General features: G+C 42.5%; 1 protein-coding gene across 3 annotated transcripts; it reads right to left on the reverse strand.

Moving 5' to 3' along the window:
- Positions 1-6,640: 6,640 nt before the first annotated feature.
- On the reverse strand, positions 6,641-58,801 carry LOC127416133 (DBH-like monooxygenase protein 1 homolog). Of its 3 annotated transcripts, none has more exons than XM_051655285.1 (12): positions 58,420-58,801; positions 55,114-55,251; positions 54,667-54,834; positions 52,030-52,113; positions 33,722-33,901; positions 33,349-33,451; positions 32,481-32,647; positions 32,133-32,324; positions 24,183-24,242; positions 22,583-22,725; positions 17,413-17,581; positions 6,641-9,459 (listed from the first exon to the last, which is right to left on the reverse strand). In XM_051655285.1, exons 1-12 carry the CDS (start codon positions 58,732-58,734, stop codon positions 9,214-9,216), a joined length of 1,965 nt encoding a protein of 654 aa, XP_051511245.1. In that variant the 5' UTR covers positions 58,735-58,801; the 3' UTR covers positions 6,641-9,213. The 3 variants fall into 3 exon arrangements, with proteins under 3 accessions (XP_051511245.1, XP_051511246.1, XP_051511244.1); XM_051655286.1 differs by having other exon boundaries at positions 32,223-32,324; positions 55,105-55,251; XM_051655284.1 differs by having other exon boundaries at positions 55,105-55,251.
- Positions 58,802-144,179: the final 85,378 nt, after the last annotated feature.

Genomic DNA, 144,179 nt, shown 5'->3' on the forward strand with positions numbered 1-144,179 from the left:
GACTGTTGACTCGTGAGAGCAACCAACGAACTTTCGACTCAGTTATAAGACACACCCCCTCTCCCACATGCCACTCGAAGAGGATGTAAGACGGCCTGTCATTGGACGATGGTACGAGCAGTTGTGTGATATTATTGGATCTGTGAATCCCACGCGCAAGAAACGGATGTGAAACATATCAGAAGATAATGGTGGCTCGTTCACTGTTGCTGTGAAATACTGAATGCGGCCCTACCTGAGCGTGCACAGTGATACATGTCCAGGATGGGAGCTGATAATTGTGATGCTGTCAACAGATCCAGTCTCCCGACCCGCGGCCTGAGCTGAAATACACGACGGAGGTGAGCAAGGGCAACGGCTCGAGTCGCTGTAGAAAGCCAGTGGACTTTCCAGAAATTATACAGAAGAAAACACACATCCCTTTTGACATAACATTCATAAAAAAAAAAAAATTATAATCATAAAATAAAATAAAAAACACTGTATGATCATCTTTAATTTTTGTTTTTTTATTAAAATAATTGCCTGTGTATGATTGGGAAAAGGTGGACTGTCGGAATGACGGTCAGCTGAGGATACAGAGAAGGCAGCGAGCACACTTTTATGGGACAAATGGTAGTGTTTAAACTAATGTTGTGTATTATGTGTATTATGAAAGTGTCTCTTTCAAATGAAAATTATATATATATATATATATATATATATATTTCACACCAATCTGCTGTGTATATCTGTTTATAAAATCGCAAATAAAGTTTGTGCTTCATCTTTTGTTGTGCTCATCTTCATAAAGATGTTTATTGACTGACAGGAGCTATACACACAGTAAACACACAATGTACACTCTCTTACAATTGTAATCTGGGTCTTATGGATTTAATATATTGAATTTTGAATGAATTTACATTTTTTTTGTACCTGAATCGATTATGTTATAGGCAACATTTAATTGACACAGATAATGGCAATTAACATGTCAAAGATGTTTGAGGTAAAATGTCCAAGATTTAGGCCAGACATTTTCCGAGAGGAAAAAAGCAATAACCAACAAGTGTTTTACCACTTCACTGCTAGAATTGTGTGAAATGAAACAGTCACTTAACATAACTTTTACTGGAAGAAAAAAAAACCCTTCTGGTTGTGTAAATGAAAGATAACACTTTATTAAGCTTTATAAACAGAAACAGTTTAGCACAGTTTCATCGTGTCCCAGTGCTTATGATCGATGATCTCATAGTGCACAGAGGGTACAGTATATGGGCTTTGTTCACAAATATGGCAGAGAGTGGTCATTCAGTAATGAAACAGGTGAATCGCTGTAAGGTCATGCAATGCAGAGAAGCAATTGCTTTAGTAACCTCTGGGAAGTTTGCACCCCATATAATTAAATCATTACCAAACCTATACCATTCGTTTGTGCCACAAAAATGAACGTTTGTGCTGGTTCAGTGTTTGAGATATTAGACATTATTGTTTTGACTGTGTGACATCACTTTCCACCCCTTTCGGTCCAAATCGCTCCAAACCGGTGCTGTTCATTTGTGCTCGATTTGTGCTGGTTTGTGCTGTTAAAAGAAACACTGTTACTATTTCCATTCCTTTTATATAGCAAGATACTTTTCGGGAGCAGTGATGTCAGTCTCCACCCCATACGGTCCAAATCGATCTAAACCGGTGCCATTCGTTGTGCTCGATTTGTGCCGGTTTGTGCCGTTAAAAGAAACACTGTAACTATTTATCTTCCTTAGAAATAGCATGAAACATTTCGGGAGCAGTGACGCTACTCCAAATTGCTCTGAACCGGTGTCGTTCTCGATTTGTACCATTAAAAGAAACATCATAATGTTTTCCTTTCTTTGTATTAAACAAGATAGCTTTTGGGAGCCGTGAAATCGTGCAGGCTAAACCCAATGTCAATAGCACTCACCTGTCTCTATCATTTGTGCTCACTTCTGGTTTATGCCGTATTTGGTATCGTTGAAGCATTGATTTTTTGGCAAAGATTAATCATAACATTTTCTTTTCTTTGTATTATATAAAGTTTTATCTTTCGTTTACACAAACGGAAGGTCTTTTTTTTTCTTCCTCCAGTTAAAGTTATGCTAAGTGACTGTTTCATTTCACACAATTCTAGCAGTGATGGGGTAAAACACTTGTTGGTTATTGCTTTTTTTATCTCGGAAAATGTCTGGCCTAAATCTTGGACATTTTACCTCAAACATCTTTGAGATGTTAATTGCCAATATACATCAGTTAGTTCTGGTCCTCGAATCTGATTGGACAAGAGATGTTCCATGAACACTGATGGTCTGACACCATCAGCACTCGGACACTTCACTGTGTGTGTATCACTCCGCTTATGTTCGTGCCGTTCTAAACTATGTAAGAGCAGTGCAGATGTGTTAACAGCTACTGTTTGTCTTTTTTTTTTTTTTTTTACATTACATATGTTAGCCAGCAGGTGGTGGAAAAAGATATTTTTTTTGTGTAATAAGAGCCAGTTGGTGACATGAATCCGCGTCAGCCACTGTTTACATACAGCAGTGCTCCGTGATCGCTACTACACTACTAAAGCTAGAAAATAGCTTTAAACGGCTTTAAATGAACAACTTCAGCATTACGGCTCATCACAGCTGAGAGACACAACAGACTGATTGATTACAGAACTCAAGGTGCTTACCTCTTACCGGAGTTTCCACATTGGTACGTACTGTTTAAAATGGCAGTGGACATTGCGGTTTCTATAGTGAATGTCTCTAGCGCACCAGCTACCGCGAAATAGAGAGGAATACCCCCCCTTAGACGGCTATTTTACCACTGAGAAAGCTGATCTTCAGAAAGCTGACAGCATCTCTGCTTGGGAGTGGCAACAGGTGATCGCACACGCTCCGTCTCTCTCTCTCTCTCTCTCTCTCTCTCTCTCTCTCTCTCACACACACACACACACACACACATCCATCCTTGTTTATCCAATAACTTGTTAGAAACAGCACAAGCCCTGATACTATTTCTGAAGTGACAAGTGACGCATCATTTGGTTTGAACCAGCAACGGCAGATTCTGGTCCGTCACGTAAGAAAGTAGTTCCATGCACAAATGCGTTTTTATGACCGTAGTTTTTCCTAATTTTTTTAACATTTACATCACACTCGCAATTGTGCTATATGGCTCTAAATCAGCACTGCTGTGATCAAAAGTCCAATGGCATTTTTTAAACTCGATTCTCAATTGGTTAAAGAAAATGAAAAGAAACAGGAAAAAGAAAAGCCATTTGCAAATGGATGAAGAAAAGCAGTTGGCAAATGACTTAAAAGCAATTTCCAAATACCTTTTTCAAATGCAATTTAAAAGGTACTTTTAAAGTACATTAAAATTTATTTAAAAGACTCATTAATTTACTAATTTATTGCTACATTTAATGGCAATTTAAACATGAAATTAATCTGATTAATGAACAGTTTTATTGTTAAATATAATGACATTTTTAAACATTAATTAAACACATTTAAATGTGTCTTTTTATTTGTCCATTTATAAATTATAAATTATTCAAGTATTTATTTTCAAATTAATAGATTGATAATTTATTCCTTCATTCTTTATTAATTGGCACTTCTGGGCTTTAGCTGGTATGAACTGAAAAAGCAACTGGCAAATGGTTGAAGAAAAGCAATTGCCAAATACTTTTTAAAACACAATTTAAAAGGTGCATTTAAATATGATTAATTAATGCACAATTTTATTGTTAAATATAATGGCATTTCAAAACACGAAATAAACACATTAAAATGTGTCTATTTATTTGTCCATTTATAAATTGTTTTATTCACATTTTTATTTTCAAATTAATAGATTGATAATTTATTCCTTCATTCTTTTGTAAATGACACTCCTGGGCTTCCATACTACAGTATGCCTGTTACAGTATGCTGTAAAACTCCCATATATGCTAATTATAATAAGTCCCTTACAAAACGTTCTGTGGCTGTACCATAATACAGTGAAGGCATAAGATGATAATATATTACTAAATGTTTGTCCTATTCAAATACCACTGTTTTTAAATAGTACTCCAAAAAACTTCAAAGCTTACCATGGTAAAAAAAAAAAAGAAGAAAAAAAAAAAAAAGAAAAAAGAAAACGAGATTGTTAGGGATAGACTTACAGTCTCTTCATGGCATGCACTTAATAAAGGTCTTATATAATTTTCACAACTATTGTTTTCTGACGTTTTTGTCTACTGTTTTTTTCCCCAGTGTTTCATTAGCTAAATGATCTGCAACAATTTAAACAACAAGAGCTACTACAACCCATTGAAGAATCTGTTAGTCTATTTCTCACAGCCTCATGTACATTCCCGTCATGGCTTAAGAACATGCAAGGTTAAGTTATGACTGTAACAAAAGGGAACCATGAGTGATTTTCATCCCAGGCAAACATTGCTCTCTGCTGGCTATGTTGGGAATTAGCACCATCTGAAACTTTATGAAGCTTCTCAGAATGCCTCAATCATGTCAGGTATTCTGTCTGTAACATAACATAAAGACTTCATATTTCATCTTCAAAATGTATCATAAAACAATATTTCAATAATATTAAAACAGGTTCTCAAGCCAAATAAACTAATATATATATATATATATATATATATATATATATATATATATATATATATAAAATTAAAGGGATAGATCACCCAAAAATTCAAGTCTCTCATCTTTCAATCACCCTCATTCCATCCCAGATGTGTCTGACTTTCGTTCTTCTGCTGAACACAAAGATTTTTAGAAAGATGTGTCTGCTCTGTAGGTCCATTCAATGCAAGTGAATGGTGGCCAATATTTTGAAGGTCCAAATAGCACATAAAGGCAACATAAAAGGAATCCATATGACACCAGTGGTTAAATTCATGTCTTCATAAGTGATTGTATGTGGGTAAGAAACAGATAAATATTTAAGTCTACTTTATACTTCCTGCCCAGTAGGTGGTGATATGCATGAAGAATGCAAATTACCAAAACCAAAAGAAGAAGAACTCTTAGGAGAGAAGAGGGCTGATTGAAAGTGGAGATTTATTGATCATTCATGTGCTCGGAACTCGCAATTACGATATTTCCGACTCCATTTGAAGGGCACTTTATACAGAGCCTGACAGCCATGACTAGGTCAAAATGGAAACAAAATCAACAGGAAGTTCTCTTGGCACTACAGGATGTGCTAGCTTTCTCATTACCCTGATATATTCTCAGGTGTCTGTGATGTTCCATTACATGAAAACCTCAGTTAAAGTTCAGGACAGACTGGAAGAGTACAACTAAACCCCTGAATATCTGAATTCAGGCCACAATACAAGACATAAGCTTTCTATTTATCCTTGTTTCTGTTATTAGTTGAGGAATTTGGAGATCAACAATGACATAATTGTTTGAACTTATCATTTGTGGTTTCTGTGGCTCAACCAGGATAAAGTTACAATGTGTCTGATGAAGAACTGTTCTCACACAATAGAGCTTGGAAAATCAATGTAACAAAAAGTATTTTCATGACCAACTGACGATGAAGAAGTGTAGCCTGAAGCCAAAGGCTATTGCCCTGGTTCTACATCAATGACTTCCTGTCCTAACCTCCACTTTCAGCACAACCTCCAACAGCGGCTCATTAGGAGCCATATCTGTATTTATAATGCCTGGCTGCTGATTTCCATATGGTATTATAGAGCTAAACATCATGAATCACACCAACATTAAAGGCACAAGATACAGACTGAAACTGCAACTCTAACATTGTCCTCTCTTGAAGAGAAGCAAAAAACATCATAGAGACCACACTTCCCCTCCTTCCCTCATTCAGTCTCTCTCTCGATCTTTCTTAGGTTGGCAATTCTGAAACAATACTCCATCTTTTCAACAGTTCTGAATTACAGCCTGCACTTCATTCGTGCCATCTTGGGTTAAGCACCACCTGAAAACAGCAAACAAGAAATAAAACTTACCGCTCTTCTAGCAGATCTTCAAAGAATTAGGTGTGAGAGCAGGGAACATTTCTGTGGCATTCTTATGCACACATTGGCAAATTTTTTCAGGGTTGGTGTGTGAGAGAGCATTAAGGCCTTAGCAAGAGGTGTTCCGTGCTGTACCAGGGACTCCCAGGCAGTAACAGTGGACTTACAGAACAGTACCCTGGTGGTAACAGTAGATAAAACTACCTTAAGCTTTCAATATAATCACATCGCTATATACCATCAGCTTACAATTTGACAGCAGTCTCAAAGGGCTGTAAAATACATCATCCTAACTTTGTCTAGCCCTGAGGAACATTCTGTTTAACTGCACTGAATGACTGCTAATTACTGACATTCCAGACCCTGCTCTTTCACCAGCCTGAACCGTGCAGCAAAAAACAAAAAAACATTCATAAATAGAAGTCACTTTGTTATTCTCTTACTAACACAAAGGGAGAACTTGTGAGAAAGTACATTTACAAAAAAAATAAACGGATTTATGCCTAGAAAACACAAACCCATTACCTAAGATACATCTGTAATACAAAATGGCAGAGTCTGTCCCTTTTATATAAAATAAAATCCAGCTTTTCAAATAGTAAGCCTCCAAATATTTACAAGAAACAAACATTTATTGCTTCAAAGACATACAGAGTATAAAACTGTTATGGTTTTGAATGTAATGCCAGCATTCATTTATAAAACACACATTTAGCTTATAATGAGACTAACAGAGCTCTTGACTGAAAGATTTTGTATTTGTTAGATGGGGAATTTTTAGGGAATATTTAACAGTGTAACTTTTAATAAAACTAATATGTTGAGGAGAGTCAGAGAAAAGTGCTCAAATATATATCACTTTTGAGGAAGTTTGTATGACAGTGCTCATTCTTACAGTAGCAAAGGATGACGATACGGTTAATATGAGATCTCCGGAGGAACTAGACCAAGACCAAAGTCCACACTGAAAATATGGGATTCAAAATCTAACTTAAACATGGAAATAGTTTTTTAGAAATCATCGGATTTAGAAAATTATTAAACAAAGAAATGCTATGAAGTCAAATAAAAAATAAAAAATTAAAGGTGTCATGACATGAGGAATCAAATTTTCCTTGATCTTTTGACATTTAAGAGGTCACTGTACTATAAAAACATACTGTAATTTCAGAATTGAAAACTTCCTCCTTAATAGAAAAATAGCATTTATTTAAACCAGGTTATAGAAATGGGCAGTTTGGAATTTGTGGAACTTGCGATGTCACAAGAATACATCTGCATATGACAGCCTCTTCAGAAAGACATCAACCTACCTTTCATCACTGCACCCTTGGCCCGCCCACTGGTGCTCACTGTCTGTCAGACAGGTGAAGAGAAGAGAGGGCCTGTCATGGGAGATTAATCCAAAGAAGACTTACACAGGACAACTTCATGTGCGTATCTGGATTTAAATGATTGTCTACACTAGATGAATGGCTTTGACCATTGTCGTTCATCTCACACCGCTTTTAAAAGATGCGATGTCAAGTTATAACGCTAAAAAGGAGACCTCCATTGTGTTTCATTTAGCTGCACTGTTTCTTGTTGTTTTGAAGGCACCTTGGATGTTTTTGCTTTCATCTGTGCGATTTTTAATTTTTAGTCTTTTGTAAACATGCACCTAAATGGATTCTTTGATTGTTTTAATGCGTTTTAATGCGTTTCCGGCGATGTGTTTTAAGAGCGGTCCAAGTGCAACTTTTAAAAATGCATCTCATTCTGCTGCTGCCACTGACTGGGAGAAATACATGCCATTCTATGTGTAAACAAACACGGAAGATGTAAGATGTGAAGACCAGCGTCTCTGCTTTGGCCTGTTGAAGCCGGTTGAAGCACTCAGCATCACCAAGGATTGTATTACGTTTGCGTAATCAGAACATTTCAGCATGGATTGTATGATTTTTCGGCTTATATCAGCATAGATTGCTTGTGAACCAGTCACAATATGATTCAAGCTTTGCAAAGGCACTGTTATTAAAGGATGGAGCAGTTAAAACACTACTGGACTGCAAAAACAAAGTAAACAGTTTCATTCATGAATATTTCATATGTCATGACTGTTTGATAGTTTATGATGCTGCGTGAACAGTTTAATATATTCAGATGAAATGTGTTAGAAATGCGTTAAATGTTAATCCTGAAATTTAGTTTTATAAATGTTGTGGTCTTATAGAGTTTGTTCCTTTTCTTTGGATTGCGTTTCAAATATGTCTGTATTTGTGGGGCTGCATGATGCTAGCCAATCAGAACAGTGGGCATTTACATTGAAGTTTTAAAGGGCCAGAGAGCTTGAAACTGAGCATTTCAGACAGAGGGCCAGAGACAGGGTGGAAAATTATTATGTATTACTAAATTATGACTGTTTTGGTGCAAAAAGCCTATACTAACATTATGCATAGACCTCAAATAAGATAACAAAATTATAAAAAAAAGAGTATGTCATGACCCCTTTAAGATATGCACTACTTCTACAGGTATAAGCCACTAATCAAAGAAGAACATTTGTGACATTGACCATGTTAACTCCTTTGTATAAAAGTTCAGATTTCCTTGTTTCCATTAAAGCACACAAGATGCTCTTTGGAACATTCTCAAATCATACTGGGGTAACATGGATCATCAGGTTTTGCACAAACTCTTGGAATCCATGCCAGCTTGTCTGCATGCTGTCATTAAAGCAATAGGGGACAACAAAATACTAAGACATTATGAAATTCATGTTAATTTTTTGACTCAGATTTTCAAACAAATCAATCAATATTTTACAGTTAACATAATTTTTTAATAAAAAACTGTATTAAATTATTAAAACAGCATTTTTACGTGTTTCCAGACTTTTGGACTCCAATATTTTTATGGTGAGCTGGATTTCTAGAGTGTTACAGCCGATGTGGTGAGATTATGTTGTGAGATTATGATGATTTACAGCTACGAAGGGGCGTTCATTAGAAGAGACGGAGAGACTCAAGTGAGCATTAACCAAAGGATATTACATGACAAGTATAAATGGGTCCTGGAAGTGACTACAACCTACATTAATACAACAAAGTTGTGCTCAATGCAAGTGATGAGCTTGATTTAGGTAAGGGTGAGTCACACATCATTATTACCCTAAAGGGACTCCAATGTGTATAAATCAGAGGATGAGTCTCACTTTGCTGTTTATAACCACTTCAGTGACAGTAATTGGGGATGGTCGGGGCCAGTGGAGACATGTGGTATGTGTGTACAGGAATATAGGACATTGAGATGACAGTAGACATGTGTAAGTAGGTCTGCAGTATGAGCAGGAGGCATACAGTAAGAAGCAGAGAGAGGGAACCTTCACACTGAGTCTGTGAGTTATTTCTGCAGGCCACAACAGCAGCAGACGCCTGCTCTGATTTCAGCTCCGGTGAAGAGACGATCATGCCTTGAATCTGACATAAAAAGAGAGAAAAACTTAATCTCAACAAATAATTAATTAGGTCAAATAATTATAATTGCAACAATAGCTGGAAAGGCAGCTATAATGTAACTCCATGACCAACACAATCACACAGGAAATGTTGCTTCCAAAAGTTCATGTACCCTGAAATTTACCCCATTCTTCTGAATTACTGACAAGAGTCAACCACCATCAGACATTTTTGCATCAATTCGAACATGATTACCTTTCACTCTAGCACTACTGAAAGCCTCTGAGACACAGGGACTCGTGTTCACATATACAACAGTGAGCACACTTCGGAAGTCACATTTTCACTTTAAAATAAAAAATTTTACTCCACTGACAGTTAGGTTTGGGGTTTGGGTTAGTGTAGGGTTAAGAAAAAAATATTTGGGCTGTTGATTTAACATGTAACCACCAAATATAGGTGAAAAGTCACGTGAGGGAAGACGTTGGCTCCGATTAGCGCTGATTAGTTCAATATATTTTAAATTAATCAATGTGATAAACCCCGCCTCTCATGCACTCGTCCTCACAGCGAGTCTCTGCAGATTGCTATGAATGGGATAAACTGATGTAAGTGGAGAAACTAGTTGCACAGTAAACAACTAGCTGACACGGACAACAGTACATTTGGTTACATCCAAATCAAATGAACTTGAAATGATTTGAAACATGAATTGGTGTGCTAGTAAGCTGCTTGGGCGCTTGCTCTTAAAGGTGGCAGCTCCCTGCCATCATGTCGTATTTACCAAGAAACAGATGGCAAATTCTCCAAAAAAGATGACTATAAAAATAATAGGCGAAATATAACAGATGAAATATACATGAAAATTTCTTGTTCCTGTATTCTTGTAGGTATGAAGTAGAGATTGACCGATCATCTGATTTTCTGATTTGCTATTTTTGTTAATAAACTCTTCTGAGTTCATTTAAGAACGCGTCTGACTGCTGGGTTCAACTCCCTTTTGTGGCTCAGTGGTGGAAATTAAGACTCTTGCGGCAGAGACCCAAGTTTGAATCCCGGCTCTGACACCCATGATACGAGGATGTGGATGAGCTTGCGTGGCATTTGATCGAGGGGGCTACGCTGCGATTCGAATGGGAGATCTCCATTAAGCATAAAAGTGGATGGGCTCGCAGCATTCGAAAAGGGAAATTAAGAGAGTTGGCTCACGCTGCGTTCGAATGGGAGACTGCTCTATTTTGACGAGGAAAGTGAGAACGAGAGTTGGTCGTGCTGTGTTCAAAAGGGAGGGCTCACACTGCGATTCGAACGGGAGACTGCTCTAAAGAGAGAGAGAGAAAGAGAGCTCACGGCATTCGAACGGGTAAGCCCAGCATGCATCCGAACACGGGTCCACTCTGCATCCGAACGGAAAAGCCCACTCAGCGCTTCGAAAGGGAGAGCCCACTATATGTGTGAATCTTGAAGCTGCGTGGGTATCATCGGCGAACAGCGGATCAAGAGGGGACTTAGTTGAAAGTTGAAAATGAAATTGAATGCCCCTTTAAACTTAATCTGTTTGCTTGTTTAATGAAGTGTCTGATGTTTCGTTTATCTATAATTTGCAGGTCTGAGAAGGTGGGATGAATGTTGGGATTGAACTGTGTATTTGTCAGTGATTTCTGAGCAACGCAGAGCCGAAAGGCTAGGATAAACATAGCATCAAACATGCAAGCTGTGTTTAATGAATGGTGACCAAGGCAGAGGGTGGTTAGGCATTTGTTAAGATATCGATGGTTAGAGGCATTCCGGTGCCTGAGCGTTTAATGAGCAGAACATTTTGGGGGTTATTGATTGCTGGGGCGGACTTGCCGAAGGACGCCACTCTGATAGCCTTTGATGGTATCTGGTTAAATGTCTTTGAATTGGTTTAGGAAAGGAATGAAATGGTGAAATGGATAATATGCTGTGGTAGAAACATTATTAAGTGCAATATATATAATCCCCCAAACTGGGTGAAGGAAATGCCAAATTGAGGGCTGACAGAAGTGCTAGATTGTGGTAAACTGCATTGGAACAGCTTTCGGAGGCAGCCTCGTGCGAGGGCCTGCTCTGGGTGGAAAGTTTGGACGAAGGACCTTGATGCGGCAATAGGGGGCTGTACTGTTGATATTTGCATCTGATCAGCCAGTTTAGCGGCCTTACGTAAGGGACAGATCCAAGTGGAAGGTTTAGATTAAAGGACCTATGTACAGCCGTAGGGAGTTGTACCATAGGTATACGGTCAGATTTGCTGGCTTGCAGAGGTAGCCTCACTCAATAGACTACCCATAGACGGGGAAATATGGTGCTTTGAGAAGAACAGGAGGAGGTGGTGACCGCCATCTCCTGTAATGCTTGCTGCAGCTGCTGAGAAGTGAAGACAAAGGGCTTCGGCGGAAGCATGGTAAAACGCTGCTGCGGCTGTAGAGTAAGTGGGCCTCCTGCAGGAGCAGAGTTTAGAGTACAGTTGCCGCAGTGGATTGAGTATTTGGGAGCATGGTAAAGGGGCTCCTGTGGGAGCGCTGCAGGGGTTTTTTTTCATTGCTGTAGATGCACATCTATAAATTTATGGAGCTTAAGGAATTGAAAGTGCCTGTGGGGAAAATATTAATAACCGTGTACACACATTTGGCAAGGGTGGGGCACAGTTGTGGCAGTGTCAGGTGAGGCACGGTTGCTGCGGTATCAAGAAGGGCACAAATGACTTTATTAGATTTATCAACACCTGTAAGGGAAGCAAAGATTAGTTTTGAACTTACATGTAGGGGGAGAAAATGGTTAGTTAGGAATACGTAAATTTATTACCTTTATATATGTCTGTTAGGGAAGCAAAAGGTTAGTTATGGAAAACATGTCAATTACGTTTATATGCAGCTTTAAGGGAAGCAAAAGGTTAGTTAAGAATACAACTTTATTACGTTTGTCATGGCGGGGCACTGCTGCGGCAGTATCAAAATGTGAAAGGGGTACTGCTGTGGCATAATTGAGAGTATGCGGGTAATGCTGCAGCAGTATCGAGCGTGGGCAGGTGCTGCAGCACATTATCTGGTGGGGTACTGTGGATACAGTATCAAATAGGGCACACATGGTTTTATCACATTTAGGCACACCTTATTGTGTGTCGGGCTCATTTCAACCATGAGCAAAGGAAATGCCAATGCGAAGGTTAACAGGAAAAGCTTAAAGGCTTTTAAGATTACTGCACCGCCACTGCACTCGAACGGGAGAGTGCATACTGCAATCGAACGGGAGAACCTATGGCCAAAATTGTGTAGGTTCACACTGCGTCCGAACAGAAAAGCCCACACTGCATTCGAATGGCAGGTGGTGGCGAGTACAGAACTTTGCAGGGTTGTGGTTTGTGAAGTGTATATATATACACTACCAGTCAAAAGTTTTGAAACACTCATTCTTTATTATAATTTTTTTCACATTTTAGAATAATAGTAAAGTCATCAAAACTATGGAATAACATAAATGGAACTATGGGAATTATGTTGTGACTAAACAAAATCCAATATAAATCAAAACTGTTATATTTTAGCATCTTCAAAGTAGTCACCCTTTGCCTAGAATTTGCAGACATGTACTCTTGACATTTTCTCAACCAACTTCTTGAGGTATCACCCTGGCATGCTTTTTAAACAGTATTGAAAGAGTTCCCATCTATGTTGGGCACTTATTGGCTGCTTTTCTTTATTATTTGGTCCAAGTCATCAATTTCAAAAACTTTTTTTTTTAAATTGCATTTTAGTTTTATAATGAAATAAATTAATATGGTAGCACAATTATATTTTTGTCTACAAAACTAATTTCAAATATTTAAGCATACGCCTTCAGATCAAAAGATTTTTAAGATCATGAGAAACATTTCAGTCAAGTGTTTCAAAACTTTTGACCGGTAGTGTATATATTTATGAGCTACACCCTCAGACTTTGATAAGAGGGAGTTTTCTGTTGCATGATGCCCCTGTGTTCAGAATGAAATAAATCATGCTCGAAGGGCAATTTGGAGGGAGAAACAATCGTGATATTCATGTTAGAAGATGACAAACAATTGCTGGATAGAGCACGCCCTAAACAAGCTGCGTGGTGAGGTAATGAGGCTGACAGGCATCACCTGTGCGGCAGAACCTGATTAAAAATGCTGGGGGTTGAAATGGTGGTTGGATTGAACAGTTAATCTTTGTTTCTCTCGCTTTCAAATAAAAATGGAACTCTAATGGCATGAAGCCGGAATGGCGCCCGTTCGTGGAGGCAGCACTGCTTTCCGGGTGGAAAGTTTAGATAAGAGAGCATATGAGCAGTCGTAGAGAGCCGTTTCACATTTTTAAAGTGCCGGAGCAGCCAGTTTCTGGAAGCAACTTTAAGCTATAAACTGCTTCGGCGAATGGAACATAGAAAGAAAGACAGGGTAAAAAATATAACACTTAACGTGGTAGCCGTCAATACTGCTAAAAACAAAAGAGCTTTTGTGGCAGTTTTTGCCGAATAACGAGATTGTTTGGATGGAAGAACTGTTCTGTTAAAGCCGAGTGCTTTACAGCGAAGTTGTATTCGATGATCCGATTGCCTGGGTCTGTTCGTGGGCAATGGGCGGGGCAGAATGCCGGAAAGACACTCATGTCAGGAGACATGAGAGTTGCTCGCGGGCTGTGATTTGTCAGATTAAAATGAACATGCTCCTCCCGAGCCTCTGTTAATTAACTCTTTTAACTTTTTTCTCTGTTGAATATTTTCTCTGTAAAATAAAGATGAAATAAAAAATAAATTACATTTATAAAAAATCTGTTCTGCATATCGGTTATCGAATATGTAAACATACAAATAATCGGTTTTGTATCGGTTTAAAAACAAATCAATATTGCTTGATCTCTAGTATGAAGCAATGTAAAAATAATAATTATAATACAATGCATACACCTAATGAGTCTTTGATGTGACTTGATTTAATAAACAGTTTTAATATAAACTTACAAAAATATAAGTATTTCATGCTTATTTACAGTGTAATTTAAAAGGTATTTCATATTCCTTCCCATACAGAAATCTGATATATGGCAAGTAACATATATATAATAGTTAATTTTGTTTGGGAATATACACTATATTGCCAAAAGTATTCGCTCACCCATCCAAATAATTGAATTCAGGTGTTCCATTCACTTCCATGGCCACAGGTGTATAAAATGAAGCACCTAGGCATGCAGACTGCTTCTACAAACATTTGTGAAAGAATGGGCCGCTCTCAGTAGCTCAGTGAATTCCAGCGTGGTACTGTGATAGGATGCCACCTGTGCAACAAGTCCAGTTGTGAAATTTCCTCACTACTAAATATTCCACAGTCAACTGTCAGTGGTATTATAACAAAGTGGAAGCGATTGGGAATGACAGCAACTCAGCCACGAAGTGGTAGGCCAACGTAAAATGACACAGCGGATGCTGAGGCGCATAGTGCACAGAGGTCGCCAACTTTCTGCAGAGTAAATCGCTACAGACCTCCAAAGTTCATGTGGCCTTCAGATTAGCTCAAGAACAATGCGTAGAGAGCTTCATGGAATGGGTTTCCATGGCTGAGCAGCTGCGTCCAAGCCATACATCACCAAGTGCAATGCAAAGCGTCGGATGCAGTGGTGTAAAGCACGCCGCCACTGGACTCTAGAGCAGTGGAGACGCGTTCTCTGGAGTGACGAATCACGCTTCTCCATCTGGCAATCTGATGGACGAGTCTGGGTTTGGCGGTTGCCAGGAGAACGGTACTTGTCTGACTGCATTGTGCCAACTGTGAAGTTTGGTGGAGGGGGGATTATGGTGTGGGGTTGTTTTTCAGGAGCTGGGCTTGGCCCCTTAGTTCCAGTGAAAGGAACTCTGAATGCTTCAGCATACCAAGAGATTTTGGACAATTCCATGATCCCAAATTTGTGGGAACAGTTTGGGGATGGCCCCTTCCTGTTCCAACATGACTGCGCACCAGTGCACAAAGCAAGGTCCATAAAGACATGAATGAGCGAGTTTGGTGTGGAAGAACTTGACTGGCCGGCACAGAGTCCTGACCTCAACCCGATAGAGCACCTTTGGGATGAATTAAAGCGAAGACTGCGAGCCAGGCCTTCTCGTCCAACATCAGTGTCTGACCTCACAAATGCGCTTCTGGAAGAATGGTCAAAAATTCCCATAAACACACTCCTAAACCTTGTGGAAAGCCTTCCCAGAAGAGTTGAAGCTGTTATAGGTGCAAAGGGTGGGCCGACATCATATTAAACCCTATGGATTAAGAATGGGATGTCACTTAAGTTCATATGCGTCTAAAGGCAGATGAGCGAATACTTTTGGCAATATAGTGTATGTACATAGCCTATTCAAATTATATGATAATAAATAAATGATTTAAGGGAAATATGTGTTGCATAAAGGAAAACAGACGTTTTTATTATTTTGTTGATGTTGTTGCATTTATGAGCAAGTATGTGACTTTTATTACTTTTATGTAGGCACACATTTTTATAAAAAAAAATCTGTGATAAATCAGAATTTAGATTGTATGGGTTTAACCTGAAAGCTATGTAAATGTCAACTGGAACTGATATAGGAATCTGATATAGAAAACTAATACAGAAAAAAAAAAAAAAAAACATGGCACTCTGCCTCCTCATTTCAAAAGTCCTCCACATGCCACTGGTCAGCAGGGGGCAGTAAGCGCAACTCCAGCTGAAGAGGTAATACACAGCTGTACAAGCAAAAAAACACTAACCAACAGCACAAGATGAGGGGTGATCATCCCTATGCCCTACTCACTGAGAAGGACAGAGCTCTTGATGTAGGCACTATGAAGGGAGTATGGCAGTATCCTTCACTAACAGTCTTGTGGAAGGGCCCTTTGTAAACAAAAAATAAAAAAAAAAAAAAAAAATCTTTCGTTTGGAATGACCCTTCGAGTGGCGTCCCCTTCCCGTAGTGCCCTTCAAGGTGCAAAAATGCAGCTTCGAAAATGCCCGAGATTGAATCCCTGGTTCAAACACAGCTGGATGGAGCACAATCTGAATACAGGAATCTAGAGGAATCTGTTTTTCTGTGTTTCAAACTACGTTTAACTTCTCACAGCGTCCTAAAAAAGTTGTGTTTATGACACAACGAAATCAAAGTGAGACTAATCATTGCTGTACTTGTCTGCCATAATAATGTAATGTATTTTCATTATCTGAATTTTTATTAGTGCTGTTGATTTAACGCATTCATTTAGTGCAATTAATTATATGAATAATAACACAATTAATCATGCCCCCAAAATTCTGTAATAAGCCTTGATGTTTTTGCATTCCGCAGTCAACAGGGGGCAGCCTCAACTTGGGCCGTATCAGAACTCCTTGGGTTATACAGGCAACATGCCTCGTCAAACCAAAGAGAGCAGGCAGTTCTCAAAGACAACTGAGTGGAGCACAATAGAATGCAGGGATTTTTTTAAAGTTTTAATGTACTTTCAACTCAACAGTGATGCAGTAATTTGAATTTCAGTAAACACATTTCAGCAACAGAACTTTCGATCTACTGTTGCCAAATTCAGTGTGATCAATCTGCAATGACAGCTATTCACTCATGAACACGCTTTTGCTAGAAATTGATGGCATACAGAGATTTAATAATTTTCAACCACACAGTATGTCTGAAAAAAATGAACAAATCGTTGACATATTTAAAAAGAATTTGCACCAACTATATGTACAAAATACATTACAAAAATGTAATGTTAATATTTGCAAGGAATAAAAGAACACATACAGGGCATTTAGAGCCTGGCTAAACAGGGCAAGTTACAGTTCCGCCAACTGGCCCAAAACTGTCTCCCACAGGTCTTATTTTTGAGACCTTGGTGCATTCTATAAAAAGGTATGCTACTGTACATTATGTCTGCTAACACATCCAGACTATTAGAATTAAAGGTGTGTTTCCACTTACCGACCACTCATCTTGGCCCATCTTGGAGCAGCGTACATTCATGGGGAGTTTCCTTACAACATCATTGAACGCCTTCCCTCTCTTCCTCGTCCACCTGTATTTATCCATGGCCTCCGTGAAAGAAAGGTTGCTGTATTTCTTAGGACTCTTTATCACAAAGGGCCAGGTTCTGCAAAAGAGATGGCTTTGGATTATTGATGTGGTATGTACATTTAATTAACATTATATTCTGGTTTACAAAGTTACATTAACCAACAGAGATAAATATTCTCCCTATTTTGAAAGACATAGTCTTACTAATCTTTTTTACATATTACATAAATAAATAAATAAATAAAAAAAAAAAAAAAAAAAATATATATATATATATATATATATATATATATATATATATATATATATATATATATATATATAAAACACAACTTCTGGCACTTTCGTGTCCCTAACAGATTTCAACTTTTATTTTTCTCTTTGTTATATGAAAGTCACATTAAAACTGACTTGGAAACTTTTTACCACACCTTCACCGTTTATTTTTGGAAGTTTTTAAATGCCTTTTATATATAGATTAGATTTTATTGTTTTAGCTTTGTCCTAGACCCAGACTTTCAATATTACACATTGATATTAATATTTAATATAAAAATACAGAATGTTACATTTAAAACTATGATAATCTAAACAGAGTGTAATAAACAAACCACTTCGATATTTATTGTTCTATAAATTTTCAAAAATTAAGACTTAAAAATTACGTTTTTGCCATCATTTCCACCACACAAAAATATAAATATCTCTTACAAGTAGAATATTTTTATTGGCCGTCATTTCCAATCAAAAGTGAAAAAAATATATAATTTAGTTGTGTGTATTTAGGATACATACAATGTTAGCAATGAAATTAGTCTTAGCAAGACAAGGGAGTGTGCAATTTTGTTTCAAAAGACTTAAAAATGTCATTTGAATTCTATTAAACCCAATACAGAAATTGAGATGTGGTAGAAATGACTATGGTGGGAATTTTCATGAATGACATAAATCTCCTGTGATGCATGTACTGTACATACACATTGGACATTGTTGTTTTGTAAGTAACTAGGAGGTCGCCTAGGGCGCCACCTGCTGGAGCACCTCAAAGCACCCCAACCCCCCCCCCCCCCATTTGGAATACTTAGATAAGGATTCCAAATTTAAAGTGAAACGGAACCTATAAATTATGTCATTGCTTACCTTATTCCTCATATTATTTATGATGGTTTAAGTGGCAAGAATTTACTCACTGATTAAAGATACTTCTGGGGAAACAACATCCCTTCAGTAAGCTTTATAGATGTATATGTGTGCAGAACAGAGAAAGAGAGGCAGACAGAGGGTGCTCAGGGGGAGAGCTATGAAACCAAATCTGTTTAAAGTTGCCAGGTCTATTCCCTTAGAATCCCCCTTATTCCAGCATCTGAGCACAATACTGATCTGAGCCTCAGGGGTAGAATAAACACTCTCCACCAGCAGGGCTCTTCAGATGTTCCTCATTTTAGATGTACACCCCCCCACCTCCATCCAAAACACACACACGCTTGCCTGCTCACACGCAAAATCACAAACAAGCATGTGTGGACATATAAACAAACACACATCTCTCTCTGTCCCCCTCTCCCTCCTCTACAAAAACCAGTGAAAGAAATATATACAAAACATCAGCAGCACAATAGTGCTACAGAGAAGACTGTAATACTTCTTTGGTCTGGGAACAATGTGTACCTCTCCTAAATTTATACCCACTGAGTAAGATAACATCTCACAGAGCTAATTCCACCTAAAACTAGCCCTGAAATACCTGTCTATCTAGATGACTGGTGGGAGAGACACTATATGTGAATTTGTCACTAATCAGACAGGTTATACAATTAACATTTATGAAACCACGATAAACCATGATGCTCACAGATGGCATGTTTTCGATCAAATATAATGTGCTGTTTAGCATAATTGCAATAACAAAACATGTAAAAGCAGAGAATTGTTTAAAGGGATAGTTCACTCAAAAATAAAAATTCTGCCATCATTTACTCACCTTCATGTTGTTCCAAATCTGTATGACATGGAACACAAAAGGAGATGTTAGGCAAAATGACAACCGTAGTCACCCTTTACTTCCATTGCATCTTTTTGCCATACAACCAGGGTTTGAAATTAACACCCGCAACCCACCAAATGCAGGTAAAAGTCAGCAATGGCAGGTAACTCCATAATTTTTACTAGCCACTTTGTCGGATGAAGTTTTGAGGGTTTTTCCTGCATTTAAATTTCCTTTAAAATCTGGGTGACTTGGAGCCACACTGCTGAAGCAAATTTAATGGTATTCATGCCTCTTATAACTGACATGCGCATCTCCATGGGGCGAATGAAGTGCTTTCACGTGACCGCCGCAGCGTACATCAACCTGTGCTCCAGAGATAAAATCGGCAGACGTGCTCTGCCACTCTCATCCAGAAATATCAATAACATAAGTACACTTTAAAAAGTGCGTTCCCCAACTCTGCAAATTATTAAATAGAACATGTTTATCAGACTCACAATTACACGCAAAGTCATTTCTAACTTAAAATGTTGACTATATCGAGAAAAAAATCAAATTTACTATGTATCAGGGACATTTAAACTAATATTACAGATTAAATGGACCATGATGGAAATTGTACAACTCAGTCCGTCACATATTTGTAGCGCAACCTCTGTGTGTTACCTGTAAAGCTGGCACTTGCGTTTCAATGGCAAAAAAGTCAGAAAATACAATGAAGAACACAAGTGAGGGGAGAAGTCTCTATTCACCTATTATCCATACTAAATATAATGTGAAAAGAACAACACGTCAGCTCAAGGAGTGTTTGATCTTGACTTTAGGGAAGGCTACACCTGGACACAGCAGGAGGACTGAAAAGTGTGAAGTGTAGTACTGTAGTATATAAATATTTTTTTAATGGTATCAGATCATTTCTGTTTTTATTTTATGTTGTTGTATTTCATTTTATGGGCATTATTAAATGTTTTAATATTACCATTTATTAAACAAATTAAATGTATTTAATTAATTACATTAAATGTATTTCACCCATAATTTTAGATAAAACTAAACTAAATTGAATAGACAAATTGAAAATGAAGTAGAAATAAAAACGAAATTAAAATTTGAAATAATAATAACTCTGGTTGTAATGACTAACGCAGCTTTCACTTTCTTTGGTATATGTTTGAGTGGAGAGGAAAAGCAACAAATAATTTAAATGTCAACAGAACGCAAAAAGAAGTGTGTTGAAGGACAATTTTGTCTTCATACACCTAAAGCATATGCTTTCATTCTGAAACCACTTTGAAGTTTGTTCAGCAGGATATTAATCAGACACTAATCATTTGTTTTTTGCATTTATATTGACAAATTGTTTTTCTTAGTTGTGAAGGTTAAAATAAGCTTAAAATATTGATGTTGAGTTTATGGTTACAATTTTCATTCATATTCTTGAACAGACTCATTCAGACTTGGACTTGACTCAGACTCGGCCTATTATGGACTCGATCTTGAGTCCGACTCAGCCCCTTTTGGACTTGGACTCGATTGTTTAAAGACTCAGACTCGACTAAGGTGGACTCAAACTCAACACTATCTCTCATTACCAAAGTGACAGTGATGGGGGCCTAGTTTGAATCCATTGAATTAAAATAAAATTTCTAGCAAGTAGTAACAGCTTATCGCACAGTAAAAACTGTGTAGCACTTAGAGCAACCTATTTTTGGGGGAGATCGAGTACGAAGAACCCAGGATCCTTACTAAATGTTATTTTAAAAATATCACCCATCTTCCATGCCACCCCATCCCAAAACTTTACAATGGCAGGACAATGCCAAAAACAATGCATATAAGTGCCAATTTCCCTCTGGCATTTAGTACATAATGGTGAGTGATTTCTATCGATCTTGTTTAGAATTCACGGAACTACTGTTCTAACTGGCCGTGTTTGCCTTCACATATCCTAAAGGTGACTTAAATCATTAGGCCTGTGTCCTATCATTCTTGTTCTAATAATTTGTCCAAAAAATGCATGCAGTTACAGTCTCCAGTTAACTTCATCACTTTTTGTGGGGCGGGGGATTTTGGCTAGTGAAAATGCTGAGTGGATATTGACCTTGGAAACTACTAGCCACAGTGGCTGGTGAGCCAAAAAGTTTATTTCAATCCCTGCAAACAATGAAAGTGAATGGTGACTGAGGCTTTCATTCTGCCAAACATTTCCTTTTGTGTTCCACAGAAGAACGAAAGTCAGATGGGTTTGAAACAACATGAGGGTGAGATAATTAATGGATTGATTTTTATCTCAACATGCAATTGGAACAAACTAGATTTAATACAATCTGTCAGAACACACTTGTGATTTCAGAATGTCTTTCAGCTGTTTTTCTCTCTTGAGCCTCTTTGGAAGGAGACACATTTTACAATGACCATACCAGATGTTTCAATTGGTCAGACAAACAGTTTGTACTTTCTGATGCAATGATGGGAGCAAGATGGCATATCTTCTAGTAAAGCTCGCGCTGACATGAGAGCAAAAACAATTGCGTGATAAGTGAAAACACTGATGCTCATTTGATCACCCAATCATTCATATGTGCCATAAATCAATCTTTTTTAAGCTCTTACGGGTCTCTGATGATGACGCCACACTTGTGTGAACTAAGCTGACATTGGAAGACCTCCCATTTCAAAGTACTTTACAAGTATGTTCCATTGAAGTGAACGTGCTCACATTTCCCCCCTTGATCGTTCCTTCCCTCGTTTTTGTTCTCCCAATCCTTCACACTCTCTTTTTTCTCTTTTCTATTTCTTTCTGCATCCCATGACTGTAAGAGTCAGTCCTTATCAAAGGCTGTTATGCTGTTTTTTTTTTGGTTTTTTGTTTTTGTTTTTAGCATTCTGCTTGTTTTCCATTACCATGATCTCAAATTTCACTGTTATCTGAAAGTGGTGTAGAGAGAGAGGAAATATTTAGGTTGACAACAAAGCTCTTTCAATACAAATGAAATGCAATAATTGCAGACAGTACAAACAATTGCAAAAAATGTAATTTACATATCCTTATTCTTGAGTGTGGAAAGGTGATGGGGTTTTTAAACTTACGTAACAGGTTCCTGGATCTCTCTGACTCCAATAAATTTGAGCTGGCCGGATATTTCTGGTAAACTCTCACACCTGGCTAGGTTGACCCTCGGGTAGTACAGCAGATATGACAAACACATCTCATCCCGTGTGCTAAGACCTCCCTGTAGAAAGGAGATTCTACATAAATGGGGTCAAGACCTTGAAATACTGCATCAAAATTAAGCATCTAAAGCAGTGGTTCTCAACTGGTTTTGCTTAAGGCCCCAGATTTTAAATTGGACATCAATACATTATTGGACATAAATTGGTGACCCCACACAACACCAAACCCATGACCCATATTTATGTAGTCTGGGTTTTATTTTCTATTCCCTTGCATAGTTTTGTTCATGATTTTTGAGGACTGAGGCATGTCACACAACCTGTCCATGTTGGATATTTGAATATTGTAGAGTTTGATTGAATGCAATGCACCCCTTTGATGTCAACTAAAAATATGGTAAGTGTTTTCTCCTCCCATTTAACAGTGGATAAGCCTTTTTTATTTTAATATCCTATGCATGATTATATACTTGGTTTTGCATTTAGTATAGTTTCTCCCTACTGTCTGCAACCCTATCAGAACAGACCTGCAACCCATTTTTGGGTCACGACTCACCAGTTGAGAACCACTGATCTAAAGCACTATTACATCCAGAGGCCTGTGACAAATTATGTTATATACGGAACAAAGCTGAACCGACAAGCACTGAGCAGCAAATATATCTTGATCTCTCTAATATGAATCCAAAACACCAGTGAATTGGCCCTAATGTTTATGGATTGTGGAATGTCTACAGAGAGAAAGCAGCTCAGTCTGTCAGAAGTGCAGCTCACTGGCTGCATGTGTGGGGATAAATGTCAGAGGTTGGATCCATCTCCTTTCAGCTGTTTGCAGACACACTGTTTGGCCAAGAGCGTGCAGACTTTTATAAGTCGATTGGAGAAAAACAGCCCAAGCCCTTGTTGTGATTCTGGCTAATGCATGGTTCTAATTACATATGACCAAGCTTTTCGCATCTTTACAAATTCAGCTTTAAAAATCACAGTCTTGAGAAATGTTTGAAAAATGCTAATGAACAGGACTAGTGTGATTAAAACTTTCGGACCCACTTTATATTAGGTGGCCTTAACTACTATGTACTTAACCATGTGATACAATGTACTTATTATGTACATACATGTTGTTGCATTGTAATTACATTTAAAGTACTTGCATTTAAGTACATTTGTAGTTACACTGTTAACTTTACCCCAACCCTAACCCAACTCTTACCCCAAAACCTAACTCTAACCCCTAATCCTAACCCTAACCCTACCATTACTCCTAAACCTACCCATACCTCAACCTCAGTAGCAGTAAATGTGGGAATTTTGCAGAACAACATGTAGTTACACAGTAAATGCATAGTCTTGTATGTGTTTAATGTTAATACGTAGTAGTTAAGGCCACTTAATATAAAGTGTGACCAAACTTTCTTTTAGTAATTTACAATAAAATCTAGCCAGTGAAATGTGACACAATCTATATGATTGATGTTTGTAAAAACAAATATGGCTTTATGAGCTTTAATCTTACCCAAGTCATATTAATTCTGCCTCTAGTGTTATATCTACATTCTGTGATTAGAGAGTCCCCCTGGTGACAGAAAAAGATGTAGGTCAGCTCAGATATTAAAACTGCATTACAAAACAGTATTTGCTTATCTGTTACATTGGTTCATGCATGCACTATTGGGTAGCCAAAAAGAATAGGTGATTAAAAGCCATTTGAATATAAACTGTAAGAAACTCTCTGATTGTTAGCACAGAACAGTTTAACAAGTCACAACTCATGCATGAGTCACATCTTGCCTGTGGGCCAAGGGTGTAGATTGGTGGGGGGCATTTACATGTTTTCATTGATCATGGTATAAATATTGGGGGTTGTACTTGCTTGTTTTGATTATTGGGGGCGGGGGGGGGGGGGGGGGGGGTTACCTCCCCCCATCCCCCCTGGAAACTACACCCACAGGGTCCTTTTAAATAAGTACTAGTCCTATAGATACACAATTCTTCTGAAAATGCCCCCTTTACATATTGAATTTATTACACCACTCTTAAGTAATACAAAGTAATTGCGAATGGCCTGAGACTCTCTTAGACAGATAATTATTTCCTCTACTGCTAGGACATGACAAATCCCTCAGCCATCAAGACTCTGAGAACAGTTAAAAGATTTAAAGATTAGTCACAGTACACAGTACAATTTCTGTACTAAATTAAAGGTGCTTTCAGTAATGTTTTTTTTTTATTTTTTATTTTTTTTATTTTTATGTTGCTTTGACTGATATGGCAAAGCATGGAAGCTTTTTCTATTTATTTTTACATCTATAATTTGGTATTTTCCCTCATTATTGTGTTAATCTATTCCTATAGTCAGATTAAGCCACATATTAAATTTGATGAGAAAGAAATCAGAGCTGTGAAAATAAAGTATGTCCAGTATGCTTCACCGTTGTGCATGGTGTTGATTGTTTAACTGAAGATATTCATCTTTTTTTAACAAATTTTCAAATGAATAAAACACACATGGGTTGGGAAAATTAAATGTGACCTAGCACCTTTAAACAGTACAACATAGTAAAAAGACTGTATTTCTTTCCCTCACAGCCTTGTTCCCTATCTGTCACTCACTCGACGTTGGTGTCGATGTAGTGACACTAGGGGTCACTCTTGGGAGCCCGAGACACCTCTGGTCTTTGATAAAAGGCCAATGAAAATTGGCGAGTGGTATTTGCATGCCACTCCCCCGAACATACGGGTATAAAAGGAGCTGGTATGCAACCACTCATTCAGGTTTTACGCTGAGGAGCCGATATAAGGTCCGGCCATTTCAGTGGGTAGTTCAGCGTTGTGGCAGGAGGGACCAACATCTCGTTCCCTCCATCAGGGAATGGAGGTTACACCAGTAACCATGACGTTCCCTATCTGTCACTCACTTGACGTTGGTGTCGATGCAGTGACACTAGGGGTCCCTATACAAAACGCCACTAGGCTGAACTGTGTTACGTGAACTGGCGGTGTGTTGTGGGCAGACTTGCTGTGTGCCTCATAGCCAGCGCACCAGGTCGACACGTAACCTCCCCCAACACAGTTATGAGTGTCGAACGGCCCTTTTTGGGGACAAGTCGACTACCCAGAGATAGAGACAGGCTTAACGCAGTCGTGGCCTCTTTCCCCTTCTCTTTTTCCACTCCCTAAAAAAGAAGGGGGATTATCTGACTGGGCCGCCAGGTCTAGTCGGGGGGTGTCCCTCCCAAGGGGAGGACACCGCGGAGACCACACCTCGCCCCAAGAGAGGGGGGGGTATTTAAGTGGAAGAATACATCACATGGTCTTTCCAACCATGTGGAGAGACTTCAAAGTAGATCCTTCCCAATGGGGGAGGAGTTATTACAACATGGAGACTGAGGGGCTCTGAACAAGGAAGATGCAGTTTGCCAGTAGGGAAACGAACTAGCGGAAGATATAGATCGCATGGGGTTAGCTTTACAGGGAACCGCCACATGCGGAGCACCTACCCCAGAACCGGGCTCTTAGTTAGCACGTGTACTGGGCCGGCAGCGAGTCTCTCCGAAAACTCGACTGCCACAGGGCTCGGAGGAAGTCAACCAGGGAACAACTTTTGTGAACACTACTGGGAATTAACAGTGCACGTCTTCAGCTCAAAAGGAGGTGGAAGGCGCTATGTGCAAGCGATACACCCGGCCGGCTATCCCGGGCTTATCTGCTTGTGTTGTGTGCCACTACCTGGGACGAAACCGGTTCCAACCGGAGGTTGTAGAACCTTGCAAAGGTGTTGGGTGTTGCCCAGCCCGCTGCTCTGCAAATGTCTGTTAGAGAGGCACCTCTGGCAAGGGCCCAAGAAGCCACTACACCACGGGTAGAATGGGCTCGTAGCCCTACCGGGGGCGGCATGTTTTGGGCGAGATATGCCATAGTTATGGCGTCAATGAGCCAGTGGGCGATCCTCTGCTTGGAGACAGCGCTTCCTTTCCGCTGTCCACCAAAGCAGACAAAGAGCTGCTCAGAGATTCTAAAGCTCTGCGTGCGATCCAAATAGATGCGTAAAGCAATGGACACAGCAACGACAGGGCTGAGTCTGCCTCCTCCTGGGGCAGCGCTTGCAGGTTCACCACCTGGTCCCTAAAAGGAGTGGTGGGAACCTTGAGCACATAGCCCGGTCGGGGGTCTCAGGATCATGTGAGAATAGCCCGGACCGAACTCCAGGCACGTTTCGCTGACAGAGAACGCTTGCAGGTCACCTACCCTCTTGATGGAAGTGAGCGCAGTCAGGAGGGCAGTCTTCAAGGAGAGTGCCTTAAGCCTGGCTGGCTGCAAAGCTCAAAGGGGGCTCTCTGTAGACCCTGAAAAACTACAGAGGTCCGATGAGGGAACAAGGCGCGGCCTGGAGGGATTCAGCCTCCTGGCGCCTCTTAGGAACCTGATGATCAGATCATGCTTCCCTAAGGACTTACCGTCGACTGCGTCGTGGTGTGCTGCTATGGCAGCAACATACACTTTCAAGGTGGAAGGGGACAGCCTCCCTTCCAACCTCTCTTGCAGGAAGGAAAGCACTGATCTGACTGCGCACCTCTGGGGGTCTTCCTGACGGGAAGAACACCACTTAGCGAACAGACGCCACTTAAAGGCATACAGGTGCCTCGTAGAGGGAGCCCTAGCCTGAGTGAACGTGTCTACCACCACAGGTGGGAGACAGCTTAGGTCTTCCGCGTCCCATCCAGGGGCCAGACATGGAGATTCCAGAGGTCTGGGCGCGGGTGCCGGATGGTGCCCCTTCCCTGAGAAAGAAGGTCCTTCCTCAGGGGAATTTGTCCGGGGGGAGCTGTCACAAGGAGCGTGAGGTCCGAGCACCACGTCTGGGTGGGCCAGTAGGGTGCTTACCAGGACGACCTTCTCCTCGTCCTCCCTGACCTTGCACAGGGTCTGTGCGGGCAGGCTCACTGGGGGAAAACGCATATTTGCGAATGCCAGGGGACCAGCTGTGTGCCAGCGCATCTATGCCAAGGAAGGCCTCAGTGAGGGCATACCAGAGCGGGCAGTGGGAGGATTCTTGGGAGGCGAACAGGTGCACCTGTGCCTGACCGAATCGACTCCAAATCAGCTGGACCACCTGAAGGTGGAGTCTCCACTCTCCCTTGAGGGTAACCTGTTGTTACGGCGCGTCCGCCGAAGTGTTGAGGTTGCCCGGGATGTGAGTGGCTTGCAGCGACTTGGTGCTGCTAACTCCATTGGAGGAGACGGCGGGCGAGTTGTGACATACAGCGGGAGCACAGACCGCCTTGGCGGTTGACATATTGCTACCGCTGCCGTGCTGTCTGTCTGAACTAGCACGTGCTTGCCCTGGATCAACGGCCGGAACCTCCGCAGGGCGAGCAGAATTGCCAATAACTCGAGGCAGTTGATGTGCCAACGCAGCCGCGGACCCGTCTAGAGGCCAGCGGCTGCGTGCCCATTGCCAACAGCGCCCCAGCCCGTTTTGGAGGCGTCTGTCGTGACCACGACGCGCCTGGAGACCAGTTCTAGGGGAACACCTGCTCGTAGAAACGAGAGGTCGGTCCAAGGGCTGAAAAGACGGTGACAGACCGACGTAATGGCCACGCGGTGTGTCCCATGGCACCATGCCCGTCTCGGGACTCGAGTCTGGAGCCAGTGCTGAAGCGGCCTCATATGCATCAACCCGAGCGGGGTGGCCACCGCCGAGGATGCCATATGCCCCTGGAGCCTTTGAAAAAGTTTCAGTGGAACCGCTGTTTTCTGTTTGAACGCCTTCAAACAGGCCAGCACCGACTGGGTGCGCTCGTTCATAAGGTGCGCCGTCAAGGAGACTGAGTCCAACTCCAAACCGAGAAAAGAGATGCTCTGAACCGGGAGGAGCTTGCTCTTTTCCCAGCTGACCCGAAGCCCTAGTCGGCTGAGGTGTGAGAGCACCAGGTCCCTGTGTGCGCATAACACGTCTCGAGAGTGAGCTAAGATTAGCCAGTCGTCGAGATAGTTGAGAATGCGAATGCCCACCTCCCTTAACGGGGCAAGGGCAGCCTCTGCGATCTTCGTAAAGACACGAGGAGACAGGGACAGGCCGAAAGGGAGGACCTTGTACTGATACGCCTGACCCTCGAACACGAACCACAGGAAGGGTCTGTGTCGAGGAAGGATCGAGATGTGAAAGTACGCATCCTTCGGGTCTACCGCCGCGAAACAATCTTGATGCCGGACGCTCGCTAGAATGCGTCTTTGCGTCAGCATCTTGAACGGGAGTCTGTGTAAAGCCCGGTTCAGTACTCGCAGGTCCAAGATTGGCTGCAACCCACCGCCTTTTTTCGGTACAATGAAGTAGGGGCTGTAAAACCCCTTCTTCATCTCAGCTGGAGGGACAGGTTCTATCGCGTCCTTCCGTAGGAGGGTAGCGATCTCCGCGCAAGGTAGCAGCATTTCCGTCTTTCACCAAGGTAAAGTGGACACCGCTGGACCTGGGCGGAATGCCCGGCAAAGTGAATTGCGCAGCCAAGTCGGACGGTCCGGACCAGCCCTCGTGACGGACTGGAAAGCGCAAGCCATGCGTCCAAGTTCCGCGCAAGGGGGACCAAAGGGACAACATCATCGGATGTACCGGCAGGTGGGGCCTCGCGGCGGGGCAGAGCTCGAGATGCCACACCACATCGTGGCTGTGCTGAGTCCGAGGACATCGAAGCACTTACCTGGCTCCTTGTGACCACCCCCGGAACAGCCTGGGACGGGGGAGGAAGAGGCCTGTCCTCGTGACCCGTGGAGACTGTCACATCGGGGGTGGATTTGTGCCACAGCTGGGCGCTCAGGGCGGGAGACCGCCGCTGGAGCGCCAACCTGCCAGATGGAGTGGTGGATGGTGGTCGTGATGCCAGCTGTACACACTGGATATGTGACCCAGGGAACAAGGAAACCACTCTTGCTGAGCTCTTGAGTACTGCAGCCACTTGGGCATGCAGCGCAATTAAATGCAAAAGGTAACAAAAAGATGAAGATCTGCTTACCAGCTCCAGAGCAGCGGGTTTTGTTGTCCCTGGGTCGCCCGTCTCAAGGGCGCTTTGAAGCCTTTCACGGGTTCTGGGCGGCCGCGAGACGGGTGGCGTCTGCTTCCGAAGGGGCGGGCTGCGGCGGAGCCGGTGCAGTCACCGCAGGGGGATGCCCTCGGCGATGAGTAGATGGGGTGCGGGATCTTGAGCCGCGCCGGGGCAGAATAAGCCGGCTAGCATCCATCTACTGCTCTACCATCGAGAACTGCTGGGCAAAGTCCTCGACGGTGTCGCCGAATAGGCCCACCTGGGAAATGGGGCAGCAAGGAATCGTGTCCTGTCGGCCTCACCCATCTCGACCAGGTTGAGCCAAAGGTGGCGCTCCTGGACCACTAGTGTGGCCATCGTCCGCCCGAGAGACCGCGCCGTGACCTCCGTCGCTCGGAGAGCGAGGTTGGTCGCCGAGCGCAGTTCCTGCATCAATCCCGGGGTGGAACTACCCTCGTGCTGTTCCTTTAGCACCTTGGCGGACTTGCAGGAGAGCCATGGCGTGCAGGGCAGAGGCGGCTTGTCCAGCTGCACCGTAGGCTTTGACTGTCAGAGACGACGTAAACCTACAGGCCTTGGACGGGGGCTTTGGGCACCCGCGCCAGGTGGCGGTGCTCTGCGGGCATAGGTGCACCGTGAGCGCCTTTATCCACCGGGGGATTGCCGAATAACCCTTGGCCGCCCCACCATCGAGGGTAGAGCAGGGAAGCTGAAAAGATAGGGACCGGGCAGTAAAAAGTGGCTCCCGCGACCTTGTCAGCTCTTCATGCACTTCCGGGAAGAAAGGAACGGGGCGGGGCGTGGCTTTGAGCGGCGCCTTGAGCCCAGGAACCAATCACCGAGCCGTGAGGGTTCAGGGAAGAGCGGTGAAATCCACTCTAACTGACGCCCGCGGCTGTCCGGGAAAGCATGTCGTCATCTCCGCGTCAGCCTGTGACTGGGCGATCGACCCCGAAGGGAGGAGCCCAGCTGAGGCTTCCGACTGAACGAGCCCGCTCTCCGATGCTGCGCTCGAGAGCTCATCACTTTCGCGGGCTCCGAATAAGAGGTCGAACTTGCCGTGAGACGAGCCGGCGGACTCACCCGGAAGCCCAATCGGGGCAGACGAGCGTGCTGGGGAATGGGAGGTCCGCGGGGGGATACCCGGCGGAGGCGGTCCCATTGGGGTCCCCAAATCGCCCCCAGTGCTAGCCGCGCTGGCCTCAAACCCGTTGGTAAAAGGACCGAGGCGGGAGCCTCTGGGGTGGCTCGCTTTCTTACGAAGCACCCAGGGGCATTCTCTGCAGTGCACCAGTGCAGAGGAGGGAGAAGCCACTGAAATGCGCCGTCAGATCCAGCAGGTGAATGAACAGTAGTATTCAGCTCAGCGAACATGACCGTTCGGCTCCGAAGAGAAAATCTGAATGAGTGGTTGCATACCAGCTCCTTTTATACCCGTATGTTCGGGGGAGTGGCATGCAAATACCACTCGCCAATTTTCATTGGCCTTTTATCAAAGACCAGAGGTGTCTCGGGCTCCCAAGAGTGACCCCTAGTGTCACTACATCGACACCAACGTCGAGTGAGTGACAGATAGGGAACAAGGCTGTGAGGGAAAGAAATACAGTCTTTTTACTATGTTGTACTGTTTAAAGGTGCTAGGTCACATTTAATTTTCCCAACCCATGTGTGTTTTATTCATTTGAAAATTTGTTAAAAAAAGATGAATATCTTCAGTTAAACAATCAACACCATGCACAACGGTGAAGCATACTGGACATACTTTATTTTCACAGCTCTGATTTCTTTCTCATCAAATTTAATATGTGGCTTAATCTGACTATAGGAATAGATTAACACAATAATGAGGGAAAATACCAAATTATAGATGTAAAAATAAATAGAAAAAGCTTCCATGCTTTGCCATATCAGTCAAAGCAACATAAAAATAAAAAAAATAAAAAATAAAAAAAAAACATTACTGAAAGCACCTTTAATTTAGTACAGAAAGACGTGAGATGTTAATTAAAGGGATAGTTCACACAAAAATGAAAATTCTTTCATCATTCACTCACCCTCATGCCATTCCAGATGGGTATGGTTTTCTTTCTTCAGCAGAACATGTGATTTTTGGAGCTACAAAGGTCTGATCACCATTCACTTACATTGTATGGACCTACAAAGCTGAGATATTCTTCTAAAAATCTTCGTTTGTGTTCAGCACAAGAAAGAAAGTCATACACATCTGGGATGGCATGAGGGTAAGTAAATTATGTGAGAATTTTGGGTGAACTATCCCTTTAAGATGAAGCACTTCACGTTGACCCTCGGATGGAGCTAAGGAGAGGACGTGGTTAAAGCCAAAGCTAATAACTTTAGAGTCATAATGGACACATTAGGCCCTAAGCCATAATGAAACTTTGAAAATGAAATGAAATCTGACTGACAGGCAAGATGAGCCTCTCCTGGCTGAGCGGCTGGAACTCTTGAAAGTTGAAATCAAACTGGTCATCTGAGGCCAGTGGGTGCAACTCAACGTGCTGCCGGAAATGTCGAGTCCTGATACCCCGACCCGCCAGGTGAGCGTGGAGCAGAACTGCAAACACATTTACTCCACTGGGCATCTCACTGTCCAATGACTTAAAACAAGAGAAAGAGAGAGACAGAAATACAGAGAGATAGCTAAATTATGCTCCCTTTTGGTCCAGGTATTGCATAATTTACCAATACAATTTAATCTAATAAAGTGTAAATGGAGTGTGAAGACAATAGTTGATGTGTTTTTGCTGTCCCACCTCCTGGAGACACTCCTGAGTGCAGTGTCCTTCTGTAATATAATCCTGCATGCCTGGGGGCAACATGTGGTAGAGACTGACCCACACTCCCGTCTCGATGACCCCGGCATCATAGCGCCTCAGGCTGGGGCTATAGTACAGACGAAGGCCTGAGCTGTCCACTATCCCTGTGGTGAGACCAATACTCTGAGCAACTTTGAAGTTTGTGGCGTAACCCTTACAGAAAAGCTGTATGATTGTTATCTTCATTACTGCTTGGCTGACAATTACTTTAATATACCATGACAACTATACTGATTATTTCCAACAATACATAAAAATACAATAACCAACAAATAAAACTCAAGGGAATTTTGTTGTTGTTCAATTCAAACATATATTTAAAGGTGCACTCAGTAATGTTTTGTTTGTGTCATCTTGGATTTACACTGACATCTAGCGGCGTGGATGCAGCATCATTGAAATGCAATATTTTTCAGTTACCAATGCTATTATAGAAACTCACAACTCAACTCAGCCATGAATAATTTAATCCATGAGTGAAAGTGTACAATAACAAGGCAGTTACTGAGATTAGGTGAGTAGTATTTAGATGATCATGTGATCCTAAGATGGCAGCCACCATGAGGGGCTCTCCATGTAGAATAAAACAGCTTATCTTATGTGAGAGGTCATTATCTTACACGTTTCAAAATTATTATTTCTTTCTTTAAGATTTCAACTTTTTTAATGAGTACAAAAATCACTGAGTGCACCTTTAACATGTTTAAACATAACATACTATATTTGCTGGACAGCATTGGGTTTGGCCTTAAACTGTTACAATGTTACTGTACATACAGTATATAACAGATATAACATATGGTACCTCTTTGTAAAGACGGGTTGTCAAAATGAATCTCCATCTGTACATAAACTGGGTCTATTGAGGTTCCTATAGACATTCCAACATGTGGAGGATACGTGAAGCCCTACAATGGATGTAAATAAAATAAAATAAAAAACAGCTATTTTCAATCAAGACCCAAAACTTTAACAACTTGTAAGTAGTGTGAAATTAACTGTTAAACAGTAGAGAAAAATAAGGCAAGGATCAGAGAAAAAAGATTACATGTTAGAACTGTTAAATTGCAACATACTGTAATAATCCATCATGGCATAACATGACATTCAGCTGTATAAAAATACTCTGTGTGTGTTTTTCAAAGTTTATGAAACTTTAAATACAAAAGTAAGACCACCTCGCCCCCAATGGCCCAGGCAAACACAACGGTTTCACATGTGAAGAAGGAGTCTGGCATATTTGGATGGTAGCATTCATGTCCCCAGTTGATCTCACTCTTGTTCAGATTGCTGTCACACTGGTAAAGCAGAATATGATGGACCAGATTCTCATGACCCTTCTGTATCAATGGCTCTATCTGAAAGCAACAAAGATAAAAGATTAAAATAAATATTTATAGGTCCTTGACTCAATTTTTCTTTCTTTTTTTTCTTTCTTTTTTTTAGTTTTCAGCACTAAAGTAAAAAGGGATGTCTAAAACTCAAAATATGTTTCTGAGTTAAGTGACACAAAGTCACAATGGGGCAGATTGCATATAGTAATATATATATATATATATATATATATATATATATATATATATATATCTATACTGTATCAAAGGTGTCATTGTAAATTAGTTCGAAGCAATGAAATAAAACAAAATCTGGAAAAATTGTACATTAATACAAGATACAGTATGTTATACAATCTAAAACAGCACTTTACATTACATGCTGCTCTGAACTTTAAGTATAAATCAGCCTCAGAGATTTAACAAAAAGTGGCCTCTCATTTAAAACTATTCTATTTTGATCAATTTAAAGAAAACTGTGTGTGAAAACAGTAGGTCTGTATGTGTGTGGGTGTGTGGATTGTTGTGTGAGCTAAAACTAGCTCAGATATCTCTGGAATAGGAAGTAGGGGATTTTAGATTTATTTTTCTCCTCACAGTGGGTTTCTTCTGTCGGAACTGGAATTCTAAATAAAATTATTTCCAACAGAGTGATCTGTGTGCTTCACTTTCAAGGGCCTCTGCCTGAAGCAGTGGGACCCAGGACCAAACAGTGGCTGAATAAACATTCAACATTCCTTTATTTCTCTTTCACCTCCTGTTAATTACCCATGGGGAGCCATTTTGTTGGGGGCCCCAAAAGCTAATGAACAAGTTGCAATATAACTTATTCTATAGTAGCATTCTATAATATTTCTAACTGATAGCAGCATTAGTGTCTGATCCATTCACCTATAACAGATTCAGATCTTCCATTATCTTCCATTTTATCTTCCATTAAATGGCACTATCATCATTATCTTGAACATTATGATTTGACAGGCATGGGTGTGCATTGTTGGACTGACAATAACAAGTAAGTAATTAAGTAAAGCTTTATTTATATGGCACCTTATAAAACAGTGTTTACAAAGTGCTTTACAGATGTTCACAAAGAATAAGACTCAAAAAATTAAAATTAAGAGAATAAAATAGAATTACTGGTAGCACATTATAATAAGGTTACATTTGCTAATATTAGTAAATGCATTAGGTATCAACTGAACTAATAATGTACAACACACACACACACACACACACACACAAACTTGTTTTTATGTCATTGTGGGAACTCTCCATAGACTTCCATGCATTTTATGGATTTAAAACAGATCCAATGCTAATTTCTATCCCCTAACCCTACCCCTAAACCCAACCCTCACAGAAACCTTTTTGCATTTTTATATTTTCAAAAAACATTGTTTAGTATGTTTAATAAGCCATTTCCCTCGTGGGGACCGCTGCCTGGGCCCCACAAGGTAGGTGATCTCAGGTTTTACTATCCTTGTGGGGACATTTGTTACACACACACACACACACACACACACACACACACACACACACACACACACACTTTGGGTTTTCATGTTTTATGAGGACTCTCCATAGACATAATGGTTTTTATACTGTACAAACTTTATATTCTATCCCCTAACCCTAACCTTCACAGAAAACTTTCTGCATTTTTAAACTTATAAGCTGTTTTCTTCATGGGGACTGACTGATTGTCATAAAAAACTTAAGGTTTTACTATCCTTGTGGGGACATTTGGTCCCCACAACATAGGGAATACCTGGAAACACACACACACACGCACACACACACACACACACACACACACACGTTGGTGCGGCTATCATAATGAGGACTCTCCATAGACATAATGATTTTTATACTGTACAAACTATAGATTCTATCCCCTAACCCTATCCTTAAACCTAACCCTCACAGAAACATTTTTGCATTTTTACATTTTCAATAAAACATTGTTTAGTATGTTTTGTAAGAGATTTAAATTATGGGGACACTAGAAATGTCCTCATAAACCACATTTATAGCATAATACCCTTGTTATTACCAGTTTGTAACCTAAAAAAAGTCCTAGTAAACCAAATAAACCTGCACACACACACACACACACACACACACACACTCTCACACACACACACACACACATGTTGGTGCAGCTATCATTATGAGGACTCTCCACAGACATAATGATTTTTATACTGTACAAACTATAGATTCTATCCCCAACCCTAACAAAATCAAATCAAATCAAATCAAATCACTTTTATTGTCACACAACCATAAACACAAGTGCAATAGTGTGTGAAATTCTTGGGTGCAGTTCCGAGCAACATAGTAGTCGTGACAGTGATGAGACAATTTAGAATAAACATCAGATTTACAACATGGTTTAAAATCTAATATACACATAAATTACACACAACACAATATACAAATAATAACATACAATGTACAGTATACAATACACACAATATAGAATACACATTATACAATAAAAAAAAAGTATATATAGTATATATAGAATGTACAGTAGGTTGTATTGTACTGTATTGACATTCAGGCTGTCGGTTGGTAGTAAGTTGTTAAGAGAGAATATAATATAATAATAATACAATTTATGACAGTCTGGTGTGAGATATAAGAGTAATAAAGTGCAGTGCTGATGTATTTGATCGTGGGAGATCAAGAGTTCAAAAGTCTGATCGCTTGGGGGAAGAAGGTGTCATGAAGTCGGCTGGTGCGGGTCCTGATGCTGCAATACCACCTGCCTGATGGTAGCAGTGAGAACAGCCCATGGCTCGGGTGGCTGGAGTCTCTGATGATCCTCCGAGCTTTTTTCACACATCACCTGGTATATATGTCCTGGAGGGAGGGAAGCTCACCTCCGATGATGTGTCTGGCAGTTTGCACTACCCTTTGCAGGTCTTTGCGGTTGTGGGCTGTGCTATTGCCGTACCAGGCAGAGATGCAGCCAGTCAGGATGCTCTCTACAGTGCAGGTGTAGAACCGTGTGAGGATGTGGCGGTTCTTTCCAAACTTCCTCAGCCGTCTCAGGAAGAAGAGGGGCTGATGAGCCTTCTTCACAACGGCTTCAGTGTGGATAGATCATGTTAGTTCCTCAGTGATGTGGACACCCAGGAACTTGAAGCTGCTGACTCTCTCCACTGGTGCTCCATTGATGGTGATGGGACTGTGTTCTCTATCTCTTCTCCTGAAGTCCACCACCAGCTCCTTTGTCTTACTGACGTTGAGGTAGAGGTTGTGCTCCTGACACCAATGTGTCAGAGTGTGCACCTCCTCTCTTTGGCTGTTTCATCATTGTCAGTGATCAGACCTACCACCGTCGTATCATCAGCAAACTTGATGGCATTGGAGCTGTGTGTTGCCACACAGTCATGTGTGTACAGGGAATACAGGAGTGGGCTAAGAACACAGCCCTGTGGGGCTCCAGAGTTGAGGGTCAGTGATGAGAAGATGTTGCTGCCTATTCTAACCACCTGGCATCTGCTTGACAGGAAGTCCAGGATCCAGCTGCACAGCGAGCTGTTTAAGCCCAGAGCCCGGAGCTGTAGTCTACAAACAGCATTCTCACATAAGTGTTCTTTTTTCCAGGTGGGAGAGAGCAGTGTGTATTGTAGATGCAATGGCATCATCAGTGGAGCGGTTGTTGTGGTGAGCAAACTGCAATGGGTCAAGTGAGGAAAGCAGCACAGAGCAGATGTAATCTCTTATTAGTCTCTCAAAGCATTTGCTGATGATGGGGGTCAGAGCAACAGGACGCCAGTAAGTTAAGCAAGTTATTTTGGATTGCTTTGGAACAGGCACAATAGTGGACATTTTAAAGCATGTGGGGACTACAGACAAAGAGAGGGAAAGGTTGAAAATATCCGTAAAAACACCAGCCAGTTGGTTCGCGCACGCACTGACGACGCGGCCCGGAATGCCATCTGGACCCGCGGCTTTGCGGATATTCACCCGTCGGAAGGATCGGGTTACATCCACTACAGAGATGGAGAGTGAACTAACCTCTGTAGCTTCGGCCTCGAGAGCTCTTTCCGCGAGGGTGGTGTTATTTCCCTCAAAACGAGCATAAAAAATATTTAGCTCATCCGGGAGAGAGGCAGCGGTGTTCGCGGCTGAGTTTTTATTCCCTTTAAAGTCCGTGATGATGTTAATTCCCTGCCACATGCTTCTAGAGTTGGTGGTGTTAAACTGTCCTTCAATCTTGTTCCTGTGCTGACATTTTGCTGATCTGATAGTTTTTCAGAGAGCATAACTGGCTTGTTTTTGCTCCTCCGCGTTCCCGGAATTAAAAGCGGAGGTCCGTGCATCAAGTGCCGCGCGAACATCGCTATTAATCCAAGGTTTCTGGTTCGGATAGATCCGTATTGTTCTGGTCAGAACGTCGTCCTCTACGCATTTTCTCATGAAACACATTACACTATCAGCGTAAAGCTCGATGTCGTCATCAGAGGCGGACCGGAACATCTCCCAGTTTGCGTGATCAAAACAGTTTTGTAGCATACAGTCTGAATGGTCCGACCAGCACTGGATCATTCTGAGGGTGGGTGCTTCCTGTTTCAGTTTCTGCCTGTAAGCGGGCAGAAGCAGAATGGAAGAGTGGTCCGATTTGCCAAATGGTGGGCGGGGGAGGGATTTGTAGCCGTCCCGGACGGGAGAGTAGCAACGGTCCAAAACCCGATCCCCTCGGGTGTTAAAACTAATACGTTGGTGGTATTTTGGTGCGACTTATTTGAAACTGGCTTTATTAAAGTCCCCAGTCACAATGAACGCGGCCTCAGGGTGCGCGGTTTCCTGCTTGCTTATAATCCCGTACAGTTCCTTGAGTGCCCGGTCTGTGTCGGCTTGTGGCGGGATGTACACTGCTGTGATAATGACCGCTGTGAATTCCCTCGGTAGCCAGAATGGTCGACACAGAAGCATGAGAAATTCCAGATCAGGAGAGCAGAAAGACTTGATAGAATGTACGTTGATCATAAAACATACACCACCACCTCTGCTTTTACCTGAGAGGTCTTTCACTCTGTCCGGTCAGTGCACGGAGAACCCTGCGGGTTCAATGGCTCAGTCTGGAATCTCCGCAGACATCCAAGTTTCTGTTAGGCAGATAATGCAGCAGTCCCTCGTCTCTCGTTGGATCTGCGCTTTCAGCTCGCAGAGCTCGTTATCCAGAGACTGAACATTTGCCAGTAGAATACTGGGTAGCGGGGGTCGATTTGCACGACGTCTTACTCTGATGAGAACGCCGGCTCTGTTTCCCCTTTTCCTCCTGCGTTTCCGTGGCCAGGCAGCCCAGACAAAGGGCTCCGCTGGCGTGTTTGTAAACAGGGGGTCGGCATTGAGGAATTTGAAGTCCGGTTTGCGGTGTGTAATTGCTGAACCAATGTCCAAAAGTGTTTGTCTGTCGTAGACAATAAGGCAGACAACATCCAGTACAAAAAACATAAGAATTGTAAACAAAACAAACAAAACACTACAGTGTTGTGTTGGAGCTCACAACGCAGCAGCCATACTCGGCGCCATCTAACCCTACCCTACCCCTAAACCTAACCCTCACAAAAAACGCTTTTTTACATTTTCAAAAAAAGAACATAGTTTATTATGTTTTTTAAGTGATTTAAATTATGGGGACACTAGAAATGTCCTCATAAACCACATTTATAGCATAATACCCTTGTAATTACCAGTTTGTAACCTAAAAAAAAAGTCCTCGTAAACCACTAAAACCTTCCCACACACACACACACACACACACACACACACACACACACACACACACTCAAGCACACACACACAATTTATTAATCTCTGCTAATGTTAGTTAATACAATTACAAATTTTCATTGTTAGTTCATGTTAACTTATGTTGTTCACTAATGTTAACAAATGCAATCTTATTTTAAAGTGTTACCAAATTTCTATTAAAGAATAAGAAAATAAAACGCATAAAAACACATAGAATAGTAACAATTAAAAAAAGAAGAACATTTTATTGTTTGAGGAAAGGCCCAAGTAAATAAGTGTGCCTTGTGATACTTTTTAAAAGTGCTAAATGAGTCAATAGCTTATAGACTATCAGGAAGAGAGTTTCACAGCTTGGTACCATAATAACTAAAGGCTGACTCCCCTGTTTCAATCATGCCACAAGCAAGTTGCAGTTGAAAGATCTGAGTGACCCAGGTGGAGTGTATTTAGTAGTTTTGGGTTCGAGTCCACCTTAGTCGAATCCGAGTCAAGTCCGAGTCTTTAAACAATCGAGTCCGAGTCGAGTCCGAGTCCAAAAGGGGCCGAGTTAGACTCAAGACCAAGTCCATAACAGGCCAAGTCTGAGTTGAGTCCGAATGAATCTGTTCATGAATCTGAATGAAAATTGTAACCGTAAACTCAACATCAATATTTTAAGCTTATTTTAAACTTCACAACTAAGAAAAACAGTTTGTCAATATAAATGTAACAAAAACACCTCTGTTGCATTTCATATTTACATTTTATGTTTAGTGTCCTGCTGAAAAGACTTCAATGTGGTTTCAGAATGAAGGTGTATGAAGACAAAACTGCCCTTCAGCACAATTCTTATTGCGTTCTGTTGACATTTCAATTATTTGTTGCTTTTTCCCCTCCACTCAAACATAGACTAAAGAAAGTGAAAGCTGCGTTAGTCATTACAACCAAGGTTATTATGTTTCTAATTTGTCAATTCAAAATTAACTTAGTTTTATTTAAAATAATCTCTATCTAAAGAAATATTAGTCTACACTGAGATTTCTTTCTGAATCTTTTTTCTCTATCTGCCGACTGATTTGGGAAAATACAGTACATACAAATGAGGAAACACAGTAGTACTGCAGGGCAGTTCTGCGTGCTGCTAGTGTACCTTAGTCAAACCTGAATGAGTGGATGCAAGCCATCTCCTTTTATACCCATATGTCCGGGGGAGTGGCATGCAAATTCCACTCGCCAATTCTCATTGGCCTTTTCTCAAATATCAGAGGTGATTAGGGCTCCCAAGTTCAACCCCCAGTGTCACTACATTGACACAACATCTCGTTCCCTCCATCAGGGAATGGAGGTTACAACAGTAACTAAGATGTTTTACAGGCATTGCTAATAGGTTTTTTTTTTAAAACTAAGCTCACTGTCATACACAATTCCTAAATTATTAATGTGATTTTTGGCAAGGGGTCTAGATAAAGCATAATAATTCATCCACAATGTGTCCACACACAATTTTCGACAACACAAGCAAAAAAACAAACAAAAACAAAAAAATCCCGTTATATGGAATCTTAATCAATTAAGCCAATACTGTAGAAAGTAGACAGACTTCCCAGACAGCATCTTCTGGCATTACATAGCGTGAGGTATGACCAATAAAACTGAATATGAACAATGACAGCCAGTAGCAATTTTAACCACCATGTAAATCACGCAATTGCGTGGGGCCTTGGACGTCAGGGGGCCCCCTGCCCCGGTAGGAAAGCTCTAAAAAAACACTTGTGGGGTGACATGTCACATGTTGTTCTGTGTACTCATGCGAATATGCTGTTGTCAGCGCTCTCACAGCGGTTCACGTTAGAGGTCCGCTGGGTTTTGGTCAGTTTTTCAAGTAGGAGTTCAGTTTGTAATTTATGAAAAAATATCCAGGTCTTACCGAACTTGTTTCGCCCACAGATATGCGCAAATGAATAAGTTAGGGGCCGTTCACAACAAACATGTTTTGTGTACGTCTACTCTGTTTTTCAATGGTTTTTCTATGTAATCAACCGCTGGACGTACAGTAGCCTACGTCCTTGACTGCTGGACCACGTCTCGCTGTTTCTTCAGTGTCTCACACAGGACCAGCACATTTTTAGACACTGTGCCAAGTTAATGCCGTGTCTCGCATATCGAGACACCTGCGTTCTGTTTCATTCATTGCATTGCATCTAGATTATTTTTAGCGCAGGTGTCACAAATATTTAACGTTCTGAACAAGTTCAGGTTGCAAAGAGGTCAATGTTACAATGTATAACATTATTCCAGACTGTTCTGCACCAAGCAAAGTTTCAGTGCTTGATAAACGGCAATGTTTTTTTCCTTCTGCTCTAGTGTGTTGAGGGGCCGACGTGACTTGTATGTTTACTATTACTGTTACAAATGTTGCCTACGATGCCTACATAAGATACAGCCTTTTGCAACATGGTGAACAATACACTGCAGTGTCACAATATGAGCTCCAAGTGAAAGTAAATAAGACTAAATACTATTAAATTAAATACTAGTAAATATATTACTACTGTATACAACAAATCCTTAAAGTAATAATATAATACTGTATCATATTATAATGACAAACTGGACAACAATAAAAAAAATGTTGGGTTAAAATAATATTAAAGTACAACTGAACTGCAAAATGGTAGTGAGTGAAGAGTGAGTTTTATTTCATTAAACATTTTATATGTACTTGGCTACAACGGCTGATGGGATTAATTTAAAATTATGATTTAAAAAACATTTTATGTAATTTTTTTAAGCAAATATTTTCAAAATGGGGCCCCGGGTTGGTTGGTTGCTTGGGGCCTCAGAAATCGTAAACCCGCCCCTGATGACAGCAGGATCTAAATCTGAACAGTGACAAAATGGCCTGAAAATAAACAGTGAGAGCATAGTGTCTGGAAAGTCTGTTCCTATTTGACAGCTACACATCTGCTCCATGAAACTAGGAGGAAACAGAATAGGAAACATTCAGACAGTGGTGTGGTTATGGGGCAGCTGCTGGCATCTTACTAACACAGCCTGGAGATTTTCAAATTCTAGGCTATTGTAGAGAGGACAGGAAAGGGTGGGGGTCAAAATTATTATTCACTTGGCGGTTTCAAATGAGTAGTGTTCAGTTTAAATTTATGAAATGTTAAATGGTCAGCGGATGAAAATTCTGTTATCATTTACTCACCTTCATGTTGTTCCATACCCACATGACTGTTTTTATTTCACTTTCATGTTGTTTTAAAGCCTTTCTTCCATGGTCTGCAAAAGTAGATGTTAGGCAGAATGACAACCCAACCCGATCTCATGAAAAGTCGTACATAATTTATGAGTTGGCTATTTCATATGGTCTCGCATAATGTTGTTCGCATAAACTCGTACGACTTTATCACATGCAAATTCCCGGATGTCTAATGCGCAAGTAAGCACGAGTTCCATGCACAAGGTGTTAAGGACATACGTATTAATATATTTTGCCCTAACCCAAACCCCTTATCTAAACTTAACCAATTAGTAGAGTGTGTAAACATGACAGGAAACTGTTGCGTGTGACAGAAGCAAGTAATTGTCACGTATTAGATGGAAACGATGTCCAGCAATGTCATTGGCTGTAGTGAAAGTTGTAGGAATTCAAACAGTCACACGATATCATACGAATTAGCCAAATTTAGAAAAGTCATACAAATCCTGACGATTTCACCGTGAGAGTGTGTTGGACAGTCTCAGTCACTCATTCACTTTCATTGCATCTTTTTTTCCAAACAAAGAAAGTGCATGGTGACTGAGGCTGTCATTTTGCCTAACATCTCCTATTGTACTACACAGAAGAAATGGTTTGAAACAACATGAGGGTGAGCAAATGATGACTGAATTTTCATTTTAGGGTGAACTATCCCCTTAACTTCTAATATCTAGCATAGCAATTAATTTATGCATTTTTCTCCATGCACCAGAGCGATATGACAAACATATTCTTTCATGAAATATTTCATACGTATTTTGGTACATTTTGTGGCTTGACTAAGGCCACAATAAAGGTGGCATGCTTCTAATTAGTTTGAAGGACTAAAAGGGTGAATGTGTCTGCACGTTTCATTGTCTTAATGTACAGACTAAGTAAAAGCATCTTCACTGTACAGCCTTTGTATTCAACACACTAAATAACTAAATGGCTTACATTCATATTGTGCACTGCTCACTCTTGTCGCATGTGCAGGGCTTATGTTATGCACTAAAAATGTGGAGCTGCAGCCATAGTGACACATTCTTGCATATGAATGCTTGCCTGCCTCTATACAGTAGCTACATTTGACATTGACTACACCAGTTTGTGTCACGCCAATCAGTAAATTAAAGGCTAGTATATCTAAAAAATTAGTCTGAAAGAATAAAACTTAATTATGGCATTTTATCATATGATTAAAGTCTTCTAACATTACCTATTCTGCCTTTAATTAGGAAAACTTGAAAAGCATAGTTACGGGAAGACTCTTTCATCTGGGTTAGGGAGTATAATTGCAGTAACGTGTCTGATCTACAAATAGCAGCTGCAAAAGACAATAATAAGCAGGTGAGGAATAAAAAAAGAGACATAGGGAGAGAGAGAGAGAGAGAGAGAGAGAGAGAGAGAGACAGAGAGAGAGAAGGAAACTGCCACAGGTGACAACACAGCAAAATAAAATGAAAAATAATTTATATATATATATTTATATATATATATATATATATATATATATATATATACACACACACACACACACACACACACACACACACACACACACACACAACGGGTCTGTTGAATGCTTGATTCTGATTGGTTGACGGACGTTCTAAGGGGTGCAATTATTTTTCAGTAACCACACGGCTTTGAAGTAGTTCCAGGTCTTGACCGCATAACGGTTCCATATCACTTCGCCAAATTATTTCAGTTATTTCAAAGAGCCCTACAGGATACCACAACAAAATAACCAATTAAAACAAAGACATTGGTTAAGCACATCAGATAAGAATGACAAACAGTGTCTATAATATCCTAAATCAATTTCAGTTGAAAATCGCCCTCGCTCTCCCTCGTCTCACCCGCACTTACACATGCTCACACACATACATACGCATGCATGCACGCACACACACTCACATAGAGACTCGAGTTGCGACCAGCAAACAGAGCCGCACCCCAAGAAGGTAATCCCAGAAGTGATCTCTCTCAGTTTCTGAGTTTCTCTCTTTTGGTAACAAAAAAAAAAAAAAAAAAAAAAAACTCACACACAAAAAAAGCACACACACATGCACAAAATGCACTATCTTTGTACTTCAGTAAGTGCTCCAGGAAACCAGCGCAAGCCTCACAATCCTCTGTTGCTAGTTCTAAAGTGACGAAGGCTCGGACTGTATTAAACCAAGACACTGAATCTGTTGTGGAAGAAAGTAGTTCCTCTCATGAGAGCGTTTTAGGGACGAAAACCAGAAAATGCCTTGAGATAAAACAATGAAAGATGTCTTAAGGTGTGGTAACCATAAGCGGAATAATTGACTCCGGCCCGTTGAATTATTGAACAATAATGCACACCCGAGGTGTAACGGTCACTCCACTGTGCGTTGTGACCGCATTACCACCTCAGGTGTGCATTAATTTTCAATGATTCAACAGTCCGTCATCAATTATTCCATATACAGTTGCAGTCAGAAGTTTACATACACCTTAGCCAAATACATTTAAAATCAGTTTTTCCACAATTCCTGATATTTAATCGTAGAAAACATTCCCTGTCTTAGGTCAGTTAGGATTCCTGCTTTATTTTAAGAATATGAAATGTCAGAATAATAGTAGAGAGAATTAATTATTTCAGCTTTTATTTCTTTCATCACATTTCCAGTGGGTCAAAAGTTTACATACACTTTATTAGCATTTGGTAGCATTGCCTTTAAATTGTTTAACTTGGGTCAAACATTTTGGGTCGCCTTCCACAAGCTTCTCACAATAAGCTGCTGGAATTTTGGCCCATTCCTCCAGACAGAACTGGTGTAACTGAGTCAGGTTTTTAGGCCTCCTTGCTCGCACACACTTTTTCAGTTCTGCCCACAAATTTTCTATCGGATTGAGGTCAGGGCTTTGTGATGGCCACTCCAATACCTTGACTTTGTTGTCCTTAAGCCATTTTGCCACAACTCTGGGTGTATGCTTGGGGTCATTGTCCATTTGGAAGATCCATTTGCGACCAAGCTTTAAATTCCTGGCTGATGTCTTGAGATGTTGCTTCAATATCCACATAATTTTCCTTGATGATGCCATCTATTTTGTGAAGTGCACTAGTCCCTCCTGCAGCAAAGCACCCTCACAAAAGGATGCTGCCACCCCCATAGCTTGCAAGCCTCGCCCTTTTGCCTCCAAACATAACGATGGTCATTATGGCCAAACAGTTCACTTTTTGTTTCATTAGACCAGAGGACATTTCTCCAAAAAGTAAGATTTTTGTCCCCATGTGCACTTGCAAACTGTAGTCTGGCTTTTTTATGGCGGTTTTGGAGCAGTGGCTTCTTCCTTGCTGAGCAGCCTTTCAGGTTATGTCGCTATAGGACTCTTTTACTGTGGATATAGATACTTGCCTACCTGTTTCCTCCAGCATCTTCACAAGGTCCTTTGCAGTTGTTCTGGGATTGATTTGCACTTTTCGCACCAAAATACGTTAATCTCTAGGAGACAGAATGCGTCTCCTTCCTGAGTGGTATGATGGCTGTGCGGTCCCATGGTGTTTATACTTGTGTAATATTGTATGTACAGATGAACGTGGCACCTTCAGGCATTTGGAAATTGCTCCCAAGGATGAACCAGACTTGTGGAGGTCCACAATTATTTTCTGAGGTCTTGGCTGATTTCTTTTGATTTTCCCATGATGTCAAGCAAAGAGGCACTGAGTTTGAAGGTAGGCCTTAAAATACATCCACAGGTACACCTCCAATTCAGTAAACCTCCTATCAGAAGCTAATTGGCTAATTGTCTAAAGGCTTGACATTATTTTCTGGATTTTTTTCAAGCTGCTTAAAGGCACAGTTAACTTAGTGTATGTAAACTTCTGACCCACTGAAATTGTGATATAGTCAATTACAAGTGAAACAGTCTGTCTGTAAACAACTTTTGGAAAAATTACTTGTGTCATGCACGAAGTAGATGTCCTAAACGGCTTTCCAAAACTATAGTTTGCTAATATTAAATCTGTGGATTGGTTCAAAAATGAGTTTTAATGACTTCAACCTAAGTGTATGTAAAATTCTGACTGCACTGTTTATATATATATATATAAAGATCACGTGAGAGTGTGCCGGCCCGAACTCCAGGCATTTGCTGGTAACAGAGAGCACCTGCAGGTCCCCCACCCTCTTGATGGAAGTGAGCGCCACCAGGAGGGCCATCTTCAGAGACAGAGTGCTGAGCTTGGCCTGCTCCAGGGGCTCAAACGGGGCTCTTTGTAGGGCAGGTAGGACCACAGAGAGATCCCAAGAGGGGATCAGGCGCAGTCTAGGAGGATTCAATCTCCTCGCGCCTTAGAGGAACCTGTTGATCAGGTTGCTCTGTCGTGAGGGACTGCTGTCCAATGTATCATGGTGAGCTGCTATGGCAGCCACGTACACTTTCAGGGTAGAGGGAGACAGCCATCTCTCCAGCCCTTCCTGAAGAAAAGACAGCACATACCCGACAGCGCATCTCTGTGGGTCTTCCCCATGGGAAGAACACCAGTTAGTGAAAAGATGCCACTTCAAGGCATACAGCCACCTCATAAAGGGGACCCTGGCCTGAGTGATCATGTCTACCACCGCTGGCAGAAGACCTGCTAGGAGTCAGACTTGGAGATTCCAGAGGTCCGGCCGCGGGCGCTGGAGCATGGCTTGCCCCTGAGTGAGAAGGTCCTGCCTCAGGGGAATGCGCCAGGGAGGTGCTACTGTCAGGAGCATCAGATCCGAGAACCAAGTCCGGTTGGTTCAGTACGGTGCATACTGATCCTCCCTGACTTTGCACAGAGTCTGTGCAATGAGGCTCACAAGAGGAAACGCATACTTGCGTAGCCGCTGAGGCCAGCTGAAGCGGTCTCATATGCATCAACCTGAGGGGGAGAACCACCACTGAGGATGCCATATGCCCCAGGAGCCTCTGAAATTGTTTCACTGGCGCCGCTACCTTCTGCCTGAAGGTCTTCACATTTTTTAACATTCGGTCGTAAGATGTGCCCTGAGAGCGACTGAGTCCAACTCCATACCGAGAAAAGAGATGCTCTGCACAGGGGAGAGCTTGCTCTTCTCCCAGTTGACCTGAGGCCTGAGTCGGTCAAGGTGCTGAAGCACAAGATCCCTGTGTGCACACAATAGATCTCACGAGTGAACTAGGATTAGCCAGTCATTGAGATAATTGAGAATGTGTATGCCCTTCTCCCTTAGCAGTGCCAGGGCAACCTCTGCAACCTTGGTAAAGATGTGAGGGGACAGGGACAGACCGAAGGGGAGGATCTTGTATTGGCATGCTCGTCCCACGAAAGCAAACTGAAGAAAGGGTCTGTGTCGAGGAAGGATCGACACGTGGAAGTACGCGTCCTTCAGGTCGATGACCGCGAACCGATCCTGATGTCGTACTGATGCCAGGATGCGCTTTTGCATTAACATCCTGAACAGAAGCCTGTGTAATGCCTTGTTCAGGGCACGCAGGTCCAAGATTGGGCGCAACCATCCCCCTCTCTTGGGCACGATAAAATAAGGGCTGTAGAAGCCCTTGCACAACTCGGCTATGGGGACGGGCTCTATTGCTCCCTTCGCCAGAAGGGTGGCAACTTCTGCCTGAAGGACGGAGGCACCCTCGCCCTGCACCATATTGGAGAGGACACCACTGAATCAGGGCGGGCGTCTGGCGAACTGGATCGCGTAGCCAAGGTGAATCGTCCTGATGAGCCACCATGAGGGGCTGGAGAGCTCTAATCAGACAGCGGCACCAGGGGGATGACTGGACTTACCGTGCCCAGGAAGGGTGGTTCGTGGCAAGGCAGAGCAGGCGTCCCACCGGAAGCTTGACATATCCCTTAGTCGCTCCGCCGTCGAAGGTAGTCAGAGTGGATGAACTCGCGAAGCGTGTCCGGGCAGTAAAAGGTGCCTTTCACGACTTCGTTAGCTCCTCGTGCACTTCCGGGAAGGAAGGCACCGGAGCCCAGAAACCAATCATCCAGCCACAAATGCTCAGGGCAGGGTGGAGGGTTCCACTTCAGCCCGATTTTCGCAGCCGCCCGGGCAAGCACGGCTGCCATCTCAGCGTCTGAGTCATCTTGTGCTCTACCACCCGTGGGCGGGAGCTCAGAAGATTCGTCCACTTCCGATAGCAGAAGCCCACCCTCTGATGCCTCGACCAAAGGCTCATCCTCGTCGCGAGCCGTGAACATCACATTAAACCTGCCCTGTGACAGACCACCTGCATCGCTCGACAGCTCATCCAGACAGAACGAGCATGCTGGGGGATGGGAGGTCCGCGGAGGCTGAGACGGCGGAAACGCTCCCAAGTCCACATTCAGATTGCCCACGGTGCTTGCCGACCCGGCCGGCTGAGCGTCAGCCCAGGACGGACCAGGTCGTGGAGCAGACGCAGTGGCTCCTTACTTCCTGAAGAAGGAAGTGTGCTGTGACCGCAACGTTCTCATGGGCATGTTCTCGCAATGAGAACATAACCCTTCCATGAAAGCCACATCGGCGTGCTGGTGCCCCAGACACTTGAGGCAGATTTCATGGGTATCCGGAGGGGAGAGATAACGGCCACATCCAGTAGCGCAAACGCGGAAGGACACCTTTAAAAAGACGCCAAGCATTTGCTTGAGCTCTTTTAGAAGGAAATATACTCTTTCTAATATACTCTTTTAGCACCTGCAAACTCAGGCTGCCGAAGCGCCCAGGGGAAACACAGCACTCAACCGTGTGAGGGTGACCGCTGATATGTGCCATAAGAATCCAGCAGCATAGCAAAGCGTGAGAGGACGAACACACATGCATTCGGCTCTGAATAAAAAAATCTGAATGAGTGATGCACGCCATCTCCTTTTATACCCGTATGTAAGTGGCATGCAAATTCCACTCACCAATTTTCATTGGCCTTTTCTATTTTAAGCAAAGGTGATTGGGGCTCTCAAGATCGAACCCCTAGTGTCACTACATCAACACAATGTCGAGTGAGTGACAGACAGGGAACTGTGTTTTTCACACGGTTCAGTTTACACCTATTCGTGACCCTTCCGTTCAGTTTGTTCGGGGCCCCCGCCACATTCCAGCGTCTCATGGACAAAATTCTCAAGCCACATACGGCATGTCACCACTTATCTAGATGATATTATCATTTATAGTAATGATTGGCAGCGGCACATGCAAAATCTGAGAGCTGTCCTGAAATTGCTGCTGCAGGCGGGGCTCACGGCCAACTTGAAGAAGTGCGCAATTGGGCGGGTGGAAGTTCGGTATCTGGGGTTCCATTTGGGCCATGGGCTGGTGCTTCCCCAAAATAAAAAAACCACAGTGATCAAGGCCTGCCCAGCGCCCAAGACTAAAAAGGAGGTGAGACAGCTTCTGAGGCTGGCTGGCTACTACTGAAGGTTTGTGCCTAGTTTCTGTGATGTCACCAGCCTGCTGACTGATCTCACTAGAAAGGGGGCTCCCAATCCGGTCCAGTGGACAGAGTTGTGCCAACAGGCTTTTCTAAAACTGAAATCTGCACTTTGTGGGGGACCGCTCTTACATGCTCCAAACTTCTCTCTCCCCTTTATTTTGCAGACGGATGCATCTGACAGAGGGCTGGGGCAGTGCTCTTGCAGGAGGTGGAGGGGGAGGAGCGACCGGTGATGTACATTAGTCGTAAACTCTCACTGATGGAAACTGAGTACAGCACCATTGAAAAGGAGTGTTTGGTGACTAAGTGGACGGTCCTCACCCTCCGCTACTACCTGCTGGGGTGGGCCTTCTGCCTCTGTTCAGATCACACCCCAATCCAGTGGCTCCCCCGCATGAAGGATACCAATGCGTGGATCACCTGTTGGTACCTGTCATTTTAGCTGTTCAAATCTGAGGTGATCCACAGACCGGGGGCACAGATGGCTGTGGCTGACTTTCTCTCCAGAAATGGGGGGGGGGGGAGTTGGCACTAAAGTGTAAAAGCAGTGCAGATGTGTTAAGAGCCATCTGTCTGTTTACCTTAAATTTTGTGACTTTACGATTTTAGCCAGCAGGTGGAGGCAAAAGACCATTTTTGTGTGTAATCTGAGCCAGTTGGTGACGTGAAGTGAGTCAGCGTCACTCAGTGTTTATATTCAACAACACTCCATGATCGCTCGTATTACTACTACACTACTAAAGCTAAGACATAGCTTAAAATGGCTTTAAACTAACAACTTCAGCATTAAGGCTCATCACAGCTGAGAGACACAACAGACTGATTAATTACACAAACTCAAGGTGCTTACCTCTTACCGGACTTTCCACATTGGAGAGAAAATACCGTTCAAAATGGTGGAGGAGACTGCGGTTTCTATAGTTAAAGACTCTTGCGCACCATTTACTGCAAAATAAGGAGGAATATCCCCACTTGGACAGCTATTTTTCCACTGAGAAAATAGGATGTATTTGACCACAATGACATTATCTTCAGAAAGCTGACTAACAGACTACAGCATCATCAACAACTCTCTCTCTCTCTCTCTCTCTCTCTCATACACACACACACACACACACACACACACACACACACACACACACACGCATCCTTATTTCTTCAGTAACATGTTAGAAACAGCCCAAGCTGTGATACTAGTAGTTCTGAAGTGATGTTTTTGAGAGGCTTGGATGCATCATTTGGTTTGAACCAGCAACGGCAGATTCTGATCCGTCACTTAAGAAAGTAGTTTTTATGCACAAATGTGTTTTTTGTGATCGTACTCAGATTTCCTAATTTTTTATTGTTCATTGAACTGTTGTATATAAGCAATATCACACTTGCAATCATGCTATATGGTCCTAAATCAGCACTGCTGTGATTACCTATGGCACTCGGCCTGCAGCTGAATCACTATATATATATATATGAGTAGGCAGACAGTCATTCACAGCAGGCAGGATCATTTACATTTAATCATTTCACCTGTTGATGCTCATTGACCCCACCAATGGGTTTGACTTTACTTAGCTTAAATTAGTTCACATTTACTATATAGTGTGCTGTTCAAAGTTGTTCATAATGTTGACAAATTATACATCTGTATAATTTGTCAACATTATTAACTCTTTTTTGATTAGACTATATAGTAAATGTGAACTAATTTACGCAAAGTGACATGTACAAATCATTTACAGTTATTACTCACTCTGATAACATGATGTTTCCTCTTCAACTCTGGGAATTTAAAGATCTGACACCAGTATGTTGTGTCCTTCTGAGGCACAGGAACCTACAGTATTTGAAAATATTTACAAAATGTTACCTTTTTCACAATACCTTGAGGTTTGCAAAAGTCACAAAACAGTTAAATGTAGTTAGCTACAGTTAGATGGCAACAAACAGCAATATTTCTTTGTGGCAAATAGCAGATGAATGGAGAGTGTGGACTTCCAGTGTTTATTAATCCCATATCCTGTTTTGTCCCATTCAATGTTCAGTATTTTTAATGAGGATTGTAAATATGTACACTCGTAAAATCAGTTTTTGGCAGTATTCCGCAGGCAAAAAGGGGGCCATGTTTTCATTTAAAACAGGCAATCAGGATGCAAAAGTGTTTTGTTTTTTTAAAAGGCTTCGTACTGTATGTAACCACTTATGTCAAAACAGTTTAAGAACCTTGATGCCTCTGCACACTTCATATGAAATTGAAGAACAAACTGGTGTGACGTCATTTTGAACAAAGTCTGGCCAAAAACTAAAGTGTTTTTGAGTTTGTTTCTGTGTTTTCTAACAGCTCGTCAGGGTGAACTTTCAGGAAAACTTTGTACTGGCTGCTAAACACATTCTTACTGCCATTGGTCCACGTCATCGTTAGGTGTGAACTGGAGCTCCACCTACTTTGAAGCTGACAACAAATTCCTATTCAATCAGCAGGGTTGGGAGGGTTACTTTTGAAATGTATTCCACTACAGATTACAGAATACATGCTGTAAAATGTAATTTGTAATGTATTCTGTTATATTACTCAATGTCAGTAACGTATTCTAAATACTTTGGATTACTTCTTCAGCACTGGTAGATTTTTTTCACTTGTTTTGACTATAAAAACTCTGCCAGTACAGTAAGACAAAATACACATGTTAAAAATACATTCTCTGAAAAACCTAAATATCTTATGCAGTGTTGTTTCTAAAACAAGATCAATCTTTGATTTTTAGATATCTTTACAGGAAAACAATACAAAAATTATTATCAAGAATACGATTTTTGCCCTAATATCAAAGGTCTTAGTAGAATGTAAGTGAATTTTCTTGATAAAAAAATATGATCGTGCTTGGTAACATGTGCATGTAAAATGGCTAGAAATAGCATTTTAGCTTAGCGTAAAGCTTACATTGACACAAGGTTTATTTCTATTTCTTCTGCTCCAAACTTACTTCGAACTTACTTCTCTGTCTGCTTGTATGAATGTAACACATCATAAGAAAGTGTTTCACCGCTGTTCAAATACACTTTTGACTGCATCATTTATATGTATAAATGTTTTCCATCTGAAAGGACTAAATATTAAATGAAACAAATTACAATAAAATGCAAAGTAATCTCTTCAGTAATCAAAATACTTTTTGAATGTAACTATTCTAATGACTAATAATTTAAATTGTAACTGTAGTGGAATGCAGTTACTTATATTTTGTATTTTAAATATGTAATCCCATTACAGTCAATCAGTCAACATGAACACACTGGCGTGCAGACTTATTAGCGAGCAGGTGCAAATTAACCTATATCTGTACGATCGTTCACAAAGAGACTTTTTCCAAGAACTTATCATGTGATTTTTTGTTTGTTTAAAGGAATAGTTCACCCAAAAATGTATATTCTCTCATTATTCACTTACCCTAATACCATCCCAGTAGTCAGTGGCTGTCTTTCTTCATCAGAACACAAATTAAGATTTTTAGAAAAATTTTGAAGTTCTGTAGATGGGTGCCAACAGGCTGCTGGCTATTTGATGGTCCAAAAGGCATATTTAGGCAGCATAAAAGTAATCCACACGACTCCAGTCGATCAATTAATGTCTTCTGAAGCAAATTGATAGGTTTGTGTAAGAAACAAATCGATAATTAAAACTTTATTAACTTTAAATTATTGCTTCCTGCCAGCAGTCGACGCATCATTGACATGAGCAATGATGCATCGGAAGCACACGCTTTGTATACAACAGAGGAACGAACATCACACGAGAGTTAGTTAATTTCAAACAAAAATACAGTCAATACATTAATTGATCGACTGGAGTCGTGTGGATTACTTTTATGCTGCCTAAATATGCCTTTCGGACTGTCAAACAGCCAGCAGCCTGATGGCACCGTTTGCTTACATTTTAAGGACCTCAAGAGCTTCAACATTTTTCTAAAAATCTTAATTTGTGTTCTGCTGAAGAAAGACAGTCATACACATCTGGGATGGCATCAGGGTAAGTGAATAATGAGTGAATTTTCATTTTTGGGTGAACTATTCTTTTAATGTCTACAAAAGGCATAAAATCTTCTCAAATACTCTAAGTGTCATTGACAAATGTGCTATCTGCAGCGAAAGCCACTCACACATCTGCCCAAAGTAAGATATATCATCATTCTTTTGACTGTATTCTGCCCATTAACACTCTTTTACACATCTTTGCAGTAGTATCAGTGTCATTGTACTTCTCCGTAAGTGTGCTGGAGCCTTAAGCATCTAAAAACAGACAATAGGTAGAATATTCCCTAAGCCTAAGACATTCTCTGTCACTCTTAGCTCATCAAAGGCTCCAGCGGTCTGGCAAATGCACTTTCCTCACCTTCTCATTTTGAAGGTCAAAGAAAGCTGTTCCTGCTGGGATGCTGGAGCTGGTTCCAGGATTGAGTAAACGTACACTCTTCCTGCCTCGGTTCATGCCATGGTAGACTGGTCCTGACACTCCCACATCCTCTGCATGGAACGCCCAGATCACTCTCACTGTACTGCCCTGGGCAGTGACAAATTATGGGCATTTACAGATGCACGTGCAGATTCTTATACAAGTAATACTGTAATTAGACAACAGTTTAGGGATTGGAGTTTCTTGTTTAATTCCCAAATTAAACATTGTACTATTGTTTTTTCCCTGGACGAAGGCAATGCGCTAAAATAAAAATGACAAATGAGAGCCTGTTCCACTGATAGAAGGCTCATGAGGCTTTCTTTTAAACTTTTGAAACCAGATGTATCGATGCATTAAGCACGTAGTCAAGCCTACCGTAATTACTTTGTCATTGTCATCACAAGTCTGGAGGTTTCTGCTGAAAGCCAGGACAGTATGTGTGTCATTCTCTCTGCCGTACAGCAGCCTGTAGCTCTGCTGTGGGTCTCTCTGGACCTCTCTGTTTGAGTCTGTAAAGTAGTCCTGAGCAGAGTAAAGAGGAACCCAGTTAGTCCTTCTCAGGTTTGACTTAAAGAAATAGTTCACACAAAAATGAAATATCTGTCATTATTTACTCAGTGTTTTAAACCCAAATTACTTTTTTTTGCGTAACACAAAAGTAGAAATATGTAAGAATGTCCTAGCCCCTCTTCTAGTACAATGACTTTGCTTTCAAGATTCAAAAAGGATGCAAAAGTGTCATAGAAGTAAGTGACTTGCGCAACATATTTCAAGTCTTCTGAAATCATAAAAATCTGAAATTTCAGTCATTATTCAGTGAAAATGTCCAGTGAGAGTAGCTTATTTTGTGTTCTGCAGAAGAAAGACAATCATACGGCTTTGGAACAACATGAAGGAGAGTAAATGATGACAGATGTTTCATTTTCCTTTTAAATGTGCTTTAAGAGTTTTAATCAGAAAAGAAGCTAATTTTAATGGTGTATTAGGTCCTAGTCAGTAAATCCTGTTTGGTTCTGCTTGTGGTCCCATTTGATAACATATGTTCCTGTAGCTTAGCTGTATGGAGCTATATCAGTGCACCGTAAATCACTTTGGATAAGAGTATCTGCCAACAAATGATGCATAAACAGGGTTGGGAGGGTTACTTTTGAAATGTATTCCACTACAGATTACAGAATACATTCTGTAAAATGTAATTTGTAACGTATTCCGTTAGATTACTCAAGGTCAGTAACTTATACTTTGGATTACTTCTTCAACACTGGTAGATTTTTTCACTTGTTTTGACAATAACAATTCTGCCAGTACAGTAAGACAAAATACACATGTTAAAAATACATTCTCTGAAAAACCTAAATATCTTATGCAGAGTTGTTTCTAAAACAAGATCAATCTAATTGATCTTGTTTTAAGGATTTTTAGATATCTTTACAGGAAAACAATACAAAAATTATTATCAAGAATACTATTTTTGACCTAATATCAAAGGTCTTTCTAGAAAAAAAGAAATTTTGATCTAACGTCAATTTTCTTGATAAAAAAATATGATCATGCTTGGTAACGTGCATGTAAAATGGCTAGAAATAGCATTTTAGCTTAGTGTAAAGTTTACATTTACACAAGGTTTATTTCTATTTCTTCTGCTCCAAACGTACTTCAAACTTACTTCTCTGTCTGCTTGTATGAATGTAATACATCATAAGAAAGTGTTTCACCACTGTTCAAATGCATTTTGGATCACATCATTTATATGTATAAATGTTTTCCATCTGAATGGACTAAATATTAAATGAAACAAATGAAAATAAAATGCAAAGTAATCTCTTTAGTAATCAAAATATTTTTTGAATGTAACTGTATTCTAATTACCAATTATTTAAATTGTAACTGTAGTGGAATACAGTTACTTATATTTTGTATATTTAATTATAATTAGGTCAGTGGATTTCAGTGGATGATCTCAGTTCAAAAAGATTTCAGGACACATTTAAAGTCACTGCAGAGAAGAGCACATATTATGGTTTTTCAAATATTACCTTTCATGTAGTGTGTTATATAGCTGTTTATGAATGTAAAAAAGTCTGCAAAGTTTCAAAAATCAAAGTGCACGACAAATGGAGTTATTGACTTCCAAAAGAAAGAACCGATTCTGAACACCTGAAACGAGTCAGTAATTCCAGACTTACTTCCTGTACTAACCTACATACTGGCTGTGTCTCGTTTGGAAGGATGTGTCCTCCGGAGGTCGCGTTTGTCGGCCGCATACGTCATCGAGGCTGTCTCGTTTAATTTTTTATGTTTTTTTTTTTTTTTTATTTGTATTTTTTTTTTTATTGGGAATGCAAAAAAGGTTAACAATTGTATAAATGTAAGTGCATATACATAGAAGGCATTGACAATAGATACAAAATAAGAAAAGAAAAAAAATAAGAAAAAAAAAAAAAAAATGAAACGAGACATATGCGGCCAACAAATGCGACCTCCGGAGGACGCAGCCTTCCAAACGAGACACAGCCAATTTGGTAACAAATAACCCGCCTCTGGTCTTCATTGGCTGCTCACGAACAGCATTATAAAACATTCATAAACAATGCTGATTAATAGTTATTGTGTATGCTGAAAACTAATCCTAAACATCTATGATTTTTGTATATATGATACAAATCAGAGCTAGAAGATGGACAGCAGCAGTAGGTTTTAAGTATTGCTCTGCTCGTATCGTAAAACCACTTCAGTGCAGGGCATCAGCAGTAGTGTATGTGATCCACTAGAGCTGTGTGAGCATTGTCTGATAGAAATCCAGGTCACAACAGCTTCCCAGTTGTAGTTAGGTCAGTGGATTTCAGTGGATGATCTCAGTTCAAAAAGATTTCAGGACACATTTAAAGTCATTGCAGATTTAAATATTTAGACAGTGATCTTTAATGTTGCCCACACTCTTGTAAAATAAAATGTTATATATTTGTAAAATACATCTTAAATAAGCCCTATTTACACAGTATATGGACATGTTGTGTTTAAGATTCCCATTGCAGGGATGCAAACTCATGAGAGGTGAAAAAAGGTGAGAAAGTAATAGGGGTATATTTTCAGTTGATTTGTTTGTAGTATTTAAAGATTTATTTAAAGATTTAATGAAGTTTAAACTTAAAGTTTCCATTTCAAGTGATTTTATAAGTAAAACGTAGAAAATTGTACCAAACAATCAGGCAAATTAGCTTAAAAAAGGTGACTTTAGCAAAAAAAAGTAGTTTGCATCCCTGCCTTTGAAGAAGTAAAAAAATTAATTAAAACAATAATTAAAAAAAATATATTTATTGTTGTACTACAGACACTATAAACTCATAATAGATTTGTATTATCCTATTTGATTCAACTTTCAAATATATATAAAAAATCAACTATAAACGTTTATATTTGAATAAACTTCTCAATCAGTCCACCACAGTAAAATCAAATTTATAATAGCCTATAATTAAAAAAGCACATACTCCATCATTTCATTCCTAAAACTGCACAAACACTGGTAGTAATCACTTCAGCAATATATTATAAAGATGACATTCAGCAAACTAATTTCAAGAATCAGTTTTCTTGCATTAAGAGCGGTTACTCTGTACCACTACTGAATACTTCAGTTGCTGATGAGAGCTGCATTCCACACCTAAAGGTGCGTTTCCACTAACTTACCACAAGATACGGATTTCCGTTGAGCACACCACCTATCACGATATCAGACGAAGCCATCGCACCGTTCGGTGACAAGCCAAATCCTATATATCCTTTCGTTTCCACTTCCGCTTCAAACGTTATCGTTGACTCGTCAAATCCCCACTTAATGTTGTATCTCCCATCCGCATCTAAGGTAGCTGAATGAACAAATCCCGTCCCCTGTGAGCGCGCTAAGCAAACCAGTGAAGTTAAGAAAACTACAGCGCAAAGGAGCTTATTTTCTGACATGTCGTGTGAAGTGTAGAACTTAATCGAAAACAAAACCAGTGGCATTCAAGGAAGGACGCTTTTTATCCATTGAGTAGCAGTGTGTGGAAATATGCAACTTCCGAGGGCAAGAGTGTTTGTTTGCTTTGGTGCATTGGAAAGGAATGATCCTTTCAAGCGCTGGCAGCCTCCCACCGCTGAACTGTTCAAACTTGTGTGATTTCCCTTTGATGTGAAAAGACATGCAGAGCTGAACACCGCCGTGTTTACAAGCGACGCGACGCGACACAAGTTTAACGCTCATATTATATAAGATGTCTACATCTGACAAAACGTTTTGATTATACTCCCATTATAATAAACACTGTCTGTGGTACAACAATAAACTTATAAGCCCTTGTAATGTATGCTATCTTGTAACATGCACATCTTTTAATCATTGAATGAAATGATTCATAATGCAAGCTTTTACAAAACAACATGGGAGAAAACATCAGATCTGCAAATACAGACTACACTCTAAAATCAACTGGTGAAATGACTCATTTTAATTACTTAATTAGGCTATCTATTTGTTTTGTGTTAAGAGGGTAGAAGATACTCAAGTAAATCAAGTTAGGCAGCTACATGAGTTTCTGAAATGTTTTTGTGTAGATTATTACAGTAAACTCAATTTGCAGGTTCTCCATTGTGTGAGAGTGCCCAAATATAATGGTAGCCTTTTCTTATTTCTCAAAATAAATTCTTTGTTTGAGAGAAGCAGAGAGATCCGCCCTTGAATGATCTCAGGATTTCCTGAATTATTAAGTACAATGCACCACAAACACTTCATTCTGAAGGGGTTTGAGGTTGATTTACCTGTGTAAATTATTCCAATAATAGGAGAAATAACTTTTTATAATAATGTTGCACAGTTATTCCTTGAAACAGTTTTACAGGGTTGGTAATGAGGCAACAAAATCTCTGTTCTATTCTATTCTATGAACTTGGATGTCTGCTGAGATTCCAGATTCAGCCATTGAACCCACGGGGTTCTCCGTGCACCGAGCGGACAGAGCGAAAGACCTCTCGGGTAAAAGCAGAGGTGGTGGTGTATGTTTTATGATCAACAAATCCTGGTGTGATCAGAGGAACGTACATTCTATCAAGTCTTTCAGCTCTCCTGATCTGGAATTTCTCATGCTTCTGTGTCAACCATTCTGGCTACCAGGGGAATTCACAGCGGTCATTATCACTGCTGTGTACATCCAGCAACAAGCCGACACAGACCGGGCACTCAAGGAACTGTACGGGATTATAAGCAAGCAGGAAACCGCGCACCCTGAGGCCGCATTCATTGTGACCGGGGACTTTAATAAAGCCAGTTTAAAATCAGTTGCACCAAAATACCACCAACATATTAGTTTTAACACACGAGGGGACCGGGTTTTGGACCATTGCTACTCTCCCTTCCGGGACGGCTACAAATCCCTCCCCCGCCCACCATTTGGCAAATCGGACCACTCTTAGATTCTGCTTCTGCCCGCTTACAGGCAGAAACTGAAACAGGAAGCACCCACCCTCAGAACCATCCAGTGCTGGTCAGACCAATCAGACTCTACGCTACAAGACTGTTTTGATCACATGGACTGGGAGATGTTCCGGTCCGCCTCTGATGACAACATCGAGCTTTACGCTGATAGTGTAACGTGTTTCATCAGAAAGTGCGTAGAGGACGTCGTTCCGACCAGAACAATACGGATCTATCCGAACCAGAAACCTTGGATTAATAGCGATGTTCACACGGCACTTGATGCGCGGACCACCGCTTTTAATTCTGGGAACGCAGAGGAGCATAAACAAGCCAATTATGCCCTCCGAAATCAGATCAGCAAAACGTCAGTACAGGAACAAGATCAAAGGACAGTTTAACACCACCAACTCTAGAAGCACGTGGCAGGGAATTAACATCATCACGGACTTTAAAGGGAATAAAAACTCCGCTGCGAATACCGCTGCCTCTCTCCCGGATGAGCTAAATTCTTTTTATGTTCGTTTTGAGGGAAATAATATCGCCCTCGCGGAGAGAGCTCTCACGGCCGAAGCTACAGAGGTTCACTCTCCGTCTCTATAGCGGATGTAACCCGATCCTTCTGATGGGTGAATATCCGCAAAGCCGCGGGTCCAGACGGCATTCCGGGTCGCGTCATCAGAGCATGCGCGAACCAACTGGCTGGTGTTTTTACGGACATTTTCAACCTTTCCCTCTCTTTGTCTGTAGTCCCCACATGCTTTAAAACATCCACCACTGTGCCTGTTCCAAAGCAATCCAAAATAACTTGCTTAAATGACTGGCGTCCTGTTGCTCTGACCCCCATCATCAGCAAATGCTTTGAGAGACTAATCAGAGATTACATCTGCTCTGTGCTGCCTCCCTCACTTGACCAATTGCAGATTGCTTACCTCAACAACCGCTCCACTGATGATGCCATTGCATCTACTATACACACTGCTCTCTCCCACCTGGAAAAAAAGAACACTTATGTGAAAATGCTGTTTGTAGACTACAGCTCAGCATTCAACACCATAGTGCCCTCCAAGCTTGATGAGAAACTCCGGGCTCTGGGCTTAAACAGCTCGCTGTGCAGATGGATCTTGGACTTCCTGTCAAGCAGACGCCAGATGGTTAGAATAGGCAGCAACATCTCCTCTTCACTGACCCTCAATACTGGAGCCCCGCAGGGCTGTGTTCTCAGCCCACTCCTGTAATCCCTGTACACACATGACTGTGTGGCAACACACAGCTCCAATGCCATCATTAAGTTTGCTGATGATATGACGGTGGTAGGTCTGATCACTGACAATGATGAAACAGCCTACAGAGAGGAGGTGCACACTCTGACACACTGGTGTCAGGAGCACAACCTCTCCCTCAACATCAGTAAGACAAAGGAGCTTGTGGTGGACTTCAGGAGAAGAGATAGAGAACACAGTCCCATCACCATCAATGGAGCACCAGTGGAGAGAGTCAGCAGCTTCAAGTTCCTGGGTGTCCACATCACTGAGGAATTAACATGGTCCATCCACACTGAAGTCGTTGTGAAGAAGGCTCATCAGCGCCTCTTCTTCCTGAGATGGCTGAGGAAGTTTGGAAAGAACCGCCACATCCTCACACGGTTCTACACCTGCACTGTAGAGAGCATCCTGACTGGCTGCATCTCCGCCTGGTACGGCAATAGCACCGCCCACAACCGCAAAACACTGCAAAGGGTGGTGCGAACTGCCAGACACATCATCGGAGGTGAGCTTCCCTCCCTCCAGGACATATATACCAGGCGGTGTGTGAAAAAAGCTCGGAGGATCATCAGAGACTCCAGCCACCCGAGCTATGGGCTGCTCTCACTGCTACCATCAGGCAGGTGGTATCGCAGCATCAGGACCCGCACCAGGCGACTACATGATAGCTTCTTCCACCAAGCAATCAGACTTTTGAACTCTTGATCTCCCACGATCAAATACATCAGCACTGCACTTTATTACTCTTATATCTCACACCGGACATTCATAAATTATATTATTATTATATTATATTCTCTCTTAACAACTTACTATCAACCGACAGCCTGAATGTCAATACAGTACAATACAACCTACTGTACATTCTATATATACTATATATACATTTTTTTTATTGTATAATGTGTATTCTATATTGTGTGTATTGTATACTGTACATTGTATGTTATTATTTGTAAATTGTGTTGTGTGTAATTATGTGTATATTAGATTTTAAACTGTGTTGTAAATCTGACGTTTATTGTAAATTGTCTCATCACTGTCATGACTACTATGTTGCTCGGAACTGCACCCAAGAATTTCACACACTATTGCACTTGTGTATATGGTTGTGTGACAATAAAAGTGATTTGATTTGATTTGAGCATTTGCGAATGATGACTGCCATCTAGCGGTGAAAATGCATACTGTGGTTTACAGAAAGAGCACACTTGTAAATTGATTATTTCAGTCAGTTAACCACTTATCTATAGCCATCCATCCAGTCATCCATCAAATCATATTAAGAGTAATGATAAAATACATTAGCACTGTTTTAGACAAATGAGTTTTGACTAAACCTCAGATTTGATTATACTTGATAGATTATACTGCAGGTATGATGTGCAATATTGAAAAAGCAATTTGGACCATTGCAGTTTAGAAACAGATTGTGTGTGTGTGTGTGTGTGTGTGTGTGTGTGTGTTATTTTGAATCATTATGATTTGTAACTTTGTTTATTGAAACACCTGAAGCATATGTGCTTGTCCTGAATTGACATGAAACAAACAAAAAAATAAAAAAATAAAAAATAAAAAAAATAACAGGAATACATCAACAACATCAAGACAGTCATAGGCATTGTAGATTTGTCCCTTGTAGTTTCATCTAAAGACACAAGATGACAGCAGAGTACAGTGAATAACTGCACTGTGCAAATCACCTCTAAATTTTGTTCTTTTACTGTGCCATTTCTGGTTTCAGAAATGATGTTACACTGATGTAAATTATATAAATGTTTGTTGAAAACTGATAACACCAATACTGCCAAGAACTGTTATTATATAAGCATTTTAAATAAAATAGGTGAAATGTTGTTTTTTAGGGCAATTTAGGTTTCGAAAGGCATTCAATGCAATTGATGATATTATGCTGGAAGATTTTGTAAACATGGTTAATTATCAGCCTGATAATTAAGTGGTTTTAACTTGTTAACAAAGTTTCAAGCCTTGGTGTGTAACATTGTTAATTCCAAAAAGGCATTGTTTTGGATCTTGGATTGAAGCATGAAATTGCTTTTCTTTTGGAGATGAAGAACACTCTTCCACTTAAGTTTCAAAAATGACAAAAAAACCCCTTTCCTTAATTATCTCACTAAGGAGCCTTGAGGCAGTATTAGTAAAATCCTTTTAAAAAGTGTATCTCTACTGTTCAGGGAGAACTTCAGCAATGTTTTGAGATCTTTATCATTGAGACTGATCCATATAGACTTATTTTCGCCTGGAGGACAGCAATTTCATAAACACTGTAAGTACTTTAAGTCAAATGGGTCCTCTCAGTCACATTTAATATGCAGCATACCCTTGACTTCAGAGGTCTATGCTGAGTTAAACTTCTTCTGATTACTCAGCCTTCACTGGCTGCCCAGGCTGAGACTGGCACACTGTCATAAGCACATGGAAGTTCAGTAAGTTGACCCAACCTTGTAAAATAAGCACTTGGAATACATATTTTCAAAATGCTGAAAACATAAAAGTAATAATAATAATAATAATAATATTTTCACAATTGGAGACTCAATATTGAATGCTTTGCATGCTTCAAAAGTTTCAAAAGCATTTCTGTGTACATAAAGCCAAGCCAGCACACTCTTTCATACACTGGATTTCTGAATACGGTAAATGACTGTATTGTTCTATAGTTGTATTGTTCTAAGCACTCTACAAGAAAGAGCACATATAAATCAAAGAATGCTCAAAAAACAAGCTACACCTGCATTGCAAAGTTAACATTCTATTTCACACTTAATTGAAGAACTGCATGTGGTATCTCCACATTCAGAAAATAAATTGAAGGCCAATAACATCTACTACACAATGAAAACTAATATTAGATTTCAAGAAGTAAACTATTTTTTGAAGGGTACACCAAGTATTTTATTTCAAAGTGCATTTCGGGAAGGGTTACTTCACCTAAAAATGAAAAATGCATTTTCATTTACTCACCCTCATGTCATTCCAAACCCTTTTCCACCCTTTCTTCTGTGTAACAAAAAAGGAGATGTTAGGCAGAATGTTAGGGACTGATAACTTTTCACTTTCATTGTTCTGGAAAAAAAAAAAGAAGAAGACTCAATGAAAATTCTGCATCACATCTCCTTTTTTGTTACACAGAAATACTGTATGGGTTTGTAACAACATCAGGGTGAGTGAATTATGACAGAATTTTCATTTTTGGTGAACTATCCCTTTAACCGTTTTGATTTAGTGATGTCCCCTTATCATAACGCTGCTACATTAATCAAATCAAATGAATTTATAAAGCTTTTCTCTATTTCCTATTTTTGAAGGCCGTATGTGTTTATGAGATAATTTTACTTGCATTGGAATGGTAAGATTGAAACACACACACACACACACACACACACACACACACACACACACACACACACACACACACACATGTTGCTGCAGCTATCATTATGAGGACTCTCCATAGACATAATGATTTTTATACTGTACGATCTATAGATTCTATCCCCTAACCCTAACCCTACCCCTAAACCTAACCCTCACAAAAAACTTTCTGCATTTTTACATAAAAAAATAAATAAACATTGTTTAGTATGTTTTTCTAAGCGATTTGAATTAAGGGGACACTAGAAATGTCCTCATAAACCACATTTATAGCATAATACCCTTGTAATTACCAGTTTGTAACCTAAAAAAAGGTCCTCATAAACCACTTAAACCTGCCCACACACACACACACACACGCCCTCAAACCTAGTGCTTTTTCACCTATGCACATCACATACACTCACAACATGTACTGCTGACTCACAGACAGACATGCTGCGGAGTGTTCAAAAGGTCTCTGAGGGCAGCCAAGCCTCTCTTAACATGCCTCCTGTCCCTGTGTCTTTCCATCCTGATAAATCTTTCTGTCTGTTTCTGGCTCTGTCTCGCACTCTCTGCTCTCTTAGTCTCTCCTCTTGCTCTGTTTCCATCCCTCTGATGCTCTCCAGTCTGTTTGCATTACTGTCTTTCTTCCTCCTAGTTTCTCTCTATCTCTCTCTCTCTCTCTCTCTCGCTCTCTCTCTCTCTCTCTCTCTTTCTCTCACCCTTTCTGATTAACCCTAGGCCCCTGCTGAGCTGACGGACGGAGCCATTTAATTTTCACTCGGATCCTTTTCATTTCTCTCCTCCAGGCATGTCCCTCCGTCACCTCAGAGTGGATAAAATACGAGCAGCTTTCAGGGGACACTCTCTCTGCGAGAGGAGACTCGGAAGAGAGTTGGTGGGAAATATTTATGAAACCTGAGTTGTGTGTGAACTTTGTCTTTTAGGATGTCACCATTAGCTACCATTGTTTAAATGTTCAAATGTGTTCTTTTACCATATTTTTCTCACATAACGGAAAGATAGAAAGGTACTTGTGCACCATTTTTGGGCTTTTCTGCACTTTGAGATTCCTCTAAAGGGTTTGATCTGAGAAAATTAACAGGAATAAAAGAAATAAACTTCAGTTATCCTATAGTACATTGGTAATACAATGTCATTAAACAATGGCTAAACAATGGCTTCCTGGCAAATTAGGTTGGTCTGCTCAGAGTGAGTGTGTATAAAGGTATAATATAGCACAGCTTATCCTGTGTGGTTTTTATCACTGTGCTGTATCCACCTAAGATTAGCCATGTCTGAAGTAAAGGGGTAGGAGTCCATAGGTTTGAATTTCACACAGTATTAAACTTGTGTACATGGTGCTGTTCTGTACAAATAGCCAGTAGTGTTATTGCCTTTCTGACCACCTGGTGATGTCATTCAAATAGCTTCACGAATCCCATGGACACCTTACCATACTATATATATATATATATATATATATATATATATATATATATTTATTTTTATTTTATTTTTTTAAACTAAATCTTACAATATGAGTACTTAAATCTTTGATGTTTTAACTTAAAGTGGAGCTTGTGTTGTAGTGCTGGAAGGAGAATTTGTGTGTATTAACTATGTGTTTGTTAGAAATATGCGTGTCATGCTATGTCTATATGATTAGTTACTATTAAAGCAATTTTTGCCACCAAACTCATGCCACTGGTTGAGGCAGTAGATCCTTTTCATAGACTGCAATGATGCGTAATTTAGCAGCGTAAATCTAGCAAATTTTTATGTTTTCATCTTTTTTAATTATTTAGTGTAAATTTATAACATTACTTTGTTATATTAATTTATATTAACCTACTGCTGTTATCCACAGCTCTCTGTTTTTTCTCTTTTGGATAGTTGTGGAAACGTAATAGTGCAGTTTTTCTTTTGCAGTTGGAACAAATAGGAATGAAAAAAAAAAATGCTGTTTACTCCCATTTGCTGCTATAGAAGTTTACTTCACTATAGTTTACTTTGTAAGAGAAATCACCCTACAAATGGCTTACTTACAGTTGTCTCTGCAAATTAAGCTGGGTCAGGAGAAAGTACTGTAGTATCAACAAATTACATAGTTCATCTTTAAGTAATGAAGCAAATTTTGCACATTTTGCAAAAACCTTCATCTTTAATATTTCTATTTCCCTCTGCAGGCACACCAGAATACTACAACCAACACAATAGCAGGTCGCACAACAGCTGGAGAGCTGGAGAACATTAACACCCATACGCAGGTGCTCACTGCTTTCTTCATTTAGAGATAATTATGTAATTGCTGTTAACACTGAGCCGACATCAGTCCCAGCATATACCCAATACCCCCCCCCCCCCCGCTTTAGTGTAGCATTTAGTTTGTTTCTTTAGGCCTATGCAAAATTTATGCTTGGAAACTTAAACATGAGAGCTTTAGTAATTTGCTGTAAAAAGAAACACTGTTTGCAGGCAGCCCTGTTTTCTCTTTGCAATGATGTATTCTCTTTACAATGTGATGTGAGAGTTTAGAGTACATACATGTGCTTGTGTGTAGAACTGCACAAATCCAATTTAAGTTTCCAATGAATGGTCACTGGGACCCAGCAAGCCCACCTTGCTGCCCTAATGGAAAAATAAACTCTGGGTGAGAATTAGCCTTCAGGTGCTAATTACAGTTCTTCACCTGCCAGCTGTCTCCGCTGAGGAGCTCCAAGTAAGCTGAGTGAAAGAATAAATGCTTTCATAGTGTGCACTCTCCTACAGGAGGCTACAAAGACAGCACAATTGGTGGCTTTCACATTCTTCCAATTTTACTACTATGGTTAGGCAACAAAGTGGCCATTGAGCATGACTGATTCACATAACATCCTGTGAAGTATAGAAAGATTCAGTAGAGCAGATCCAAGTAACACCCGCCATTGTTCTAGATTGAGAAAATAATCTGCACTTTATTGCCTTAAATATTTCAGGGAATATTATGAAAGGTTTGTTTTGGGGAAATTCAGCTGCATTACCTTCTAATCCAGAAGGCTTATATTAAATTTTAATCACTGCCTTTGCATATATATATGTCCTAACATTTACAAATAGTATGCCAGGGACTTAAGTGTTTTGCTGTGGATCAGTCATCTGAATGCCTCTGTCACATTCTGTCTCCCTCATGTTTACCTTGGACTCTTATTTTGAAGTTTCCCTCTGGACTCCATTTCCCACAGTGCACTGCCCTCATCACCTCCATCTGTTCCACATCATCCTCACCTGTCTTCAATCCCCTCATTAGTTCTTGTGTGTATATATACCCTCCAGTTTTGTTCAATATTTGTCAGTTCTCGTCTGTGTTATGCTTTGTTGTTTTGGTTTATGGTACTCTGTATTGTTATACATCGTCTTCATTAAAAAGCCTGCAAATAGATCCACCGTCTCTCGCCTTCATCTTCTCGACCACAAGCCGTGAGTTTTTAGATCTGGCTCACCTAACAATTGACTATGCACTTTTTACTATGTCGGCCTCAACGTCGCGATTAAGGCCAAGTTGTCTGGGGTGGGCCCTCGAGGGAACTTTGCCAAATATGTGGAGTGGGTGCTGGTAAGCTGTGACTCGCCTTTCACAGTCTGCCCTGCTGAGGACAATGCCAGCCCCACTCCAGCCCCAGAGCCCACCCAACCATCAGCCTTGCCCCTAATGGACAAAAAGCCAGAGCCCACCGCAGACTCTTGAGACCGAGCCCATTGCGGAGTCTGACCAGGTGCGAGAGCCGGCACCAACGTCCGTCACAGAGGGCATATTAGTTGAGTTTGAGGAGCCCCGCCCATACTCCCACCACTGTGGGTGAGCTGAGTCTCCAGACGCCACTAATCCCATCCAGTTTCCAATTCTCCTTGACTCTGCTGTTCCTGCCAACCTCCCACTCCCTCCTCCTCTGCCAAGGCCATCCAATTCCTCAGCCCCGCCTCCGCAGGCTCCCTTCAACCCCTCGATGCCTCACGTGGCTCCTCCCTTGACACCTTCCTTGGCTCCTCCTCTGATCGGTCAGTTCCCCTCAAGTCACCGGCTCAACCATCAGCCCGGTGACTCCACAGACAAGGGGATCTGTCTATCCTCCGACTCCGCCTTCGCCCTCTGAACCCTGTACTCCACCTTCATCACCTCTGCTCTGTGTCTCCTCATCTCCACTGTGGGCTGTCTTCAATCCCCTCATTAGTTCGTGTGTGTGTGTGTGTGTGTGCCCTCCAGTTTTGTTCAATGTTTGTCAGTTCTTGTCCGTGTTATGCTTGTAAGTTTGTTGTTTTGGTTTATGGTACTCTGTATTGTTATATATCGTCTTCATTAAAAAGCCTGCAAATAGATCCATCACCCCTCGCCTTCATCTTCTCGACCACAAGCCGTGACAGCCTCAAAAGCATGGAGTCAGATTATAAATAAATAAGAAACAGAGTTGATAAAGCGCCGATGCACTAAAGGAGAGGCAAGAGTTCATGTGTCTAATTCTAGACTTCAAAGAAAGTCTTGCCTTTTTCTTGTTTAAATATTCTCTCAAGAAATTAGGTTGAGTTTCCTCAGTGATTTAGAAATTAAGAGGATGCCTCTTGGAAATATAATCATAGAGGAGATATTGTAGAAACTCAACTTTCTTTGGTTTTGCTCTTTAATTTGCATATTACTTAAAGGCCTACATATTTCACTAATCTGGGCAATTGTGTCTCTAAAAGCAGAGAGGAAAAAAAAAACATGACTGTGCTTGGAAACATATTAATAATCATCATCATCATAATAAAAATAATAGTTATTATGGTTGTGCTCGTGCACCTTCTGTTTAATTTTAAATCCACCTAATTATTAAATATTCAGCTACAACAATTAAGCAAGAGATTTATTTTAGAATATTGTTCAAAGATCTCTGAGGCCTAATTTTAAGGATGTTCGTAAAATGATCTTAAATGTGAAAGTACGACAATTTCCTAAATGTTCCTACCTAAATACGATTTATGAAACGTCCGCATGCACGAAGAAATGTTCCTAAAAATGTTTGTAAATGAATCCCACTTTATAAATCACAATTCATCTTAAAAACATGCGCTCGACTCCACCTACAGAACGCCCACAAATATCCTAAAATGTTAAGACAGAAAACATTAAAAGCACATACACAAGTTAATCATTTGTTCATTCATTCATAGCGAATGTTCTTGCGTGGTTGGCAAGCCAAGGCTTTCTAAAAAAATAAAAAAGTAGCTACCGGTGTCTACCCATAAAATGCAGTCAATTCAACAAGTATTCATCAGAAATTCATTTTCATTCTCAATAATAAATCAATTGATTGATCACATTTACTGTCTACACCATTCTTCAACCACTGTCCAAATTCTTGCTAAACCTGAGCTACAAAAAGAGGTTTACTTGCTTGTTTACATATAATTAAATATGCATAGTCTAGAAAACGTAGAAATAAAACATTTTCACATCAATTTCTGATTTGTTCCACACATTTGACATAGGATCAAATCCATGGGATTTAGGATCAAATCTGATCATACATACTATGTTTCATGAATGAGGTCCCTATGTTTTTGTGACTGTTTTTTTTTTTTTTTTTCTATTGTAGCCAGTGGGTTGAAAATAATCACCACAGGATACAAAAATATATTTTGGGTTTTTATTCTGATGGCTGTTAAACAAAGAAAAAATAAATAAATAAATACAGCAGTTGATGGGGCCGTATATAATAAAAGGGAAATGAAATACAAAAATCAAGAACAAAAATGAAATACGGTAATGAAATACAAAAAAATGGAATACGCAAATGAAATATGGCAGAAGCTAATGTTAAATGAAAATACAAACAGGGCATTAGTCTACCCATATGCTTCAGCATACATCACCTTAATACATGCTTATATCATTCACAGCATTTTATGCATGTAAGTACTTGCTTAAATCACTCAAAGCAGCTTATGCATTTAACACATGCTTAAATCACTCAAAGCATTTTAGGCATTTTTAACCAGGCTTTAAGGACATGTATAACAGTTTAAAACAATAAAATTCTCATTACACATGTTCACTTAATTTGAAAACACTCTGGGCTATAAATCATTAAATGAGATATGATTAATTCTAAATTTACATACCCAGTTCTCGCATGTCCACAAAACGTGGTCAAACTCCATACATGTAATCCATATGCATCTTTCAAAAATGATCCATAACAAACACTACATTCTAATATACGACACTTCTGAACACGTATTTAAAGCAATTTATCAGCATTTTGTATAAAACTTAATATTTACCCAAGAATTTTCAACCAATGAACAAAACTGGGGGCTCCCTTGCACAACGTATGTTCTCACGTCTCTAATACAAGAGAGTGCCGAAAAGCAGGTGTAGCAAAACTCTGGTTCTTAAAGGGGCCACGTCCAATTTATGACTAGAGTTAAATTACATTAAATTTCTCCAACTGGCTACACTATGATTTTTTAAAATACTTTTAGTCCATGTCTATTAGCTTTGAGGCCGTTTATATGCTAGTGTACTCTTTCAAATTTGACAAAATTTACCTTTAACAGATACACACATTTAAAATGTACAGTCTTTTTCCTCTTTGAATTCTGACCAAAAATACTGATGACTCTTGTTTCACTACACATATTTTTGTCCAGTCAAATGCTCTGTAGAATCAGAAGGTCCCTCCCACTACAATGAACCAGCAAGTAAGTAGCAAATCATGGTTCTTGGCTGTGAGTTGACTAAAGCCAATGGGCTATTAAAAAGGGGATACAAGCCCTTTGATATGTCCCACTCAAATTTCCTACTGCAATACAGACAGAAAATGAAACTCGTCGATTTCATGTGGTCTAAAATATATTAGATGGACCTACAAATGATTACTGTAATTATAATGAAATAGTTATTTGCACAATGTTGCACCTCTAAAAAGTCAAACTTGTACCATACTGTCCTCCCACATCTACCAACAATTCAAGCATTTGTCCTTTTATTAGCAGCCATTCACTGTAGAGCTCACTCTGACTGATTCTGATGGCAGGCCCGAGTTGTAGAAATGTGCTACTAGGCCATCGCTGGTGTTCTTGAGGTGTGTGTGTGGGAGGGAGATAAGTTATGCAGGAAGAGTCATCATTTAGCATGCTGAAGCGCTCCACAGAGATCTATAGCAGCATGATGAGAAAATGAAATTAAGGTCAGCAACACCACAACTTTCCCTGTCACAAGGAAGATGCAGTGAATGGGTGGGGGAGAAGATGACTTAAACTTTCCCTGGTTGTCTGGGTAGGAATCTGATTTCAGGAGTCATTAATTTTGCTCTGAAGCCATTAATGTGTAATTTTACCTTTCTTACCTCTCTCTGCTACAAAGTGCTGAAACTGCCTATGTGAGGATAACTTGAATTTTCCCATTCCATTAGAGAGATTAACAGAATATTTATCCTTTTCGTTTTAAGAAAAAATAATGAAAATAGCTGATATTATAAAAAATATTTACTTGAATATTTGTTATTTACTATTTCTCAAAATATGAAAATGCTTTAATGTAAAAACTTTCTTCACTTGACTTTGAATGTCTGCTAGTCTGTTTAGCTGAGGTCAAGTGAGCTCAAGACCTGTGCTTCTGCAACCAGTAATTTAGAGTTTATTAAAATGAATTCAACATTAGCTTGTCTGTGAGAGATGTCACTATGTTTGTGTTTGCTTAGTCACTTTGCCTTACAGCTCAATTTAATTAAATTACATGTTTTAATGTAGGTGGTATTTACATTATCTAACGGCTTTGTAAAAATAATAATAATAAGTGCATCTCAATAAATTAGAATGTCGTGGAAAAGTTCATTTATTTCAGTAATTCAACTCAAATTGTGAAACTCGTGTATTAAATAAATTCAATGCACACAGACTGAAGTAGTTTAAGTCTTTGGTTCTTTTAATTGTGATGATTTTGGCTCACATTTAACAAAAACCCACCAATTCACTATCTCAAAAAATTAGAATATTTTGACATGCCAATCAACTAATCAACTCAAAACACCTGCAAAGGTTTCCTGAGCCTTCAAAATGGTCTCTCAGTTTGGTTCACTAGGCTACACAATCATGAGGAAGACTGCTGATCTGAAGACAATCAATGACACCCTTCACAAGGAGGGTAAGCCACAAACATTCATTGCCAAAGAAGCTGGCTGTTCACAGAGTGCTGTATCCAAGCATGTTAACAGAAAGTTGAGTGGAAGGAAAAAGTGTGGAAGAAAAAGATGCACAACCAACCGAGAGAACCACAGCCTTATGATTGTCAAGCAAAATCGATTCAAGAATTTGGGTGAACTTCACAAGGAATGGACTGAGGCTGGGGTCAAGGCATCAAGAGCCACCACACACAGACATGTCAAGGAATTTGGCTACAGTTGTCGTATTCCTCTTGTTAAGCCACTCCTGAACCACAGACAACGTCAGAGGCATCTTACCTGGGCTAAGAAGAAGAAGAACTGGACTGTTGCCCAGTGTTCCAAAGTCCTCTTTTCAGATGAGAGCAAGTTTTGTATTTCATTTGGAAACCAAGGTCCTAGAGTCTGGAGGAAGGGTGGAGAAGCTCATTGCCCAAGTTGCTTGAAGTCCAGTGTTAAGTTTCCACAGTCTGTGATGATTTGGGGTGCAATGTCATCTGCTGGTGTTGGTCCATTGTGTTTTTTGAAAAGCAAAGTCACTGCACCCGTTTACCAAGAAATTTTGGAGCACTTCATGCTTCCTTCTGCTGACCAGCTTTTTAAAGATGCTGATTTCATTTTCCAGCAGGATTTGGCACCTGCCCACACTGCCAAAAGCACCAAAAGTTGGTTAAATGACCATGGTGTTGGTGTGCTTGACTGGCCAGCAAACTCACCAGACCTGAACCCCATAGAGAATCTATGGGGTATTGTCAAGAGGAAAATGAGAAACAAGAGACCAAAAAATGCAGATGAGCTCAAGGCCACTGTCAAAGAAACCTGGGCTTCCATACCACCACAGCAGTGCCACAAACTGATCACCTCCATGCCACGCCGAATTGAGGCAGTAATTAAAGCAAAAGGAGCCCCTACCAAGTATTGAGTACATACACAGTAAATTAACATACTTTCCAGAAGGCCAACAATTCACTAAAAATGTTTTTTTTATTGGTCTTATGATGTATTCTAATTTTTTGAGATAGTGAATTGGTGGGTTTTTGTTAAATGTGAGCCAAAATCATCACAATTAAAAGAACCAAAGACTTAAACTACTTCAGTCTGTGTGCATTGAATTTATTTAATACACGAGTTTCACAATTTGAGTTGAATTACTGAAATAAATGAACTTTTCCACGACATTCTAATTTATTGAGATGCACCTGTATATAATGTCTATTCTATTATTGGTACAACAACACTTGTAATAATTATTATTAATCATGTATCCCCAAATATAATATATAATGTGTAATATACTGTACATTATTTAATGTACTGGACAGAGATGAAATCATTTTCCTGTTGTAAATCCAAAGCATCAGTACCACAATGCGAACACAATGGAATGTGATAAAATGTCCTGCACTTTGATGCATAATGATCCTAATCATTTGGTCACAACAGTGTAGAGTTGAAAGGGCCAATAGCACAGTGCAAAATGTGTAAATTCTATATTTAAACATTTTTAATACATTCTAAATCACAAATGTTAACAGTGATGCAGACTAGACTGTAATTGTTACAGTATGCAAACTGTATTTGTTGCTGTTTGCACACTGCTTCTACCAAAAAAGGTAATTGGCTAAACAGATGTAATATTCTTGCTTTAAAAGTTTGTGTCACTTAGCAATTATATGGGACATTGTGAGTATGCTCAGATTATATTCCATTAAATCATAACTGTATAAGTTTCACGAAAATCTGTCTTTACACAGTTCCCTTTACACATAACCTAATTATGGCTATAATTATGGGTTCATTCAGGTGCATGCCACAAAAATATATGACTATGGAAAATAATTATTCAAGGCGCAAGATAAAAATACCATGTCTCTGAGGTGTTTTTTTTTAGAAAACCTTCAGAGAATAAACACCAAGCTGAAGAGAACAAAAAACAGCCAGCATACAGCACACTACCTCAGCTGTCCAATACTGGAGCAGCTCATGAGCACTATGTTATCCTTAACCAGGTTTTCTACAGGGAACGGCTATAGTCAACTTATGACAGGGCTCTCAGGTTCAGCAAAACTGACGTGTCTAGCAAGAGTACTTATTTTTTTCTCTCTTTTATTTGAACTCATTTCATTTCTCTCTCACTCTCTCTTTTACTTTACTCTTCCCAACATTTCCTCTCTTTGCCCCAGAAACTGTCAACCCAGTGTGGTCCAAAAGTGTTCTGAGAAGCCACTCAGGGTTTGATTGCCCTCAGCAGGGATAGTGTGCCGTAGCTTATCAGTCTGTTAACTGACAGCCAAAGAGCACCACAGTAACAGGTATCTGTTACTGTGGTGGGCTCTGAAACTCTGTTACACAAGAGGAGCCCCATGGGGACTGGCCAGTCAGTTCTACACATAGAACAGCCTCTCTGACACTGGCCTGTGGAAACCAAGCACTGATTTAATATCAGACCTGTTTTGAGAATAGATTAATTTGAAAAAGACTTTTAATTCATTGCCTGATTTTATGGGAAATTATGTAATCTTTTTGGGTTTACCTCTGTGTGGAGAAAAACACATTCAATTGTAATTTTGCAAGTGTGAAGCACATCTGTCAAACTTCTTTGACAGGAACACAGAACCAAAAGAGAGTAAAACATAATATGCGACAGCTGTAATTTTTCTTCAAAAGACATTTTTTTCCTCCACAAGTTGTCAAAAGTTTTGTTTTTTCCCCTCCTTTAAAGCAATTTATCATGAAAAAGAGTTTTGTGTGTGTGTGTGTGTGTGTGTTTTGGTGGAATCAAAGCAACAGTGAGGATTGATTCATAGGGGTGCCCCAGCATGCAACTGTCAGTCTGAGGGGCTCTCTGCTGAGAGATCCCCTTGACTGGCCATCTGAATCCATAAGAATATGCCCGCTCCAGCCAACTTGACAGATAGCTGGGGTTTTCTGTGGTAGAAGTCCTACTGTCTTGAGATAAGGCACCTACCATTGCCATAGAGAGAAATAGAATATATATTTAGTATCTTAATTTACTTAACTGCATGCAGTATAATACTGCATTGTGCTATATCATGGAAATTGTTTGTATGAACAGATCTCAAGTTGAAGCCACTAAGATGGTTTTAGAAATGGGAATAGTTCATCCCTAAATTCAATCATTAATTACTTACAGTACCTTTATGCAATTCCAAACTCGTATAACTTTCTTAAAAAAAAAAAAAAAAAAAGCACCACAAAATTGTCATTAAATTATTTTGTGATATTACGTTTTTATTTATTTATTTATTTATTTTTTAGTTTAACCGCTTACCCAAACCTTAAACCTAACCATAATTAGAAGAGTGAACCAAGGAAGAAATAAAACGTTTGGAACAAGACGAAGTGTTTTCCGGGTTACTGAAATGCACCATCATTTGTATTGCATAAATAAATATGTAATGAGTCATAAAATTTGTTCACTGATGTAAATCTTAAAATGTTGGATAGGAGGCTAGCTAAAATCTGATGCCTTTATTGTATCGATTTGAAGTTCTGTTAGTTGATTGGTAGGTCTGCATGAGAATAAAAGTCGTACATTTTCGCACGAGCCAAGTCATACCATATCTTACAAATTTTCGCCATCTCGTACGAATTATTACAAATGAGAATGTGTTTGTCCATACAACTCGTTACATTCAAAGTCTACCGAACAGCTTTGTTTGAGGTGCATTTTGTGTGAGTAAATGAGTAAACATTTTTTGGTAAACTATTCCATTAATGAAAATTCTTAGGAAATACAGGTTAATCCAAATGCCCTTTTCTCCAACAAAAGGCTTAGTGAAACTTTTTTTTTAAATGTGGTAAAAGAGAGAGCAAAATAGAGAGTGATAGAAAGTAAAACAGAGAGAGAGAGAGAGAGATGACCAAAGCTGACATGTATGAGTCATTTAAATTCTGTTCCCACTCAGGCCAGCGAGATGAAAATGAACTCTAATACCGACTTAATAAGGCTCCAGTTAAGTCTGAGTGGCACTCCGTTCTTCTGGATGCAGCATTTAGGGTCTATTTTATGCCCATGGCTGGAGCCTGACACCTTTATCATCCATTACGCAGCCCAAATGTGAAACTAAGAAGGGCAGGGTGCTTTATGGGGCACTTTTTAGTTGCCTCCTGAGGGAAAATGTGAAAACACAATGAATAAGATAAAGAGACTATGCTTTTGCCTTCAAGGAGTTCATGAATTGTAAAGTAACTGACAATTTAACTGTTTAGGAATGGATGTTCCAATGCATTGCTGTGTCTAGGAGATCACTCATGCCTTTCTACAAGAGACAGAGACCTCACCTCAGGGTGAACCTGTGCCTACATACAGACTTCAGATTAACCATATGGTGAGGATGGCCCCACATCAAATTCTTCCTGATCTCAACATTCTGTTCTCAACTATAATATTATAAATCAAGTATATCAATTCATCAATACACTTGCACACATACCTCCTGATGTTGACCCAGTGTCATCTTGAGCTGTCAGAGGAGTTGTGGTCTTGAATGTGGTGGAGACTGAAATATGTGAGGTCTTTATGACATCATTAATCTCTGTCACCCATGCACAGCAGCAGAACAGTCTCCATACCACATGGAGCATCTGTGTTTGCCTTTACCTTTATCCACTGCAACATATTGGTATCACATGTTGGAGACAATCAAAAGAATGTTATATACTGTAATTTTCTTTTTGATTGACACAGCATGATGCTGTTGCATTGGAATGAAAGTCTATCGAAAAGATTGTTCAGATTGTGTTGTGAGCAATTGAGAGGAGTCTTTTACGTTGACTATTCAAATGAGATCTGACAATGAAATCTTACATAAGTAAAGAGAATGGAAAACAAAACTCAGTATAAGTGGGAAGGCTGATTTCCTTGTAAGATTGCAACTCACCAAACCAACTATGCAAACAGCCTACTGATAACACTATCCCTCATTTTAACTGTTTTGAGTTTGAATATTTCTATAAGCTAAAGTAAGACGCAATCACCATCCTCAGAACCAGACAGGGAAGTTTCATGGCTTACTACACAGACAAGTGTAGAGGTGGAATGTTCCCTATCTGTCACTCACTCGACGTTGTGTCGATGTAGTGACACTAGGGGTCACTCTTGGGAGCCCCAAACACCTCTGATTTTGAAAAAAGGCCAATGGGAATTGGCGAGTGGAATTTTCATGCCACTCCCCCAGACATACGGGTATAAAAGGAGCTGGCTCGCAACCACTCATTCAGATTTTCTCTTCGGAGCCGAGTGGTTGTGTTCAGCGAGCTGAATTACTCTGCCCATCCATTCACCTCGAAAAGCTATTGGATTTACGCCGCATTACAGTGGCTTCTCCCCCTCTTGCACTAGTGAAGTGCAGAGAACGCTCCTGGGCACTTCAGCAGCCAAAAGAGTATATTCTTCCTACTGAAAGAGGATATTTTCCCTTCTAAATGAATGGCATTAACGGAGAGCGTCTTTTTAAAGATGCCTCTCCGTTTGTGTGTATTTCCTGGTTGCGGTCGTTACCTCTCCGCTTCCGATGGCTACGATCGCGGTCTTACGTGCCTGGGCGCTGCACACACGGAGACAGTGTTCGTGGACAGGTCATGTTCTCACTGTGAGAGCGTGACCATGGCAACGTTGCGGTCACGGTTTTTCCTTCGTTAGAGGCAAAAAGGCGAAAAGCGGCTCCCCACCTTGGTCCTTCTACCTACGGGTTTGAGGCCGCGTCGGTTAGCACTGGTCGCCGGGTAATTCCCCATGGACCTCCCATTCCCCAGTATGCTCGTTTGCCCTGCTGGGATGAGACCGCCGGCTGGTCTCAGGGCGAGTTCGTGATCTAGTTTCGGCTCTCGCGCAGTGGATGAGCTCTCGATTGCAGCATCGGAGAGCGGGCTTTCCAGTCTGAAGCTGAGGACTCGACTGGGCTCCCACCTTCAGGTGTGGTCAACCAGTTGCAGCCTGACACGCAGGTGGCAGCCATGCTTGCCCGGGTGGCTGCGTGTGTCGGGCTGGAGTGGAAACCTCCACCCCCCCTGAACCCTCGCAGCCTGACGATTGGTTTCTGGGGCCAGAGCGCTGCTCACGGCCACGCCCCGCCTGGGTCCCTTTCTTCCTGGAGGTGCATGAGGAGCTCACGAGGTCATGGCGGGCAACTTTTCACTGCCCAGACCCAGTCTCTGAGCTCCTCCGCTCTCACTACCCTCGATGGTGGGGCTGCCAGGGGGTACTCGGCGATTCCCCAGGTGGATAAGGCAGTTGCAATGCACCTGTGCCTGCAAAATGCCACCTTATGGCGGGGCCGCCTGAGACCCCCATCCAGCGCCTGTAGGGTTATGTCGTCTCTGGCAACTAAGGCCTGTGGTGCCGCTGGACAGGCCGCCTCTGCCCTGCACGCCATGGCTCTCCTGCAAGTGCACAAAGCCAAGGTGCTAAGAGAACTGCACGAGGGTAGTTCTGACCCGGGATTGATGCACAACCGACCTCGCTCTCCAGGTGACAAAGGTCATGGCGCAGACTCTCGGGCAGGCGATATCCACCCTGGTGGTCGACTTGGTTGAGATGTGGGAAGCTGACAAGGTACGGTTCCTTGACGCCCCCATCTCCCAGGTCAGCCTGTTCGGTGACACCGTCGAGGACTTCGCCAAGCAGTTCTTGGTGGTGAAACAGCAGACAGAGGCTATTCAGCACATCCTGCATCAGCGCGGTTCAATACATCGCACCTCGTCTGCTCGTTGCCAAGGGCGTCCTCCTGCTGCAACAACAGTGGCTCCGCCGCAGCCCGCCCCTGCGGCCCGGCCCCAGCATGGAGCCACCCGCAAGAAGTAGACGCCACCCATCTCACGGCCGGCTGCCAAGAACCTGAGAAAGGCTTCGAAGCGCCCCTGAGAAGGGCGACCCAGGCACATGGAGACCTGCTGCAGGCCTAGAGATGGTAAGCAGACCACTCCATCCCCCGGTGGAGGGCCAGGAGGAGAATCCTTTGCCTTTTCTTTGATTCACCGCATGCCCAAAGGGCTGCGGCACCTACATGTTCAGAAAAGGAGCGGTTTCCTCATTCCCTGGGTCACATATCCGGTGCTCACGGCCGTCGTTAACACAACCATGACAGGTTACGCTCAGGGGAGAGTGGAGACTCCACCCCCAGGTGGTCCAGCTGATTTGGAGTCGATTCGGTCGAGCACAGGTAGACCTGTTTGCTTACCGGGAATCCTCCCACTGCCCCCTTTGGTACGCCCTGACCGAGGCACCCCTCGGTATAGATGCGCTGGCACACAGCTGGCCCCCGGGACTACGCAAATATGCGTTTCCCCCAGTGAGCCTACTTGGACAGACCCTGTGCAAGGTCAGGGAGGACGAGGAGCAGGTCGTCCTAGTAGCACCCTACTGGCCCACCCAGATGTGGTTCTTGGACCTCACACTCCTCGCGACAGCCCCCCCCCCCCGGCAAATTTCCCTGAGGAAGAACCTTCTTTTTCAGGGACGGGGCACCATCTGGCACCCGCGACCAGACCTCTGGAATCTCCACATCTGGCCCTTGGACGGGATGCAGAAGACCTAAATGGCCTACCATCCGCAGTGGTAGACACGATCACTCAGGCAAGGGCTCCCTCTACGAGGCCTCTGTATGCCTTGAAGTGGCGTCTGTTCGCTAAGTGGTGTTCTTCCCGACGCAAAGACCCCCAGAGATGCGCAGTCGGATCGGTGCTTTCCTTCCTGCAGGAGAGGCTGGAGGGGCGGTTGTCCACCTCCACCTTGAAGGTGTATGTAGCCGCCATTTCGGCACATCACGATGCAGTAGATGGTAAGTATTTGGGGAAGCACGACTTGATCTTCAGGTTCCTGAGAGGCGCTAGGAGGTTGAATCCCTCCAGACAGCGCCTCATCTCCTCGTGGGACCTCTCGGTAGTCCTTCGGGGTCTACGGGGAGCTCTCTTTGAGCCCCTGGAGTCAGTTGAGCTAAATGCACTCTCTTTGAAGACTGCCCTCCTAACTGCGCTCACTTCCATCAAGAGGGTAGGGGAACTGCAGGCGTTCTCTGTCAGTGAAACGTGCCTGGAGTTCAGTCTGGGCTACTCTCACATGATCCTGAGGCCCCGACCGGGCTATGTGCCCAAGGTTCCCACGACCCCATTTAGGGATCAGGTGGTGAACCTGCAAGCACTGCCCCAGGAGGTGGCAGACCCAGCCTTGGCGTTGCTGTGTCTGGTGCGTGCTTTATGCATCTATTTGGATCACACGCAGAGCTTTAGAAGCTCCGAGCAGTTCTTTGTCTGCTTTGGCGGTCAGCGGAAAGGGAGCGTTGTCTCCAAACAGAGGATCACCCACTGGGTCATTGACGCCATCGTGATAATATCATGCTCAGGACGTGCCGCCCCCTGTGGGGCTACGAGCCCACTCTACTAGGAATGTGGCGGCCTCCTGGGCCCTGATCAATGGCACCTCTTTAGCAGACATCTGCAGAGCAGTGGGCTGGGCAACACCCAACACATTTGTGAGGTTCTACAATCTCCGGGTTGAGCTGGTCTTGTCTCGTGTATTGTCAGGTACGAGCAAGTAAGTTCCGGGACAGCTGGCCGGGTGTACCGCTTGCGCATAGTGCCTTTCCCCTCCCCTGAGGTGAAGACGTGCGCTTTTGACTTCTTTTCAGTGAAGTTGTGATCCCTGGATGACTTTCCTCCTTAGCCCTGCTGGCCCAGTACATGTGCTAACTAAGCCCTGTACGGGAGTAGGTGCTACACATGCGGTGGTTCCCCATAGGTGACCCCATGTGATATATCTGCCACTAAATTGTTTCCCTGTCAGTAAACTGTGTCTTCCTTGGGCAGAGGGTCCTGTGATTTGTAGAGTTCCTCCCCTCTCTTGTAGGACCTACCATGGGACCTCTCCACATGACATACTTCCGACAAGACTTGGTAAGACCATGTGATGTATTTCCACTCGAAATGTGGTCTCTGTGGTGTCTTCCCCTTGGGAGGGACAACCCCCTGACGTAGACACTTATGGCCCCCAGCCGGTAAACAAAACTCCACTCTTTTTGGGGAGAAAAAAGAGGAAAAGAGGCCACGGCTGGGCTAGCCTGTCCCTATTTGTTGGGCAATTCGACTTGTTCCCAAAGGACCGTTCGACACTCATAAGAGCGTTGGAGGAAGTTACGTGATGGCCTGGTGCGCTAGCTACGAGGCACACAGTGGTCTGCCCATCTCGCACCACCAGTCCACTTAACACAGTTCAGCTTATTGTGGCATTTCCTATAGGGACCCCTAGTGTCACTACATCGACACAACATCGAGTGAGTGACAGATAGGGAACATCCTGGTTACTTTCGTAACTTCCGTTCCCTGATGGAGGGAATGAGACGTTGTGTCCCTCATGCCACAATACTGAACTACCTGCTGAAATGGCTGGGACCTTGTCTCGGCTCCTCAGCACAAAACCTGAATGAGTGGTTGCGAGCCAGCTCCTTTTATACCCGTATGTCCGGAGGAGTGGCATGCAAATTCCACTTGCCAATTCCCATTGGCCTTTTTTCAAAATCAGAGGTGTTTGGGGCTCCCAAGAGTGACCCCTAGTGTCACTACATCGACACAACGTCTCGTTCCCTCCATCAGGGAACGGAGGTTACGAAAGTAACCAGGACGTTTTTTAGAACTCATGTTTATGCATAACCAAGTCATATTCAGTCAATTAAAAATGAACAAGTCTAAACATATAAAGATTTAAAAGTTGAAGACCCTCTGAGACGAGTCTTAATTTCAGTGGCCAGAAGTTATTTGGGAAAATCAGTCTGGCTGAAAGACTATTAGGCTGTAGATACACCAAGTACATCTGATTTACATTATATCCCATTATCTCTGGTTGTCAACTCAGCAGATATATGTAAACACCGAGATCTCCTTTAAAACAAAGGAGAGGTACTGTATATTATTCCTTCTAAAATAAGGAGATTCAAAGGTAGCTGAGAGTCACTTTCAAACTATTGGACCCGCTGCAGATTCTTTGTTAGTGTGATAATTAAAGTCTAATTAGCTCAGCATTATTCCAGAGCTGAGTGCTATGCATCTCTAATACTGCAAAATAATTGTTCCATTTTTGGCATTGTGGTTCAAATTTTTTTTCTCTATTTGCCAGAACACTGTATATGCCACATGAAATCCAGAACACTGTATATGCCACATGAAATCCGTATGTTGCTACCGAATGTTCCGGTACCATGAAATCGATCCCATTCTGCTAAGTTACTGACAAGCAACTTCCCTATTAGACATTTTTGCATCAATTCAAATGTTTTTACCTTTTCCTGTGGAGCTACTGAGTGTGAACAGCCTTGAGAGACACAGGTCCTGGTGCAATGGAAACCAGGAAGTAATCATGTTCACATAATCAATGGTGAGCATGATCCAGACAGGGGGATGGGGTGGGGAGGTAACACCCCCTCCCCAATAATCAAAACAAGCAAGTACAACCCCCCCCCCCCCCCAATATTTATACCATGATCAATGGAAACCTGTAAATGCTTCACATTGCAACCCCCTCAAAGTTCAAGCCAAATCTACACCCTTGGATCTGGAGGTTGTATTTTCTCTCTAAAGCTAGCACCACACTAGCAGACTCCAAACAACTTTATTTTGGTGTGTCAGGCATGCAGACTGTTTTGCTGAAATTTAGCTTTCTTCAGTCGGAGGTATGACACTCTTGCCAGTACAGAAAGGTGGAGGGGTGACAGACATACCAACTCACCGCAACTCTCTCTCTCTCTCTCTGATTCCCTGTCATGTGGAGCTTGCCGAAATGACAAATAAAAATGTGGCAACATGTACAAATATTTGAGTATGTCATGGTTATGCAAAACGTCACAGCAATGTAAAGAATGAGCTTGCCATTCATAGCACTCCAAAGAAACATTATCGGACACACGGATGATTATGAGTTGTAAAATTTCCATTCTAGTTATTTTTATCTGTCATTAGTTGCTTTTGCATTAATTTAGCATTGAAAATACTTTCAAGGTCAAAGAGCTCTCTCTCTCTCAAGCACGCACGCACGCACGCATGTGCACACACACACACACAAACACACACACACACATACATACACACTGAAAGAGTGAAGCCACATTATTTCTGTTGTTGCTGTTGCTGACGCTGTCCTACCTCTGTTCTGCTGCTATCCACAAGAGTGAAGCGATCGTGCTAAAATGATCTCAGGAATTATTAAATTATTCGAATTTTAAACTACTATATCTAATAGGCTATATATGCTTTTTGATAATGAATTAGAGTAACGAGATGACCTACAGATTTCTTCTCTGCAGATCCACCAGGTATGTTCATGGTTTATTATAGGGATATTATTTGTCTCACCACAAGCGAACCAATCCAGAGTTAATTTGCAATCAGAACGAGACCACCTTGTCCAGATGGTCTCGGACCGATTGTTTTGGTGCGGATCGAGTGCGATTGCTGTGTTCATATATGCCTATATGAAATGAACCAAGAGAGAAAATGCACCAATGCTTCAAATGCTTCAAACGAACCAGGTGTGTGATTCATCGAGTAACTTTCTGTGTGAAAGAGCATGATTGTGTACTTATCCCCTGGAGGCTTACCTTAGAACATGCATGTCCATATGCAGCTTTCAGTGAGTAAGAAATTACATGCAATCAAAACAGACTATTGTGGCTCTGCTTTCTGATGTAATTTTAATGTAGGAGGAAAAAGGCAGGAATCACTATAGATTACAATCAGCCTTTGTGATGATATGCAACTGAGTGCAATTAAATTGTTCAGATCAGCTTGACATCTTGTCAGTTCCTCAGTAAAAGAAAAAGCTCATTGGTTACTTGACGAGAACACAAGACCACGCCTCTGCATCAGAACGATTTTTTCTAACAGTTTTGATGTGCTTTTCCATTGCTGGAACCATTAACTCAGCAGGGATTAACAACCTCCATCTGAGAGATGCTAATGCGTGCTTCATCACCGAACTGAGATCAGTCTGGTACAGTCTAAATATTATTATTTTTTTGTTGTTGCAGTGAGATTGTTGACATTTCAAACAGAGATGCCAAATGGGACATTTTGACTACAGCAGTCAGATTTATTACCATTCAAACTATCTGGCCTTACAATAACATCTGTTTAAATTTTACCCTGAAGTTTAGAGCCTCTGAGCCAAATGTGATCAACAGCATAACCATACTCTAAACCATTTCAGTTAGGACAACTCTCGGAGTAGTATAACATATATTTTTATTCTCTCTCTCTCTCTATATATATATATATGACATGGTATGGGCTTGGACTAGATTTGCTCTACGCACGCTGCTGCTGCTACTTGACATGAATAAATATGCTGCTGCAGTTGCATGGAACCCATGCGCTGCTGCTGCTGACAGAGAAGCATGCTGCTTCTACTGAACAAACATAAAATCCCCATCCCCATAGAGCAGACCTAGACAGGCGGTGCTGGGGAGGTTGAGGGAGAAATGCTGCATGTTACCATGCTGCTGCAGCCGTGCCGCTATGATGCATAGGTGGGTTATACATAATTTGATGAGGTAAAGTGGGTTCTGATTGGTTAATGTAGCAATGTGTGCCAGGGTGACCTATCAGCCTGCACCACAGAGTTTCCTAACTGAACTTAATTTGTCATTTCAGTTATGACAACTCTCGGAGTAGTATAACATATATTTTTTATTCTAAATACATATATGACATGGTATGGGCTTGGTCTTGACAGACTAGATCTGCTCTATGCATGCTGCTGCTGCTACTTGACATGAGTAAATATGCTGATGCAGTTGCATGGAACCCATGCGCTGCTGACAGGGAAGCATGCTGCTTCTACTGAACAAACATAAAATCCCCATCCCCGTAAAGCAGATCTAGACAGTGGTGCTGGGGAGGTGGAGGGAGAAATGCTGCATGTTACCATGCTGCTGCAGCCATGCTGCTATGATGCATAGGCAGGTTATATATAATTTTATGAGGAAAAAAGGGGTTCTGATTGGCTAATATAGCAAGGTGTGCCAGGGTGACCTATCAGCCTGCGCCACAGAGTTTCCTAACTAAACTTAATTTGTCATTTCAGTTATGACAACTCTCAGAGTAGTATAACATATATTTATATATATATATATATGAGATGGTATGGGCTTGGTCTTGGCAGACTAGATCTGCTCTACGCATGCTGCTACTGCTACTTGACATGAGTAAATATGCTGCTGCAGTTGCACGGAACCCATGCACTACTGCTGCTGACAGAGAAGCGTGCTGCTTCTACTGAACAAACATAAAATCCCCCAAAACCATGTTAAAAGAAAATAAATAGATAAGCAAATAAGGTGATCATCCCCCCCCCCCCAATGAGCAGATCTGACCGCCAGACATGTGGGCTGCAGTGAGGTGGATTTCAGATGCATGTAGCTAGCTGTGTATCCCTAGCGTGTGTTAAAAATGTGTTCCCACTGGGGTTTATCTAGTGACCTGAATAACTATGTGTGATTGTTAAGTAATCAGATTTTTTCCCCACATTTTTTCACAATGCACATTTGTGCTGCTGCAGTGTCGACCCATAGATGCTGCAGTTGCAGCACCTGGACAGCACAATTGTGCTGCTTGCAGTGTTTTTTTGGTGGGGGATTTTGGCTCATTTTTTGCACTTTGTTTTTTTTTTGCATGTCAACCTAAAGATGCTGTAGTTGCGGCACCTGGACAGCACAGCTGTGCTGCTTGCAGAGTCATTAGGTTTAGTTGCTCGGACCTAAGATGTCACAGTTGCAGAACCTAGAAAGCACATTTGTGCTGCATGCAGTGTTTTTTTTTTTTTCTCTCCCTTGACTTGAGCCAAGTGACAGCTTGAGACAATGACTAGCATGGTGCAAGCTGACAGCACTGCCTTGCCAGTTTAGGTGATGACTAGCACAGCACAGCTGACAGCATACCCCAGCAACCACCTGAGGAATTGTATGATCAACTGAATCCAGACTACATCGCTTGAGTATTCAGAAAAAATTAACTGGTCTAAGATACATACTGCTGAAAACCAACATTCCATTCTTTTAGATAGCCGACAAGGTAACTCTGGGTGCTGAAGTGATCTTGCTCTGGCTTTTAAGAGTGCTGGTGTATGCTTCTGCATACAGAGTCCCTTGAGTAGAAATATTTGCTTTACTGCAGGCAAACCATGACTCATCATAGGCTATCCGTCGACCGTTAGGAAGAGAGGGTCATAGAAGGAGGCAGAATTCTGGGTCTCAGGTCCAGAGACATGTGGAGAGAGGGCAGAACTGTGTTAGTTTGGGTTAGGCAATAGCTGATCCTTATTAAAATACAGCATTAGTAAATACGTTTTTATTTTTTTTTTACAGCACATTTGCGCTGCTTTGTAATGTCGTTAGAGGTTTAGTTGCTCGGCCTAAAGACTCTAAAGACCTGAACAGCACATTGTGCTCAGCAGGCCGAGTAGATGACAAGCATAGAGTATTATGATTGGACACCACTGATTATGAATTAAGAAGTGTAAGCCACAGAGGGAATATTCTACTATTTAATATCTTTTACTTGAACAGTAGGTGCGATCATGCAATACAGCCTCAGACCCTACTGGTATATTGGTATGAATTTGTTGCTGCATTACAAGAGTGGTATGTCTTTCAAGCTTATAATGCTTGATATGCGTGAGTGACCCTAGATGATACGTACCGATTTCTGCAAATCAAATGTACATCTAACTAAAATGATGGACAGGAGTTTAGGAACAGTATGTGTGTTAGAAATTTAACTAAACTGTCTACGTCATTATGTAGGGAAATTTGGTTGTATAAATGTATACGGTATGGGTTAAAGTGCCTGTGTACCTCCATCATTGTGTAAGGAATTTATAACTGAATTAGTCGCATTTGACAACCATTATAAGAAAGATAAATGACAAATAATTAGATTATTAGAATAAAATTCTCCACCTTTAAAATTGTAATACAAAGGCTCGTTGTATCCGCTCACAATTTCCATTGTAAGTAATTAGCTTTATTAAGGGAATTATGATTAATTCACTTGGAATAATATTCTCATGGCTTATTGAAAATAATATCACAACTATTTTATATATGGTTCTGAGCTTTGAAGCAAGATCTTTTAAAATCAAGTGATGAGAATATTTATCAAAATATACCACAGTCAAATTATCTTTGAATACAAACAATACTTTGTTGCTAATCTAAACATAAAAACTGCCTCAAAGCCGGTTTCACGATCGTGGTAGAGAAAGCAGCTGTTAGTTTATCACTCAGAGACGTGGTGGACGGCTTGAAAACCATCCCGCGGTCTTTGATTCTTTAATGGATAAACTCAGTGTGCCGGTCTCACCCGCAATGGCGGAAATGCACAACAGTCCAATGTGGTTGGACTACAACAGCAGATCTCATTCGTGATAATAGTACATTACAGTATTGTATATTGAGTATTAGCCGCAATGAGTGGACTCGGCAGTCCGTAAACTGTACAAGCTATAACCTTGATACACAAGAATAACACACTATAATATTCTATCTCTGCCCAGACGTAAACCTCTTACTTGAATCGCATGAGGATGCAGCTAGAATGTGTGTTCATCTGTCCTTTAACTCCGACTCGGTTTCTCGAGGCTCAGGTGATGATGGGAGGCTGTTTCCTCGCTCTGTCGGCGGGTGGTACGGCTGCTGATTCTCGGCGGGCTGGCGGAGAAATCAGAGACGTCGACTTGATTGAAGATGAAAGAGAAATCTTCTATCTCTTTACTTCTGCAGGCAAATGGATGAAGATGCGGATTGCTCAGCGGTATCCTTCGGATCCGTTAGAGTGTTCGGTGGAACACAGAGTAATCTCAACTCGTCCAGCGAGATGGAGATTGTATGGCCACAGTTTCAAGTCAGACATTACTTCCTTGTGCCACGAGGCTACACCTGAGAGCAGCGATGAGCTGCGTCTACGCACGGCGAGCAAAGTTGCTGGAAGCAAATCCTGGAAGCATCTCAGAGATATTTCTACTCCCAATGTTGTAATGGTTGAGGGGCATTCTGTTGTGTGCCTCATCCAATAGGAGTTGAGAGTTTGATCCTTCAGTGAGTAAGGCTTCATGGGATTTGATGTCTGTTTTGGACTCCCTTTGTTTGATTTTGGTGCGGTTTTTATCATTAAGATTTATGACGGAGTGTGTGGTCAGGCTTTTACGACTGTTAGCCCTGCCTTTGTCTTCTATCTGAATACATGAGGCTCAACATTCCCCCCTTTGGTCTGAAGAGTTGGTTGTGGTCCAGCATCTTTAGAGCAACTGAAGGGCTGAACAGTTCTTGTCGGTTCACAGTAACCTGTGGGTTACGCCATCCATGTACTCCTGATAGGAAAGAAAATGGTTGCACAGTCCATAAAGTTAATTAGAGTTCACAGAGGCTTTATCGTCTGGACAGAGATTGAGGCACATCTGGGCATAGAACTTCTAGCTAAATCTACAACTACATTCATCACACATAAACATTTCAAGTTATTGGAAGGCACAGCATTAACCGTAACAAAATCCTTTGTTGTTCTTTGGTCATAACACAAAATCAAAGTAGAACCTGACATTGGTTATTAGGACCAAAATGTTAGAGGAAAGAAGGGTTAAAGGTTAAAAGGCTTATCCTTGGAAATTATTGGGGTTAACCTGTGAGATGGGCTCAGACTGGTGTGTAAAACGTGGCTGTATGAGAAGGAGGGAGTCCAGTCTGGCCTGTAGGTGTTGAATGTACCTGTACATGGCGTGTGCAATAATTGCGATGATCCAACCCCTGAGGAGGAGCCAGAGGGCAACCAAACTGATAGGGTGGTCTTGGTAAGATGACGATCTGCTTATGTGACTAGGAAAAATAGTGGTCAAGCCAGTCGGTTTGAGACTGAACTTCACTAATTTCATCCCTTCAGCCTGAAGCTGCTGTTGAAGGGTGTCATCAATGGTGAGGTTGTGACCTCTAAATGCATCCATGATCTCAATTTCTGCATCATGTTTGTCGACATTGAGATGATGGAGGACAATATCGTCAATGTGCACAATGGCTCCTTGGGGAACCATTAAGAACACCGGTTGATTTTTGGATGATGGCGACTTGTCCATCTGAAGCTGGCAAACTGTTTTCTGGACCAAGTGGTCTCGGTATGTCAACCTGAGCCCACGTGTCCACGACGGCAGTCAATGAGCGGAACCAATCGGTTCAGTAGGTCCTGGCCAATTAACAGTGGTTCCGTATTAATGGGACATATGTAAACAGGGTCTATTAGCATCATTCCTTGAAAGGTAATGTCGATCCACACCTGTTTTGTGATAGACGACTTATCTTGCGTGTAGCTTTTGATGCTTATGTTGCAGTTCTGTCTGTAACAGTTTGCCAAGGGAGAGCTTTGCTCTAGCCACCTCTGCGAAGGTGTTGGCACCCATTAAACTTATTTCGGAACCAGTGTCGAGTAGTGTGTGGGAGCTGATGCACCCATGTGTCAGGCATTGCCCTTATGGTACAGATCGCCCAAGAAGGTCAGGAAAGGAGGGTGTGGCGTGTTAGGAGTGACTGTTTTGGGGAACAACTTGGACCCTGTTCCCCTTTCCCCAACCTACAAAGTAAACTTTGGTGTTAACGGGAGGGGGTACATCATCTAGTCATACTGACGGGGTTTCAGCACCGTGTTCCTTTGAGGAGTTCGGCGGACCTGGTGAACAACGGAGCACATCAAGCTTCGTTACTAACTCAGTCAAGCATCTCCTTATATTCTCCATTTCCTTTCTCAAAATGTTGTTCTCTGAGGGAGTTTGAAACCTTTTCTACCCACCCACCTTCTTGTTTGGGTTTTTGTTGGAACTGCGCCTTTCCTTTCGGCCGGCGAACGTTTTGTCGTTTAGGCCTGCCATGACCCTGGGTGTGTGTCTGGTCACCACCCCCCTGGTTCTGTTGCCTACCCTGCTGGTGGGGTGATCGGCGCCTCTGGGGTCCTGTTCTAGCATTCACCTTAACGCGATGCATTTCGTTGCCTTCAAGCACTAGGTCTGCATATTGTGAGGCTTGGATCCCCAGGGCTCTGGCATCACCTTAATGCCCTCGGGCAGGGTGCACACGTGTCTCCCATGCAAGTTGCGCATACCTTCTGATTTCCTGCATGGTGGGGTTGCCCGTTCTGCAGTGCATCGTGACGTCATATCGCACGCACTCGTGAAGGATGTGAAGGAAAAGAGACTTGAAAGCTCGTTCCTCCTCCAGACCTGGTTCGTTACTTCCTTGGAAGTACGCGGTTCTCAGGCATCTGTAATACTCACGCGGAGGCACGTGCCTATTCTGGGTGATGGTTAAAGCAGCTATGGTAGCGGAGGCTTCGTCAATATACAGCGAATACTCCTTGCTTAGGGCTTTACACAGAGCTGAGTAGCGGTTTCGGGTACCATTCGGTAGCGTTTCCATGAACACATGGACAATCCTTACCATGATCTTCCATATGAGCTTGAGTTTTTCACGCGATGAAGCATAAGGCAAGTCAACCAGGCAGTGCTCAATTTCTCTGAGATAACTGTCGATGTTTGAATCTCGATTACTTGGGTCAAAGCGCTCAATGTCCCCTGCGAGGGACTCGAGTTGTCAGACACGCAAGCCTTGGTGTCGGTATGACCATGGGTCGTCCAAGTCATCCGAAACACCAGTCAATCGGATCGCTATAGCGATGAGGACGACTTCCTCCTCTTCATGGTGGGGAAGGAGTCCAGTCGACGCATGGGGGTGGACCCCAGGCTGCATACAGCTCCCTGGCTAATGGGATCTTCGAGCCGCTTACACCACTCTGGGCTTGAAAATAATTGTCCCCCCTCCGTGGTGTGGAATCAGTTGATTTGAAACTCAAGGTGGCGTGACTGAAAGCTGACTGAGGGGGGCAACTGTAAGGAGGGGCACCTGCATCTAACCAGTGGGCCGCTGGAGGAGCTTGAAAGGTGTCTTGGAGGACGAATTCAGAGACTGTACCACTAGGGGCAGCTCGGTTCCTAGCGTGTGTCCCTGGGTTTCTCAGGGGCACATTTCTATGCGTAGCGCTAAAGAGGGGGCCCTCTTCTATGTCAGATGTTGTGTTGTGCGTTTCAGCTGCACTTACCTGATCTGACTCTACTCTAGCTGAGCAGCTTGAAGCTGCCTATGCAGGGTTTCGTTTTCCCCCTGCATCTGGGCATTATCTTCCTGTGCCTGAACTTTCTCAGCTTGGGTGCACCTAACTTCTTGGTGCAGGCTGAGATTTTCCCTCTGCACCGCTTGGTAGCTGCTCTGCAGCTGGGTGAGCTGGGCCTGGTACTCTGAGGTTTGCAGTTGGGTTCTGCGGTGATGAAGAAGGAACATCTAGCCCACTAGATCCGGGATTGTGCGCTTTGGCTTCCCGACCGGGTTGTTGAAATAATCAACTAGTTCCTGCAATGCTTCATCACAACGACTAATATTGTAGCCGTTAAGGTTATCTCTTTCCTCTACGGAGAGAAGGAGGACAGCAGCGACCACATCTTGCAGTGCTGGGTCGACTAACCTCTGTGGAGCTTAAGCTCCAGTCAAGTGGGGCGATTGGTGACTAATTTTACTGGGGCAGTAAAAATTCTTGCGACACAGTGGCTCTGATAGCTTGTTGTTTTACAGTTGCTATAATGCTGACACGAACGCACAGGTGAGAGGCTTCGACCTGTGGCTTACAGGCTACTGTTATGTAATGTGCAAATTTCACTGCGTTCTCTCTTTGGTGGACGTCAATGAAGTGACTTGGCACCTCTCTGTAACATCTAGGTGAAAGTGTTAGGAGTTAAATAACAACAACAGCAGGTTTTAAGCAGACTATTGTAAACTTACCAACCTCTAATTCACTCTTAAGAGCACTTTCACACCACACTGGCTTATGCTTAGCAAGTTGTGAGAAGTCAATTGTCAAACAGAACCAAACTTTAAAGTAATGATTTATTACTTTGGATTCCTATGTATACACACTGTGACAAACTGGCAGGTAGGATGCCTCATACAGGGCACCAATTATTATGTAGGGCTTTACTGGTTGTTTATATCAGTTTTACTATCAGAGATAATTAATAATTATTTCTTTAGTTATTAATTCATATTTAATTAATAGAATCTAACTCATTAAAACCTCATATGGGGCTCCAGTAAATGTAGTGTGCTACCTTCAGGAGTGGGTTTGGTTATTAGCAATAATTAATAATTAGCAAAGATAATTATTAATTATTAAAATCAATAGAACATTGATGAGAATCAATGTTAGCTTTTTTAATCCTTTAAATCAACAATTATCAAAGATAATCGTTAATTGTTAACATCGATGAAACATTGATTAAAATTAACAATAGCTTATTGATCCTTCAAATTCAACAATCAAAGATAATTATCAATTATTAAAAATCAATAGAATATTAATAAGGATTAATATCGCCGGGGCACCACCCTGGAATCAGGGACTAATAACCAGATAGTGTAACAGTCTCAATATTAGATTGTTCTCTTAGGAAAAAAGACATTGATTTTCGTAAAAAAAAACAATGAAGGCTTGAATCCGAGCACTGACATCCCGTCAGCATTTGACACAGGTGTATGCAAAACAAACCAAAACACTTCTCTTTGAAATATAAAGTTAATTTATGCAGTAATATCAATTAATAATTAATACAATGCAGTCAATAAACTTCCGACTTACAACTACAAACTAAACAGCGATATGATTAGATATGGAAACCAAAATAATCCTATAACACATGAGGAAGGTGTGTAAGGAGGGACATGCACAAAATGGCGGATGTGACTCTCATGGAGAGTACGTCACGCGAGATTTCCAGCCAGAGAATATGGCCGCGAATGTGGGCGGAGAGAAACCGGTCAATGGCGTCTGGCTGTTTACCATGTGTATCCGCTTGTACGATAACTTAGGGACAAAGCTGAGCTTTATCACGAAGGTATCTACTAGCCAAAAATGTGTGCGAGAATGTTTGTGAGGGGTCGCGTGTGTGATTAGTACGAGAGAGAGAGAATTAAGTGCCGGCCCCAAAGCCGGTTTCGCGATCGTGGGAGAGAAAGCAGCTGTTAGTTTATCACTCAGAGACGCGGTGGAAAGCTCATAAACCGTCCCGCGGTCTTTGATTCTTTAATGGATAAACTCAGTGTGCCGGTCTCACCCGCGATGGCGGAAATGCACAACAGTCTAATGTGGTTGGACTACAACACAGCAGATCTCATTCGTGATAATAGTACATTACAGTATTGTATATTGAGTATTAGCCGCAATGAGTGGACTCGGCAGTCCGTAAACTGTACAAGCTATAACCTTGATACACAAGAATAACACACTATAATATTCTATCTCTGCCCAGACGTAAACCTCTTACTTGAATCGCATGAGGATGCAGCTAGAATGTGTGTTCATCTGTCCTTTAACTCCGACTCGGTTCCTCAAGGCTTGGGTGATGACGGGAGGCCGTTTTCTTGCTCTGTCGGTGGGCGGTACGGCTGCTGATTCTCGGCGGGCTGGCGGAGAAATCAGCGACGTCAACTTGATTGAAGATGGAAGAGAAATCTTTAATCTCTTCACTTCTGCAGGCAAACGGATGAAGATGTGGATTGCTCAGCGGTCTCCTTCGAATCCGTTAGAGTGTTCGGTGGAACACAGAGTAATCTCAACTCGTCCAGCGAGATGGAGATTGTATGGCCACAGTTTCAAGTCGGACGTTACTTCCTTGTGCCGTGAGGCTACACCTGAGAGCAGCGATGAGCTGCGTCTGTGCACGGCGAGCAAAGTTGCTGGAAGCAAATCCCGGAAGCATCTCATAGATATTTCTACTCCCGATGACATCATGGTTGAGGGGCATTCTGTTGTGTGCCTCATCCAATAGGAGTTGAGAGTTCGATCCTTTAGTGAGCAAGGCTTCATGGGATTTGTAGTCTGTTTTGGACTCCCTTTGTTTGATTTTGGCGCGGTTTTTATCAGTAAGATTTATGACAGAGTGTGTGGTCAGGCTTTTACGACTGTTAGGCATGCCTTTGTCTTCTATCTGAATACATGAGGCCCAACAAAACTAATATAACACATAGACAAACATGGAACAGGCTAGTGAGTAAAGTGAACAGAGTAGCTTGAATGGAAATGATCTATACAGAGAAAATGGACTTTATGGAGTCTATAGACTCTGCCTTAAGAACCATTGATACTTAATTCAGTCTAACTCGATTTGGAATCGGGTAACTCTAATTATATTAAAGAGACCACCAGCACTTTCAGCAAAGTCTGGAGATGTACTTGCATTTCATTGTGTTTCCTTGCGTTGCTTGGTTCTTTGGCTCTTTGGAGAAAGTTCTAGTTGTTCCGTCGATGTTTTGGACCTATGTTAAGATCGTGCATGTCTGTTATCTGCATCAATGGATGATGAGGTGGGCTTTGAAGTGAGGCCTTCCGCATGGAAGACTTGCGGCTCCCATCACGTGTGTGGGTCATAGCGTTGAGAAGAGAAGGGCTTCCTCGGAACTTGGCCTCCGAGCCTTCTTGGACTTCTACATGGTATAGAACTTGAGGGGCACCGGGGCGATGCTGCAAGCCACGAGGGCAAGAGCATGGAGGATGCAGAGATGCAGATGACATGAAGAAGCAAGAGAAGAGAGAATATGCCAGAGAGCTTCTCATTGTAGGAAAGTTTTTAGATGAGACTGACTGCACCCAAAGGTGTCCTGAGCCAATCAGAAGTGCCTTTTCGGAGTTTCATGTTCATTTCTGTCCTTCCTTTTCAAAGTTGATTTACAATCCTTTGTGCAAAGGATTCTTAAATATTCCTGCTCGAAATAGTATGTTTTAACCATACATTTTATATCTGGGATACAACTGAATTTATCAAAAATTAATTAACATAAACATTCCTGAAATTCCAAAAGAATATCAACGATAGTAATCATGATAATAATAATAATTGCAATGGTAATGGTAATAACATTTATGATAAGTGATTACAAGAGTAATAAGAATAAACCATATGGTTAAAGCAAGGACAACCTTACAGAGGTAGTATGACCATCTCTAAGGTAGATATACATATGAGAAAGACAAGAACAATGTTAGTTTCATGTATTTAAGAGGGTAAAATGTTAGTAAAGCCAGTCTTGGAATTTCACAGCTTCAGATCTCACTCTCTTGAGTGTAACTTCGAGAAGAAAGGGGTGGGATCTCCCTTCCTTTGTTCATAAACTGAGAGCTCCAAATAGGATGCCAGATTTAAAGTTATAATGGTTAATTCATTGGTTTTAAAACATGGATAATACATTACATGTTATGAGAAACATGATTGTCAGGGTATAGTGTCAGGTTAAGCCTGGGATATAAAATTATCTTTGCCCAACATGCATAGAGTCAAAAGTTTGGTGCCTGTGTGGAAGTTCAGAAGGTCATGCTGAGTCTGCTCCATGTCACTGTCCCATGGGTTGCAGGGGCCTCTCTGACCAATGGCCCTTTTGTTTTAAATCATGCTGTTTTGCTGTTTTAGCAGAATGGTTAGTCTCCTTGACCAGCCATTTAGCACTTGTAAATTATCTCAAATCAACAACGGAAAAGGAGCTTCAGTCTCCCAGGTGGGGACTCCCTGAGGGGAGTGTGATCTTCCTTTGTTCAGTGAAAGTGGGCCACAGGATGCAGCTGGGAGACTTTCGGCATCAGATGTATAGATTCATAGTTTTATGGCCTAGAAAGGCCCTAAGGTTATTCCTCCAGAGGGTTCCACTTATTGCTTTGTGTGTCCTTTGGAATGTTTGCTGCCTGGTGCACTTAAAGGCACCATCTTTGGCAGTCTCTTAGTTTTATGGCTTTGAGGAATTCCAGGGTTAAAAGGTCGGGTTTTCCTGGATTCAAGTCATTTTGCATAGCAATTGTTCATTCTTCTGCACCTAATATACTACAGGAGTATGCAGACTGTGCAAATAAAGTCATCATATCAACAGGATCTGATAACATAACTGGTTGTTTCAGAAATGCCAAAGCATGCAAAATATAGCCTCCAATGTCCAATTACTGCATGCCTGCTGATTCGTTTTAATGATAGACTGAAACCATTTGTGGAAGGAAGCATCCATAATAGTCAGTCTGATATTATCGTGAGAGGGTCCGAACAGTATGTCTTTGGAAGATGCCTAGCAGCAAGGGTTTCTGCAAGGGAAGACTCTAGACCGACACTGAAAAGGTGGAATAGAAGCTACATCTAAAACAGTGGTTCTCAACTGGGGGTGGGGACCCACTAAGGGGCCTCGGCACACTTCCAGGGGGCCACCAGATCTTTTAAATTATTTAGATAAGGAAGTTTATTATGATTTAAATATTTATTACAACTAATTTAATAATTATAACTGAATGAAAATGCTAAAATTAATACTCCCTTCAACATCTTGCTTTTAATGAAAAATGTACAGTTGTAGACGTTCTGGTGTACAAATTATAATGATTAATAGTTTTAATCTATTGTCGATAGTAGTTTCTTTCATTAAAACTTGAAAACAGGCTTTGTCATCATTACAGTAGAAACAGAGGGATATCTTCCAATAATGAAAAATACCCTACATGGAAGGCCTTCAAATATTTTCTCTGACAGTGGGGGGCCTTGAAGACAAAGGGTGGAGAACCACTGATCAAAATACATTTAGGTACATTTTCAAATAGATTAATGGTATTCAGTGGGCATGCATGCATTTATACATCAATTATGTTGCAACAACTGAGATGGCCATTATGCTTTAAAATATAAAATCAAATATGCTTATATGCAGGGTTGGGAGGTTACTTTTTAAATGTATTCCACTACAGATTACAGAATACATGCTGTAAAATGTAATTTGTAATGTATTCCATTAGATTACTCAAGGTCAGATACGTATTCTAAATACTTTGGATTACTTCTTCAGCACTGGTAGATTTTTCCACTTGTTTTGACTATAAAAACTCTGCCAGTACAGTCAGACAAAATACACGTTAAAAATACATTCTCTGAAAAACCTAAATATCTTATGCAGTGTTGTTTCTAAAAACCGATGAATCAAATTGATCTTGTTTTAAGGATTTTTAGAAATTTTTACAGGAAAACAATACAAAAATTATTATCAAGAATACAATTTTTGCCCTAATATCAAAGGTCTTACTAGAAAAAAAGAAATTATTAACTAATGTGAATTTTTTTTGATAAAAAAATATGATCGTGCCTGGTAACATATGCATGTAAAATGGCTAGAAATAGCATTTTAACTTAGCGTAAAGCTGACAATTTACACAAGATTTATTTCTATTTCTTCTGCTCCAAACTTACTTCAAACGTACTTCTCTGTCTGCTCGTATGAATGTAACACATCATAAGAAAGTGTTTCACCGCTGTTCAAATACACTTTGGATCGCATCATTTATATGTATAAATGTTTTCCATTTGAAAGGACTAACTATTAAATGAAACAAATGACAATAAAATGCAAAGTAGTCTCTTCAGTAATACAAATACTTTCTGAATGTAACTGTATTCTAATTACCAATTATTTAAATTGTAACTGTAGTGGAATACAGTTACTAATATTTTGTATTTTAAATACGTAATCCTGTTACATGTATTCTGTTACTCCCCAACCCTGCTTATATGACAAGTTTAAAGCTGCTCTGAAGCTGCCATCATGTATACAAAACCAGCGTACAAAACTTACACGAGGCTGAGTTTGTAGAGTAGGGAGATTTATGCAGAGTTCGGAATGGCACACAACCCCCACTACCTCCACCACATGTGTCAATGGCACAAATAGCATGAGAAGTATGGTAGTATGCAATTCCGAACCCAGCCCTAGTCTGGTTCAATGCGGCACTGTGTTCAGGCAAGACAGATAACTTCTGCTGAAATACTATTCCAAAGCATTTAAAACAAATGATAAAAGCAATTCTGTTCACTTAAACTGAATTGTGCAGGAATAGAGCAGGCTTAACACAGCTACAATATGTAAAGATATATTTAAGAGCTTGAATTTTCTTCTAGAAAAAAAAAAAACGAATATAAAATTGATCTCGTTACCTGCTAAAATCTCCTACAACGGATGGTGGTATGCTACTGCAGAAGGAATCATACAGCTGTAGATAAAGGATTTGCTGCTGCCAAATGAATGGTGTGACGCAAGGGCATAGATTTGGCTTGAACACTGGAGGGGTTGCATCATGAGGCGACAGCAGAAGGAATCATACTGCTGTAGATAAAGGATTTGCTGCTGCCAAATGAACGGTGTGACACAAGGGCATAGATTTGGCTTGAACATTGGGGGGGTTGCAGCATGAGGCATGTTTACATGTTTCCATTGATCATGGTATAAATAAAGAATCTACGCCCCTGGTGTGACATCACGATCAGCCGAAGGACCCCTGTAGTCCCTGCAGGTGATGCCAGAGCTCTTTTATATACTCTGACGACATATCCGAAAAAAGATCTTTATCTCCTCTCCAGCGTAGCGCCCATAGTTGATGGTAGGCTCCCTTTATAAGGGCTCTAGTGATAGCTGCCTGTAATAACATTCTAAAATAATGCTCTAAAATAATGCTGTCTTGCTCGTCTATGAGGTCTTTTGATAACATAATCGATTCATCAGCTGCAGTTTATATGTTGCATTTAGCGGCAGTGTGGGTAGATCGGCATCACCGTTGAGATGTTAGCACTCAGACTAGTAGGCTCAGGCATGCCTGGAACATGACGTTTCCTTCGGTGTGTTTGCATATAGGGATTCCAGAAGCTCACTGGTCTTCTAGGAAAAGGGACTTTCTGGGTCTGAAGCTCGAGATAAGGCATGGAGGTGGGAAAACAAGGAGAAAATAGCAAAAATGATGACTGCAGGAATCTTGAGAAATGCTGTGTGTTACCATGCTGCTGCAGCCATGCCACTACGATGCATAGGTGGGTTATATATAATCTGATGAGGAAAAAAGGGGTTCTGATTGGTTAACGTAGCAAGGTGTGCCATGGTGACCTATTAGCCTGCGTCACAGAGTTTCCTAACTGAACATTTCTGGTATTGCTGTAATATATTTTTCCAATTTATTCAAAGCTCTCACTGACTAAATTAATATTAACAGGAAACAAATGCATATTTTTGCTGAGCCATGTACAGTATAATCTACAATTTACCAGGACATCTGCCCACATGATTCATGACTACATGAAACACAGACTGAAAAACCCATATACTCTCATGTATGCTTTCACATTTGCACAGCTGGTGGGCAAAAGAGTTTAACTTTCCCTTAGCAGTGAGCAGAGGTTGCAGAGTGAGTGTGAAAAGTTCATTTCATCAAGAAAAAAAGAAAATCCAGAACAAGGTATAAAGCAGCACATGCTCCTCTAGGACCTGTATCTTTCTCGTCATTAACATAAAGGTCTGTGCATCAAAAGTAGCGGATGCCCTTTTTAAAATATTAATGCACAGCCCATTTCTCTCTCACTCACTGCTTTGTAGCACCCACTATCAAAGGCTGAGAGAGACCGAGGCAGTGGGAGACAGAGAGGAGAGGGAATGTCTGGGTATGTCTATGTGTCTGCTTGTTTGTTCTCCTACTTTTGGCCTATATTCCATCATCATTTTATTAGTTTCTCCATGCTTTTCATTGTCACTCAGACAGCAGCCATTTCGCTTATCTACCTAGGAGAAAATGAAACAGTCTAGCCTAGTTTACAATAGAGTTAATGTAAGCATGAATGTATTGGACGAGTTAATAGCCTATAGGACTGGGATGAAGGTGTCAGAAAAATGCTGCCAGTGCGGTTTCATAGAGCGCTCAGTCTGTCTGAGAGTGTTGGTGAATCATTGTACTTTTTCACTTTTAGGAAGTTTGAGTATGTTCTGACCCAGTGGCACCTCAGCACAGCAAAAGTATAAACTTTAAGTATAAAGTATGAAATGAAAATTTACGCACCTGTGTTTTCCAAACCTATATGATTTTTTATTTTTATTTATTTCAATGGAACACATAAGAAAACTTTAGGCAGTTTTGTTGAGGAGTAGTTAACTAGAAGTAGTGACGATACTAACTTAACGTCCTAGTTACTTTCATAACCTCTGTTCCCTGATGGAGGGAACGAGATGTTGTGTCGATGTAGTGACCCTAGGGGTCACTCTTGGGAGCCCCAAACACCTCTGCTTTTTTGAAAAAAAGGCCAATGAGAATTGGCGAGTGGAATTTGCATGCCACTCCCCACGGACATACGGGTATAAAAGGAGCTGGCATGCAACCACTCATTTAGGTTTTGTGCTGAGGAGCCGAGACCAGGTCCCAGCCATTTCAGCGGGTAGTTCAGCATTGTGGCAAGAGGGACACAATGTCTCGTTCCCTCCATCAGGGAATGGAGGTTACAAAAGTAACCAGGACGTTCCCTATCTGTCACTCACTCGACGTTGTGTCAATGTAGTGACACTAGGGGTCCCTATACAAAACGCCACAACTAGCTGAACTGTGTTGTGTGAACTGGCGGTGTGTGACGGGCAGACTGCTGTGTGCCTCGTAGCCAGCACACCAGGCCATCACGTAACCTCCCCCAATGCTCTTATGAGCATCGAACAGTCCATCAGGAACAAGTCGACTGCCCAACTACAGGGACAGGCTAGCACAGCCGAGGCCTCTTTTCCCTCTCTTTTCTCCCCAAAAAGAGTGGAATATGTTAACTGACTGGGAGCCATAAGTGTCTGTGTCGGGGGGTGTCCCTCCCAAGGGGAAGACACCGTGGAGACCGCACCCTGCCCAAAAAGGGGGGGGGGGGTATTTTGAGTGGAATACGTCACATGGTCTTACCGAGTCTTGTCGGAAGTATGTCATGTGGAGAGGTCCCATGGTAGGTCCTACCCGAAGGGGGAGGAGTTTCTACAGAGCATGGCGACCGGGGGCAGAGGGGCCTCTGCCCAAGGAAGATGCAGTTTGTCATCAGGGAAACAATTTTGAGGAAGATATCACATGGGGTCGCCTTCGAGGAACCAGCATATGTGGAGCACCTACCTCTGTACAGGGGCTCATTAGTGCACGTACTGGGCCGGTCAGTGAGTTTCTCCGCAAATTCAGCTGCCAGAGGGCTAAGAAGGAAAGTCATCCAGGGATCACAGTCTGTGAACACGACTGGGAGTCAAGAGTGCACGTCTTCACCTCAAGGGAGGGGAAAGGCACTATGCGCAAGCAGTACACCTGGCCAGTTGTTCCGGAAGTTACCTGCTCGTGCCTGCCAATACACAAGATGAGACCGGCTCAACCCGGAGATTGTAGAACCTCGCAAAGGTGTTGGGTGTTGCACAGCCCGCTGCTCTGCAGATGTCTGCCAAAGAGGCGCCACTGGCCAGGGCCCAGGAAGGCACCACACTCCAGGTGGAGTGGGCTCGTAACCCCGCAGGGGGTGGCACGTCCTGAGCCTGATATGCCATCGTGATGGCGTCGATGACCCAGTGGGCGATCCTCTGTTTGGAGACAGTGCTTCCTTTCCACTGTCCACCAAATCAAACAAAGAGCTGCTCGGAGCTTCTAAGGCTCTGCATGCGATCCAAATAGATGCGTAAAGCTCGCACCGGACACACCAACGCAAAGGCTGGGTCTGTCTCCTCCTGGGGCAGCGCTTGCAGATTCACCACCTGATCCCTAAAAGGAGTCGTGGGAACATAGCCCGGTCGGGGTCTCAGGATCACGTGTGAGTAACTCCAGGCACAATTTGCTGACAGAGAACGCCTGCAGGTCCCCTACCCTTTTGATGGAAGTGAGCGCAGTCTTCAAAGAGAGTGCCTTAAGTTCAGCTGACTCCAAGGGCTCAAAGAGAGCTCCCTGTAGACCCCGAAGGACTACGGAGAGGTCCCATGAGGGGACGAGGCACGGTCTGGAGGGATTCAACCTCCTAGCGCCTCTCAGGAACCCGATGATCAAGTCGTGCTTCCCCAAATACTTACCATCTACTGCATCATGATGCGCCAAAATAGTGGCTAAATACACCTTCAGGGTGGAGGGGGACAGCCGTGTATTTGCGTAGTCCAGGGGGCCAGCTGTGTGCCAGCGCATCTATACCGAGGGGTGCACAGGTCTACCTGTGCTTGACTGAATCGATAACTCGTCTTCTTCCCGGGCTCCGAACGAGATGTCGAACTCGCCCTGAGACGAGACGGCGATCTCATCCGAGTGCCCGACTGGAGCAAACGAGTGTGCTGGGGAATGGGAGGCCAGTGGGGGGATACCCGGCGGAGGTGGTCCCATTGAGGTCCCCAAATCACCGCAATGCCACGACCGCAATGTTGCCATGGTCATGTTCTCGCAGTGAGGACAAGACCCATCCACGAATGATGTCTCCGCGTGGGCAGCACACAGACACGTAAGACAGCGATCGTGGCCATCAGAAGTGGAGAGATATCGACCACAACAAGGAATAACACACAGACGGAAAGGCATCTTTAAAAAGATGTTCCGTGTGTGCCGCTCTTTTAGGAAGAAAATGTACTCTTCTTTTTTTGTTTTTGCTTTTTTGAATATACTCTTTTCTGCCGAAGTGCCCAGGGGCGTTCTCTGCACTCCACGGGTGCAGAGGGGGAGAAGCCGCTGAAATGCACCGTAGAATCCAGCAGATGAGGTGAATGAACTTCGCGGATTAATTCAGCTTCAATGAATAGAACCGTTCGGCTCCAAAGAGAACATCTGTATGTGTGGTTGCATACCAGCTCCTTTTATACCCGTATGTCCGGGGGACTGGCATGCAAATTCCACTCGCCAATTCTCATTGGCCTTTTTTCAAAAAAGCAGAGGTGTTTGGGGCTCCCAAGTGTGACCCCTAGTGTCACTACATCGACACAATGTCGAGTGAGTGACAGATAGGGAACTAAATTTTTCAGTAACATGATAGTGCTATTTTTACAAAAGGGCAGCTTTTCTAGTAACATAATACACTTTCAGATGAGAAGGGCTGTAGCATTACAAAATGCTGTATTTGTCACATTGTATTACGAATGTAACTATGGAGCTGAGGCAGTAATCAAATATCAAATGAATCAAAAAGTGAATCAGATCTTTTGAACATTTCATGCAAAAAAAAAAAAAAAAAAAAGAAAAGAAAAAGAAGATTAAAATGAACTATTCCCTTATATTTAGCGCTGGCAACTCAGATTCATTTTAATGAGTTGGGTCTTTTGGATAGTTCATGTAAATGAACTAGTTTGCATAAATGATTCACTGATTCACTTGAGCCCCATGCAGCCTTAAAGGGACATTGCATTCTATTTTGAAGTGCATTGCTGCTGTTCATCACTATCTTTCGATTCAGTTATATTAAATAGGGTGTTTCTAGTTTATTAGTGTACAGTATATTAAGTATAGAAATGTTATGTAAATTTAATGTTGTCATCGTATTTTTTGAACCCTGATGAAAATTAGTCATGGGTGTAGTCAAGACTAGACCCTCCATGACCCAGACCCAGACCAATACCAGACCCCCTAAGACTCAAACCAAGACTAGACCCCTCGAGACCCAGATCCAGACCAAGACTAAACCCTTCAAGACCCAGATCCAGACCAAGACCTATCCCCAAGACCAAGACCCAGACCAAGACTTGTTGGTCTAAGAACCAGGCAGTAAATTTTAATGAACCAAAATGCTGAATTTATATTTGAAGAATCTTCTTCTAAGTTTTCAAATGCAAATTTAACCACTGCAGACTCTGACATTTTCCAGACAGCTATATATAAAAAAACAGTCCAGTTTTACAAGACGCATTCGTAACCCAAATGCCTAGCTATATAAATAATACAACTAAAGTGAAGTGAATTGAATTGGTTAGTGGACAGCCTAGAAGATGTAGCGCCTAAGCTGTCCACCACAGTAGAGGTCTGCAAGGCATTGGTCTGATTTTAACTGCATGTACACCTATTCCTTTTATTCCTTTTAAACAGAATGTTTTTCACTGACAATAACACTGACCATCTCTGATAGAAATAAAGAAAGACAAATGTTGATGAAAAACAGTTGCAATAATTGAAAAGAACAGTTTGAAAGAATTGATTTGAGGAAATGAGTCAAACTTCACCAACACCATGGGTAACTGAGAATTGTGTTTCATAAGCATTATTAATATAACAAAATAACAATGTTTATTTTTCAAAATCACAGACATATCAGTTGAGCGCATGAATGCAACAGCCAATCAGAGGCGTTTAAGTTTAAATCACCGGAGCAGATGAAATCTGCTCAGCATGCGCTCACAGACTGAGTTCAGCTGCTGCACTCTCCCAAATTATCTCATTATAAACAACAAGGTGTAGAAATGATGTAAATAAGAAATGTATTGTGCAGTGTAGACAGCTTCATTGATTCAGTGAGTTCACGCTGAACTTATGTGATTGACAGCTTCAGTGATTATAAAGGGATTGTTCTTTGCTTGCTTTTTGTATATAATTTAATCACAATTTGAATAACAGTTGTTTATCATGCTGCTAAGAGGAACAATGTGAAGTTGACCATTTAGTCACTGTCTTGATTTACTGATTTATAGAACAACACTAATTCGGGAACACAGTTCTCAGTTTGTGTGTAGCTTCATAAATAATACAGCATGTAATAAATTTATATTAATCTATATTATTAATAGTGATTACAATATCAAGGGAAATAATCTTCAATTATGATTTTAGTCATATTTGTACAGCCCTACTCCTGCCAACAACCGGCTACTCCTGCTTACAGCTCCTGCAATGTAATAAGTGTAGGGCTTTACTGGTTGTTTAGATCAGTGTTACTATCAGAAATAATTGATAATTATTTTATTTAGTTATTAATTAATATTTAAATTAATTAATTGAATCTAACTCATTAAAACCTCATATGGAGCTCCAGTAAATGTAGTGCGCTACGTTTAGGAGCAAGTTTGGTTATTAGCAATAATTAATAATTATCAAAGATAATTATTAATTATTAAAATCAATAGAACATTGATGAGAATCAATGTTAGCTTTTTCTAATCCTTTAAACCAACAATTATCAAAGATAATCTTTAATTGTTAACATCGATGAAACATTAATTAAAATTAACACTAGCTTACTGATCATTCAAATTCAACAATCATCAAAGATAATTATCAATTATCAAAAATCAATAGAATATTAATAAGGATTAATTTTGACGGGGCACCACCCTGGAATCAGGGACTAATAACCAGATAGTATAACAGTCTCAATATTAGATTGTTTTCTTAGAAAAATCGACATCTGAAGAATATCGATTTTCGGGAAAAAAACAATGAATGAAGGCTTGAATCCGAGCACTGACATCCCGTCAGTATGACACAGGTGTATGCAAAACAAACCAAAACACTTCTCTTTGTAATATAACAAAGTTTATTTATGCAGTAATATCAATTAATAATTAATACAATGCAGTCAATAAACTTCCGACGTACAACTACAAACTAAACAGTGATATGATTAGATATGGAAACTAAAATAATCCTATAACACATAAGGTGTGTGTGTGTGTGTAAGGAGGGACGTGCACAAAATGGCGGACGTGACTCTCGTGGAGAGTATGTCACGCGAGACTTCCAGCCAGGGAATATGGCCGCGAATGTGGGCAGAGAGAAACCAGTCAATGGTAGCTTAGGGACAAAGCTGAGCTTTATCACGAAGCTATCTACTAGCCAAAAATGTGTGCCAGAATGTTTGTGAGGGGTCGTGTGTGTGTGTGTGTGTGTGTGTGTGTGTGTGTGTGTGGTTAATACGAGAGAGAGAGAGAGAATTAAGTGATGGCTCCAAAGCCGATTTCACGATCGTGGGAGAGAAAGCAGCTGTTAGTTTATCACTCAGAGACGCGGTGGACGGCTCGTAAACCATCCCGCGTTCTTTGATTCTTTAATGGATAAACTCAGTTTGCAGAAATGCACAACAGTGGTTGGACTACAAAACAGCAAATCAAATTTGTGATAATTAATACCCTGAGTATTAATAATGAGCGGACATGGCGGTCTGTAAACTGTACAAGCAATAACCTTGATACACAAGAAAAACACACTATAATATTCTATCTCTGCCCAGATGTAAACCTCTTACTTGAATCGCATGAGAATGCAGAATGTGTGTTCATCCGTCCTTTAACTCAGATTCGGTTCCTCGAGGCTTGGGTGATGACAGGAGGCCGTTTCCTTGCTCCGTCGGTGGGCGGTACGGCTGCTGATTCTCGTCGGGCTGGCGGAGAAATCAGCGACGTTGACTTGATTGAAGAGGGAAGAGAAATCTTTTCACTTCTGCTGGCAAACGGATGAAGATGCGGATTGCTCGGCGGTCTCCTTCAGATCCGTTAGAGTGTTCGGTGGAACACAGAGTAATTTCAACTCATCCAGCGAGATGGAGATTGTTTGGCCACAGTTTCAAGTCGGATGTTACTTCCTTGTGCCACGAGGCTGCACCTGAGAGCGGCGATGAGCTGCGTCTACACACGGCGAGCAAAGTTGCTGGAAGCAAATCCCGGAAGCGTTTCAGAGGTATTTCTACTCCTGATGATGTCATGGTTGAGGGACGTTCTGTTGTGTGCCTCTTCCAATAGGAGTTGAGAGTTCGATCCTTTAGTGAGCAAGGCTTCATGGGATTTGTAGTCTGTTTTGGACTCCCTTTGTTTAATTTTGGCGCAGTTTTTATCAGTAAGATTTATGACTTATGTGGGGGCCTGAGTTAGGTTTTACGACTGTGTTAGGCCTGCCTTTGTCTTCTATCTGAATACATGAGGCCCAACATAAGCTTATTGGCAGTCTTGGGTGTAACACGTTACTGTAATCCGATTACATTTTGCGATAAAAATAAGTAATCTAATCCGGAATAATCTCGAAGTAATCTAATCTAATTACAGTTACAGACATTAATAAAATTACATTACTTGGATTGCACATTTATTGCTAAGACAAAAATATAAATGAAGTAGAATGCATTTTAAAATGTAGTGTATTCCTGTGTTGGTACTTTTATGTGTGTTGCTATGTCAGCTAATGAGCATGTGCTCTAACAAACCACCATGGCATACAGAGGACATGTGAGGTGATGGCAGATGAGTGAGCGGCATTACTATGGACGCAGTGGAGTGTAGTTGTTTATTCAAATTGAAAACGAAAGTTAAGCGTTTCAAGTTTTCATGTGCTCACAAACAATCTCAGCGAGCCCTGGCTGAGGCACGCAAGGCTGGGCCGCTGACAAATCCTCCTCAAATCTCCACGCTTCTCCCTCAGGTGTCCCTCTGCAGCTGCCGGGGGAGGAGAGGGGATCGGTTTCAGGTGTATATGGAAAACAGCGCTCATTCCTGTCTGACACAGGGATATATCGCTCATAAGGTGGGAACATTTACAAAACGGCATCTTGAAAAAGACGTCGCTAAGCAAACAGCTTTTTATGTTCTTTATGTACTGTACAAAATAAAACACAAACACAATGCTATAGTGTTACAGATGCGCAAGTGATAAAGGATACTCAATTCTTTCAAGCACAAACAGGGAGGTAGAAATAATCCACTTGCTGTAAAGTTGTGTAAACACATACATGCTGCACATGTACACACACAAGCAAACCTGTATGTGCACACCGAAAAGAAACAACAAGCATTCAAATACACAATGGTTTTACTATCAAAGCTGTCTGCAAATGGGTTTTCAGAAATGTTTTCAGTTCATTAGTATTCTTTTTTTGTCTTTCACACCAACACAAACACAGGTAAACAATCTTACTATACATACAAGCCACACACAGCTAAGAAGCTTGTAGATAGTGGACACACACACACACACACACACACACACATGAAGATACTACTACAACATATTTGAGATAAGAAAGTTAAGTTGCATTTTTAGAAATGCATTGGATCTCTTTAGCCAAGTTTCTGTCTTTGTTGTATTGCTGTAATTTTGTTATTGTTTTCAGTCAATATTAATGTACTAAAAGAGTTATTAGTGTCACATTTGTTTTTTTTCACAGGTTTGGTTGGTTTTAGAAAGTAATTTCAAAGTAAAGTAATTAGCAATCTGATTACTTTCCACATAAAGTAATTAGTAAAGTAATATAATTACAATTTAACAGAAAGTAACATACCCAACACTGCTTATTGGGTCCCGCAGCTACCACAAGTAAAGTCATGACCTCTACATGGCAGTTATAACCATTAATCACTAATGATTGCTTTGTGTTGTCAGACCACAGTTCTTGCACTTACATTCATGTGATGTGATTGTGAAGCATGCATGATGACACTGAGACAGAAGTACTTGCAAATGGTGAAGATGCCACGCCAACTAGTGTTTGAAAAAATTATCACATTTAGTGCACTGGTAATGCACTGTGGTCTTGACTAAGACCACAGTCAAGTGTTGAGACCCAAACCGCGTTTATCTTGAGACCAAGACCACAAGATCAAGACTCCATTATCTGTAAATAATATAATCAGATTAAAAAAAATATATGTGTATAGTCACAAGAAGTAAATAATATGCTTGTTAACAAGATTTTAGTGTGATACTAAGTATCAGTACTAACCTTTTCTGTGTAAAGTAATATCCAATTTTACAACTTCGTTGTCATGACGATGTGACTTTAAACCCTAAAATGATGATTTAAACAAATTTATAGCTGATATAATACACTACTTTTAACAGAAAAATTAATGCAAGTGATTTTATTAGGCTAAATTATAAGCTTTGCATTTTGATTTTAAACTCTCTATAAATTGGACACTTTTCATGTCCATTGTAAGTGCCTCACTATAACCTCGACTTGTACTTTTTTCATTTTACAGAAAATAAGGGACGAGTCAAAATATATATATATATATATATATATTGTGGTAATTAACTTTATGCCACAAATGCTGTTGACTGAGCTTAAAGGTGCATTCAGTAATTTGGGGCTAATTTAAAACATTTTACATGTTAACAAATGAATTGTGTTTTTGTGAAGAGTGATCTGAATGGTATACTTTCACATGAGATGAAGACTGTACTCATAATAGTTTTCTATAAAAAAGTGTTTTTATTATACATGGTGCAGGTCACCCACTTCAATGTGTTTCGCCATGTTGAAATGACATGGTCTGCTGTGTTTCACTAAACATCGAAGAAGAGAATCCTCGCGCTCATTGGCTGCCGCCTATGTAGATATGCTTGGCTATGCTTAAAACAGTGTTGTTTGGTGAAGCAAAGAGCAAAAAGAATACAATGGAACATATTTATTATGGTGCTTTAGCAGCAGAGACAACAGGAGATTCAGTAGCTGTACTGCAGAAGAAGTGAAAATGGTCCGAAGGAAGAAGACAGAAAGGCAAAAAACTAGAGTAAACATCAGTACGGTATACACAAGGTGGAAAGATGATGAGTAGTTATGCTGATGTTGCTTCTTTTTTGTTGGACAGGTAAGACATTATTAATTGTTTAGTCCACTCTCTAAAATAGTATCAGTGGAATTTACAGAAAACTCATACAAGTTTCCCTCTAAATTTTTAAATTACGTGTGTAGTCAACATATGTTAATAATGGACAGTTTTCAGCGGTGTTTACAAAAGCAACTGGAAAGCAACGAGTAATTTTATTTTCTTTGTTATCACAGCTATAGGAAGGGGGACTATCAACCTCCACCAAATGGCATAACGTCTTCATTCGTTTAGTAGCTTGGCACAGCGATTGTTGTAGATTTTGAGTAAACCATGACGTTGGTTTGCTTGGAAACAAAACGAGTTCTTCAAATACAGTATTCAAGGACATGCTAAATATGATCATCAAAAACAATTCTTATCTTTCCTTTCATCATAACATTCTGTATCACTAATTTTCACACTTTATTTCATGCTAAGCAATTCTCAAATGAAGGTAATAACTGTCTTTAGAAATAACGTGAAACGTAGACAGTCTCCAAAGATTATTGATATGAGGGACAATAATAATCTGTCCTTAACTGTAGAAGTCTGTTCACTTGAATTCTAACATTTGTTTTTAGGCAAAGCAATTATATTATAGTAGTAATAAATAACTTTAGAAATTACCTCAAACTCCGACATTTTCCAGATGCAAATGATATTCTAGAGCTGGCGGGGGCAGCAGAGATGATCATGCTGATCCATGTCAATAGATAGCAGTACAGCGTCTAACACCACTGTCGTATCAGTACTTAAAGTACAAGAAGAAGAGCAATGCTAATGCTAGCTAGAGTACTACTGAATGCCCCTTTAACTTGTATTGAACCTGTAATATTCCTTTAAATGGTTCAATGTCTGTAACATCCCCAACTCTGTTAGGCAGTATGTTAGTACTGACAGTCTCAGTCACCATTCATTTTCATTGCAACTTTCATAGTCATTCTGCCTAACATCTCCTTTTCAGAAAGTACTATGGGTTTGGAAGAACATGAGTTGAGAAACTGATGACAGAATTTCATTTTTGCATGAACTACCCCTTTAAGAAACTGCCAAACAGTACTGTGGAGTAAACAAACTCTCTGGCAGTAAGTGCAATAGCACGTATTGTGGCTTGTGACTGGTTTATAAGGTTTGTTTGCCTCGTTTTTCTCATGACATTCTTCATGGTATTTATGTTCTGCATTATTTTGTGTGTTTTGTTTACACAAAGTACCCACAAGTTTCTTTAGGCAAAATATGAATACAGAGATTATTATTATTATTTTTATTTTTTTGGCATTGGAGCTAAAGCAAGTTCAATTTGTAGCTTGGGTTTGTACAGTAAGACCTTTGATAGGACATTGCTGTTCATTCTCTCTCACACACTGACAATCAGAAATACACAAACACACACAGACACAGCTGTTTCGATATCCTTAGACTTGAAAAACATCAGACGATTTGTGTATGTGGGCAGGCACTTTTGTGTCCTTACGCATCATTCGTGATTGTTATTTTCGGTGTATGCTCAGAGGGAATAGCAATAAATCAAATTAAAATGTAATTTCTCCCCAGTGGTTCTCACCAAAGTCATTCCGGCTTCATCTGTCATCACATTACCTAAGTCATTTATCATGTTTTATTGTGTCTTTGCAATGGTCTTATTGGAGAAATATTAGGGAAGTATTAAACAAAGGTGTGCATTGAGGTCTACCTCATCAAATGTAGTAATTTGCTTACTTTATTATTATGTTGAATTGGCCTGTTTCCAAATAGGGCAAACAATATCACAGAGCAACACAAACCCAACCAAATTCAATGTAATTCTCATAGATGTTTTTGTCTCTGATATCTGATATCTTCTCTGCAAATTCAACAGTCCTCAATAATTATATTTTGCTCTATGCAACTGTAGTCACTAACCCTGCTTTATTATCTTACCTGATTAGTAAACTCCCTTCCATCTGCTTCTAATAAAAAAAGAGCTGTGTCAAAGAACTAGTGTGAATCACTGAAAAGGCTTGTTTACAAAGCCTTCAGCATAATTCTCAAAGGCAGCACTCAAAACATCACTCTTTTATATGAGTATTTTGGCAGACAAGTGTAGAAATAAACCACAAAGCTGTTTGTAACTCACACTGATGACAGAGTAACTTATGGAACTAGTACGTATCCTGTGCCTCAGTCCCAGTCATAACCTCCCTCTATGATCTACTTGCCCATAAATGAAGATGTCGCTACAGTATGAAATGGCGCTCAAGGGACTAGAACTAAATAGGGCAGTTTGTACATGACTTTCAGCCAGATTTATTCTTTCAGTTTAGAATAGCATACTTGGCCAGATATTAATCTAATGGTAAATGCAGCGAGAATCAGTGCAGATACAGCAACAAAGTTTTGCTCAGTGAACTTTTTTTGGATTAAGTACTGAGCTTGGACTCACTGATTTTATCAAGCTGAGGTGAAACAAGCCAGTTCTCACAATAGCAAATATTTTATATTTCAGCTGTAATACTTTATCTTCATTAGCCTGTTGATCTCCATTACCCCTTTTGAGTACAAGCCTGAAAATGACATACTCAAACTAAAATGGTCGAAGTTCATGAACCCTTTGTACTACTGTATAATCCTGATTACTTTTGAAAGTAGACACTTGTGATTTTATTCCCCCTCAAGCCACAGCACTAATTCAAGTCATAAAGAAAAATGGTTAGAAAAACTTGAATTTGTTGGAAAGTGATCAGCAATTTATTTGCATAAATATATATATATATATATATATATATATATATATATATATATATATATATATATATATATTAAATTAGTTATACAATGGAGTCAATATCAAGAGTACTTTTAAGACATCATATCTGGCTGCTTTCTGTATGAGGGTGACCTGTCTACTTGTATTAAAGTAACACACATCATTAGAGTGTTTGCCTCTGGCTCCTTAGATCACATGATTTAGTTGAAAAGATAGAGACAGGCTAGCCCAGTCGTGGCCTCTTATCCTCTTTTTTTCCTCTCCCCAAAAAAAGAGTTAACCGACTGTGGCCATTTGAGTGGAAATACGTCACATGGTCTTGCCGAACTTTGTCGGAAGTATGTCATGTGGATAAGTCCCATGGTAGGTCCTACTCTATGGGGGACGAGTTTCTACAAACATGGTGACTGGGGCAGAGGGGTCTCAGCCCAAGGAAGATGCAGTTTATCAACAGGGAAACTGTGGCAGCGGGGGCGTGGTCAAGCATCTCTCTGGAGAGAGAGAAAGCGGTAAGGGCACTTGCACCTGAGCTAGATTATGTCTAACACCTGTCTCTAATTACGGCATAAAAGAGCCACACCGCCAGCAAACGTGAAGAGAGAGACTGGGTCCCCAGAGTTATGTTTGTGAAGTTAAGAGTTTATTATAGTTAAGTTGCAGAGACTGTTATTCTATCACGGAAGAAGTTACTATTGTAAAGTTGAGAGCAGTGTGGTCATTAAAGAAACCTAACCTGTGAGTAGAGCAACCTGCCTCCCGCCTCCTCCTTTCCACGGAACATTCACACTGGTGTCGAAACCCAGGAAAATTGTTTTGGTTGAAGATGGATGGAAGTCGCCCCGTAGAGTCCTCCCAGTTGGCTGAGATCCTCCAAGCCCTCGCTGGCCTACATCGGAACCACCAGCAAACCCTGCTTGAGCTCCGGCAAGATCAAGATCGCCAGTTTGTGGAGCTCCTACGCGCTCAAGCAGAGGACCGGCAGGCAATCCAGAGCCTCCTGAGCCAGGAGGCGTCCCCAGCCGCGACCCCGGACACTCACACGCCGTTGCCCCCACCTGCGCTACACAAGATGGGGACAGCGGACGACCCCGAGGCGTTCCTGGATTTGTTTAAGCGCACTGCCGAGATCTAGGCTGTGGGTGGCCCGACTTATTCCACTGTTGTCTGGGGAAGCCCAGCTCGCGGCTCAACAACTGCTGGCGACGAGCCTCCTGGCTTATGGTGACCTGAAGAAAGCCATCTTGCAACGGGTTGGTCGGAGTCCGGAAGAGAATCGTCAACTCTTCCAGAGCCTGAAGCTGGAGAACTCCGACCGCCTGTTTGCCTTCACCCAACGGCTCCGCGACGCCTTTTGAAGATGGCTGCTAGCAGGGGACCACGGCGATGACGGGATCATGGACCAGGTGGTACTGGAGCAATTAATACTTCGACTGCCAAAAGGGATGGCGGAGTGGGTCCAGTGCCACCGTCTGGCATCACTGGAGGAAGCCGTCCGGCTCCCGAGGGCGGAAGAGCCCTCCTACTCTCTCTCCCCTCCCCCTGTGTTTTCCCCTGTCTCATCCCCCACCCCTCTCTCCTCTCGTTCTGCTCTCTCCCCAGGGCACGTTCCTGCCCCACGCAGGCGAGGAGGACTTCAGCCACCGAGACCAGCTCCCCGGGCGTGGGAGGCAACACCTCCCCCTACCCCGATGCCCCGCCGCTCTCCCTTTCAGGTAGGGGACCATGCCGACGCAAGTGTGGGCGTAGCGCCTGGGCCAGCCTGCTGGAGGTGCGGGGACCCGGGCCACTTCCGGGATCAGTGCCCTCTGATGGAGCTGGAGACGGTGGTGCGGGTCTCCAACCTTCCGCTGGCTGCCCCCAACCGGGCCAGAGCATACCGGATACCGGTAAGTGTCAAGGAGGGTACTCACCAAGTGTTGGTGGACACCGGGTGTAATCAAACCACTATCCACCAACGCTTGGTTCAACCTGAGGCTTTGGGCACAGCTAAAACGGTGAGGGTGAAGTGTGTGCACGGGGATATTCACAAGTATCCTGTGATGACTCTGACGATTAAATTCCGGGGGAAAAAGCATAGAATGGAGGCCGCGGTTAGTTCCCGCCTCATCCGGCAGGCCGGATGCCTCCTGAATTGGGCGGTGGGGATATGTGGCAGTGGGGGCATGGTCAAGCATCTCTCCGGAGAGAGAGAAAGCGGTAAGGGCACTTGCACCTGAGCTAGATTATGTATAACACCTGTCTCTTATTACAGTGAGCACGGGGAGAGCGGCATAAAAGAGCCACACCACCAGCAGATGTGGAGAGAGAGACTGGGTCCCCAGAGTTATGTTTGTGAAGTTAAGAGTTTTATTATAGTTAAGTTGCAGAGACTGTTATTCTATCATGGAAGAAGTTATTATTGTAAAGTTGAGAGCAGTGTGGTCATTAAAGAAACCTAACCTGTGAGTAGAGCAACCTGCCTCCCACCTCCTCCTTTCCATGGAACATTCACAGAAACAAATTAGCAGAAGATATATGTCACGTGGGGTTACCTATGGGGGAACCAACACATGCGGAGCACCTACCCCAGTACAGTGCTTAGATAGCACATGTACTGAGCCGGCAGCGAGTTCCTCCGCAATCTCGTCTGCCACAGGGCTCGGAAGAAATCATCCAGGGAACACAGTTTGTGAACACTACTGGGAATCAACAGCGCACGTCTTCAGCTCAGGGGAGGTGCAAGGCGCTATGCACAAGCGATACACCTGGCCAGCTGTCCCGGACTTACCTGCTTGTGCCTGCCACTACACGGGACGAAACCGGTTCCACCCGGAGATTGTAGAACCTCGCAAATGTGTTGGGTGTTGCCCAGCCCACTGCTCTGCAAATGTCTGTTAGAGAGGCGCCACTGGTCAAGGCCCAGGAGGCCACCTCACTCCTGGTAGAATGGGCTCCTAGCCCTGCCGGGGGCAGCACGTCCTGGGCGTGATATGCCATTGTTATGGCGTCAATGACCCAGTGGGTGATCCTCTGCTTGGAGACAGCGCTTTCTTTCCGCTGTCCACCAAAGCAGACAAAGAGCTGCTCAGAGACTCTAAAGCTCTGCGTGCAATCAAAATAGATGCGTAAAGCACGCACCGGACACAGCAACGTCAGGGCTTGGTCTGCCTCCTCCTGGGGCAGGGCTTGCAGGTTCACCACCTGATCCCTAAAAGGGGTCGTGGGAACCTTGGTCACATAGCCCAGTCGGGGTCTCAGGATCACGTGAGAGTAGCCCAGACCAAACTCCAGGCACGTTTCCCTGACAGAGAATGCTTGCAGGTCTCCTACCCTCTTGATGGAAGTGAGCGCAGTCAGGAGGGCAGTCTTTAAAGAGAGTGCGTTAAGCTCAGCTGACTGCAGGGGCTCAAAGGGGGCTCTCCGCAGACCCTGAAGAACTACAGGGAGGTCCCATGAGGGAATGAGGTGCGGTCTGAAGAGATTCAACCTCCTGGCGCCTCTCAGGAACCTGATGATCAGGTTGTGCTTCCCTAAGGACTTATCATCCACTGTGTCGTGGTGTGCCACTATAGTGGCTACATACACCTTCAAGGTGGAGGGGGACAGCTGCCCTTCCAACCTCACCTGCAGGAATTAAAGCACCAATCTGACTGCGCATCTGTGGGGGTCTTCGCGTCGGGAAGAACACCACTTAGCGAACAGATGCCACTTCAAGGCATACAGGCACCTTGTAGAGGGGGCCCTAGCCTGAGTGATCGTGTCTACCACCGCGGGTGGTAGGCCACTTAAGTCTTCCGTGTCCTGTCCAGGGGCCAGACATGGAGATTCCAGAGGTCTGGTCGCAGGTGCCAGATGGTGCCCCGTCCCTGAGAAAGAAGGTCCTTCCTCAGGGGAATTCGCCGGGGGGCTGTCGTGAGGAGTGTGAGGTCCTAGAGGGGAGCCTCGGTAAGGGCGTACCAGAGCAGGCAGTAGGAGGATTCTTGGGAGGCGAACAGGTCCACCTGTTCCCGTCCGAATCGACTCCAAATCAGCTGGACCACCTGAGGGTGGAGTCTCCACTCTCCCCTGAGGGTAACCTGCCATGACAGCGCATCCGCTGCAGTGTTGAGGTCGCCCGGGATGTGAGTGGCTCGCAGCATTGATGGTTGATATATGCTACCGTTGCCGTGTTGTCTGTCCGAACTAACACAAGCTTGCCCTGGATCAACAGCTGAAACCTCCGCAGGGCAAGCAGAATTGCCAGCAACTCAAGGCAGTTGATGTGCCAATGTAGCCGTGGGCCTGTCCAGGAGCCGGCGGCTGCATGCCCGTTGCTAACAGTGCCCCAGCCCGTTTTGGAGGCATCTGTCATAACCACGACGCGCCTGAAGACCTGCTCTAGGGGAACACCTGCCCGTAGAAATGTGAGGTCAGTTCAAGGGCTGAAGAGGCAGTGACAGACCGATGTGATGGCCACGCAATGTGTCCCGTGGCGCCATGCTCATCTCGGGACTCGAGTCTGGAGCCAGTGCTGAAGCGGTCTCATATGCATCAACCCGAGCGGAGTGGCCACCGCTGAGGATGCCATATGCCCCAGGAGCCTCTGAATCAGTTTCAGTGGAACTCCTGTCTTCTGTCTGAACACCTTCAAACAGGTCAGCACTGACTGTGCATGCTCGTTCATGAGGTGTGCCATTATCGAGACTGAGTCCAGGTCCAAGCCGAGAAAAGAGATGCTCTGAACTGGGAGGAGCTTGCTCTTTCCCCAGTTGAGCTGAAGCCCTAGTCGGCTGAGGTGCGAGAGCACCAGGTCCCTGTGTGCACACAACACATCCCGAGAGTGATCTAGGATTAGCCAATCATCGAGATAGTTGAGGATGCGAATGCCCACTTCCCTTAACGGGGCAAGGGCTGCCTCTGCGACCTTCGTGACAATGCGAGGGGACAAGGACAGGCCGAAAGGGAGGACCTTGTACTGATACGCCCGACCCTCGAATGCAAACAGCAGGAAGGGTCTGTGTCGAGGTAGAATCGAGACGTGGAAGTACATGTCCTTCAGGTCTACCGCTGCAAATCAATCTTGATGCCGGACGCTCGCTTGAATGCGTTTTTGCGTCAGCATCTTGAACGAAAGTCTGTGTAAATCCCAGTCTCGCAGGTCCAAGATTGGCCGCAACCCACCGCCTTTCTTCGGTGCAATGAATTAGGGGCTGTAAAACCCCTTCTTCATCTCGGCCGGAGGGACAGGCTCTATCGCACCCTTCCGTAGGAGGATAGCGATTTCCACGCGCAAGGTAGCGGCGTTCTCGCCCTTCACCGAGGTGAAGTGGACGCCACTGAACTGAAACACATAGCCGAGTTGGACAGTCCGGACCAGCCATCGCCACAGGTTGGAAAGCGCAAGCCATGTGTCCAAGCTCCGAGCGAGGGGGACCAAGGGGACAATATCGTCGGACGTACTGGCGGGTGGGGCAGAGCCTGAGGTGCCACACCATGTCGTGGCCGTGCTGAGTTCAGGGACATCGAAGCACTTACCTGGCTCCTTGTGACCACCCCCGGAACAGCCTAGGATGGGGGAGGAAGAGGCCTGTCCTCATGACCGGTGGAGACCGTCACATCGGGAGCGGATTTGTGCGACAGGTGGGCGTGCAGGGGCGGGGAGACCTCCGCTGGAGCACCAAACCTGCCAAAATGGAATGGTGGACGGTGGTCATGATGACGGCCGTGTGCACCGGGATTGTGACCCAGGGAACAAGGAAACTGCTCTTTTGCTGAAGTCTTGGGTACCACAGCCACTTGGGCATGCGATGAAATTAAAAGAAAAGATAACAAAAGATTCTCCTCCCAGCCCTCCAACGGGGGATAGAGTGGTCTGCTTACCAGCTCCAGAGCAGCGGGTTTCGTCGTCCCTGGGTTGTCCGTCTCAGGGGCGCTTTGAAGCCTTTCGCGGGTTCTTGGCGGCTGGCCGTGAGATGGGTGGCGTCTGCTTCCTGCGGTGGGCTCCACGCCGGGGCCGGGACGCAGGGGCGGGCTGCGGCGGAGCCGGTGCAGTCACCGCATGGGGATGCCCTTGGCAACAAGCAGATGGGGTGCGGGATCTTGAGCCGCGCCGGGGCAGGATGTGCCGGATAGCCTCCGTCTGCTGCTTCACCACGAGAACTGCTGGGCAAAGTCCTCGACGGTTTCACCGAACAGGCCAACCTGGGAAATGGGGGCACCAAGGAACCGTGCCTTGTCGGCCTCTCCCATCTTGACCAGGTTGAGCCAAAGGTGGCGCTCCTGGACCACCAAGGTGGACATCGTCCGCCCAAGAGACCACGCCATGACCTTCATCGCCCGGAGAGCGAGGTTGGTCGCCGCGCGCAGCTCCTGCATCAATCCCGGGGCGGAACTACCCTCGTGCAGTTCCTTTAGCGCCTTGGCTTGGTGGACTTGCGGAGAGCCATGGCGTGCAGGGTGGAGGCAGCTTGTCCAGCAGCACCGTAGGCTTTGGCCGTCAGGGATGACGTAAACCTACAGGCCTTGGACGGGAGCTTTGGGCGCCCATGCTAGGTGGTTGCACTCTGCGGGCATAGGTGCACCGCGAGCGCCTTATCCACCGGGGGGATCGGCAAATAGCCCTTGGCTGCCCCACCATCGAGGGTAGTGAGGGCAGGAGAGCTGAAAGATCAGGACCGGGCAGTAAAAGGTGCCTCCCACAACCTTGTCAGCTCCTCATGCACTTCCGGAAAGAAAGGAACTGGGGCGGGCGTGGCTGTGAGCGGCGCCGCGAGCCCAGGAACCAATCATCGAGCCGTGAGGGTTGAGGGGAGAGCAGAGGGTTACACTTTAGCCCGACACTCGTGGCTGCCCGGGAAAGCATGTCCATCATCTCCACGTCAGCATGTGACTGGGCGATCGTACATGAGGGGGGGAGCCCAGCTGAGGCTTCAGCATCCGACTCGAAGAGCATCCGAACAAGAGGTTGAACTCGCTGTGAGACAAGCCGGCGGACTCATCCGGAAGCCCGATCGGGGCAGGCAATGGGAGGTGGTCCCATTGGGGTCCCCAAATCGCCCCCAGTGCTAGCCGTGCTGGCCTCATACCCATATGGTAGAAGGACCGAGGCTGGGAGCCGCTGGCGTGGCTTGCTTTCTTACGAAGGCAAGCTGCAACCGCATCGTTGCGATGGGCATGTTCTCGCAATGAGTACATGACCCATCACGAATGCTGTCTCCGTGTGGGCAGCGCCCAGACACAAAAGACAGCAATCGTGACCGTCAGAAGGCAAGAGATAACGACCGCAACCAGGAATAACACACAAACGGAAAAGCATCTTTAAAAAGACGTGTCTTTAAAAAGACGTTCAGTGTGTGCCGCTCTTTTAGAGAAATATACTCTTTTTTAGAATATACTCTTTTATTTCTGCCGAAGTGCCCAGGGGCGTTCTCTGTAGTGCACCAGTGCAGAGGGGGGAGAAGCTGCTGAAATGTGCTGTCAGATCCAGCAGAGGTGAATGAACAGCTGTGGGAATTCAGCTCAGTGAGCATCGACCATTCGGCTCCGAAGAGAAAATCTGAATGAGTGGTTGCATACCAGCTACTATTATACCCGTATGTTCGGGGGAGTGGCATGCAAATACCACTTGCCAATTTTCATTGGCCTTTTATCAAAGACCAGAGGTGTTTCGGGCTCCCGAGAGTGACCCCTAGTGTCACTACATCGACACAACATCGAGTGAGTGACAGATAGGGAATCCTAACTTTACATCAGAAAAAATAATCTCGGTTCTACCACAGTAACCATAGTTTTACCATGGTTCCTATATTACCACAATTTTACTGTAGTATAGTTGCATTGAAACTATGGTTTCTGCCAAAAAACATGGTTACTAAAATATTACTATAGTAATAAATTGATGCAATCTACACACAAGCGATACCGAGCCGCGGGAAAAGTACGTTCGACAGACTCCGCCTCTGGATCAAACCCTTCTCTGCACTCCTTGACATTCACATTGACCAAATCACTACGATAAAATCAACATTTATATTCATTTTTATTTATTATTTTAAGCAGTATTAAAGGAAATATTAAGAGTGGAAACAGCAAATTGGATGGGAAAAAGATTGGGACAAAAGGCAGAATCGAACCGGGGTCTCTAGGACAACAGTACACATTCACACAACATCTTTACTGCCCATGCCACTGCAGCGATACCTACTGTCTAGTCTGTCGTATATTCCAGTGGTTTCACCAGACCAGTGGTTCCCAACCCTGTTCCTGGAGGCCCCCCAACACTACACATTTTGGATATCTCCCTAATTAAACACACCTGATTCAACTCATCAGCTCATTAGTGGAGACTAAAAGACCTGAATTGGGTGTGTCAGAAAAGGGAGATATACAAAATATGCAGTGCTGGGGGGCCTCCAGGAACAGGGTTGGGAACCACTGCACCAGACTATTGGGGTGTAAATAGCTGCACTGTGTGGCAGATGCTATTTACACCGGGGTGCAATCAGTCACTCCGATAAAATTTTGTGACAGTAAAATATGCCGTTAATGTAAACAAACATAAACAGATTTCAGGCCAGAAAGCATGGATCTACCACATCAACAGATTAATAATGATAAATAATATGAATGATTAATGCATATTATCTCTGTCATTTGTCTGTGGATGATTCTGACTTTTTATGTCGTTACACTCTTCCATAGACTTGAGGGTGCAAAGACATTTTATACCCTAGAGAGTGTTTAGTAGTTTAGCTCTGTGACGATGAGGAGGGCGTGGCCGGGCCATGAGGGTGCACGCCTGGTGCTGAGTTGCCCCAATCAGCGGGAGAGAGAGATAAGGATGAGCTGGGGATGCCAGAGGGCGGGAGAGAGAGACACATGGCGGCAGACATGCACACAGCTTCGTGTGACACTCACACTGTTGACCTTCCCGGCCCAACACAGAATGCACACAATTTGCGAGCTGTGTGCAACTCTCTCTCTCTCTCTCTCTCTGGCATCCCTGGTTCCTTCTAATCTCTCTCTCCCACTGATTGGGGCAACTCAGCACCAGGCATGCACCCTCACAGCCCTGCCACGCCCTCCTCCTCGACACAAGCTCATAAACTAGACAATCAGTGGTCCTTTTTTATGCTGTTCATGAACCTCACTGCTTCAGCAAGTTTAGGTAATGTAATCTGTAAATGACCCTTTTTCAATAAGTTTCAAGTTTTGCTCTGGGGCAATCTGCAAACAGAAAACGGACAAACTTGACGAATTGCCTAATTACCTGTGTGCTTATCAGTTGAACCTGGACATTTTTGTATTTGTTACAGTTAATGTTTAGTTTCCTGATATTATGCTTTTCAAAAATTCTTTCTGATGGTAAAAAACCACCCTCACAAAATGCCAGCTACAGCCTGCATCTCTGGGGCACTGGTAAAGAGGGGTCATGCACTCAGTGTATGTGGAGATGGTGGGATTTATGATTAAACTGATCTCCCACTATTGTTGGCTCTAAACTGTACGCATTAAGCAAAAGTTTCGGTGCATTCACTTTGATATGATATGAATACACATAAGCGCACATCAACCGATCAAGGAGAACGTTCTGATCCAAGTGCATTGGACACACTCACATGTGCAAGACCTTGAGCAGCACTCAGGCTTATGCCAGACTGGAATCTATTTCCACACTGAGAAGGTTCCAAAGTCCCTGGGAAGAGCTGCAAACCCAAGCCTCTGCTGCTAGCTGCAGTCTGCTTCCCAGCCTGTCCCCTGGAGGCTCCTAATCATAGCTGCAAACCAAGGAATTAGGGTCAGCAAATGCAAAACAGAATTTAACAGAAAGAAACCGGCAGCATCCCAACAATCATATTCTTTACAGACAGACTCTTTTCTTTGCAGAGAGCCCCAGTATGCCCTGCTATTGGCCCAGTCTGCATTGCATATATTTATACAAACATAAAATCACTGTAGCGTTTCGAAACACCGTGATATTGTATGGAATGAATACAGAGATTCTGACATCTTTCCATTCTTCTTTTGATGTATGCAGTTGTCAAATGAGGTTTGATGACTGCTGTTAGGTTAAACATGTCGAGATATTTAAACAACAAAATGCTGTTGGACAGATGTTTTATTTTTTTGATTTCCTTGATCACAAACTTCTTTGGCATATAGCACTGAAAAAAAAAAGTTTGTGAAATCAGAGAACTTTGTTGGCTCTATGATTGCCAACAGTGCTTAGTGCAAGAGTCTCTCGCTCATTCTGATGACAATTAAATTTTTTTATTTTTTTTATATATATACTTCTTTCCTCATCAATCAACAGAGGGAATGCATTAGCTTTCAGTACATGCCCTGCTACTCCATTCCAGATGACTTCCTCTCAATCTATCATGACAGGATCCACTAAGGTTTCTCCTTTAAAGCTTTGGATATTGGATACAATTTACAGCATTTCCTGCTAGGACATACAGGCACTTCCTGGGACTTCATGAGGAAGCAATTAGATACAATGTGATGTAAATACAGCCATTGCAAAGCTATAACAATGACTTAGATTTCAAGGTATTGAATTGAGAGCACAGTGTAAACAAAGTTGAATTAGATTAGAGTTATTAGGGCCTTCCCAGATTTCAAAGAGGGAAATGTGGTTCATTTATAAAAATGGAAGCTAACTAGACATCCAGGTAAAACATCAGCTACTCTCAGCTAACATTACTTTCTGGGTAATTCTTTGTGTTTAATACATTAAATTTATGGTAATGTATTTATGTATGTTCTGTTGGTTATTTATTTTTTTTGTTGCTTTGAATCAAAGAATTAATGTTTCTCACAGAGAGTGGTTTAAGTGCTGCAGAGGCACTCAAAGATTGTTCATGTGTTTGACCAGGCATTAAATGAAGATACAAGACAACTATTTCTGAGTTCAAAGTTTATTTCATGTTACAACAACACAACGCAGATTAAACACCGCTACAATTGGTGCCGTGATCATTGCTTCTCTCGTCGCGAGATCATTCCTCAGATTCACCGCGAGTGGAAGAAGAATTGGGGGTTTCCATGCAACGTGACTGAGCACTGCTACAATGTGACTGGGAGGATGCGAGGTCCGCCATTTTGAGTGAAACCTAAATTTGCGAAGCGATCTGTCTTTGGGATCAGAGTGAGTACCCCGTGGTCAAGAATTAATGGTGCTCCAAATACTGATGATATCTTTGAGTGCTAAAAAGACTGAGAAATTGTCATGAAAGGACTAATTTTGTTCTAAAGACATTTGTATTTTTTTATATATATATCTTTTAAGTGTTGACACGACTCAGAAATTCTAAATTCTATTGTGAAAAAACAAAACAAAAGAAATATATATTTCTTTTCTTCCTATTATTATTTTGAGAAACCTTGCAAGTGATATTTTGAATGTATTAACACCGATATGGAAGATTCGGGGAGTCATGTGAATACTGGTAGAGGAAGAGGAGTACTGAGATTCATGCCTGTACCACAGATTAGTGGGGTTGATACAAATGGCCCAATTTCTTCAACTCCTATTCAATCACAAAATGCTGAGGTACAGACACCTTATAGGGTTCAAGCTCGTAATGTCACCGATGATTCAGCAGAATTTCAAAATCTCAATGCTCTGTGAATGAATGTGATCAGTGATATAGTGAAAAAGATAGGCAGTAGTATTGGCCAGAACATTACCTGTCTTGAATCTGGGATTTTTAGTCAAAACAAGCAAAGTGAGTCACTTATTGATGTGAGTGAACTGTCAAGGATCAGTTTTATCAAGCAGGAGGTTACGGAGCCCCCATACTTCAGAGGTAATGGTGACGATAAAATTTCTGTTGATGAGTGGATAGAAACAATCAAAGTGTACTTAAAGAAACGAGAAGTGCCTTTGAAGGATCAAGTGGATGAAGTATTACAGAAATTGCAGGGGAAAGCTTGTGACATTGTGAAAGTAGGACTGAGAAGTAACTCATCGATTGATCTCAGTAAGGGCCCTACACCAGTTTTTGACCTGCTCAAGCAGCATTGTAGTGACAATGTGTGTTCATGTATGCCTTTGACAGACTTTTATGCCACTTTGCCATTACAGAATGAGCAGCCATTTGATTATTGGATTAGGCTTCACAAGGCTATTTATAAAGCTGGGGAGGGCATAAAAAGACAGGGCAAGGATCTTGATGACCCTTTTCATTATGTTACTGTGATGTTTATATGTAACTGTCCAGATCCATAGTTAGTGCTGAATTTCAAGTGCAAACCTTTGAACAAATGGACTGCAGCTGATGTACAAGTGCGGCTGGACAAGTATCAAAGGGAGTGTAAACATTGACATCATCAGTACAGTGCACACATGAGTGACAGTAGAGCTCATTTTCAGTCTGCAGACATTTCTGGTAGCAGTAGCCTGAGTTTGGAGAAAGTTACTCCTGTTATGTCACCTCAAAGTATGGAAACAGGTACTCAGGATAAGTCTTTGAATCGTGTGATTGAATTATTATCAGCATACGTCTTGAGTGTTCAAACCTCAACAGAAAGCAAAGGATGGGGTAACAAGACCCACAGGGGCATGTGAATTGTGTGATGATGGAAATCATGACACTACATCGCACTGTCGCATGCACCGACTTTGCTTTAAGCGTTATTCCTCTGATCACAGAGCAGCAGATTGTACTGTGAGGTTGGATCGAAAAATGCATGTCTGACAGGATGATGCTGTCTCTGGTCAGCAGGAAAACTAATTGGCCCACATGAGGAGGGGACTTGTGGAGGGCCTTGTGTAATGTCCCCATGTTTGGATGAAGATGCAGCGTCGCAGTATGCTGAGTTTTGTGACACTGTTGATGATAAAACAAAAGTGATTTTTCAGAATGTGCAAGAATTAAATACAGAGAATGACCTTTTCTTTATTGATGTTTTGGTAAAAGACACCATTTTGTTTCGTGGCATGCTTGACAGTGGGTCAAAGGCTTGCACTTTGAGTAAACAGGTATTGGATAAGCTCACAAACTCTAAACTACTTACCCTTGATGAAGTGTCTCCCACGTCACTCAAATTAATTGGTTGTGGTGGTCTGAGAACAACTCCGGTGGGATTATGTGATTTGAAAATGACTGTGTTTGATAGCTCCTTTTCCATATCTACCCTCATTGTTGATGGTCAGAGTGCTGATCTCATTTTAGGGAGTAATGTGATTAAACACCTTATTCATGAAATGAAAATTTCAGGTAATTTCTGTGGTGGCCCTGATGCAGCATTGCTTCAAATGTTGTGCAATGTTGAATCTTGGAAAGGGTCTGACCCACATGATGAAGTGGGTTTTTGTGAAACTGAAACATGCTGTCACTCTAGAGCCTTTGACAGAACATTTAGTGTGGGGCAAAATAGTCAGTGATAAATGCTTATCGGCTGGCAGTACTGTCATTGTGGAGCCTAGTACAGCACGCACAGCTCCAAGAACTGTGTTGGTGGGCAGAATTGTTGTGCCTTTATGGGGAGATGGTTGGACGGCAGTAAAAGTTCTGAACCCATCCAACAAACCTGTTTGTCTGAAGCGCAACTGTATGTTGGTGGATGTATACACTTGCATTGACTTATGCCCACCTCCGATGATGTGTCTGGCAGTTCGCACCACCCTTTGCAGGGCTTTGCGGTTGTGGGTGGTGCTATTGCCGTACCAGGCAGAGATGCAGCCAGTCAGGATGCTCTCTACAGCGCTGGTGTAGAACCGTGTTAGGATGTGGTGGTTCATTCCAAACTTCCTCAGCCATCTCAGGAAGAAGAGGTGCTGATGAGCCTTCTTCACAACAGCCTCAGTGTGGACAGACAATGTGAGTTCCTCAGTGATGTGGACACCGAGGAACTTGAAGCTGCTGACTCTCTCCACCGGTGCTCCATTGATGGTGATGGGGCTGTGTTCTCTTTCTCTTCTCCTGAAGTCCACCACAAGCTCCTTTGTCTTGCTGACATTGATGGAGAGGTTGTGCTCCTGACACCAGCGTGTCAGAGTGTGCACCTCCTCTCTGTTTCATCATTATCAGTAATCAGACCTACCACCATCATATCATCAGCAAACCTAATGATGATATTGGAGCTATGTGTTGCCACACAGTCATGTGTGTACAGGGAATAAAGGAGTGGGCTGAGAACACAGCCCTGTGGGGCTCCAGTGTTGAGGGTCAGTGATGTGGAGATGTTGCTGCCCATTCTAACCACCTGGCGTCTACTTACCCGGAAGTCCAGGATCCAGCTGCACAGCAAGCTGTTTAAGCCCAGAGCCCAGAGTTTCACATCAAGCTTGGAGGGCACTATGGTGTTGAATGCTGAGCTGTGAAAAAAGTGTTCCTTTTTTCCAGGTGGGAGAGAGCAGTGTGTGGTGTAGATGCAATGGCATCATCAGTGGAGCGGTTGTTGTGGTAAGCAAACTGCAATGGGTCCAGTGAGGGAGGCAGCACAGAGCAGATGTAATCTCTGATTAGCCTCTCAAAGCATTTGCTGATGATGGGGGTCAGAGCAACAGGACGCCAGTCATTTAAGCAAGTGATTTTGAATTGCTTTGGTACAGGCACAATGGTGGACGTTTTGAAGCATGTGGGGACCACAGACAAGGAGAGGGAAAGGTTGAAAATGTCCGTAAAAACACCAGCCAGTTGGTTCACGCACGCTATGATAACGTGGCCCGGAATGCCATCTGGACCCGCGGCTTTACGGATATTCACCTGTCGGAAAGATTGTGTTACATCCGCTACAGAGACGGAGAGTGAACTAACCTCTGTAGCTTTGGCCGCGAGAGCTCTCTCCGTGAGGACGGTGTTATTTCCCTCGAAACGAGCATAAAAAGTATTTAGCTCATCCGGGAGAGAGGCAGCGGTGTTCACGGCAGAGTTTTTATTCCCTTAAGTTTAAAGATGATATTATTTCCCTGCCACATGCTTCTAGAGTTGGTGGTGTTTAACTGTCCTTCAATCTTGTTCCTGTACTGGCGTTTTGCTTCTCTGATAGTTTTGCGGAGGGCATAACTGGCTTGTTTATGCTCCTCTGTGTTCCCGGAATTAAAAGCGGAGGTCCACGCATCAAGTGCCACGCGAACATCGCTGTTAATCCAAGGTTTCTGGTTGGGGCAGATCCATGTTGTTTTGGTCAGAACAATATCCTCTATGTACTTTCTGATGAAACATGTTACGCTATCAGCATAAAGCTCGATGTCGTCATCAGAGGTGGACCGGAACATCTCCCAGTCCACGTGATCAAAACAGTGTTGTAGCATAGAGTCTGATTGGTCCAACCAGCACTGGATCGTTCTGAGGGTGGGTGCTTCCTGTTTCAATTTCTGCCTTAAAGCAGGCAGAAGCTGAACGGAAGAGTGGTCCGATTTGCCAAATGGTGGGCGGGGGAGGGATTTGTAGCCATCTCGGTAGGGAGAGTAGCAATGGTCCAAAACTTGGTCCCCTCGTGTGTTGAAACTGATGTGTTGGTGGTATTTTGGTGCTATTGACTTGAATTTGGCTTTGTTAAAGTCGCCGGTCACAATGAATGCAGCCTCAGGGTGCGCGGTTTCCTGCTTGCTTATACTCCTATACAGTTCCTTGAGTGACCGGTCTGTGTCGGCTTGTGGGGGGATGTACACAGCTGTGATAATGACCGCTGAGAATTCCCTTCGGTAGCCAGAATGGTCGACACAGAAGCATGAGAAATTCCAGATCAGGAGAGCAGAAAGACTTGATAGAATGTACGTTCCTTTGTTGATCATAAAACATACACCAACACCTCTGCTTTTACCTGAGAGGTCTTTCGCTCTGTCTGCTCGGTGCACGGAGAACACTGCGGGTTCGATGGCTGAGTCTGGAATCTCCGCAGACATCCAAGTTTCTGTAAGGCAGATAATGCAGCAGTCCCTCGTCTCTCGTTGGAAAGAGATCCGCGCTCTCAGCTCGCAGAGCTTGTTGTCCAGAGACTGAACATTTGCCAGTTGAATACTGGGTAGCGGGGGGTCTATTTGCGCGACGTCTTACTCTGATGAGAACGCCTTCTGCATTTCCGCGGCCGGGCTGCCCAGACAAAGGGCTCCACTGCCGTGTTTGTAAACAGCGTGGTATAGTACCAAAACAGCACAAACCAGAATAAACCAGCCTGGACCACTAATGTAAATATGTTAATATTGGTCTAAGCAGGTCTTTCCATGCTGGTTGTCCAGCTTCATTTGCAACATTTTGCTGGTGAACAACACAGCTATGTTGGTCCACCAACTAGACCAGTACCAAACCAGCACTAAGCTTTTAATTTCAATGCTGGTCAGGCAGCTTCATTAGCTAATTTTTGTTTTTGGTTGTTGTTATTGAACCAGCTAGACCAGCCTGAACCAGCATGGAAATTCATACTTGTCTTTTTGTGAGACACTGCATTCAGGAAACCCCAACCCTTTGGAGTGACAGTGGGTCTAGCTTTTGCTTTAAGTTTGGTCTCACTTTTTAAAGAGTAATAGAGAGCCCAATGTTCCATGCTTCTAATTATTTACTGTGTCCATGGCAACCGAGTATTATTGCACAACAGGTTACAAACTAAATATGTGGTGTAGCTGAAAGCTCATGAGATGTTTTTTTTTTTTTTTCACAATACAGACCCTCACCCTATCTCACACAAGCACAAATCAATTCATGTCCTCAACTCAACCTGGGATTTATTGATTCCACTGACATTAAATGAGGTCAAGGCCGTTCTATCTATCTTTACTCATTTAATTTATTATTACTAAGCCAGTGTTTCTGGGTAACAGGATATGCTTCCAATACATTTTTTTATTTTTTATCAATTAATTTATGACTTATGTCCCCTGCTAGTAATCTGGTCTCACAGCCTGGTCAGTTGGCTAGTTTTAGAGGGGTTTTGGGAGACCAGCTTACTGTGCATCATCTTAGGCAGGTTTAAGCTGTTTTTCAGCAGTACAAAGCATTACACACTTCATATATTGGACAGGGATATTTCTTATATTACATCACCATCAGCTAAGCACCCTGAGAATGTTGCACTTAACATGTAAAACATAGCTCAGAAGAAAGTATCTTGTGTTGAAGATGTGCATTATTGCATCCATTGCCTCAGTAAGCTTTCATGTGTGCTGTACCCTTGGGCCACTTGTGTGAAATTGACTTTAATAAGAACAAATTGAAGTGAAGAGATAAAGGTAAATTCCTCTTGACTTTTTAAACTCAGATAAACTCCAGGTAACCTTTTTGGGAAAAGCTGAATGTCTATGACAAGATACTTTCCAAATTTTGACAATTCCCATGCATAACATTACAAAATGACAGAACTACATTGGTTATTGATTTGTGTCTGCTTTGCTCAAAACATGACTGTGTGAAAAGTCTCTAGATAATGTATTGTTAACTCAAGTCTTAATACCTGTCACCTTACTGTTATTAAAATTATGTAAATAATACTTATAATAACGTTGTTATAATTATATTCAGAGGTGAGTAGAGTAGCCAAAAACTTTACTCAAGTAAAAGTACAATTACTTAAACAAAATTACTTAAGTAAAAGTAATAATGTTACAAATGACTTGAGTAAGAGTAAGAAAGTTTCCAATAAAAAGAATACTTAAGTAGTGAGTAACTAGTTACTTTCACATATAACGTAATGGATGTTCCCTATCTGTTACTCACTTGACGTTGTGTCGATGTAGTGACACTAGGGGTCACTCTTGGGAACCCGAGACACCTCTGGTCTTTGATAAAAGGCCAATGAAAATTGGCGAGTGGTATTTGCATGCCACTCCCCCGGACATACGGGTATAAAAGGAGCTGGTATGAAACCACTCATTAAGATTTTCTCTTCGGAGCCGAACGGTCATGCTCACTGAGCTGAATTTCTACTGTTCATTCACCTCTGCTGGATCTGATAGCGCATTTCAGCGGTTTCTCCCTCCTCTGCACTGTTGCACTGCAGAGAACGACCCTGGGTGCTTCGGCAGAAAAAAGAGAGTATATTTTCTGAAAGAGCTTTCTTCTCTAAAAGAGTATATTTCTCTAAAAGAGCGGCACACACGGAACGTCTTTTTAAAGACGCGTCTTTTTAAAGATGCCTTATGTTATTCCTGGTTGCGGTCGTTATTTCTCAACTTCGGATGGTCATGATCGCTGTCTTTCGTGTCTGGGCGCGACCCACACAGAGGCAGCGTTCGTGGATGGTTCATGTTCTCACTGCGTGAACATGACCATGGCAACGCTGCGGTCGCGGCTTGCTTTCATAAGAAAGCAAGCCACCCCAGTGGCTCCCTGCCTCGGTCCTTCTACCTACGGGTATGAGGCCAGCGCGGCTAGCACTGGGGGCGATTTGGGGACCCCAAGGGGATGGCCTCCACCGGGTATCCCCCCGCAGACCTCCCATTCCCCAGCACACTCGTCTTCCCCAGTCGGGCTTCCGGATCAGTCCGCCGGCTCGTCTCATGGCGAGTCTGGCCTCTTGTTCGGAGCCCGCGAAGATGATGAGCTCTCGAGCGCAGCATCGGAGAGCGGGCTTGTCCAGTCGGATGCAGAAGCCTCAGCTGGGCTACCCCCCTCAGGGACGATTGCCCAGTCACAGGCTGATGCAGAAATGATAGACATGCTTTCCCGGGTGGCCGTGAGCGTCGGGTTAGAGTGGAACCCTCCGCTCTCCTCTGAACCCTCGTGGTTCGATGATTGGTTCCTGGGCTCGCGGTGCCGCTCAAAGCAGCCACGCCCCGCTCCAGTGCCTTTCTTCCCAGAAGTGCACAAGGAGCTTGTGCAATTGTGGGAGGCACCTTTTACTGCCTGGCCCTGATTCCGCAGTTCCCCCGCCCTCACTACCCTCGATGGCAGGGCGGCCAGGGGCTATACGGTGATTCCCCCAGTGGATAAGGCGCTCACGGTGCACCTATGCCCGCAGAGCGCCGCCACCTGGCGCGGACGCCCTAAGCTCCTGTCCAAGCCCTGTAGGTTCAAGTCGTTCCTGACAGCTAAAGCCTACAGTGCTGCTGGACAAGCCGCCTCTGCCCTGCATGCCATGGCTCTCCTGCAGGTCCACCAAACCAAGGCAGTTAAAGAACTGCACGAGGGTAGTTCCACCCCAGATTTGGTGCAGGAACAGCGCTCTCCGAGCGATGAAGGTCACGGCGCGGCCTCTCGGGCAGACGATGGCCACATAAGTGGTCCAGGAGCGCCACCTTTGGCTCAACCTGGTCGAGATGGGTGAGGCCGACAAGACACGGTTCCTTGCTGCCCCCATTTCCCAGGCTGGCCTATTTGGCGACACTGTCGAGGACTTTGCCCAGCAGTTCTCGGCGGTGAAGCAGCAGATGGAGGCTATCCGGCACATCCTGCCCCGGCATGGCTCAAGATCCCACACCCCGTCTGCTCGTCACCAAGGGCGTCCCCCTGCGGTGACTGCACCGGCTCCGCCGCAGCCCGCCCCTTCAGCCCGGCCCTGGCGTGGAGCCCAGCGCAGGAAGCAGATGCCACACGTCTCACAGTCAGCCGCTAAGAACCCACGGAGGTCGTCAAAGCACCCCTGAGATGGGTGACCCAGGGACGACAAAACCCACTCACCTGGAGCTGGTAAGAAGACCACTCCTTCCCCCGGTGTAGGGCCGGGTGGAAAATCTTTTGTTGCCTTTTTCTTTGATTTCGCCACATGCCCAAGTGGCTGCGGTACCCAACAGTTCAGCAAAAGAGTGGTTTCTTTCCTCCCTGGGTCACATACCCGGTGTGCACGGTCGTCATCACGACTACCGTCCACGGGATTTATCTTGCAGGATTGGCGCTCCAGCGGTGGTCTTCCCGCCCCTGAGTGCCCAGCTTTGGCACACAGCTGCCCACGATGTGGCAGTCTCCATGGGTTACGAGGACAGGCCTCTTCCTCCCCCGTCCCAGTCTGTTCCGGGAGTGGTCACAAGAAGCCTGGTAAGTGCTTCGATGTCCCTAGACTCAGCACAGCCACAACGTGGTGTGGCACCTCGAGCTCTGCCCTGCCGCGAGGCCCCACCTGCCGGTACGTTCAATGACGTTGTCCCCTTGGTCTCCCTTGCACGGAACTTGGATGCATGGCTTGCACTTCCAATCCGTCGCGATGGCTGATCCGGACCGTCCGACTCGACTACGCGATTCAGTTCACCAGGCACCTGCCCAGGTACAGCGGTTTCCATTTCACCTTGGTCAAGGATGAAAACGCTGCTACCTTGCACGCAGAGATCGCTACCCTCCTACGGAAGGGCGCAATAGAACCTGTCCCTCCGACTGAGATAAAGAAGAGGTTTTACAGCCCCTACTTCATCGTATCGAAAAAAGGCGGTGGGTTGTGGCCAATCTTGGACCTGCGAGTACTGAACCGGGCCTTACACAAACTCCCGTTCAAGATGCTCGCATTCTGGCAAGCGTCTGGCATCAAGATTGTTCGCAGCGGGAGAACTGATGAACGTGTACATCCACGTCTCAATCCTTCCTCAACACAGACCCTTCCTGTTGTTTGCATTCGAGGGTCAGGTGTATCAGTACAAAGTCCTCCCTTTCAGCCTGTCCCTGTCTCCTCGCGTCTTCACGAAGGACGCAGAGGCAGCCCTTGCCCCGTTAAGGGAGGTGGGCATTCGCATTCTCAACTATCTCGATGACTGGCTAATCCTAGCTCACTCTCGGGACATGTTGTGCGCACACAGGGAATTGGTGCTCTCATACCTCAGCCGACTAGGGCTTCGGGTCAACTGGGAAAAGAGCAAGCTCCTCCCAGTTCAGAGCATCTCTTTCCTCGGTTTGAAGATGGACTCAGTCTCTTTGACAGCGTGCCTTACGAACAAGCGCACCCAGTCGGTGCTGGCCTGTTTGAAGGCGTTCAAACAGAAAACAGCGGTTCCACTGGAACATTTTCAGAGGCTCCTGGGGCATATGGCATCCTCAGCGGTAGCCACCCCACTCAGGTTGATGCATATGAGACCGCTTCAGCACTGGCTTCAGACCCGAGTCCCGAGATGGGCATGGCACCACGGGACACATTGTATGGTCATCACGCCGGTCTGTCACCGTCTTTTCAGCCCTTGGACTGACCTCTCGTTTCTACGGGCAGGTGTTCCACTAGAACTGGTCTCCAGGTGCGTCGTGGTCACGACGGACGCCTCCAAGACAGGCTGGGGCGCTGTTTGCAATGGGCATGCAGCCGTCAGCCTGTGGACGGGCCCGTGACTGCATTGGCACATCAACTGCCTCGAGTTGTTGGCAATTCTGCTCGCTCTGCGGAGGTTTCGGCTATTGATCCAGGGCAAGCACGTGTTAGTTCGGACAGACAACACAGCAACGGTAGCATATGTCAACCGCCAAGGCGGTCTGCACTCTCATTGTATTTCACAACTTGCCCGCCGTCTCCTCCTCTGGAGTCAGCAGCACTTCAAGTCGCTGCGAGCCACTCACATCCCGGGCAACCTCAACACTACAGCGGACGCGCTGTCATGGCAGGTTACCCTCAGGGGAGAGTGGAGGCTCCACCCTCAGGTGGTCCAGCTGATTTGGAGTCGATTCGGACGGGAACAGGTGGACCTGTTCGCCTCCCAAGAATCCTCCTACTGCCCGCTCTGGTACGCCCTCACCGAGGCTCCCCTCGGCATAGACGTGCTGGAACACAGCTGGCCCCCTGGCCTACGCAAATATGCATTTCCCCCAGTAAGCCTACTTGCACAGACCCTGTGCAAGGTCAGAGATGACGAGGAGGTCGTCCTGGTAGCACCCTACTGGTCCACCCAGACGTGGTTCTCGGACCTCACACTCCTCGTGACAGCCCCCCCCCCCCCCGGCGAATTCCTCTGAGGAAGGACCTTCTTTCTCAGGGACAGGGTACCATCTGGCACCCATGACCAGACCTCTGGAATCTCCATATCTGGCCCCTGGACGGGACATGGAAGACCTAAGCGGTGGTAGACACGATCACTCAGGCTAGGGCCCCCTCTACGAGGCGCCTGTATGCCTTGAAGTGGCGTCTGTTCGCTAAGTGGTGTTCTTCCCGACGGGAATACCCCCAGAGATGCGCAGTTGGATCAGTGCTTTCCTTCTTGCAGGAGAGGTTGGAAAGGAGGCTTTCCCCTTCCCGTTGCCACCATAGCAGCACACCATGACGTAGTCGACAGTAAGTCCTTAGGGAAGCACAACCTGATCATCAGGTTCCTAAGAGGTGCCATGAGGCTGAATCCCGCTAGACCGCACCTTGTTCCCTCATGGGACCTCTCTGTAGTTCTTCAGGGTCTACAGAGAGCCCCCTTTGAGCCTTTGCAGTCAGCCGAGCTTAAGGCACTCTCCTTGAAGACTGCTCTCCTGACTGCGCTCACTTCCATCAAGAGGGTAGGAGACCTGCAAGAGTTCTCTGTCAGCGAAACGTGCCTGGAGTTCGGTCCGGGCTACTCTCATGTGATCCTGAGACCCCGACTGGGCTATGTGCCCAAGGTTCCCACGACCCCTTTTAGGGACCAGATGGAGAAACCACAAGCACTTCCCCAGGAGGAGGCAGACCCAGCCCTGTCGTTGCTGTGTCCGGTATGTGCTTTACACATCTATTTGGATCGCACGCAGAGCTTTAGGATCTCTGAGCAGCTCTTTGTCTGCTTTGGTGCACAGCGGAAAGGAAGCGCTGTCTCCAAGCAGAGGATCGCCACTGGCTCATTGACACCATAACTATGGCATATCACGCCCAGGACATGCCGCCCCTGGTAGGGCTACGAGCCCATTCTACCAGAGGTGTAGCGGCCTCCTGGGCCCTGGCCAGGGGTGCCTCTCTAACAGACATTTGCAAAGCAGCAGGCTGGGCAACACCCAACACCTTTGCAATGTTCTACAACCTCCGGGTGGAACTGGTTTCATCCCAGGTAGTGGCACGCAATACAAGCGGATAAGCCCGGGATAGCCGGCCGGGTGTATCGCTTGCACATAGCGCCTTCCACCTCCTTTTGAGCTGAAGACTTGTGTCATTAATTCCCAGTAGTGTTCACAAACTTTGTTCCCTGGTTGACTTCCTACGAGCCCTGTGGCAGTCGAGTTTTCGGAGAGACTCGCTGCCGGCCCAGGCACACAGTGGTCTGCCCGCCACACACCGCCAGTTCACGTTACACAGTTCATCCAGTTGTGGCGTTTTGTATAGGGACCCCTAGTGTCACTACATCGACACAACGTCGAGTGAGTGACAGATAGGGAACGTCATGGTTACTTGTGTAACCTCCGTTCCCTGATGGAGGGAACAAGACGTTGTGTCCCTCCTGCCACAACACTGAATTACCCACTGAAATGGCCGGACCTTGTCTCGGCTCCTCAGCATAAAACCTGAATGAGTGTTTGCATACCAGCTCCTTTTATACCCGTATGTCCAGGGGAGTGGTATGCAAATACCACTCGCCAATTTTCATTGGCCTTTTATCAAAGACCAGAGGTGTCTCGGGCTCCCAAGAGTGACCCCTAGTGTCACTACATCAACACAATTTCTCGTTCCCTCCATCAGGGAACGGATGTTACACAAGTAACCATGACGTTTCTCACCCTCATGCCATCCCAGATGTGTATGACTTTCTTCTGCAGAACACAAATGAAGATTTTTAGAAGAATATCTCAGCTCTGTTGGTCAATACAATGCAAGTGAATGGTGACCAGAACTTTGAAGCTCCAAAAAGCAAATAGAGGCAGCATAAAAGTAATTCATACGATGGGTTAGAAACAGATAAATACATATAACTTTATGATATATAAAGTCCTTTTAAAAAAATAAATAAATAAAAAACCTATTGCCCAGTAGGAGGCGATATACACAAATAATTGAATCACCAAAAACACAAAAAGAAGAATGAGAAAGTGGAGATTTATTAGTAAAAAAGGATTTAAATATTGATCTGTTTCTCACCCACATTTATCAGATCTCTTCTGAAGACAGACTGAACCATTGTCATTTGAATTCCTTTAATGCTGCCTTTATATGCTTTCTGAGCTTTAAAGTTCCAGTACCCATTCACTTGCATTCTAGTATAAACTAACAGAGCTGAGATATTCTTCTAAAAATCTTGCCGTTCAGGAAAAAAAAAAAAAAAAAAAAAAACAACTGGGATGGCATGAGGGTGATTAAATGATGTGAGAATTTTCAATTTTGTAAAGATTATTCCAAAAAGATGTTAGACAGAATGCTAACCTTAATCATCATTTTCTTTCACTGCATGTTTTTTAACCCCTCCATATTTTGAAAGGGAATGGTGACTGAGACTGTCAGTCCCTAACATCTGTCTAACATCTTTTGGGTTCCACAGAATACAGAAAGTTTCACAGGGTTGGAAGAACATGAGGGTGGGGAAATGACGATATAATATTAATTAAAGGCTGAACTATCCCTTTAAGGATGCTTCTCAGATTTGGACGAATCTGTCCAAATCTGATCAAAAACCGTTTTCTAGTCATTATTATGGTGAAAAATGAGAACAATGTCACACAGTACCAAGTTATATATAATGTTTAATTATACACTGAAGCAAGATCATGCTTTATTCATGCCTTCTGTCGTAATTTCACAGCTTTTTACATCCTGCGTGAATTTAGTTCAGTGACAGTCCAACATTGTCAGTGTCGAAAGAATTTCGATAATTAGTTCTGTACACTAAGGGTAAGTTGCACTTTATCTCTGTGTTTGGAAGCTTGTTATCCATAAAACAAAGCAGCCCGCATCTGTCAAACGTTGTTCACGCGCCAACCTTGCACGTGCAGAAATGCTCACAATCGCGATAGGCAGGGCAAAACATTTGCACTTAATGCGGGTGTTTACAAGGATGTTGCAGCACTGATATAAAAATGCAAACTTAGAAATTGAGGTCATTAGAGCCCACAGTTACAGATTCACGCTGAAAATGAATGAGTATCACCATGACACAGACAAGCCCACATTGTCACAATCTCTAAAATTTACCTCACTGTGTTTTCTTAAGTTGGAGCTGCAATTTTAATCTTGAAATATATCCTTGTCTTGGTGTAAAATGAAGGCATTGTGTGGCGTGAAGAAATGTTTGTTTTGCATGTTTGCTGCTGTAGTGTTGAACACGACGCGAGTGATAGCGTGCGTCTGTGAAGTTCCGCTGTTGTAAGAGTCCCATTCAAAAATCTCAATAAATTACACATTTATTAACACTTATTAAATTAAAACCAGTAATGTAACGACATGAACGCTACCCATTGTAACGAAGTAAAAGTAAAAAAAAATTATCAGAAATTTATTTCAGTAATAGTGAAAAGTACCCACCATGAAACATACTCATAAAAGTACATTTTTTCCAAAAAAGTTACTCAAGTAAATGTAACAGAGTAAATGTTGCGCATTACTACCCACCTCTGATTATATTAACAAATCACAATGAATATAAACACCTTAATCCCAATAATGATTGTCACCAAGCATCCAGATTAGCTGTGAAAGTGGTTCTTATCAAGACACCCCAGACAGCTCTCTGTATTTTAAAAGTGGTCTAAATAAAACAGATTAACAGTGAAAGCTTCTTGATTGCATTACATGATATGACCCTCTTGCGTGCATGCTGGGTTGCTGGTGCTAATCAGATGCTACACACGTGTAGTGTGTACTACGTGTACTCAGTACTACGTGTTGCCCTCCCACTCGCAACATTTTATCCTGGTTTGCTGCCACTAGTAACTATTTTAATTGGTGGGGGAAAAAATAAAGGCCATATTGTGTTTAAAATCTAAGTCAAATTATATGAACTTCTTGTTTATAGAATTATTGTATACTGTTGAATAAAAGCAATATCAGAATATTGGAATATTAGATATTCAGTACAACAGCACATTGGCTACTGTTAGGCCATGTCCACACAAATTTGTTTTCAGTTTCCTTACACCATTGTTTTCTGAAGTATGCAGTACTTGACAGTGTTTTCGAAAGTTTCCATTTCCTGTGGAAGAAAATGCTGTTCCAGTGTAGATGCAAAGCGTGAATGTAGTGAAATTAATGTGTTTTCAAACGAAAACTTATTAGCGTGGATGTGGCTTGATGTTATTATATTATTAAAGTTTCCAGTTTACAATTCAAACAAGCAGAAGAGAGTAATATTACATGCACTTTCTGTGATTTGATGTAATTAATCATGTTATTTATTGTGTTCCTCTATATGTGTGAGTCTGTGTGGGCGGAATAGAAATAAACCACTGTTCCTTATCCTTTAAGGTCCAGATGCTAGTCTGCTGAAACATCTCCTTGATAAGCATCTTTCTCACACACTGTGGACCCATAAGATAGAAACTAAATTCTCCCTACCTGTGAAGCTTAGGACACATCTCATTGGTTTATGACTAGATTAAGCGAGTGCTTCAACTCAGTGTGAGGTAGCAGGGGGATACATAATAAAATATAGCACTGCAAACAATTTGCTTTACAGCTTTAACATTATATGCTTGACCCCTGTGACATATTGTTTGGATTCACCACATGGAGGCATCTACTCTTTGGCTGTTGGGTCTTAAAATGTCTTTCTGAGCTTGCCCTGAGGTTGTACTGGCCAGCAGGTGACTGCAGTTTTTCAGAGGTTTAACTAACTGTATTCCCTCTTGAGTCAAAACAGCTACTGAACTCAATAACTTCTGTGACTCCGAGGAATGGTAAGAAGATTCTGTCTGCCTTTGATAGGCTGAAAAGGCTTAGAAAAGCTGTATTCCTTATTGTTTGAGCTGGAATGTGACATCAATGAAATAGTCTTGACAATTGTGTTTGAGGTGTGGCATAATGGTGAAAGCAAATTGTGTCTCTCTAGAGCAGTGTTTCTCAACTGGTTTTCAGGTCCCAGGTTTTACATTGGTCATCAAGTAGGGACTCAACACAATATCAAACCTGTAACCTATATTTAATGTAGTCTGTGCTGAATTATTTTGTATTTTTTTGGCAAAATTTTGTTCATGAATTTCAGGGTTGAGGGCAGGGGCGGACTGGCCATAGGGAGAACCGGGACTTTTTTCGGTGGGCCAGCCATGAAAAGGGGCCGAACGGGCGGCGATAAGCTGAAATAGGCTGCCGCGTTATGCTGAACGGGCTCTGACTGGCTGAAGAGGGCCGCAAAACGCCTGTGTTTTTATGTAAAGTTATATCAAATTTTACAACTTCGTTGCCATGTAATGTCAACAAACCCTAAAATCCTAAAATGACGATTTAAACAACTTAAATAATACATGGTTTTAGTAGAAGAATTAATGGAAGTACTTTCATAAAATGATAAGCTTCGCATTTCTGCCTTTAAACTCTCCAAAAATCGGCCCCATTGACTTCCATTGGCAGTGCCTCACTGAAACCTCGATTTCTGCTTTTTTTTTTTTTTTTTTTTTTTAAAGAAAAGGATGGATGAGTCGAAATTGTTATTATTATTATTATTTTATTTTTTTTGGTAATCGACATTATGCCACAAATGCTGTCGATTGAGCTTAATTTGTATTGAACCTGGAATATACCTTTAATATGACCAGGGAAATCCAGGGTGAAATAAGCAATAGTCTAATCTGATTTCAGATATTCAGGGACATAAATTCAGGCTGTGTATTCCAACTGTTTTAAATATATGTCTTTAACATTAAACAATGTATTCCTCCTCAAGATAAAACCATTCGGTGGAAGCTTGCACAGTTTAAACCATAATGTCATGTTTCATTGCGAAGATTGAACAGTTAACCTATTAAAAAAGTTACTATGAGGTTTAATCAATACGGCCTCAAATGGAAAAATCTATCAGAATACAGTGATGGTGTCCATGTCAATAAGCATGGACTAAAAGCACCTCTGGCTATCTCAGCTAACAGGTTTAGCACAACATTAAGCCTGCTGTGGGATCAGACTCCACCCCCGCTCACTACAATACAGTAATGGCCACTATACCACTCAATGGGATGATAAGGTCCTTTCCCACCTACAGTCCTGGTACTTTTCCTTAGTAACTTTCTAGATAAGAACCTGTAAGGGGGTTCAGTGCAAAGGAGGAGGCGAGAACCGGCTTAATAATATAAATAATAATTTAATAAACAATTTAAACAAAACACATAACTATAAACACACAGTACAGCTGTCTGTAATTCTCTCTCTCTCGAACTGTCGTCCCCGGCCGCCTTTATCCCTCGCGCGCCCCATCAGGCTGATTGGGGACCGGGTGTGTCTCATTCCATCCCGGCCCCGCCCTCCTCGGCTCTACAGAACCCCTACAAGGAATGGGACACCCAAGGAAACTTTTCCCCTATTGCATTCGCACTCACAAAGTAAGCAACGTAGCGACGTCATCTAGTATTGACCATTTTTATTCTGACGTTATTTGCATGCACAATTTAATAGCAACAACAACAACAAAATAATCAACACTGACGGAGGACGCCGTGATCGGAGCTACACTTTTGTTTGTTTAGGGCTGTTTTATATGAACTTTGGCTGCATTGGAAAACATAGGTAGCTGCCTTATCAGTTAATGGTTTAAACAACAGTGTTTTTGGATGTATGGAACACTCTGAACAGTTTAAAAAGCACCTTATTCCACCCTACCTTCATCCATCCTTATACAGCCTCCAAAGGCAGCATTTTCCAGTCTTCAGGTTACAGTTTAAACTGGACTCATGAGGCGTACGATGCTCCGTGCTGCCTGCAGCCAGAGTGAGAGATGAGAGGAGGCAGTGAAAGCGCTGTTTAATCACACAGCACACGCCGGACTCAACCTTTTACAATAAAGGATTTTATGACTCAACATAAATTACTGTTCTGAAATACTCACTCACTGACTTAAACGACATCTTGATGCAAGTTAACCACGCAGTATCAGGCACGCAATACTTCCCTCATGTAAACCAGATTTAATGATGGTTTAGTGTAAAATAAAGTTCAATTACCACTGGGTGGCCCCACAAGGTAGGTGATTTCAGGTTTTACTATACTTGTGAGGACATTTGGTCTCCACAATGTAGTATAAACTTGTACACACACACACACACACACACAAACACACATGTTGGTGCAGCTATCCTTATGAGGACTCTCCATAGACATAATGATTTTTATACTGTACAAACTATAGATTCTATCCCCTAACCCTACCCCTAACCCTAATCCTCACAAAAAACTTCCTGCATTTTTCCATAAAAAAAAAAAAAAAAAAGAAACATAGTTTAGTATGTTTTTTTAAGGTATTTGAATTATGGGGACACTAGAAATGTCCTCATAAACCACATTTATAGCATACTACCCTTGTAATTACCAGTTTATAATATAATAAAAGTCCTCGTAAACCACATACACACATGGGTGAAACGGGTGATTCTCATTGGATACTTTGTTTGTTATATGTTATTTCTGATAAGGGAATTTTAAAATTAGCGCAATCCTCTGAGTAGCAGGCTAACAGCTGGTTTGTTTACTAATGGTGACTGAGGAGCTCCTCTCTTTCACAATGCAGGTTTTTGACCAATCACAGGCTGCAGCACCTCACACAGTCCCACAGTTCCTATACACCCCAAAAGTATCTACCCCAAAGTAGAAGCTAAAAATGTCTCATAAAATGGCTTAGAGGAAATATAATTCCTTAGGTGCGAAAGTGATGAAAAGCACTAGTCCTGGGGAAAAGTACCTAAAACGGGCTTTAGTACCGCCAGCGGGAAAGGCCCTATAATGAAACATCTAATCTTCATGCTATGCCTAGTCTATTCACTAAGTGGTTAATTAAATGACTATTAGTTTAAAGCTTAGCAGCAGTGTTGGGCAAGGTACTTAAAATTTTTGCAAGATGAACTACTCTAACCAACTAACCTACAAAAGACAGCTACATGAAATCTGTAGCATATTTCAGAGATAATCTGAATACATAGCAAACATAGCTTGGTACATTGTGTTTGTTATGTTAGTCAGTTAATTGTTAGTTAATTAAACCATTCATGACTGTTGCTAAAGAGAAAATATGTGTGGTTAAAAAAAGGCCAATGTTACTTTAGACCAAAAGATCAGATACACTTTTAAACCTAGTCAAAGCTTGAAAAAGAAAAAAGAAAAACGTTTGGTAAATAAATTCCTAAATAGTGTAGGATTATCCATGAACGAAGCCATCAAATGAACACAACATCACATTCCACAAATCAGAGAGATCCCCCACCGAGCCATTAGAGAGTCATAAAAACGGTGCCTAAATTGCTGAAGGAGACTGTCTCTCCCATGCCTGCTTAACCTCAAACTAGGATTTGTAAAGACAGAGCTGACCAATAAAGACAACCCTTCTTTGTTCCACAAACTTAAACCCTCTGTAAGCCCAAATGGCCAAGTAACACCTTGTGACCTTAATGCATAAATCTGCGGTCATATCAGGAAACGGAGACTCGTGAAGACAGTCCCAAGGCCTGGAATCAACACCTAAAACAGTGACATTTGTTTCTCCCTGGGACACCTCCTCTCCCCATCTGCACATTCCAAAGACATTCTCTCTTAAATCAGCAGAGACCGCATGGATCCTCCTGAATTACAATGAACAAAACAACACCAATTCTATGACTCTTTATTCTGGATGATAATTAGTCATGAGATCCTCATTCGGCAAACAGCAGCTAAAAGGGAATGAATAAACATTTCACACAAAGTCCCAGTACTTGTGATTTAACCCTATAAAATATACAAGATGCATTTGGACCCAAAATATATACACCATACCTAGCCTTGCTAGATAATTCTGAAAATGACTCTATGATCTGTGATCACTTTTATAACTGACAAATTAATGATTATAGCCAATGTACCTTTTAAAATATGTGTAGTGATTTGTAATCACTTCTAACTAACAAATCAATAAGTATAATTATTAATCTTGTATTATTCATCTCATTCTACTAAGAATGACAACTATTCAAGGCTTAACCTGTTAATATACCCTGACAATCAGGTTTCTCATAATGTGTAATGTTTTATCCATGTTGTAAAACCAATTAATTAAACAGTATGATTTTTTGTTTTGTTACTTACACGTATAATAGTCACAAAAGTGTCACATTTAGTATGTAAATG

Source organism: Myxocyprinus asiaticus, chromosome 25 (genome assembly GCF_019703515.2).
Source record: "Myxocyprinus asiaticus isolate MX2 ecotype Aquarium Trade chromosome 25, UBuf_Myxa_2, whole genome shotgun sequence".
Classification (NCBI taxonomy): domain Eukaryota; kingdom Metazoa; phylum Chordata; class Actinopteri; order Cypriniformes; family Catostomidae; genus Myxocyprinus; species Myxocyprinus asiaticus.

Bases quoted from the DNA above. Each gene is read 5' to 3' on its own strand.
- LOC127416133 (XM_051655284.1), bottom strand. From the start codon at position 58,734: ATGCCACTGGTTTTGTTTTCGATTAAGTTCTACACTTCACACGACATG. The intron at 55,252-58,419 runs GTAAGTTAGTGG...TACTCTGCTCAG, and splicing joins ACGGAAATCCGTATCTTGTG to GACTACTTTACAGACTCAAA. The intron at 54,835-55,104 runs GTAGGCTTGACT...GTCACTGCCCAG, and splicing joins ACAATGACAAAGTAATTACG to GGCAGTACAGTGAGAGTGAT.